The sequence below is a fragment of the Coregonus lavaretus genome (genome assembly GCF_964263955.1).
Source record: "Coregonus lavaretus genome assembly, chromosome: 1".
NCBI classification, from domain to species: domain Eukaryota; kingdom Metazoa; phylum Chordata; class Actinopteri; order Salmoniformes; family Salmonidae; genus Coregonus; species Coregonus lavaretus.
The window spans coordinates 82,449,436-82,564,142 of record NC_139988.1 but is presented as its reverse complement, the minus strand read 5'-3'; the positions used below and the strand labels follow the sequence as shown (position 1 = coordinate 82,564,142).

The 114,707-nt window shown below is 44.1% G+C and overlaps 6 protein-coding genes across 15 annotated transcripts; 3 read left to right on the top strand and 3 right to left on the bottom strand.

Moving 5' to 3' along the window:
* Positions 1-6,659: 6,659 nt before the first annotated feature.
* Positions 6,660-49,875, top strand: htra1b (HtrA serine peptidase 1b). 4 transcript variants are annotated; one of them, XM_084162467.1, is made up of 9 exons: positions 6,660-7,377; positions 20,364-20,463; positions 25,891-26,095; positions 46,858-47,052; positions 47,210-47,242; positions 47,770-47,884; positions 48,562-48,619; positions 48,722-48,817; positions 49,499-49,875. In XM_084162467.1, the coding sequence occupies exons 1-9, from the start codon at positions 6,921-6,923 to the stop codon at positions 49,665-49,667; spliced, it is 1,428 nt and encodes a 475-aa protein (XP_084018593.1). In that variant the 5' UTR covers positions 6,660-6,920; the 3' UTR covers positions 49,668-49,875. The 4 variants fall into 4 exon arrangements, with proteins under 4 accessions (XP_084018593.1, XP_084018591.1, XP_084018594.1 ...); XM_084162465.1 differs by having other exon boundaries at positions 6,736-7,377; positions 47,770-47,905; XM_084162468.1 differs by lacking the exons at positions 48,562-48,619; positions 48,722-48,817; positions 49,499-49,875 and adding an exon at positions 48,032-48,555 and having other exon boundaries at positions 6,736-7,377; positions 47,770-47,905.
* A 7,071-nt stretch (positions 49,876-56,946) lies between these two features.
* On the bottom strand, positions 56,947-62,177 carry cUnh10orf88 (chromosome Un C10orf88 homolog). Its single transcript, XM_084162554.1, has 6 exons — positions 61,555-62,177; positions 61,083-61,280; positions 59,364-59,433; positions 58,968-59,168; positions 58,359-58,723; positions 56,947-57,950 (listed from the first exon to the last, which is right to left on the bottom strand). Exons 1-6 carry the CDS (start codon positions 61,713-61,715, stop codon positions 57,743-57,745), a joined length of 1,203 nt encoding a protein of 400 aa, XP_084018680.1. The 5' UTR covers positions 61,716-62,177; the 3' UTR covers positions 56,947-57,742.
* Positions 62,178-63,040: 863 nt separating this feature from the next.
* On the top strand, positions 63,041-75,919 carry LOC311129908 (prolyl 4-hydroxylase subunit alpha-1-like). Of its 2 annotated transcripts, XR_014613320.1 has the most exons (16): positions 63,041-63,190; positions 65,204-65,310; positions 65,510-65,606; positions 66,438-66,589; positions 67,112-67,249; positions 67,674-67,922; positions 68,179-68,390; positions 68,964-69,140; positions 69,756-69,826; positions 72,739-72,838; positions 73,125-73,178; positions 73,368-73,433; positions 73,657-73,725; positions 73,849-73,945; positions 74,086-75,634; positions 75,803-75,919. XR_014613320.1 is itself a non-coding variant. In XM_084162450.1 (15 exons), exons 2-15 carry the CDS (start codon positions 65,226-65,228, stop codon positions 74,154-74,156), a joined length of 1,638 nt encoding a protein of 545 aa, XP_084018576.1. In that variant the 5' UTR covers positions 63,041-63,190; positions 65,204-65,225; the 3' UTR covers positions 74,157-75,919. The 2 variants fall into 2 exon arrangements, 1 of the variants encoding a protein (XP_084018576.1); XM_084162450.1 differs by having other exon boundaries at positions 74,086-75,919.
* Positions 75,920-76,052: 133 nt separating this feature from the next.
* On the bottom strand, positions 76,053-80,931 carry LOC311129997 (arginase-1-like). Of its 2 annotated transcripts, XM_084162581.1 has the most exons (9): positions 80,917-80,931; positions 80,193-80,319; positions 79,936-80,008; positions 78,023-78,197; positions 77,724-77,883; positions 77,093-77,187; positions 76,883-76,987; positions 76,448-76,584; positions 76,053-76,374 (listed from the first exon to the last, which is right to left on the bottom strand). In XM_084162581.1, exons 2-9 carry the CDS (start codon positions 80,298-80,300, stop codon positions 76,211-76,213), a joined length of 1,017 nt encoding a protein of 338 aa, XP_084018707.1. In that variant the 5' UTR covers positions 80,301-80,319; positions 80,917-80,931; the 3' UTR covers positions 76,053-76,210. The 2 variants fall into 2 exon arrangements, with proteins under 2 accessions (XP_084018707.1, XP_084018706.1); XM_084162580.1 differs by lacking the exon at positions 80,917-80,931 and having other exon boundaries at positions 80,193-80,845.
* Positions 80,932-81,678: 747 nt separating this feature from the next.
* LOC311130029 (HEAT repeat-containing protein 1-like) lies at positions 81,679-92,332 on the bottom strand. Of its 4 annotated transcripts, none has more exons than XM_084162640.1 (12): positions 92,276-92,322; positions 88,840-89,056; positions 86,519-86,636; positions 86,321-86,423; positions 85,898-86,024; positions 85,252-85,455; positions 84,938-85,062; positions 84,478-84,530; positions 84,211-84,333; positions 83,693-83,987; positions 83,214-83,410; positions 81,679-82,490 (listed from the first exon to the last, which is right to left on the bottom strand). In XM_084162640.1, exons 4-7 carry the CDS (start codon positions 86,365-86,367, stop codon positions 85,024-85,026), a joined length of 417 nt encoding a protein of 138 aa, XP_084018766.1. In that variant the 5' UTR covers positions 86,368-86,423; positions 86,519-86,636; positions 88,840-89,056; positions 92,276-92,322; the 3' UTR covers positions 81,679-82,490; positions 83,214-83,410; positions 83,693-83,987; positions 84,211-84,333; positions 84,478-84,530; positions 84,938-85,023. The 4 variants fall into 4 exon arrangements, with proteins under 4 accessions (XP_084018766.1, XP_084018767.1, XP_084018765.1 ...); XM_084162641.1 differs by lacking the exon at positions 92,276-92,322 and adding an exon at positions 91,916-92,083; XM_084162639.1 differs by having other exon boundaries at positions 81,683-83,410; positions 92,276-92,332.
* A 323-nt stretch (positions 92,333-92,655) lies between these two features.
* On the top strand, positions 92,656-114,222 carry LOC311129880 (SUN domain-containing protein 1-like). 2 transcript variants are annotated; one of them, XM_084162401.1, is made up of 19 exons: positions 92,656-92,927; positions 104,803-105,011; positions 105,125-105,345; positions 105,478-105,735; positions 105,890-106,012; positions 107,310-107,390; positions 108,906-108,999; positions 109,174-109,232; positions 109,375-109,532; positions 109,669-109,932; positions 110,076-110,168; positions 110,386-110,456; positions 110,565-110,694; positions 110,938-111,237; positions 111,460-111,544; positions 112,029-112,144; positions 112,297-112,464; positions 112,668-112,760; positions 113,449-114,222. In XM_084162401.1, exons 2-19 carry the CDS (start codon positions 104,878-104,880, stop codon positions 113,563-113,565), a joined length of 2,565 nt encoding a protein of 854 aa, XP_084018527.1. In that variant the 5' UTR covers positions 92,656-92,927; positions 104,803-104,877; the 3' UTR covers positions 113,566-114,222. The 2 variants fall into 2 exon arrangements, with proteins under 2 accessions (XP_084018527.1, XP_084018526.1); XM_084162400.1 differs by having other exon boundaries at positions 109,669-109,944.
* Positions 114,223-114,707: the final 485 nt, after the last annotated feature.

The following is a 114,707-nucleotide window of genomic DNA, read 5'->3' as shown; positions in this document are numbered from 1 at the left end:
TGCAAATCAATCCCAGAACAACAGCAAAGGACCTTGTGAAGATGCTGGAGGAAACAGGTACAAAATAATCTATATCCACAGTAAAACGAGTCCTATATCGACATAACCTGAAAGGCCGCTCAGCAAGGAAGAAGCCACTGCTCCAAAACCGCCATAAAAAAGCCAGACTACGGTTTGCAACTGCACATGGGGACAAAGATCGTACTTTTTGGAGAAATGTCCTCTGGTCTGATGAAACAAAAATAGAACCGTTTGGCCATAATGACCATCGTTATGTTTGGAGGAAAAAGGGGACGGCTTGCAAGCCGAAGAACACCATCCCAACCGTGAAGCACGGGGGTGGCAGCATCATGCTGTGGGGGTGCTTTGCTGCAGGAGGGACTGGTGCACTTCACAAAATAGATGGCATCATGAGGAAGGAAAATTATGTGGATATATTGAAGCAACATCTCAAGACATCAGTCAGGAAGTTAAAGCTTGGTCGCAAATGGTCTTCCAAATGGACAATGACCCCAAGCATACTTCCAAAGTTGTGCCAAAATGGCTTAAGGACAACAAAGTCAAGGTATTGGAGTGGCCATCACAAAGCCCCAACATCAATCCTATAGAAAATATGTGGGCAGAACTGAAAAAGTGTGTGCGAGCAAGGAGGCCTACAAACCTGACTCAGTTATACCAGCTCTGTCAGGAGGAATGAGCCAAAATTCACCCAACTTATTGTGGGAAGCTTGTGGAAGGCTACCCGAAACGTTTGACACAATTTAAAGGCAATGCTACCAAATGCTAATTGAGTGTATGTAAACGTCTGACCCACTGGGAATGTGATGAAAGAAATAAAAGCTGAAAGAAATCATTCTCTCTACTATTATTCTGACATTTCACATACTTAAAATAAAGTGGTGATCCTAACTGACCTAAAACAGGGAATTTTTACTGGGATTAAATGTCAGGAATTGTGAAAAACTGAGTTTAAATGTATTTGGCTGAGGTGTATGTAAACTTCCGACTTCAACTGTAGATTGACACCATGTAGTGCTGAAGGAAAGAACTACAAGTCCTTATTTGCTCAAATATTTTGATTCCATTCAATACAATGTCTGCTATGTTCTTTTGTAACCCCACCTTTTCCAGCATGTTATTGTAGATTGCATTTAGAGGTGTCACCAATTTTACAGTGTTAACAGTTGCCACTTCAAGGCCTGTTAAGATCAGAGGAAAGAACCCAGCAAAGCAGGGTTCTAGCACCATCTATTGGCATTGTTTATTTGCATCTATGGTCAACTGAGATGGTTGATAGAGGTTTACTGTCAATTGGAAATATTTGTATTATTAATACATCTTAACCTAACGTTGCAGGCGTAAAAAAAAATAAAAAAACGATGTAAGGGGAAACGGAAGTTAGGTTGAAAATACTGTATCCCTGAAAACCGGAAACATCTGCTTTCTACCGTCCCCATGGAGAGTGAATACATCTAAATATTTAGTAAATATCTATCTCATTCACCTCTATTTGGTCTTCTGAACCACTCACTGTGATCTCAATGTGAATCCCATCAGTCTGAATGATCAAGGTGACATCATACCCCTAAGGATGCATCCAAAATGGCATCTTATTCCCTATATAGTGCACTATGTTTGACCAGGGCCCATAGGGATCTGATGGAAAGTAGTCCACAAAACTCTGCCTAAACCTGGAGATGGCCTGTCCCTCACACTGAGCAGTTGGCGGGAGCTGTCCGTTGTGACGAGAGGCCCCTGCTATCTCGTAGAGAAACCAGCTGGAATACATCGTGCCCTCGGAGAAGGCCAGGCCTGACTCATGGTCACAATGTTATGATGCATAGAGCCAGGTATAAGGAGAGAAATCCTGCTCTAAAGCTCTTGTTTGGATTGGGAACAAAATGGCGCTAGGCCCTCTTCTGCTCCCATTCGAGTCTCATTAAACGAACATACCTCCAATAAAAACACAGAAATAACAAACTGCTTAAACATATTGGATCGGGTCTCAGAGAGTTTGGACGTTACTGGGAGGGATTGAGTGCAGCCAATGCTTGTTGTTGCAGCAAATTCAGGACCCAACAATTGGAATCCCTCACCATTCTTGAGTTCAAGTTTGAGTAACTCTGACTTTGATTCAAAGGGACATTCGTAGTGCTTCATTAGAACTATAAGTTCACACTTAATGGGCTTGTATTGAAAAGGATGTGCTTGCCAGATAGTGTCACTCTAAAGAACACAAATAGGAAAGAAACCTCTGAGAAATCTATATTGATGACTGCAGTGAGTACAGCTGACCTTGGTCAGGACATGTGGAACTAGGGACCTAGACATGCAGGCTGGACACCACAGTGTAATGATGCTGTGAAGACCGCAGGTCTCTGACCACTGATCCCAGGCCTGTCCTCCTGGCCCTTGGCTGTCAGGGTCCATTCTGATCCCAGGGCCTGTGGTGGGGAGTTATGATGTCAGCAATGATGACATGGCCCCTAACGGAGGCCTCTAAGTGAGTCGAGGATAACATAAACAGCTGGAAGAACTCTGTAACTACAACAGAGTCTCCAGGGTCCGCCCCAGTGCCAATAAATGGCAGTGTCCATCTCGAGACCATCATTATTTTTCTGGGGTGCTGAGGTTTTCTCCACATTGGTTCTGGGTGCCTAATGGAGATCTCACTGAGGGAGTGGTTGGAGCCTAACGTCTGCACAGCCAGAGAACACAGCAAGCTTCCCTCCTTCCTTCCTTCCCTCCCTCCCTCCTCGATTTATTGCGGTGCCAGAATATGTTAAGTAACCACTTAGTTATTTATTTGTGTGTGTGTGTGTGTGTGTGTTATGTAAGAGGTGCTCGAGTCCAGCTGTTACAATGTAATGGCGCATAAGTGCATCTGATTATTATAGATATACTTCTACATCTTTTGCAGAAATATATGCATTTGACTGGTTCTGAGAAACTCCAAGCATTACAGTACATGTGACATAAGCAACTGTGGGTCCTTGATAAGCATTATTATTATTATTATTATTATTATTATTATTATACGTTTCCTGCTCAACCAATCACTACTTTACATGCCTGGTTTCCAGTTTCTTTTTTCATATCTCCCATGATTCAAATTAGGATTGTCACGTCTCCTCCCGTTGCTCCCCTCCGGCGCTCTGATTCGCCGGTCTACTGAGCCACCGTTCTGAGCGCACCACCTCGGCAACACCGGAATGGAAACCCAACGCACCCTAATCACCTCCAGCGCACCTGCACCTCATCATTTCTTCACCACCCCTGTTTAGCCCTGGACTGTTCAGTATTGTGTTGTGTGTAATTGTTAAGTGTCGTTTACTCTCTCTTTGTTATTCTCTTTCTCATTATTAAGTAAACCTTGACCTTGTTAATTCCTGCGTCTGCGTCCTGCTTCTTCGTATATCAGTACTCGTCACAAGGATAAAGACACAAACAACCCAAGACCCACCAAAACAATGTAAAAAAACTAAACAGAGTAGTTCAATTATCCTGGAATGGTAAGTTCTCCACTCTGTCATTGCATTGCTGCAATAAAATTAATTCCCCCCATGTGTATTATTTATTTCCCGTTGTAAAAAAGAATAAGCACTCCCAGATTAAATTGAAAGTGAACAATAAATGTTACAAGAGATTATGTAACTTTGGCAACATTGGCAGGTAGCCTAGCGGGTGGCAGGTAGCCTAGCGGTTAAGAGCTTTGGGCCAGTAACCGAAAGGTCACTGGTTCGAATTCCAGAGCCAACTAAGTGAAAAATCTGTTTGTGCCCTTGCTCAAGGCACTTAACCCTATTCGCTCTGGATAAGAGTGTCTGCTAAATGACAAAAAAAAGCTCTGGCTCACACTTTTGAACCAACCGTCTACTCTACGCACCAACACAGACCTATAAACTTCCAACTGCACTGCTGAAGCACCACTGCTGTCTCCCCGTGCAACTTTAGACTCCCTTCCATAAGAAATAACTACACTTGCTTCGTCAGCACTTGGTAGAAGCTTCTTAATCAATTTAATGGACCAGCAACACTTCAGCACCTAATAAGATAAATGGTAGAGCAGAGCTTAGCTGAATCAGTTCAGGATAAATGACAATGTGTACCCACAGAAAGATGTCTCTCTACAGCCAGCTGTGGTTAACCAACACCCCCAAGCAATGCCAATATATTTTGGGGACAGGACAATGAGTATTAGGTATTGTGTTCTGATTTTTACCAAGTAAAGAACATTGTCTCTTGTGAATAATGTGGCTTTCTTTGACAACCAGCCCCTATGTGCTGCAGTCCACTGTTACTGTACTGTAGATCTTTCTCCCTCAAACTGCTGGTCTTGTTTCTCTGCTGTAATGGGGATGTACTGTAGCACCCGCAGCAGTATGATATGCACCAGGAACATGGAGGGTAAACAGGATATGTCCTGGACAAGGGTAGGGAACGAGATGACTTCAAGTTAAAACCCTGTTTGTTCTGCTTGTGGTGTCTTGGCTGGCAGAAATATCATTATAGAGCATTGCAATTTAACCATCCTGAAATGACCCTGGCTGACCCTGGCTGATAAAAAACATTCATAGTGTCCTGTCAACCCAATGAGTGCGAACATTCTTACTTGTCAACATCCACAGTATTACATATGCTACAGTAAAGTACTGTTTCTGGTGGTGGCAGTCAAAGCCACGAATGGAGCAGAGCTGTGCTGATGGGAATGGGTTGAGACTCATTTGTTTTGTGGGCCATTTGGAGTGTGTCTATGTGTTGATGAGGGGGCTGTGAAAGGCAAGCGGGTGTGACTCATATGTGCTGGAACAGCCAGGTTCAGAAGACGTGGAGGAGGGGATGGAGAGGAGTGGAGGGGAGGATGTTTCCCGGAGCTCTGTTTGACTCCCCTCCAGCATCACTCACATCATAAACTGTGATGAGATGTTGAGGGTCCCATAAACGATCCCTGAACATGCCAGAGGGTCAGAATCACTGTTCTCAGACCAGCAGCACTGTGTGATTTCTCTAAAGCTAGGCCCTATAGGACGCACCGATTCAGTCAACTCTGACAGGCGTTGATGTTAGTAGTTTTCTGTAGTGGCATCCTCGAGAAACTAATTGTGACCATACTTAACAATTTTCTGTCACAATCTGTCAGATTAGATTTATAACAATATTATAATTAATATTTTCAGATCCTACAAGTGATCAACACAACTCCCAAACACTCCCAATGCTCTCACTCCCAGTGGCTATGAGAAAAGTAGAGAGTGGACGGTTTCTCCAGCATTACCGCCTGTGAGTTAGTGTTACATTCACTGTAGCTGTCGACACTTAGACAAACATAGAGAGCTCTTGGTATTCCTGTTGCCTTGTAGTCAATCATACTGATTCTACCTGGATTTTGTTGGAGAGGCTTCCATTAAAGAACAACCTCTCCAGCAACAGACTATGATCGATAATGTCAAAAGCCGCACTGAACTCTAGCAAAACAGCCCCCACAATATTTTTATCATCAATTTCTCTCAGCCAAACATCAGTAATTTGTGTAAGTGCTGTGCTTGTTGAATGTTTATCTGCCTTGGCAGCAGCTAATGGGGATCCATAATAAATACAAATACTAAAGGCCTTCCTCAGGTCTACTCGGTCATGGCTAGAAGGGATACAGCTTTTGTCAAATTAACATAAAAAGTTTCAACATTTTAGCTAACCCTAACCCTTTTCCTAACCTTAACCCAATTCTCCTGACCTGCTACGATAATTATCCTAACCTGCTGCTCAAGTTCTTCTAACCTGCTACGATCATTTTAATCTGACAAAAGTTGTGTGGTTCTATGTGTTTCTATGGCAATGAAACCAGAGTTAGTCTCACAGCACCCTTGGAAATGATGCATTGTGGGAGAGAAACTCTTCAAAGACCATTGCAAGCATCTGTCGTTTAAAGTGCAATAAGATTTTAGGGTATTTGATCAATCCATTCCAAACAGCACAAGGAAGTGATTATATTTGCTTTTGGGTTCCAGTAGGATGCCATGGAATGGATGAGCATTCCAGAATACTGACATAGACATTAGGGTTCTCAGAATCATGCAATAACATGGACGGACATAACATGGGCGGATTCCTGGCCCTTACCCAGACCCAGACCATCAACAAATCATGGGCTGCAACCCCGAACCTTTAAACTGAACTATGATAACCTTTGCTTTCACTTCATCACTTTTCAGCTGTAAATTCAACTTCTGAGGATTCTATCAATTTTGTTTACACTGCACCAAGTATCTATAGTGGCTTTTGTTTTACGTAAACAGTTTGTTGAACATTGAAAGTCTGGCAAAGGAAAAATCTATGATCAAACAGCATGCAATTGCTTTGGGCATCTTTGAATTGCCACAACAATAATTTGGCCTACTCCAGTGCAGTAATTGAATCTATACAACTCAGTTATATGCAGTGGAAATTAAAGGTTAGACCTATGCTACTATAAGAGCAAAAGTGTACTTAATTGTTTTCTTTGCTCAACTGAATGAAGCAATGTATCCTATATGAACATAGAACATTATGATCAGTTTGAAATGAACTCAGGGTACATTCTGATGCTCTGACATAGCCTCAGTAAGGGGGTGGGTGGAGGAGGCATATGTATGTACTGAACCCTCTGCACGTCAGAAGAGCCCACCAATCGCCTGTCTTGTTTATATTGCTACAGCGTGTCGTTGCCTTTATAAACTCTGGAACATCACAGAGGGAGTTACAGCATATTTGTTGTCTGACAGCAGTACACCAACGAAGCTCACTTTAGTGAAAAGCGGCTGACATTTATTTTCACATTTATGTAACGTTTATTATTTATGCAGATAAAACATATTTTGGTAGAAACTTTTGAAAATACGTTTTTTGACAACTTTGTTAATTTTTTGATAATTTAATTTTTAACAATGTTTTGGTCCGTCATCTGCGCAACTTTTCTCCTTTCTCCTTTAGTTTGCGAGGCAAGAACCAAGCGATATGTCATCGGCTGTCCAGATAAATGTGACAAATCTCTATGTCCCCCGATCCCTGCGGACTGCCTGGCCGGCGACATACTTGACCAATGCGACTGTTGTCCGGTCTGTGCGTCCGAAGAGGGTGAGGCATGCGGCGGCACGGGGAGATTAGGGGACCCGGAGTGCGGAGAGGGCATGGAATGCTCGATCACGGACGGAATTGGGGTGTCCGCCACAGTGAGGCGTCGGGGCAAAAGCGGTGTGTGCGTCTGTAAAGGTTCGGACCCGGTGTGCGGCAGTGACGGGGTGTCCTACCAAAACATCTGCGAACTGAAGAGAGTGAGTAATCGGGCTCTGAAGCTGCAGCAGCCACCGGTCATCTTCATACAGAGAGGAACCTGTGGCAAAGGTAGGCCCTATGTGGCAATATTGGAATTCAACATAATGTATCAAAAACACTGTTTGTCTAGTTAAAAGCCTCAGGAAGTGCAATATTGGGCGTAAAACCATAATGCATAAAAGGTGTATTTCCAAATGGAAATAATATTATCTATTGAATTGGTCTGCGGTGAATTGTCATATTTTTTTGCTCATTAAAACTTCCCATTCTTATGCTCCCGAAATAACATGTTGCCGAGTTGAAAGGGATCTGTTTTTCTGTAGCCTAGCGCTGTGTTAGAAAAGGATCCCTTCAATTTCAAGTGACCCTCGGTGAACCCATTGGTAGAGCCAGTTTGTGTCAAAATGTATCACAATCACACCCAAGACATTTACCAGTAGCCTACCAGTTAAACCAGACAGAGCTTTTGTGACTTTACATGTTTTTCACAAGGAGATGTGTGTTGTTAATGATACCATATCTAAAAAAAAACGTAATTTGTTGGTTAATAACACATTTTACATTTTACATTTACATTATAGTCATTTAGCAGAAGCTCTTATCCAGAGCGACTTACAGTTAGTGAGTGCATACAGTTTGATTGACATTTTAATGGTGTGCCTTCATGGCGGTTTAGGTTTCCTTCCCTTTCCCTCAGTTGAGGCTCCTCAGATGATGAGGAGATGCTCCCACCTATGATGTCATAGCATCTGGACCTCATGAAGTCAGTCGGTTGTATAACTTCTAAACGGATCAAGATCTAGGTCAAATTCTACAGTCATTGAGCCATGTTTTGTAGTCCCGTTTTGTCATGAGGTGACTTGTTCCGTATATATTGTATATGTGTGATTGACAGGCATGCATATAAGATCAAAACACTGTCAGTATAAAGTGAATGGAATGGTGACTTAATACCTTTTGAATGGAAAGAAGTGTGAATGAAATCTCTTACAATAAGATGTTTTGTACACAACAGATTGAGTTGCTGGAGAGGTTGAAATCTAATTTGAGACATGTTTAGTTAATTGGTAGCTCAGCACTCTGTATTAGTGACATGATGGAGAGTGTAACAGACTGCTCCACAGCGATCAGTGACAGACAGTGACAGAGCACCAGCTGTTCCGGACAACTGTGTGATCTCGCTCTCCGTAGCCGATGTGAGTAAGACCTTTAAACAGGTTAACATAAGACCATTTAAACAGGTTAACATTCACAAGGCCGCAGGGCCAGACGGATTACCAGGACGCGTACTCAGAGCATGCGTTGACCAGCTGGCAAGTGTCTTCAGTGACATTTTCAACCGCTCCCTGACCCAGTCTGTAATACCTACATGTTTCAAGCAGACCACCATAGTCCCTGTGCCCAAGAACGTAACCTGTCTAAATCACTATCGCCCCGTAGCACTCACATCTGTAGCCATGAAATGCTTTGAAAGCCTGGTCATGGCTCATGTCAACACCATCATCCCAGACAACCTGGACCCACTCAAATTCTCATACCGCCCCAACAGATCCACAGATGATGCAATCTCTATTACACTACACACTGCCTTCTCCCACCTGGATAAGAGGAACACTTATGTGAGAATGCTGTTCATTGACTACAGCTCAGAGTTCAACACCATAGTGCCCTGCAAGCTCATCACTAAGCTCAGGACCCTGGGACTGAACACCTCCCTCTGCAACTGGATCCTGGACCTCCTGACAGGCCGCCCAGGTGGTAAGGGTAGGCAACAAAACATCCGCCACACTGACCCTCAACACAGGGGCCCCTCCGGGGTGCGTGCTTAGTCCCCTCCTGTACTCCCTGTTCACCCACATCTACATGGCCGCGCACGACTCCAACATCATTTGTTGACGACACGACGGTGGTAGGCCTGATCACCGACTACAATGAGACAGCGTACAGGGAGAAGGCCAGAGACCGGGCAGTGTGGTGTCGGGACAACAACCGCTCCCACAACATCAGCAAGACAAAGCAATTGATCGTGGACTACAGGAAATGGAGGGCCGAGCACGCCCCCATCCACATCAACGGGGCTGTAGTGGAGCGGGTTGAGAGCTTCAAGTTCCTCGGTGTCCACATCGCTAAGGAATTAACATGGTCCACACACACCAAAGCCTCTTTCCCCTAAGGAGGCTGAAAAGATTTGGCATGGGCCCTCAGAACCTCAAAAAGTTATACTGCTGCACAATTGACTGGCTGCATCACCCCCTGGTATGGCAACTGCTTGGCATCCGACCGCGAGGCGCTACAGCAGCTAGTGCGTACGGCCCAGTACATCACTGGGGCCGAGCTCCCTGCCATCCAGGACTTCTATACCAGGCGGTGTCAGAGGATGGCCCTAAAAATGGTCAAAGACTCCAGTCACCCAAGTCATAGACTGTTCTCTCTGCTACCGCTCGGCAAGTGGTACAAAGCGCCAAGTCTAAGACCAAAAGGCTCCTTAACAGCTTCTACCCCCAAGCCATAAGACTGCTGAACAATTAATCAAATGGCTGCCCGGACTATCTGCATTGACCCCCCCTTTGCACTAACTATCCTGACTCATCACATACGCTGCTGCTACTGCTTATTATCTATCTTGTTGCCTAGTCACTTTATTCGTATATATATGTAGATATCTACCTCAATTACCTCGTGACCCTGCACATCGACTCGGTACTGGTACCCCCGTGTATATAGCCAAGTTATCGTTACTTATTATCTTTCTATTATTTTAAAGATTTTCTCTCTGTATTGTTGAAATGTCTGTAAGTAAACATTTCACTGTTAGTCTACACCTGTTGTTTATTTGATGTGACAAATCCAATTAGATTGGATTTGACCATCGTTCAGACGTGCAAACATTGCTTCGAAGCTTGTTTTTCCACACCCTTTCAAATTGAAGGAGTTGGCATCTCTAATCCAGGTTGAAGGAGCTCACAGCAGGGTAAACATTAGTTTAGTGGTGAGCACGGCAACCAAGGTGCATAAACACACGCATCCCTCACTTGAAGTCTGGGGTTGAGCCTTGGCAACGTTGGGAGGTCCAACATAATATTGGACGAGACAGATCAATGCGTGTATAGACCAGGGCACTAGCCCACCAGAGGTTTTGATCTATTCTGAAACGTGGTAGCCTTGTCTATTTCCTCAAGTATTTAATTAGACTCGCATATTCTGCAAGAAACCCCTCAATCAAAACTGTTGCTGTAGTCAAATGGAAAATAACTTGTCCAGGAAGATCTAGTCCACACAGTTGTCTTTGACCATATTACAGTATTAGGACACAACACTTCCTGCCAGCTTCTGTGTCTCTCTCTATGTACTCACTTCAGATTGTGAGTGGGGCCCAAGTATCCTCACAGCCAGCCAAGCCAAGTGCCCGTGTCATATAACTGATGGACACATCAGGAAACCATCAGTGGGTAAGAATAGACAGGCCATGGCATGCTCCATAATCAGGAGTTCCACTTGGCAGAGAAACCAACATCTGTAAGGGTAGAGGGCTATTATTTTATTGCTCCACGTGATACAATTTCAATTGGGGTGTGTGTGTGTGTGTGGGGGGGGGGGGGGGGGGGGGGGGTGCGTGAGTGCCTGTGTGTCTCTGTTCAGTCATGCTGTAGGCTTTCGGTGCACAAAAGAGATGGTGTGACTAATAGTGATTAAGAAAGAGAGAGAGTCCTCAATTTACAACAGATCTTTTGACCTTTTATCAAAGCTGAAGTATTTTTATGTGATTTGATTGAAGGCCATTTTACATGGCGTGCCTGAGTCCATGTCTCTGTCTGCAGGTCAGGTCGAGTGAACTCTCTCCTCTCTCTTACTCTTTTCAGCGACACATTGGAAGAATTACTACATAGAAGTTGATGGTGGAGGCTGGATCTGGAGATATTTCTAGATATGCTGTGCTCAAGCACATTCCACAATCCACTGCTCTGGGTGGTTTGAGGTCTGTGAAACTCCTTATAGCCTTAGATAATATTAATGAAACAAACACAGATGAAGCTGTCATAACCTGTTGGATGGATATTTCCAGTCTAATACGCCAATTTATACTGATTTAAAAAAAATATTTGTTACATGTAAAGTGTTGGTCCCATGTTTCATGAGCTGAAATAAAGGATCCCAGACATTTTCAATACTCACAAAAAGCTTATGTTGCTAAAATTATTTACACAAATTTGTTTACATCCCTGTTAGTGAGCATTTCTCCTTCGCAAAGACAATCCATCTACCTGACAGGTGTGGCATATCAAGAAGCTGATTAAACAGCATGATCATTACACAGGTGCACCTTGTGCTGGGGACAATAAAAGGCCACTCTAAAATGTGCAGTTTTGTCACACAACACAAAGCCACAGATGTCTCAAGTTTTGAGGGAGCGCTCAATTGGCATGCTGACTGCAGGAATGTCCACCAGATCTGTTGCCAGATAATTGAATGTTAATTTCTCTACCACAAGCCGCCTTCAACGTTGTTTTAGAGAACTTGGCAGTAGGTCCAACCGGCCTCACAACCGCAGACCACGTGTAACCACACCATCCCAGGACCTCCACATCTGGCTTCTTCACCTGCAGGATCGTCTGAGACCAGCCACCCGGACAGCTGATGACACTGTGGGTCTGCACAACGGAAGAATTTCTGCACAAACTGTCAGAAACCGTCTCAGGGAAGCTCATCTGCGTGCTTGTCGTCCTCACCAGGGTCTTGACCTGACTACAGTTTGACATCGTAAACAACTTCAGTCGGCAAATGCTCACCTTCGCCACTGGCAATCTGGAGAAGTGTGCTCTTCACGGATGTATCCCGGTTTCAACTGTACCGGGCAGATGGCAGACAGCGTGTATGGTGTCGTGTGGGTGAGCGGTTTGCTGATGTCAACGTTGTGAACATGGTGGCGGTTGGGTTATGGTATGGGCAGACAACGAACACAATTGCATTTTAGCGATGGCAATTTGAATGCGCAGAGATACTGTGACGAGACCCTGAGGCCAATGTCATGCCATTCATCCGCCGCCATCACCTCATGTTCCAGCATGATAATGCACGGCCCATGTCACAAGGATCTGTACACAATTTCTGGAAGCTCAAAATGTCCCAGTTAAGCATGTTTGGGATACTCTGGATCGACGTGTACGACAGCGTGTTCCATTTCCCACCATTATCCAGCAACTTCGCACAGCCATTGAAGAGAATGGGACAATATTCCAAAGGCCACAATCAACAGCCTGAACAACTCTATGCGAAGGAGATGTGTCGCACTGCATGAGGCAAATGGTGGTCACACCAGATACTGACTAGTTTTCTGATCCACGCCCATACTTTTTTTTAAAGGCATCTGTGACCAACAGATGCATATCTGTATTCCCAGTCATGTGAAATCCATAGATTAGGGCTTAATGGTTTTATTTCATTATATATTCATTATATGAACTGTAAAATATTGCATGTTGCGTTTATAGTTTTGTTCAGTGTATGATGCAGAGCAAGAGGAATGCCTTGGCATCCTTCAGCACTGTGACTGGCACTTTTAGTATAGGAACTGAAGACCTTATCAGAACGTAATGTGTCTCTGTAAGACGAGCTGTTAGCGGCTTAGCGCCTTGATAGTATAACATGATTCTCTTGCCGTGAATGTTTCCATTTCTCTTTGCGTTCTCCTTGAGGCTTTTATCCTTTGAAGATACAGTAGATCATAGACTGTGATAGTTTTTCATCAAACCAAGCAGAGCTTTTAGTTAAAATAGAGAAGAGCTCAATGGAATCGTATAACTAGATGTTTATAGGTCTCATTCAGTGGCGGTCAGTGCCGTTTAAGATGAGGGAGGACAATTTGTTTTTCATGAGCATGGCCTTATTTCTATTGCAGCATATTGGATATCCATTCACCCAGTTCAATGTAACAGCGATAGGTTTAGGATACTACATGATACTTGAATTTTCCCTATACCCATCATGAGGTTGCTACAACCTAGCCTATGAATTAAAGTTTGCAACGTAGGTGCACACAGGTCAAGAGACAAATTTGTGTCACGACTTTCACCGAGGCTGCCTACCCTCCTTGTTCGGGCAGGTTTCGGTGTTCGTCGTCACCGGCTTACTAGCTACTGCCGATCCCATTCTCATCACTCCACTTGTCATGTCTTGTCTTGTCAATCACACACACCTGGTGCTCATTCCCCTAATGAGTATGTGTATAAGTGTTCCCTCTGTTCCCCTTGTCTTTGTGAGTGATTGTTTAGTGTGAGAGCGAGTAGCTCGGTTGTATTTGCAAAGGTGGAATATTTTCCCTTGTTATAGTTTCGTTTTCACGCTAGATGCGTTTTATATATGTAAACGGAATAAACTCTGGACTTCGGTGTTTTACCTCCTGCGCCTGACTCCTTCATTCACACCTCGTCACAGAATCACTCACCCGCTGAATGGAGTCAGCAGGAGAAGACCGCATGCCTGGAGTTGTGGCAAGGGTCCAGGAGTATTCCTCGATGCTGGCCAGCTTGGGGGAAGCGATGGATCGGGTTCTTCAGGTAGTAGAACGCCTGGAGAGGAGAAGACCCGATCTATCGAGACCAGCTGGTCAACCGGATCCAGCCACCTACACCCCAGCCCCTGGAGGGATCCAGATATCCCGGCCACCAGCGTTTGATGGGACGGCAGCGCGATGTAAGGGATTTCGGCTCCAACTCGAGCTGTATTTCTCCAGCATCAGGACGGCGCCACTGGAGCGGGAGAAGGTATCCGTCCTTGTTTCCTGCCTTTGTGGGAGATCCCTGGAGTGGGCCAACGCGGTGTGGAACGAGGGAGGTGCCGCGTTGGAGGACTACGGGGAGTTTGCTCGCCTCTTTCTGTCCGTTTTCGATCAGGCGGGCGAACGACTGGTCCATCTGAGGCAGGGGACGAGGACCGCACAGGACTACGCGCTGGAGTTCCAGACGCTGGCAGCGGGGTCTGGGTGGAACGAGCGGGCCCTGATCAGCCATTTCCGGTGCCACCTAAGGGAGGACGTCCGACGGGAGCTAGCTTGCCGTGATGCCATGCTATTGTTCTCCCAACTGGTGGACATGGCCATCCGGCTGGACAATCTGCTAGCAGCCAGAGGACGTCCTTGTAGGGGTCTGCCCATTCCCACTCCGGATGACTCTGACCCCGAGCAGATGGAGCTGGGGGGAGCCGCCAGTCGAGAGAGTGCAGGAGGACAGCGACAGTGGTGGCACGAAGGGACAATCCACCTCACTTTGCAGTCAACGTTCCTTTCGGTAGGCAGGGTACTCACGCATCACCCCAGGTAACGAACAGCCAAACTTGTTCAGAGCCCTTTGCGGCACACTGTACCTTATCTATCTCCTTTCCCGATCACCTGGTAGTTTCCCAGTGTAAGGCGCTAGTCGATTCAGGCGCAGCTGGGAACTTTATGGACAGGGCATTTGCACGCCGTCAAGGCATTTCATTGGTTCCCCTATCCATTTCACTCCCCATCAGAGCACTTGATAGTCGACCATTAGGGTCCGGGTTGGTTAAGGAGTTTACTGTACCAGTCACCATGATTACACAGGAGACGCATGTTGAGCAGATCACTTTTTTGATTATTGAGTCTCCTGCTTACCCTGTAGTCTTAGGTATTCCGTGGTTAGCCCTTCACAACCCCCATTTTTCATGGCCGCAGAGGGTTCTTACGAGGTGGTCGCGTGTGTGTCCGGGTAGGTGTCTAGGTGTTTCCGTTGGTGCAACCACGGTGGAAAGTCCAGACGGTAACCCCACCTTGCGCATTCCCCCCGAATACCATGATCTGGCGCTCGCGTTTTCCAAGACGCAAGCGACTAAATTACCACCTCATCGGGAGAGGGATTGCGCGATAAACCTTCGGGTAGACGCTGTACCTCCCAGGAGTCATTTGTATCTTCTGTCGCAGGCTGAGACAGAGGCTATGGAAACATATGTCACCGAGTCCCTGTGCCAGGGATATATACGTCCCTCCACTTCACCTGCTTCCTCAAGTTTTTCCTTTGTGAAGAAGAAAGATGCCGGTTTACGCCCGTGCATTGATTATCGACCACTGAATAAGGTGACGGTACGATTTAGTTATTCTCTTCCCCTCATTCCTTCAGTGATTGAGTCAATGCATGGGGCCCGTTTTTTTTCACCAAATTAGACCTCAGGAGTGCCTACAACCTGGTGCGTATTTGGGAAGGGGATGAGTGGAAAACAGCATTCAGCACAACATCGGGGAATTATGAATACCTGGTGATGCCCTACGGTTTGATGAATGCTCCATCCGTTTTCCAGTCCTTCGTGAACAAGGCGTTTTGGGACATGCTTGGTCGCGGTGTGGTGGTCTACATCGATGACATCCTGGTGTATTCCTCTACACGCGCCGAGCATGTGTCCCTGGTTCACAAGGTACTGGTCAATCTCCTTCCTCGGATACCGCATTACTACCACAGGTGTGGAGATGGAGGGAGATCGCATTTCAGCCGTGCGTAATTGGCCGACTCCAACCATGGTGAAGGAGGTGCAGCGCTTCCTTGGCTTTGCCAACTACTATCGGAGGTTTATTCTGGGCTTTGGCAAGGTCGCAGCTCCCATTACCTCCTTGTTGAAGGGTGGACCGTCCCGGCTCCGCTGGTCTGCTGAGGCTGATTTGGCCTTCAGTAGATTGCGGGGTCTGTTCACCTCCGCCCCAGTACTGGCTCACCCCGATCCATCACTACCGTTCGTAGTGGAGGTGGATGCGTCCGAGGTAGGGATAGGCGCTGTCTTATCCCAACGCTCGGGCACGCCACCCAAGCTCCGCCCCTGCGCCTTCTTTTCGAAAAAGCTCACCTCGGCGGAGCAGAACTACGGCATTGGTGATTGGGAGCTGCTGGCTGTTGTCCGAGCTTTGACGGTGTGGAGGCATTGGCACGAAGGGGCGAAACACCCTTTCCTCGTCTGGACAGACCACCGTAACCTGGAGTACATTCGGGCAGCGAGGAGGCTGAATCCTCGCCAGGCCAGGTGGGCCCTCTTCTTCACCCAGTTTGATTTCACACTCTCATACATTCAGGGTACAAAGAACGTGAAGGCAGATGCACTGTCTCGGCTGTATGACACAGAGGAGAGGCCCAGAGACAACACCCCCATACTCCCGGCCTCATGCATTGTGGCGTCGGTAGTATGGGTGATGGACGAGGATATAGCGCAGGCATTACGCACAGATCCATCTCCACCGCAGTGTCCAGCTGGGCTGCAGTACGTGCCTGCGCTTATCCGTGATCGTCTGATCTACTGGGAACACACGTCACCCTCCTCTGGTCATCCAGGAATCGGTCGTACAATGCACTGCCTGACTGAGAAGTACTGGTGGCCTACCTTGGCTAAGGATGTGAGGGTGTATGTTTCCTCCTGCTCAGTGTGCGCCCAGAGTAAGGCACCTAGGCACCTCCCAGCGGGTAAGCTACAACCTTTACCAGTTCCACAACGACCATGGTCTCACCTTAGTATTGATTTTCTTACTGATCTTCCCCTCTCCCAAGGTAACACCACTATCCTAGTCGTTGTGGATCGCTTTTCGAAGTCCTGCCGCCTCCTTCCTCTGCCCGGTCTCCCCACGGCCCTACAAACTGCGGAGGCTCTGTTTACTCACGTCTTCCGGCACTACGGGGTACCAGAGGATATAGTGTCCGACCGAGGTCCCCAGTTCACGTCTAGAGTCTGGAAGGCGTTCATGGAACGTCTGGGGGTCTCGGTCAACCTGACCTCTGTATTTCACCCCGAGAGTAATGGGCAGGTGGAAAGGGTGAATCAAGATGTGGGTAGGTTCCTGCGGACCTACTGTCAGGACCGGTCGGGGGAGTGGTCGGTGTTCCTGCCATGGACAGAATATGCTCAGAACTCTCTCCACCACTCCTCCACTAACCTAACACCCTTTCCAATGTGTTTTGGGTTACCAACCGGTCCTGGCACCGTGGCACCAGAGCCAGACCGAGGCTCCTGTGGTGGAGGATTGGTTTCGGCGCGCGGAGGAGACTTGGGACGCTGCCCACATTCGCCTCCAGTGCGCCGTGCGTCGTCAGAAGGCGAAAGCTGACCGCCACCACAGGGAGGCCCCGGTTTTCGTACCGGGGGATCGGGTCTGGCTCTCGACCCGGAATCTACCCCTCCGCCTGCCCTGCCGGAAGCTGAGCCCGCGGTTTGTGGGGCCGTTTAAAGTCCTGAGGAGGATAAACGAGGTTACATACAGGTTGTTACTCCCCCCGATTACCGTATTAACCCCTCATTTCATGTGTCTCTCCTCAGGCCGGTGGTAGCTGGTCCGCACCTGGTTCCTCCACCTCCTCTGGACATCAAGGGGGCCCCGGCGTACTCGGTCCGTTCCATACTGGATTCGAGGGGTCGGGTGGGGGGCCTTCAGTATCTCGTGGAGTGGGAGGGGTACGGAACGGTGCTGGGTCCCAAGGAGGGACATCCTCGATCCCTCCCTGTTGAGGGATTTCCACCGTCGTCATCCGACTCACCCTGCTCTGCGTCCTCCTGGCCATCCCCGATTCCGGGGTCGGTGCACTGCTGGAGCCGCGCGTCAAGAGGGGGGGGGGGGGGGTGGTACTGACTTCCGCCGAGGCTGCCTCCCCTCCTTGTTCAGGCAGGTTTCGGCATTCGTCGTCACCTGCTTACTAGCTACTGCCGATCCCATTATCATCACTCCACTTGTCATGTCTTGTCTTGTCAATCACACACACCTGGTGCTCATTCCCCTAATTAGTATGTGTATAAGTGTTCCCCGTGTCTTTGTGAGTGATTGTTTAGTGTGAGAGCGAGTAGCTCGGTTGAGCTACTCTTCCATTTGTATTTGCCAAGGTGGAATATTTTCCCTTGTTATAGTTTCGTTTTCACGCTGGGTGCGTTTTATATATGTAAACGGAAATAGCTCTGGAAAAGTGTTTTCCCTCCTGCGCCTGACTCCTTCATTCACACCTCGTCACAATTTGAGGTGACAGACAATGACACATGGACAGACAGTGACATTCAATACAGCCTTGCACACTCTTGCCTGCATCTAGCTGATATAGGGTGTAATCATTAGTGCAACAGTTGCAAACGAGAGTTTCTATTGGACAAATTCAGGCATGTTTATCCCCGTTTTGTTCCGTTTGCTTCCGTTTTAAGAAACGTTTTTCAAAAGAATCGGCGGAATGAATACACCCCTGATCACGCGTAAACACAGTTCACTTTCATAGCAGCCACGTTGTATTCCTTCTCGCATCTATGCGCTCTCCTCTTCTCACCTCTTCCCTTCGCTTGTGGACTTCAATGCACAACACATCAGCTGTATGTGACCAGGCTAAAAAAATTCCAAGCCAAACCACTACACACAGCCTACATCGTTGTCACCATAATAGCTAAAGTAACGTCATAAGTCAGCATAGCTAATAGAACTAACACGTTAGTAAAACCGCTACAATCATGCAGTAACGTTAGTGTACAGTCAGTAAGCAGTTACACCGGCAGGCCCCGGTGGCAATAAATTAGTCAAACCAAAAGCTTAGCTTGACTTGGAAGAGTTCCAGTGTTGTGTTGGAAAGTCATAGCCAGCTAACATAACATCCCTCTGTTTGAGCAGGGTGTTTCAGTAGGCTAAACTAGCTAGCTGCATTTGCTAGCTAAGTGAAACTGAAAGTGAAAAGAAATGACAATCTCTCTCTCTATTTCTCTCTTGCTTCTCTTTCATTTTGGAAGAAATTTAATTTCTTAACTGTTCAACTTCTGTCTTTCTCTCTCTTTGAATCAACTACTCACCACATTTTATGCACTGCTAGCTAGCTGTAGCTTATGCTTTCAGTACTAGATTAATTCTCTGATCCTTTGTTTGGATAGACAACATGTCAGTTCATGCTGCAAGAGCTCTGATAGGTTGGAGGACGTCCTCCGGAAGTTGTCATAATTACTGTGTAAGTCTATGGAAGGGGTTGAGAACCATAAGCCTCCTAGGTTTTGTATTGAAGTCAATGTACCCAGAGGAGGACAGAAGCTAACTGTCCTCTGGCCACACCATGGTGCTACCCTACAGAGTGCTGTTGAGGCTACTGTAGACATTCTTTGCAAAATAGTGTGTTTTAATCAATTATTTGGTGACATGTGAATATATTTAGTATAGTTTTATCTAAAAAGTATAGCTTTTGTAATGTTTAAAAAATATATATTTTGATAATTCACTGAGGAGGATGGTCCTCCCCTTCCTCCTCTGAGGAGCCTCCACTGGTCTCATTGTGAATGTCCCTGTTGTTGTGGTTGGGGTGATTGGGAGGGCTCAACCCAGCCCAGTTCAGCAGCCCATCTGCAGTGCATTATTGTTGGAATGTAAGATAAAAGGGGGAAACACCAGTGATTTTTTTTGTTGCCTATCATAGGTTGTGTGAGACCAAACCACACCAAATAGGGGTTTTATAAGAACTATTTTTTCAGGAGATGGAGGATAGGCCTAGGGATATTCTTTGATTGGACCGACACAGACCCAAAGGGAGGAGGTGAAGGCGTAATTGCACATGTTTTGCACGCACTGCAGCTGTTCCGGAACCAAAGGTTGCGCAAGGTAAAATAAAGTGTTATAAAACTTCAGATTTGAGTCACTTCCTGAGTTTTATAAGCTCAGTGAGGAGATCAGAAGATCTTCAGCTGGACTGACCATGCAGTGCAATACGGAGTCTCAAAGCAGATGTTTCAATTTCCCTTTTTTAGATTCAGCTGAATTCTGTCCCTCGCACTACCCATGTGGATGTTATCAATAGAGAATATTTTGATGTTTATACAGTATAGTGATGATAGGAGGCCCTATGCGCTCTTTAACGGTTATTTATAAGAGTATATATATATATGCACAGCATAGTGCTCAGACTTTGAGCAAACATTTTATACAGATAGATATGCCTACTGGTCCAGTCCAAGCCAAAATAATAATCTCCCCCCCCCCAGAAATATTTGGAAGTATGAGCTATGCTCTCATTTCGCGGCTTGTGGCAAAATATATAACCCTGTATGTGTTTGATGTTTTCCAGGCCAGGAGAATCCAGACAGTCTGCGCCACAGATACAACTTTATCGCTGATGTGGTTGAGAAGATTGCTCCTGCTGTGGTTCATATTGAACTGTACCGAAAGTAAGAACCTCTCTTCTCTGCATCACATTCACACGCACGCACGCACGCACGCACGCACGCACGCACGCACGCACGCACGCACGCACGCACGCACGCACGCACGCACGCACGCACGCACGCACGCACACACACACACACACACACACACACACACACACACACACACACACACACACACACACACACACACACACACACACACACACACACACACACACACACACACACACACACACACACACACACACAGATGCCATGAGAATGGTGCCAGGAAAATAACCTCTCACTCAATGTCAACAAAACAAAGGATGGAAAGCTTCAAGTTCGTCGGCGTACACATCACTGATGATCTGAAATGGTCCACCCACACAGGAGGCTGAAGAAATTTGGCTTGGCCCCTAAAACCCTCACAGACTTTTACAGATGCACAATTGAGAACATCCTGTCGGGCTGTATCACCGCCTGGTATGGCAACTGCACCACCCGCAACCTTAGGGCTCTCCAGAGGGTGATGCAGTCTGCCCAATGCATCACTGGGGGCAAACTACCTGCCCTCCAGGGCACCTATAGCACCCGATGTCACAGGAAGGCCAAAAAGATAATCAAGGACATCAACCACCCGAGCCACGGCCTGTTCACTCCGCTATCATCCAGAAGGCGAGGTCAGTACAGGTGCATCAAAGCTGGGACCGAGAGACTAAAAAACAGCTTCTATCTCAAGGCCATCAGACTGTTAAACAGCCATCACTAGCCGGCTTCCACCCGGTTACGCAACCCTGCACCTTAGAGGCTGCTGCCCTATATACATAGACTTGGAATCACTAGTCACTTTAATAATGTTTACATACTGCTTTACTCATTTCATATGTATATACGGTATTCTATTCTACTTTATTTTAATCTATGCCACTCCGACATTGCTTGTCCTAATATTTATATATTTCTTAATTCCATTTTTTTACTTTTAGATTTGTGTGTATTGTTGTGAATTGTTAGATACTACTGCACTGTTGGAGCTAGAAACACAAGCATTTCGCTACACCCACGTTAACATCTGCTAAATATGTGTATGTGACTAATAAAATGTGATTTGATTTGAGAAACATCCCACATGAAAATATACTATAGTGTATACTGTAATATTTACTGTAGTATACTGTAGTATTTACAGTTTACTATAGTATACATACTGTAGTAAAAAAAAAGAGCAGTATATGCTGTATTATAAAGTGCTCTGAAAAAGTATTTGCCCCCTTTCTAATTTTCTCTACTTTTGCATATTTGTGATACTGAATGTTATCAGATCTTCAACCAAAACCTAATATTAGATAAAGGGAACATAAGTGAACAAATAACACAACAATTACATATTTATTTCATTTATTTCATAAACAAAGTTACGCAACACCCAATTCCCCTGTGTGAAAAAGTAATTGCCCCCTTACACACAATAACTGGTTGTGCCACCTTTAGCTGCAATGACTCCAACCAAATGCTTCCTGTAGTTGTTGATCAGTCTCTCACGTCGCTGTGGAGGAATTTTGGCCCACTCTTCCATTCTTTCAACATCTCAATTTGGATTTTCATGTAGACTTGATTGTGTGTTTTGGATCATTGTCTTGCTGCATGTAGAATTCTCTGATACAGAGCAGAATTCATGGTTCCTTCTATTAAGGCAAGTCATCCAGGTCCTGAGGCAGCAAAGCATCCCCAAACCATCACACCACCACCACCATGCTTGACCTTTGGTATGATGTTCTTACTGTGGAATGCAGTGTTTGGTTTTCGCCAGGCATTACTGGAACCATGTCATCCAAAAAGTTATACTTTTGAATCATCTGTCCATAGAATGTTCTTCCAAGAGTCTTGATGATCATCCAGGTGCTTTTTGGCAAACTTGAGTCAACATTTTGGACGAGATGGGTTCCAGTAATGCCTGGCGAAAACCAAACACTGCATTCCACAGTAAGAACATCATACCAAAGGTCAAGCATGGTGGTGGTGGTGTGATGGTTTGGGGATGCTTTGCTGCCTCAGGACCTGGATGACTTGCCTTAATAGAAGGAACCATGAATTCTGCTCTGTATCAGAGAATTCTACAGGAGAATGTCAGACCATCCGTCTGTGAGCTGAAGCTGAAGCGCAGGTGGGTCATGCAGCAAGACAATGATCCAAAACACACAATCAAGTCTACATGAAAATAGCTAAAAAGCAACAAAAAGTCCAGACCTAATCCCAATTGAGATGTTGTGGCAGGACTTGAAATGAGCAGTTCATGCTTGAAAACCCACACGTCACTGAGTTAAAGCAGTTCTGCATGGAAGAGTGGGCCAAAATTCCTCCACAGCGACGTGAGAGACTGATCAACAACTACAGGAAGCATTTGGTTGGAGTCATTGCAGCTAAAAGTGGCACAACCAGTTATTGAGTTTAAGGGGGCAATTACTTTTTCACACAGGGGAATTGGGTGTTGCATAACTTTGTTTATGAAATAAATATGTAATTGTTGTGTTATTTGCCCACTTATGTTCCCTTTTATCTAATATTAGGTTTTGGTTGAAGATCTGATAACATCCAGGATCACAAATATGCAAAAGTAGAGAAAATTAGAAAGGGGGCAAATACTTTTTTATAGCACTGTATACTGTAGTGTTTTTGCGGACAGTAGTATACTGTAGTATTTACTGTAGTATTTTTGGGGACATTACTGTAGTATTTACTCAAGTGTTTTTGTTTTATTATCTTTGACATAGAAGTGTGACCTTTCTCCTACTGGAGAAATACTAAAAGAGCTAATGTTCCATAACCTGTAGGTAGGTAGGACTGGGTTCTGAATGGAGAGTTCAGAGCTTCTGCACTTTTTCTAGAACCTGTAGGGAACACAAAATATGGTCTATACTTGGTGTGTAGGTTTCTCACTTATCCCACAAATTAGGGTTGTGTTTTTGCGGACTGAAGTGTTTTTGCTGACATTTCTGTGGTATTTACTACAGTGATTTTTTTGTGGATAATACTGTAGTATTTACTATAGTATTCTACAGAATACTACAAAATGCTATATTACGTACTACACATGATCGAGGGATACTACAGTGTGTAGCATATTATTCTACAGTATACTACAGTTTACTACAGAATTCTATAGTAAGTACTGTAGTATTCTAAAGTAAACTGTATCTTTGTACAGTTGAAGTCGGAAGTTTACATACACCTTAGCCAAATACATTTAAACTCAGTTTTTCACAATTCCTGACATTTAATCCTAGTAAAGATTCCCTGTTTTAAGTCAGTTAGGATCACCACTTTATTTTAAGAATGTGAAATTTCAGAATAATAGTAGAGAGAATGATTTATTTCAGCTTTTATTTCTTTCATCACATTCCCAGTGGGTCAGAAGTTTACATACACTCAATTAGCATTTGGTAGCATTGCCTTTAAATTGTGTCAAACGTTTCGGGTAGCCTTCCACAAGCTTCCCACAATAAGTTGGGTGAATTTTGGCTCATTCCTCCTGACAGAGCTGGTATAACTGAGTCAGGTTTGTAGGCCTCCTTGCTCGCACACACTTTTTCAGTTCTGCCCACATATTTTCTATAGGATGGATGTTGGGGCTTTGTGATGGCCACTCCAATACCTTGACTTTGTTGTCCTTAAGCCATTTTGGCACAACTTTGGAAGTATGCTTGGGGTCATTGTCCATTTGGAAGACCCATTTGCGACCAAGCTTTAACTTCCTGACTGATGTCTTGAGATGTTGCTTCAATATATCCACATAATTTTCCTTCCTCGTGATGCCATCTATTTTGTGAAGTGCACCGGTCCTTCCTGCAGCAAAGCACCCCCACAGCATGATGCTGCCACCCCCGTGCTTCACGGTTGGGATGGTGTTCTTTGGCTTGCAAGCCGTCCCCTTTTTCCTCCAAACATAACGATGGTCATTATGGCCAAACAGTTCTATTTTTGTTTCATCAAACCAGAGGACCAAAAAGTACGATCTTTGTCCCCATGTGCAGTTGCAAACCGTAGTCTGGCTTTTTTATGGCGGTTTTGGAGCAGTGGCTTCTTCCTTGCTGAGTGGCCTTTCAGGTTATGTCGATATAGGACTCGTTTTACTGTGGATATAGATACTTTTGTACCTGTTTCCTCCAGCATCTTCACAAGGTCCTTTGCTGTTGTTCTGGGATTTATTTGCACTTTTCGCACCAGAGTACAATAGTACTCTAAGAGACAGAACGCGTCTCCTTCCTGAGCGGTATGACGGCTGTGTGGTCCCATGGTGTTTATTCTTGGGTACTATTGTTTGTACAGATGAACGTGGTACCTTCAGGCGTTTGGAAATTGCTCCCAAGGATGAACCAGACCTGTGGAGGTCTACAGTATTTTTTCTGAGGTCTTGGCTGATTTCTTTTGATTTTCCCATGATGTCAAGCAAAGAGGCACTGAGTTTGAAGGTAGGCCTTGAAATACATCCACAGGTACACCTCCAATTGACACAAATGATGTCAATTAGCCTATCAGAAGCTTCTAAAGCCATGACATCATTTTCTGGAATTTTCCAAGCTGTTTAAAGGCACAGTCAACTTAGTGTATGTAAACTTCTGACCCACTGGAATTTTGATACACTGAATTATAAGTGAAATAATCTGTCTGTAAACAATTGCTGGAAAAATTACTTGTGTCATGCACAAAGTAGATGTCCTAACAGACTTGCCAAAACTATAGTTTGTTAACAAGAAATTTGTGGAGTGGTTGAAAAATTAGTTTTAATGACTCCAACCTAAGTGTATGTAAACTTCCGACTTCAACTGTATGTGGGATGGCCAGGTCTGACAGACCAAGCACACACACACAGGCACACGCACAAACACACACACACTGACCACTGTTGAACAGGTACTGTATCTCATGCTGTTTTTCCCAGTAAAAGTTATGATAAGAAAGTTACCCATTTTTATATAGCGGTTGAGGGAGTGTTAGACAAGTATAGACCTATATTAAACACTGTAGATCTCCCACCAGATCTCCTTTCTTTCACAGCTGTACATAGTTTTCTGCCTGACTCAGGACCTTGTATAAATTGTTTACAAAGTGGATCTTGCTGTTGCTATAAGGACACAAACTCCTCCCCGCCCTCCTGTTGATAAACACATCATCAGGTTATTCGTTCAAGTGATCTTTAAGAGGGGCTTTGGGCTAGATGGTATACAGTATGTAGTCTTCTGCTCATGGACATGTGGATTTACAGATATTGCAGAACATGTACTTTGACAGATTTTCTGAAATTCTTCTAGTACTACGGAACATCACAGAGCTTGGTTGCAGGCACTTCAAACAGTCTTACGTGGAACAGTTTTAGGTGAAAACCAATGAAGGATATTTCCCTGTTTCCGTCTCACCCTCTGTTTCCTGTCTCTGTGCTCTTCCCAGGATGGTGTTCTCTAAGCGGGAGGTGGCAGTGGCCAGCGGCTCTGGCTTCGTGGTGTCGGAGGACGGCCTGATCGTGACCAATGCCCACGTGGTGGCCAATAAGCACCGGGTGAAGGTGGAGCTGAAGAGTGGCGCCACCTTCGACGCCAAGATTAAAGATGTGGACGAGAAGGCCGACATCGCCCTCATCAAGATCGACGTCCCGGTAAGGCCAGTTACCTCTCTCCAAGCCTCTCTTCTTCAGCAATCTCTGAATGCACCGGTGCTTCTGTTTACCTCAACCTCCCTTTTCTCTCTCTCTCTCTCTCTCTCTCTCTCTCTCTCTCTCTCTCTCTCTCTCTCTCTCTGTCTCTCTCTCTCTCTCTCTCTCTCTCTCTCTCTCTCTCTCTCTCTCTCTCTCTCTCTCTCTCTCTCTCTCTCTCTCGCTTACTCTCTGAGATGGTGCCAGAGAACAGGAATGCGATGGAGAGATTTTAACAGTGGCTCTGAATGGTCAAGACAAATAACATCAGTCTTTCACAGATTCTTTCATCTGCCGACACAGACTGGATTCATTTATGGCCGACAAATCCCTGCATGAAAATAGTTTTTCATAACATTCTTGGAGCAGGCTAGGTTTAATTTTAGCACGGTGGGATTGTTGAAATAGGGCGCCTCAGCAACAAACATGATGAATTGTGAAAATGTATATCTGTGAAAATAGTTCAAGAGCAGGAGGCTCTTTTTTTCGGTATGATTTAGATTGAATTTTTAAAAAATCATCTTTGGTTTGTTTTGTTATAATAACTAGGGGTCAAAAATATGTTTTATGTGGCTGCTTCTCCCTGCTATTACCAGAAGAGTAATCACCCTGTTGAGGGTTAGAGCTGTTTGGGTCAAAGAGGAAAATGTTCCTCTTCCAATGAACTAGTCCCAGAAGACTGAAGACTGGAGGAAGTGTGTGTGTGTGTGTGTGTGTGTGTGTGTGTGTGTGTTTGAATGGGTGTATCTGGAGCATAGGGTGTCTAACTCCCCTACACTGGCAGGCTCCTGTGCCACGTTACTGTGTCCTCCCAGACAAGTCTCAGGCTGACTCCTGGATGCTGCTCAATAGCTTGTCACTTTTTATGTGATTTGAAGCTGAAAGTGTCAACATTATAAATCCACTTCTGAAAGGTTTTATTGTTTGTCTCAGAGCATAGACAGTGTACTTTTCTTCCATAATGACTTCAAGTCTATTAAATAGCTTTGAAATGTTCCACTGTTCTCAGTAAACAACAACGTATCTTATTTCTGGATGCCTGTGAGTTCCAGATATCGTCTGACCCTTATAAACTTAAATTGTCGAAAGTCATTAGATCGACAATTACACTGTAATAACCTCACCAAAAACACAAAGAGAACCCTTAGGAGGGAACCCAAGGACTGCCTGACCCCTTCCAGACAGAGTGGCCAAACTCCCTGACCCTGTCCTGGTGTGCGAGGTGGAAAGATTACATTGCTTGGTGTAATGGCGGTTGCAGGTCTGTGCCCACTTGGCCACAGTGGCAGCTAGCGGAGGACCGTCCTCAAAGCCGAGTGGGAGCAACACAGACGTACTCCTGCGAGGCATGTATCTGCGTGTGCCGTGGCTCGCTCGCTGCTCCTGTTTCCATCGCGTCAAAGGACGAGTCTGTGCAGGCTTTGACAGACAGTGAAGAGAAATGGTCTCCTGTTGGCAACAAGGACAGGATTCTGTTTCTTTGTTTCTCTCCCCTGCTCAGTGACTGACTGACTAAATGGATCTGCGTCGTCGTGGTGTTCATCTCCTTTCTTCTCTTTAGTCACACGGCTGCTGAGGCCCACTCCTTCTGAGCATGTGCAAACACAGAGCTGGACCTCTCTCTTGTATAGACTATAATAACAACTAGATGGTTGATGATACAGTAAATAGTAGATGTTGCCATGACTGTATTATAATTATATGGATTGCTTAGGCTATATCCCGTACATGTCTAGGTCTCCATGAACTTTAGAGGAAGCCTGGAAATCCGTGTGAACTAACTGATCCTCTGCGACACAAAGGACAGTCTTCCATTGCATAACTTATTGACAATGATCAAACATGTTTTCTGGAGTGCATTAATATTTCCACTGATGCTATCTGTACACTGTATAATTATGGCCCTTGGGACTTGGCTGAGGAAGTTCACTAATCGTAATGCATGACCACAGTGGGACTGAGGTTGGATAGGCAGGGGCTAAAGCTGATATCAGAGGGGGAAATGTTATAGGCTTATTAGGCTTGTAGAGTACATAGGGCTCTATTTAAACAAACCTAACGCAATGGTAAATCTAAGCGCAGGCTGTAGTGTTATAGGTTCAGAGGTGTGTCAGAAATATTTGTGCTATTTTCACTATCACAATTATCGGCGCACTTGCTGGCGTTGGTGGCGAAAGGGCTGGGTTTGATGTATTAACAAGTTGTGGGTGTGTCAAGGCTTGGCCCCTCACTGGCCAATCAGAACGTGCTCCATGGCGAAAGATGTGGTTGCTTCAGGTTGTGTATTTACGGTATTTTATGTATTGCCTTGGAATCAATTCCTATGTTAGTCCGTTATAGTTTGTTAAATGGTTTACAGAAATGAAATAACAAAATGTAGACCTATCCCATCTTTGCTAAATAAATTAACTTGAACCCATTTGCAGTCCACATTGTTCTAAGTAATTGCATGGCTTCAATAGAATTCACACTGATATAGGGGCTAGGCCTACTGTAAATTGCATTATAGCTGAGCAGGGACATGCCAAACGTTGTCAAAAAGCAAGATTAAATTCATTATTGATGAGGCCTAAAAAGAGAACAAATAATTCTAATCAAATTCTAAACAAAACGAAACAACAACTTGTTTTAAATAGGCTATGTCAAACTTACAGGCACCATAATTTCTGCCCGTGGGCATATAATACACTGCTCAAAAAAATAAAGGGAACACTTAAACAACACATCCTAGATCTGAATGAATTAAATCATATTATTAAATACTTTTTTCTTTACATAGTTGAATGTGCTGACAACAAAATCACACAAAAATTATCAATGAAAATCAAATGTATCAACCCATGGAGGTCTGGATTTGGAGTCACCCTCAAAATTAAAGTGGAAAACCACACTACAGGCTGATCCAACTTTGATGTAATGTCCTTAAAACAAGTCAAAATGAGGCTCAGTAGTGTGTGTGGCCTCCACGTGCCTGTATGACCTCCCTACAACGCCTGGGCATGCTCCTGATGAGGTGGCGGATGGTCTCCTGAGGGATCTCCTCCCAGACCTGGACTAAAGCATCCGCCAACTCCTGGACGGTCTGTGGTGCAACGTGGCGTTAGTGGATGGAGCGAGACATGATGTCACAGATGTGCTCAATTGGATTCAGGTCTGGGGAACGGGCGGGCCAGTCCATAGCATCAATGCCTTCCTCTTGCAGGAACTGCTGACACACTCCAGCCACATGAGGTCTAGCATTGTCTTGCATTAGGAGGAACCCAGGGCCAACCGCACCAGCATATGGTCTCACAAGGGGTCTGAGGAGCTCATCTCGGTACCTAATGGCAGTCAGGCTACCTCTGGCGAGCACATGGAGGGCTGTGCGGCCCCCCAAAGAAATGCCACCCCACACCATGACTGACCCACCGCCAAACCGGTCATGCTGGAGGATGTTGCAGGCAGCAGAACGTTCTCCACGGCGTCTCCAGACTCTGTCACGTCTGTCACATGTGCTCAGTGTGAACCTGCTTTCATCTGTGAAGAGCACAGGGCGCCAGTGGCGAATTTGCCAATCTTGGTGTTCTCTGGCAAATGCCAAACGTCCTGCACGGTGTTGGGCTGTAAGCACAACCCCCACCTGTGGACGTCGGGCCATCATACCACCCTCATGGAGTCTGTTTCTGACCGTTTGAGCAGACACATGCACATTTGTGGCCTGCTGGAGGTCATTTTGCAGGGCTCTGGCAGTGCTCCTCCTGCTCCTCCTTGCACAAAGGCGGAGGTAGCGGTCCTGCTGCTGGGTTGTTGCCCTCCTACGGCCTCCTCCACGTCTCCTGATGTACTGGCCTGTCTCCTGGTAGCGCCTCCATGCTCTGGACACTACGCTGACAGACACAGCAAACCTTCTTGCCACAGCTCGCATTGATGTGCCATCTTGGATGAGCTGCACTACCTGAGCCACTTGTGTGGGTTGTAGACTCCATCTCATGCTACCACTAGAGTGAAAGCACCGCCAGCATTCAAAAGTGACCAAAACATCAGCCAGGAAGCATAGGAACTGAGAAGTGGTCTGTGGTCACCACCTGCGAAACCAGTCCTTTATTGGGGGGTGTCTTGCTAATTGCCTATCATTTCCACCTGTTGTCTATTCCATTTGCACAACAGCATGTGAAATGTATTGTCAATCAGTGTTGCTTCCTAAGTGGACAGTTTGATTTCACAGAAGTGTGATTGACTTGGAGTTACATTGTGTTGTTTAAGTGTTCCCTTTATTTTTTTGAGCAGTGTATTAAAACAACGCAGACTATGGAGGGTTTTACGCACACCAAAACAGGACCTGCATGGGTAAAATAATGTGTGCCTGCCTACAATGCATAGATAAAAAGGGAATGTCAGCTCACTGTTTTACTCTACGGTGATGTAAGATGTATTTCCAAGCGGTCTCAGGAGCCAAACACTTTATCGACAGTCTTAACTAATTTGTGATTGTTATTGGGCAGACAAAAAAAAAAGCCTTCATTGAGAGGAGGCTATGCTTGGTTTTTAATCAAATAAAACGGGGGAAAAAACATTTATTTTTTATGTTTTTAAATACAAAGTATACAGGCACCAAATGCACATTAGGCTACTCTTGTTCAATGTGTATATGGGCAGTGTGTGTCACGGCTGGATAGGCTGCGTTTCCGCTGTCAAAATCCATGCCGTAACCAACTGCGTTACCGCTAAAACCAGCTTTTGGTTGGTCTTAAATATCCCAGCGTTGCCTGAAATTAGCACTTTGGATCATGTTTTTAAGGACACATCACACATATTTTCACCCCGCCCATCTGAGCGCAAGTGAGCTGATATAAGACAGGTAAATTGCCGAATCTGGCGTTAGGGCTGGAAAATGCCAGTGCTCCAGTTTTTACATTACGAAATTGCAAACTAACGTGCGTTTCACTAGAGGCGCCTTAACACCAGCCGAAAATAGATTACATAGACTGTTAAGTGATATATTTGATAGCTGTTGTACTGTTGAAGTTCTTATCGAGGACAAATGCAGTGCATTCGGAAAGAATTCAGACCCCTTGACCTTCTCCACATTTTGTTAGGTTACAGCCTTATTCTAAAATGGACTAAAGAAAAACAATTCCTCATCAATCTGGACACAATACCCCATAATGACAAAGAAAAAACAGGTTTGTAATTTTTTTTGCACATTTATTAAATATAAAAAACACACCATATTTGACCCTTTACTATGAGACTCGAAATTGAGCTCAGGTGCATCCTGTTTCCATTGATCATCCTTGAAATGTTTCTACAACTTGATTGGAGTCCACCTGTGGTACATTCTATTGATTGGACATGATTTGGAAAGGCACACACCTGTCTATATAACGTCCCACAGTTGACAGTGCATGTCAGAGCAAAAACAAATCCATGAGGTTGAAGGAATTGTCCGTAGAGCTCCTAGACAGGATTGTGTCGAGGCACAGATCTGGGGAAGGGTACCAAAACATTTCTGCAGCTTTGATGGTCCCCAAGAACACAGTGGCCTTCATCATTCTTAAATGGAACAAGTTTGGAACCACCAAGACTCTTCCTAGAGCTGGCCGCCCAGCTAAACTGAGCAATCGAGGGAGAAGGGCCTTGGTTAGGGAGGTGACCAAGAACCCGATGGTCACTCTGACAGAGCTCCAGAGTTCCTCTGTGGAGATAGGAGAACCTTCCAGAAGGACAACCATCTCTGCAGCACTCCACCAATCAGGCCTTTATGGTACAGTGGCCAGACGGAAGCCACTCCTCAGTAAAAGGCTCATTGACAGCCCGCTTGGAGTTTGCCAAAAGGCATCTAGATGACTCTCAGACCATGAGAAAAAAGATTATCTGGTCTGATGAAACCAAGATTGAACTCTTTGGCCTGAATGCCAAGCTTCACGTCTGGAGGAAACCTGGCACCGTCCCTACGGTGAAACATGGTGGTGGCCGCATCATGCTGTGGGGATGTTTTTCAGAAGCAGGGACTGGGAGACAAGTCAGGATTGAGGGAAAGATGAACAGAGCAAAGTACAGAGAGATCCTTGATGAAAACCTGCTCCACAGCGCTCAGAATCTCAGACTGGGGCAAAGGTTCACCTTCCAACAGGACAACGACCCTAAGAACACAGCCAAGACAATGCAGGAGTGGCTTCGGGATGAGTCTCTGAATGTCCTTGAGTGGCCCAGCCAGAGCCTGGACTTGAACCCAATCGAACATCTCTGGAGAGACCTGAAAATAGCTGTGCAGCGACACTCCACATCCAACCTGACAGAGCTTGAGAGGATCTGCAGATAAGAATGGGAGAAACTCCCCAAATAATAATAATATGCCATTTAGCAGACGCTTTTATCCAAAGCGACTTACAGTCATGTGTGCATACATTTTTACGTATGGGTGGTCCGGGGATCGAACCCACTACCCTGGCGTTACAAGCGCCATGCTATACCAATTGAGCTACAGAGGACCACCAATACAGGTGTGCCAAGCTTGTAACATCATACCCAAGAAGACTTGAGGCTGTAATCTCTGCCAAAGGTGCTTCAACAAAGTACTGAGTAAAGGGTATATAGAAAACAGTTTTTGCTTTGTCATTATGGGGTATTGTGTGTAGAAAATAAACAGTTTAATCAAATTTAGAATAAGGCTGTAACATAACAAAATGTGGAAAAAGTCAAGGGGTCTGAATACTTTCCGATGCACTGTAGATACTGGTTGGGGAAATGTGTCTATCTTGAAATGTCACTATATGAATACCTATGGATGAGTCACTTCCCAATGCTGTGTACAGTTCTGTCAAACCACAGGAGCGCCATAGTTAATCACAGTCCACACAACAAGAGGAGCCTTTGTTTTTCTGGCTGGGACTCTGTGTTGTTGTGGTGGCTGGGTTTTTATGTGTTTCGTGTTGTGATCTGATGTGCTGTGCCATTGGAAGACAGTTTACACAAACACAGACCTGTCATGTAATATCTCAGTCTTATGCAAGACACCTAAACCAATATTATGCTGTCTTGCTATTATAAAAGATTCCAGTCTTCATGTCTGTGCGGTGTGTTTGTTCAGCAGAAGCTCAGTGGATTCTAGATTTGGTTGCCGTCCAACATGGATTCTATGGGCACAAAGGACCATTGATTCTATTGCCTCAATGCCGTCAAAGCTTGGATGATGGCAAATAACTGTTATTGCATCCATAAGAGTCCATTGTTTACATGCTCATTAATAAAGCATCTACATTGAAAAGTCATTGAATGGGACCTCAGCTGACCTTTTCATTCTCCTGGATCTGTATAGCACAGAACATTTTTCTGGAGCCATGCTTCCTGTATCCAGGAGGATAAGGTCCCCAACTGTGCTATAACCACAATCTGGAAGGCATTACCCCTCATACTGAATTAACTGCCTTGAGATATATTTTACAGTAGTAGTACTGTGATGAGTGTGATTAGAAAGAGTCAGGCGCAGGAGGGTAAATCACCGAATACAGAGTTTATTCCGTCGTACACAGTTGAGCTGGATAGCGACAACAAAATACAGGCATAGGGGAACAATCTACCCCGGCAATACAAGGTATGGGTAGCTCCAACAAAATACAGGCACAGGGGAACAATCTACCCCGGCAATACAAGGTACGAGTAGCTCCACCAAGCTACACTCAACTCACATAAAACAATCACCCACAAGGACAAGGGGGCAGAGGGAACACTTATACACAGACTAATGAGGGGATATGAACCAGGTGTGTGTAATTGACAAGACAAGACAAATGGAATGATGAGATATGGAGCGGCTGTGGTTAGTAAGCCGGTGACGACGAACGCGGAAGCCTGCCCAAACAAGGAGGGGAGGCAGCCTCGGCAGAAGTTGTGACAAGTACATGGTATAAAACTTCTTCAAATCTATCAAAGTACCGCTCTCCAATTCCCCAATTAAGACCTTCACCTGAAACAGCCTGAAATAAACCAGACCTGTTTTTATGAAGGTTGTTGGAGTAGTCAGATGTACTGGAAAGAGGAAGGTCCTGGAGCCATTTGGTTCACAGGTGGAGGCTTGATACTGTATGGATTAATGTTAGATAAGGTCATGAAGAGCTTTTTTCCACTGATCAGTAAAGAGATGCTGTCCAACTCTGTGGTCAGAGTTAACCATCTGTTACACTGCTAGCCGGAATTATAACTTGAGGTTTGCGTGCATTACGCAACCAGGTTTTCACATCAATCATTCATTGATGCCAATGAGAGATTTTACAGACATCAAGATAAGATTCGGTCTGAAGACCCTATTGAGAAACGTTGTTGAATCTTCTTGATGGAGACAGAGTCGTCTCAACACCCCCACACAGATGGAGGAGTATGGTGAATCAATCCCAACTTTTGGATAAAGTAAACAAGCGTTAGGTAAACTTAACAGATGTTAAAGCTCTACCATTCAGCTCTCTCTCCATCCAGCAGATGTATTTTTCTATGTCCCATGACTAATCCAAACCACAGAGCAGAGAAGGAGCCGGCCCATCCCAGCCCGTAGGTAGACTTTTCATACCTGTGGTTTGATCGACCTAGTCGATTTGTGCCAATCAAACAAGAGTACAAAGAGAGAGATGGAATTTTCTGAGTGGAGACACTACCTGGCATCAACAAAGTCATCACTCATTCTTGCATTCTTTCAGGGGTTCGGTCTTGTCCATCTCTCTCCATGACGTACTGTAAGACATATCCAAACTAGGTCAAAGCCCGCACTCTGTTACTTAAGAGTACATTTGTAACGTATGTGTTATTCAATTGGAGAAAAGTAAACTGGACTGGAGAAAAAAAGAGAGTCACACTCTAGTGGAGTAGAACAGAGATGAAAGACATCCCAGTATACGTCTCAGTCGGCATTCCCAGGCTTGTGTTTCTTTCTTGGCTCTGAATTAGGTTATTGGAGCTGTGTTGCTCCCTCAGGGACATTCCCCGATTATAAATCTCTGGGATACGATGTATTTCCAATTCCTAATGGTTGGAAAGAAAGAGGCAATTTGTGTAGTTCTCAGTAACAAACAGTACTTCTGTCTGCAGGGATTTGCTATATCTCTTAATAACCGGAAAGAAAGTGACATGGTATGTGTGTCTCTACTGTAGCCCATTTCTCTACTGTAGCCCATTTGCCCATTTGCCTTTATTATTTTTATTTTATTTTTTCTTCTATTTTTTATTTTTATTTTTATTTTTAGGGGGTAGATCAGCTTTAATATTGCAGATAGATTGTAACTTCCATCAATGTAATTGTCTGCATCACTTCCAATCCCCCATATGTTTTTTCTTTTTTTCTTGCATATATATATATATATATATATATATATATATATATATACAGTGGGGAAAAAAAGTATTTAGTCAGCCACCAATTGTGCAAGTTCTCCCACTTAAAAAGATGAGAGAGGCCTGTAATTTTCATCATAGGTACACGTCAACTATGACAGACAAAATGAGAAAAAAAATCCAGAAAAATCACAATGTAGGATTTTTAATGAATTTATTTGCAAATTATGGTGGAAAATAAGTATTTGGTCAATAACAAAAGTTTCTCAATACTTTGTTATATACCCTTTGTTGGCAATGACACAGGTCAAACGTTTTCTGTAAGTCTTCACAAGGTTTTCACACACTGTTGCTGGTATTTTGGCCCATTCCTCCATGCAGATCTCCTCTAGAGCAGTGATGTTTTGGGGCTGTCGCTGGGCAACACAGACTTTCAACTCCCTCCAAAGATTTTCTATGGGGTTGAGATCTGGAGACTGGCTAGGCCACTCCAGGACCTTGAAATGCTTCTTACGAAGCCACTCCTTCGTTGCCCGGGCGGTGTGTTTGGGATCATTGTCATGCTGAAAGACCCAGCCACGTTTCATCTTCAATGCCCTTGCTGATGGAAGGAGGTTTTCACTCAAAATCTCACGATACATGGCCCCATTCATTCTTTCCTTTACACGGATCAGTCATCCTGGTCCCTTTGCAGAAAAACAGCTCCAAAGCATGATGTTTCCACCCCCATGCTTCACAGTAGGTATGGTGTTCTTTGGATGCAACTCAGCATTCTTTGTCCTCCAAACACGACGAGTTGAATTTTTACCAAAAAGTTCTATTTTGGTTTCATCTGACATTCTCCCAATCCTCTTCTGGATCATCCAAATGCATTTTAGCAAACTTCAGATGGGCCTGGACATGTACTGGCTTAAGCAAGTGGACACGTCTGACACTGCAGGATTTGAGTCCCTGGCGGCGTAGTGTGTTACTGATGGTAGGCTTTGTTACTTTGGTCCCAGCTCTCTGCAGGTCATTCACTAGGTCCCCCCGTGTGGTTCTGGGATTTTTGCTCACCATTCTTGTGATCATTTTGACCCCACGGGGTGAGATCTTGCGTGGAGCCCCAGATCGAGGGAGATTATCAGTGGTCTTGTATGTCTTCCATTTCCTAATAATTGCTCCCACAGTTGATTTCTTCAAACCAAGCTGCTTACCTATTGCAGATTCAGTCTTCCCAGCCTGGTGCAGGTCTACAATTTTGTTTCTGGTGTCCTTTGACAGCTCTTTGGTCTTGGCCATAGTGGAGTTTGGAGTGTGACTGTTTGAGGTTGTGGACAGGTGTCTTTTATACTGATAACAAGTTCAAACAGGTGCCATTAATACAGGTAACGAGTGGAGGACAGAGGAGCCTCTTAAAGAAAAAGTTACAGGTCTGTGAGAGCCAGAAATCTTGCTTGTTTGTAGGTGACCAAATACTTATTTTCCACCATAATTTGCAAATAAATTTAAAAAAAATCCTACAATGTGATTTTCTGGAATTTTTTTTCTCAATTTGTCTGTCATAGTTGACGTGTACCTATGATGAAAATTACAGGCCTCTCTCATCTTTTTAAGTGGGAGAACTTGCACAATTGGTGGCTGACTAAATACTTTTTTTCCCCACTGTATATATATATATATATATATATATATATATATATATATATATATATATATATACACATACATATATATATATATACACATACATATATATATATATATACATATATATATATATACACATACATACATACATATACGCATATACATACATATCCTTTAAAAATATATATATTTCCCTTTATTACTTTCCAACCCCACCATCCCTTCCCTAATTGGAGTAAACTAGTGAACAACAATGCTTAGGCCTCTACTTCATGCTTATACATACTACAGTATATACATTTTATGGACACAGTCAATAATTATATTTTGTTTGTTTTTACTCCTGAACTTCCTCCGATCATTTTCATGATGTCCATCTGGTATGCTTCTATATGCCATATCTTTCTAACTGTGCTCTTTCACAAAAGCTCACAATATATAACCTATATACTTATTATGGACACAGCATGTCTTACACTAGTTATCTTGTTGTTATTAGTTGTTGTTATTAATCCCATCTTTCAGCTCCATTCAACACCTCCCATCTATCTCTTAACACCATCCATATTGGATTTCTATTTGCCATATATTTTTCAACTGTACTGTCATGTTTTACAAAAGTTCTGAACCTTTCTATTCTCATTGTTTCTACAGTTTGTGAATTGAAAATAAACATTTTTGCTAAAAGTATTATTATATTATTGATCGATTGACTATGACTTTTCAGATCACCCAGTAGTGCTATCTGCAGGGTCAGCTCCAGGTAAATATTGCAATCCTTCAGCCATTCCTGGACCTGTGTCCAGAAACAAGCTACAAATGGACAGTACCAAAACAAATGACGTAATGATTCTGTCTCTTCACAGCCAAATCTGCAGAGCTGGGAAGATTGTATCCCCCATACAAATAACATTCTATTGGTAGCAAGAATTTTATATAATAATTTAAATTGAAAAATTCAAATTTTTGAATCCGGCGTCGTTTTGCGTATCAGTTCATAAACACTATGCCATGGAATCGGTACGTCAAAAATCTCTTCCCAACTATTTTGCAATCTACAGTGGGGAGAACAAGTATTTGATACACTGCCGATTTTGCAGGTTTTCCTACTTACAAAGCATGTAGAGGTCTGTAATTTTTATCATAGGTACACTTCAACTGTGAGAGACGGAATCTAAAACAAAAATCCAGAAAATCACATTGTATGATTTTTAAGTAATGAATTTGCATTTTATTGCATGACATACAGTGGGGAGAACAAGTATTTGATACACTGCCGATTTTGCAGGTTTTCCTACTTACAAAGCATGTAGAGGTCTGTAATTTTTATCATAGGTACACTTCAACTGTGAGAGACGGTATCTAAAACAAATATCCAGAAAATCACATTGAATGATTTTTAAGTAATTCATTTGCATTTTATTGCATGACATAAGTATTTGATCACCTACCAACCAGTAAGAATTCCGGCTCTCGCAGACCTGTTAGTTTTTCTTTAAGAAGCCCTCCTGTTCTCCACTCATTACCTGAATTAATTGCACCTGTTTGAACTCGTTACCTGTATAAAAGACACCTGTCCACACACTCAATCAAACAGACTCCAACCTCTCCACAATGGCCAATACCAGAGAGCTGTGTACGGACATCAGGGATAAAATTGTAGACCTGCACAAGGCTGGGATGGGCTACAGGACAATAGGCAAGTAGCTTGGTGAGAAGGCAACAACTGTTGGCGCAATTATTAGAAAATGGAAGAAGTTCAAGATGACGGTCTGGGGCTCCATGCAAGATCTCACCTCGTGGGGCATCAATGATCATGAGGAAGGTGAGGGAACAGCCCAGAACTACACGGCAGGACCTGGTCAATGACCTGAAGAGAGCTGGGACCACAGTCTCAAAGAAAACCATTAGTAACACACTACGCCGTCATGGATTAAAATCCTGCAGCGCACGCAAGGTCCCCCTGCTCAAGCCAGCGCATGTCCAGGCCCGTCTGAAGTTTGCCAATGACCATCTGGATGATCCAGAGGAGGAATGGGAGAAGGTAATGTGGTCTGATGAGACAAAAATATAGCTTTTTGGTCTAAACTCCACCCGCCGTGTTTGGAGGAAGAAGAAGGATGAGTACAACCCCAAGAACACCATCCCAACCGTGAAGCATGGAGGTGGAAACATCATTCTTTGGGGATGCTTTTCTGCAAAGGGGACAGGACGACTGCACCATATTGAGGGGAGGATGGATGGGGCCATGTATCGCGAGATCTTGGCCAACAACCTCCTTCCCTCAGTAAGAGCATTGAAGATGGGTCGTGGCTGGGTCTTCCAGCAATTTCAAACAAAGGTTTCTGTACCAAATATTAAGTTCTGCTTTTCTGATGTATCAAATACTTATGTCATGCAATAAAATGCAAATTAATTACTTAAAAATCATACAATGTGATTTTCTGTATTTTTGTTTTAGATTCCGTCTCTCACAGTTGAAGTGTACCTATGATAAAAATTACAGACCTCTACATGCTTTGTAAGTAGGAAAACCTGCAAAATCAGCAGTTTATCAAATACTTGTTCTCCCCACTGTATATGGGACGGCTGTCAATCTTTTGGTCCTTAAATGAAACTGGTAAACTTTTTTATTTATCACAATTTTCTTTATCCAATTATGTTCTTTAATGCAAGGCCAGTGACAGACAAGTTACTTACTTTTGCCTCCTTCCACTTTCCTCTTCCATTTTTGCGGTAATGCTGCAATTATTTGGTTGTAATTTTGGGTAGAGCAGACATTTCCATATGTTTTTGTTAGCTGCATGTGCGACATAACTCCACCATTCCTACCGATAATATCATTTACGAAGATTATACCTTTTTTAAACATTTTTTCAAAAAATAACGTTTTTTTATCAATTAGTATATTTGAGTTTAACCACAATATTTGTTGCAATATTTGTTCTGTCATTTCTGGAGGATTAAATTGAAATTGCAACCAACTTTCTATGGCTTGTTTTAGAAATAGTGATATTTGGGAGATGATTTCCTTTTCAAATACCTGAAAGTGAGGGGTTGTAATCTGAATAAAGGGAAAAAGTCCCTTCTTGAACATTGGGTGAGACAATCTTACTAGTTTACTAGAGAACCAGTTCGGATTTAAGTATAATTTTTGTATGACTGAAGCTTTCAGTGATAGGTCTAATGCTTTAATATTTAATCATTTCTGTCCTCCTAATTCATATTCATTATATAAATAGGCCCGTTTAATTTTGTCTTGCTTGCCGTTCCAAATAAAATGGAATATATTTTTCTCATATAATTTTAAAAAACTGTTTGCTAGGCGTAGGCAAGACCATAAGCAAATAGGTAAACTGGGATAATACTAAAGAGTTAATCAGGGTGATTTTTCCACAAATTGACAGGTATTTACCTTTCCATGGTAGCAAGATCTTATCTATTTTTGCTAACTTTCTATAAAAAAAATTTGGAATGAGATCATTTATTTGATTTGGGATATGTATTCCGAGTATATCCACATCACCATCAGACCATTATATTGGTAAACTACATGGTAATGTACATTTTTTATTTTTTAGTGATCCAATACGTAATATAGTACATTTATCATAATTTGGTTCTAATCCAGAGAGGTTAGAAAATGTATCTTCGTACAGTTATATGTTTAGAGAGAGACTTCAATCTTATTTTCTCACCATGTTTGAACGCTGTAGTGTCTCAATGTGAAGAGCAGCTCTGGCCTGGGGACAGGAAGGGTTGTTACACTACAGGAAGTGGAATAGGTATTTGTGGGCCTGAAGAACCAATCACAGAGCGATAGAGGGGGTGGCGGGACACTGTACACTCAGCTGTGGCCTGAACAGATAAAAGAGATGGTCTTTGCCGGTCCATATGGAAGCAGAGACAGAATATTGTGTGTGTATGTACGTGTGTACATGTGTATGTGAGTGTGCACAGCTGCAGGTAATTAATGAGAAGTGAGGGAGAAAAGGTAAGGTAACAGTATCTGAAAGGGTTTTCCATAAGCATGTGTGATTGGCCTTGAATACAGACTTTTAAATCTGTTGATACCTTTACAGTGTTGTTCATCCCAAATGGAAACACAAGCTGCTACTCAAATGGACTCATTTGGATGTTTGTATGTGTATAACACACTTTGCTTTTATTGGCAGTCACAGTCCTCTTGTGTATGATATACAGTATATTGTATCTTTGAAATTATATTTCAGCATTTATCAGGTGCCTCGTCAATCACTCTAGCAGCAACAGACAGCAGCTTTGACTAGTGGCTCCCTTCCTGCAGACGGCTCCCATGTCTGACACTCCCCCCGCAGAGTGCACTCTGCAGTCTGCAGCCATTGTCCCCCCGACTCCCCTGACGTTTACCTCTCTGACAGCCTGGTCATTTCCACTGGCACACACAGACCTGACTCTCACCGTTCCACACTGGCACTGTATCAGAGGGCTCAGCAGCAAATGTCATCCCTGTCACTGAGAACTGACAAGGTCTCCTATTAGCTTAGGAGCACAATGGAAACTGGACAGTCAAGGAAACATTAGGGAAAAATGCTAAAATGCATCAGTGCTAAGTCTAGGGTCCTGTTACATCGAGTCACACTTAAGGACAGACAAAGCAAGTCTATAGTTTCACTGCCCTGCATCCCTGCAGAAACCGAACACCGATGTAGCTTCTGTTTCCTCCTGAAATACACGCTGAGCTGCATTTGCACACTGCACTACTTTTGATCAGAGCCCTATGGGCACGATATAGGGAATAGGGTGTAATTTTAGACGCAACCAAAGACAGACCATGTCAGACCTCTGAACTCTGTGTAGCCTCCCCTTCACCTTGCTAGCAAATGGTTCATAATTGCATCTCACCACCGCAGCAATTACGTTTTCCAAGCTAATTACTTACAGTACAGAGAGAGGGTGGTAGAGGGTGGTGGAGGGGGTAGAGGGGGGTGGAAGAGGGTGGTAGAGATGGGTAGAGGGGTGTAGAAGAGGGTGGTAGAGATGGGTGGATGGGGTAGAGGGGGATGGAAGAGGGTGGTAGAGATAGGTAGAGGGGGATGGAAGAGGGTGGTAGAAGAGGGTAGAGGGGGCAGAGTTGTTACTGGGAGACAGGTGATCTGATAATGCATCTGTTAGTACAACACGATGGAATGCAAAAAACTGCCTGTCTGTCTTTCACTGCCCAGAGACAACTGAGTCACTCAAGCCCACGTCCTTATCTCACTAGACTAGAGGGATATGCACCAAGTACTGGAAGTAGTAAACAGAGTACTGTACTGTGCAGGAGTTGTTTTCCTTCAGAGGTACAGTAGATATAATCCTGACTTGAGAAATCTTTTCAAACTTGCATTTAGGTGCCAGTAGCTTGGGCAGTTCTATTGTGCTGATCTATACCCAACGAGCTCCCACAGTCTCACTGTAGAATCAGACCTTTCAAGGTTTTAAGCATTAATTCCGAATGGTTAAGTTCCACAACGCCCTAGCAAAACCCAAGCCTACTTAAAAATATGTAATGTATTTATTTCACCTTTATTTAACCAGGTAAGCCAGTTGAGAACAAGTTCTCATTTACAACTGCGACCTGGCCAAGATAAAGCAAAGCAGTGCGATAAAAACAACAACAACACAGAGTTACAAATGGGATAAACAAAACGTACAGTCAATAACACAATAGAAAATCTATATACAGTGTGTGCAAATGTAGTAAGTTATGAAGGTAAGGCAATAAATAGGCCATAGTGCAAAATAATTACAATGTAGTATTAACACTGGAGTGATAGATGTGCAGAAGATGATGTGCAAATAGAGATACTGGGGTGCAAATTAGCAAAATAAATAACAATATGGGGATGAGGTAATTGGGTGGGCTAATTACAGATGGGCTGTGTACAGGTGCAGTGATCGGTAAGATGCTCTGACAACTGATGCTTAAAGTTAGTGAGGGAGATGAGTCTCCAGCTTCAGAGATTTTTGCAGTTCGTTCCAGTCACAACTGGAAGGAATAGCTGCCAAAGGAGGTGTTGGCTTTGGGGATGACCAGTGAGATATACCTGCTGGAGCGCATACTACGGGTGGGTGTTGCTATGGTGACCAGTGAGCTAAGGTAAGACGGGGATTTGCCTAGCAGTGATTTATAGATGACCTGGAGCCAGTGGGTTTGGCGACGAATATGTAGTGAGGGCCAGCCAACGAGAGCGTACAGGTCACAATGGTGGGTAGTATATGGGGCTTTGGTGACAAAACGGATGGCACTGTGATAGACTACATCCAATTTGCTGAGTAGAGTGTTGGAGGCTATTTTGTAAATGACATCGCCGAAGTCAAGGATCGGTAGGATAGTCTGTTTTACGAGGGCATGTTTGGCAGCATGAGTGAAGGAGGCTTTGTTGCGAAATAGGAAGCCGATTCTAGATTTAACTTTGGATTGGAGATGCTTAATGTGAGTCTGGAAGGAGAGATTACGGTCTAACCAGACACCTAGGTATTTGTAGTTGTCCACATATTCTAAGTCAGACCCGCCGAGAGTAGTGATTCTAGTCGGCAGGCGGGTGCAAGCAGCGTTTGATTGAAGAGCATGCATTTAGTTTTACTAGCGTTTAAGAGCAGTTGGAGGCTACGGAAGGAGTATTGTACGGCATTGAAGCTCGTTTGGAGGTTTGTTAACACAGTGTCCAATGAAGGGCCAGATGTATACAAAATGGTGTCGTCTGCGTAGAGGTGGATCTGAGAGTCACCAGCAGCAAGAGCGACATCATTGATATACACAGAGAATAGAGTCGGCCCGAGAATTGAACCCTGTGGCACCCCCATAGAGACTGCCAGAGATCCAGACAACAGGCCCTCCGATTTGACACATTGAACTCTATCTGAGAAGTAGTTGGTGAACCAGGCGAGGCAGTCTTTTGAGAAACCAAGGCTATTTAGTCTGCCAATAAGAATGCGGTGATTGACAGAGTCAAAAGCCTTGGCCAGGTCGATGAAGACGGCTGCACAGTACTGTCTTTTATCGATTGCGGTTATAATATCGTTTAGGACCTTGAGCGTGGCTGAGGTGCACCCATGACCAGTTCGGAAACCAGATTGCATAGCGAAGAAGGTACGGTGGGATTCGAAATGGTCGGTGATCTGTTTGTTAACTTGGCTTTCAAATACTTTCGAAAGGCAGGGTAGGATGGATATTGGTCTGTAACAGTTTGAATCTAGAGTGTCACCCCCTTTGAAGAGGGGGATGACCGCGGCAGCTTTCCAATCTCTGGGGATCTCAGACGATACGAAAGAGAGGTTGAACAGGCTAGTAATAGGGGTTCCGACAATTTCGGCGGCTAATTTTTGAAAGAAAGGGTCCAGATTGTCCAGCCCAGCTGATTTGTAGGGGTCCAAATTTTGCAACTCTTTCAGAACATGATTTCTGGAAAGGTGGATTTTTAGAAGTAGAAGCTCAAACTGTTTGGGCACAGACCTGGATAGTATGATAGAGTTCTGCAGGCTATCTCTACAGTAGATTGCAACTCCGCCCCCTTTGGGAGTTCTAACTAGACGGAAAATGTTGTAGTTGGGGATGGACATTTCAGAATCTTCGGTGGCCTTTCTAAGCCAGGATTCAGACACTGCTAGAACATCAGGGTTGGCGGAGTGTGCTAACGCAGTGAATAACTCAAACTTAGGGAGGAGGCTTCTGATGTTAACATGGAAGAAACCAAGGCTTTTACGGTTACAGAAGTCAACAAATGATAGCGCCTTGGGAGTAGGAGTGATACTGGGGGCTACAGGGCCTGGGTTAACCTCTACATCACCAGAGGAACAGAGGAGGAATAGAATAAGGATACGGCTAAAGGCTTTAAGAACTGGTCTTCTAGTGCGTTGGGTACAGAGAATAAAAGGGGCAGATTTCCAGGCGTTGTAGAATAGATTCAGGGCATTATGTACAGACAAGGATATGGAAGGATATGAGTACAGTGGAGGTAAACCTAAGCGTTGGGGAACAATGAAAGAGATAGCATCACTGGAGGCACCGATTGAGCCGGTCTCCGCGTGTATGGGGGTTGGGACAAAGGAACTAACTGAGGCAGGTTGACTGGGACTGGGGGCACTACAGTGAAATAGTACAATAAGAACTAACCGAAACAGCAATAGGCAAGGCATATTGACATGGGAGAGAGGCATAATATATTCGAGAGAGCTAAGACAACAGCTGGTAATGGCGACAAAAGTTTGGGCTGAGGCTAAACAGATCAACAGGATGGGGTACCGTATAAAGGAGCAGTCCAGCAGGCATCAGCTGTGTAGCTGAGTGATCATAAGGTCCAGTGAACAGCAATAGGTGAGTCCGGGAGCAGTTCGGTGGCTGCTACGGCACAGGCGAGCAGGAGGCACGGCTGTTGATTGCGTGTGATAGCGGGCCAGGGCTAGCAGATGGATCTTCGTGGTCGTCGCAACGGGAAGCCTGTTGAAACCACATCAGAAGATTACGTCGGCAGACCAGTCGTGATGGATCGGCGGGGCTCCGTGTCAACACTAGGAGGTCCCGTCCGGTTGACAGAGAGGTAGATAGCCGGGAGATGGGCCTGGCTCGAGGCTAGCTCAAGGCTAACTGGTGCTTGCTTCGGGACAGTGGTGATTAGCCAACAACAACAACAGCAGCCATTCGGTTGCAGCTAGCTAGTTGCGATGATCCGGTAATAGCGCTCACCATTGCCTCTAGTGGCCGGTTTTGAAGGAATCTCCTGACGCCCTGCTTACCTGGACGGACGTCTAATTTCGCAGTGGCTCTTGAGCGACCAGTGTGACAAATAACCTGCTGACTGCTGGGTGGCAGGTGACACACTGACACTGTGTGCCAAAAGCCCTTCTTCCCAGTCTGTCCCGTTCCATCCACCTGACTGCCTTCCTGGACTGTGTCAGTTTATCCCATTTCCAGCCCATCTGGTAGAGTGCTTAGGGCTGTCAGCAAGGGAGCGGCCTGCTATTCCTGTGTCAGGTCTGGATGTCAGGTCTGGATTCCTGGAGCACTGAGCCCAGGGTGGGGGGCCAATGATTCCTCTCCCCATTTACCTATGACTGTATCCCCATGACCCATCGCCACATCTTCACCCCCCTGCCCTGTCCTGTCCTATTAATATCTAGGTCTGGTGTAACCCAGCCATAGAGCCAACTGTATAAGTCTTATCCATTCTCCTGTCATTGTTGATGGATTTTGTCTATTGTGGATTGTGTCATTGAGATGGATAATAATAATAATATGCCATTTAGCAGACGCTTTTATCCAAAGCGACTTACAGTCATGCGTGCATACATTTTTGTGTATGGGTGGTCCCGGGGATCGAACCCACTACCTTGGCGTTACAAGCGCCGTGCTCTACCAGCTGAGCTACAGAGGACAATTCATTGCCCTGATATATTTTCATAAAGCATGCAGAGTATGCAGACGTCAAGGAACATCATCACTTCAGGCATGATAACTTCCTCTCAGTAGATTTACAAAACGCTATGTTGACCCCCATATGTTTGGCGCTTTTCAACTGTCGCCTGTCGTGCATAAACAAACAGGATGTAACAAAGGTACTTCAGACATGTCTCAAAAGAGGGGTGGTCTTGTTACCGTAGATACTTAATGTACTGTAGCTACAGCTAGTACTGTACCTGCATGCCAACTGTTTCCGTTCAGAATACACTCTATAGTTCTACCGGCAAAATGTTTATTTGTCCCCTTTTTGTGATGATCCCAGAATAAATCTATGTGAACATCTTGACTGATCTGAGTCCTGTGTCTCTGTGTTTAGATGAAGCTGCCGGTGCTGCTGCTGGGTCGTTCAGCTGACCTGAGGCCTGGTGAGTTTGTGGTGGCCATCGGCAGCCCCTTCTCCCTGCAGAACACGGTCACCACAGGTGTCGTCAGCACCACCCAGAGAGGAGGCAAGGAGCTGGGCCTGAGGAACTCTGATATGGACTACATCCAGACGGACGCTATCATCAACGTGAGTGATACATCATCAGACCCACACACAAGCAGCTGTCAGCATTTAGTTGTGGAAAACACAACAGTAGCTCCCCCATATTTGCCCCCTTACACAGATAGGAGCTGTAGATCTACCATCTGATCATCCCTTTAACCTGAATGCTGTTCCTTTTCAGTATGGGAACTCTGGCGGACCACTGGTCAATCTGGTAAGATATCCTTTCTTATTGATAAGAATTACATCTCTCAGAATGGTCTTAAAGGTCCAATTCAGATGTTTTTATCTCAGTATCAAATCATTTCTTGGTAACAAGTACCTTACTGTGATTGTTTTCAATTAAAATGGTCAAAAAAATACAAAAATAACTTCTTAGCAAAGAGCATTCTCAAGCAAGAATTTAGCTAGGACTGTCTGGGAGTGGTCTGAGTGGGGAGGGGAAAGCTGAAAATGTGCTGTTATTGGCAGAGAGGTTTGGAACTGTCTTTCTTATTGTCACCAGGCAGGCCAAAACTCCATCCCACCAAAACAGGCTGTAATTTCAGGCGGTCTTTTCAAACAACTCTTACACTAAAAGGGCATTATCATCATTTTCACCATTTCACAGTATTATTCTAACCTCATAGTGTGGAAATATATATATAAAACACAGGAAAATCACGTTTTTAACTGCACTGGGCCTTTAATCTATGACAAATCTGGAGAATGTATTTTAATAATGTGTGTTTCTGTCTTCAGGACGGAGAGGTGATTGGGATCAACACACTGAAGGTGACAGCAGGAATCTCCTTCGCCATCCCCTCAGACAAGATCCGTCAGTTCCTGGCAGAGTCCCATGACAGGCAATCTAAAGGTACAGATTACCAATCTAAAGGTACAGATTACCAATCTAAAGGTACAGATTACCAATCTAAAGGTACAGATTACCAATCTAAAGGTACAGATTACCAATCTAAAGGTACAGATTACCAATCTAAAGGTACAGATTACCAATCTAAAGGTAGGGCTGTGACGATTATGGGATTTTGGGGTAACGATAAATTGTCATGCAAATGACCACGGTTATTGTCATAATTGTCATTTTTGTAAACAATTATTTTGAGCTTGTAATGCATCATGAATTAATGCATCTTTGAAAATTACCATTGACATATCTAATGAATATAACTCAGATTTGGTGAAACCCCCGTTTTAAAAAACAAATGGTTCTGCTCGTAAAATGATAACGACATTTACCCTCTTCATGTATAAAATAAATAAATAAGTATAAATAAAATAAACAAAACTGCTATTGGGTTAATATTATCTACTTGAAAATAAAGTTGAAACTCCCCCTCTTAAAATGTATGAATTAAGACGATTATGGTGATTTATTTTTAAGTTTACGGTTATTGTCGGTTAGAGACAACTGTACGATTATTGTGCCAGACCTATCTAAAGGTCCATGGCTTTGACCAGGTACTGCATATTGAATTTTCAATGTTTATCACCATGTGCAAACTAATGCAGCATTTATCCTATTTTCTTTAGGTAAATTATCATCAAGTAAGAAATATATTGGTGTGAGGATGATGACTCTCACTCCAATGTAAGTTTCAGCTAGCCAGGTTCATCTTGTGAATGAAATTCTTCCAAATACCTGCAGCTCATTAAACACTTATCTCTGTTTTCATTGGTTCCTTTCCCATAGGCTTGCAAAGGAGCTGAAGGAGAAACAATCAGACTTCCCCGATGTTACCTCAGGGGCATACGTCATCGAGGTCATCCCAAAAACACCAGCTGAGACGTAAGTAGTAGTTTACACTCTTAGAAAAAAAGGTGCTATCTAGAACCTAAAAGAGTTATTTGGCTGTCCCAACAGGAGAACCCTTTGAAGAACGGGTTCTACATGTAACACAAAAGGGTTCTCCTATTGGGACAGCTGAAGAACCCTTTTGGAACCCTTTTTTCTAAGAGTGTACTGAAAACAGAACCTCTCAGTGTATACTGACTCAAAACAGTGCAAACATGAGGCAACAGCTAAAGTCCTTGACCTTGGATTAGGAGGAGAGCATTTAAGGACTAATTTGGTAGTTGGTAGTTATCTCCATTCCTCTCATAAAGATTGCTAGGAGTTTGTGGCCACATAAAATCATTTGTGCTGAGGCGGCAGTCTCCCGCTCAAGTTAATGAATAGCTTTCTTTTTGTCTGGTGTGGTTTGTGGTACCAATGTCAGCATAATGCCATGGTCAGATTTAGTTTCTCACAGTGTCTAAAAAGAATGTTACTGCCTCTGTAAGTTCATTTGGCTTTTTTTGGAATGGGGAAAACTCCCTCTCAAACTTAAGAGGCTCTATTTATATTCTGGGGATTGAGAGATCTAATGGTACACACTGCTTATAGAGCCTAACGTACTGTGCTTTATCAGTAAAGCGCATGTATTTTTGCTACATTCCCCTAACATACACTCCTCTCTCCTCTCCACAGAGGTGGCCTGCAGGAGAGTGATGTCATAATCACCATCAACAGCCAGCGAATCACCTCGGCCAGTGATGTCAGCAGCTCCATCAAGAGGGAAGACACGCTGCGGATGGTAGTCCGGCGGGGAAACGAGGACATCATGCTCACCGTCGTCCCAGAGGAGATTGACCCTTGACCTCTCAGCAACCACGAGCTGGTTCTCAGTGTTGAAAACCACGGACCTTAAACCAGGTGTGTCTGGAGCCACACCCTACCTTAGAACCTGTAACTACTAGTGTGTGTGTCTCCCCCAACCACCTCAAACTACCGAGGCCTGAGAGGCCCACACCTAACCCACTGGGAGCTCAAACGCGTCCAGGGCAATAAAGACATATTTTAACATCCCTGCTAGTTTTTTAGTGTTATTTGTCCTCATGTATGAGTCAAAAAGACACTTCTGCTCTCATTGAAACTGATTATTACCATCACATTTTTATACTCTACTAACGTCCATGCACAGAGAACCCACCTCAGTCAGAGAGAAGAATGGGTGTCCGTATTCTGATTTGTTGTTGTTTTTGTTGCTGTTGATATTGTTGATTTGTTTTTTAATTGTATTGTCATTGTATTTCTCTTGATATGTTTTGACGACAATTTCACAGAGGGAATAAAATGGTTAAAAAAACGCGGTGTTCCTTACTGATGTTCCTCCTAACTCTGACAACATGAATGTTGACAGTTGAACTATTCACATCTGGTAAAGTCATGCAGTTACCCAGTGTACACATCCAGCTTGGCTGCTCTACACACAGACTGGGACTATGACCTGGTTTTGGTTTGGATCATATATCCAGTGTGCGTTTAATGAGAGTTGTAATTAGTCCCTCTGCATGGCCTGGGAGCTGGACCGCCTGTCTGCCACGGCTCAGCCAATAGGACTGCCTGTCTGCCAAGGCTCAGCCAATAGGGGAGGAGAATACTGCTAGGGGCCAACCCTAGGGGATTGGATTTCCTCTGCCCAAGCGTTGCTGACCCCTGCCAGATCTTACATTGTCTGGATAGATACATTACATGACCAAAAGTATGTGGTCACCTGCTTGTCGAACATCTCATTCCAAGATCATGGCCATTAATATAGAGTTGGTCCCCCCATTGCTGCTATAACAGCCTCCACTCTTCTGAACTCCAGAGAACGCGTTTCCACTGCTCCAGAGTCCAATGGCGGAGAGCTTTACACCACTCTAGCCGACGCTTGGCATTGCGCATGGTGATCTTAGGCTTGTGTGCGGCTGCTCGACCATGGAAACCCATTTCATGAAGCTCCTGACAAACAGTTGTTGTACTGATGTTGCTTCCAGAGGCAGTTTGTAACTCGGTAGTGAGTGTTGCAACCGAGGACAGACGATTTTTATGCGCTATGCGCTTCCGCACTCGACAGTCTCGTTCTGTGAGCTTCTGTGGCCTACTACTTCGCAGCTGAGCCGTTGTTGCTCCTAGACGTTTCCACTTCACAATAACAGCACTTACAGTTGACCGGGGCAGCTCTAACAGGGCAGAAATTTGACGAACTGACTTGTTGGAAAGGAGGCACCATATGACGGTGCCACGTTGAAAGTCACTGAGCTCTTCAGTAAGGCCAGTCTTTTTGTATTTGTATTTTTTTTAAATTATTTGGCATTTTTTATGATTATACAGATAACAGAAGGAATAGGTAGAGGGCAGAACACACACGGATCCCCTACCAAACCAAATCAAACCACCCCAACCCCCCATGCTCCAATAGAGCCCCAAAACCAGACTTAAAGCAGGCTTGATATACAATGAGTAATATAATCAAATAGCAAAAAAATAATACAAAGATATTATAAAACAAAAAGTTTTAAAAAAGAGTAAAAATAATCATACAAATTCTAATTTGGGTTGGTTTATGGAGTTGTGAAATGAGCTGGGTCCATGTCTTCTACAAAGGATAGGAAAGGTTGCCAGATATTATAAAATGTAATTGCAGATCCCCTAACGGAGTAGCAGATTTTCTCTAGCTTGAGATGTTGCATAACTTCCTTTATCCAATGGTTAAAAGTAGGAGGAAACTGATCCTTCCACTTAAATAGTATAAGACGTCTAGCTAGAAGAGTAGTAAATGCCAGCATGTTGCCCATAGAGCTGTTTAGAGGGGCCTCCTGTGGTGCCACTCCCAATAATGAAATAAAGGCAGAAGGTTCTATAGGTCTCTCCAGTATCTTAGAAAACGTCTCAGAAATCTGTTAATTTCGGGCATGTCCAAAACATGTGTAATAAAATAGCAGGAGCCTGAACTTTGGTTCATAAGAGAGTTCAGGGAATCCAGATTGTGTGAGTTTAATAACATATAGATCAAGCTTATGCCCCCTTTGATATAAGGATTCACTTTAAAAATAGAATCTAGAAGGGAGGTAGGTGGGCGTGATGGGAAGTGACTAGAGTATGAACATACAAAACTACGCAATTGCAGGTATCTAAAGAAATGGGATCTAGGAATATTGAACTTTTGTACTAACTGTTCAAAAGATGCAAAATCCATATCAATGTACAAGTCGTTCAGGGAGGAGATCCCTTTTCCAGACCAGATATGAAACGCCCGGTCTAATAATGATGGACAGAATGTATGGTTATTTAATAATGGGGCAGAAGTGAAAATTCACTGAGACCAAATGATCGCCTGAACGGTTTCCAGATATTTAGAGAATGTTTCACAATAGGGTTTTTAGTGTATTTGGAAACAGGCTCAGCTAATGCACGTTTTGAGCAGAGTAAGGCAGCTAAGGAGGTGAGGCCACAGGATGAAATCTCCAAGGTCAACCATTTCGGGCAGTAAGGCCATTCATGTTTGTCTATGGAGATTGCATGGCGGTGTGCTCGATTTTATACAACTGTCAGCAACGGGTGTGGCTGAAATAGCCGAATCCACTAATTTGAACTTATATACTTTTGTATATATAGTGTATTTTAAGTATGAGCTAAGCACATCATATGTTATAGCAATCTGTCAGTCGATGACACAGTCGATGACGTAACACGCAACCATTGGTTGATGCATGCAACGTCTGAGCAGGGGAACGCGACCAGGAATTTCTAGACAATGGTCAGACATTACAAATCAATGATAATCAACTCCAATTGACACTCTTCCAGTACCATGAGTCTTGCCTTGCCAGTCTTGCCTGAATGACAACTATAATGGTAATACATGTTTTGTGTCGTCCTCGATGTTTGTAACTGCCATTTGCATTTTTTTTTGTGGCTGTATGTGTTGTGTAATAATTTCAATCAATGAATCCAATAACCAATCAATCAGGGACACTGGTTACATTGGCTTTCATAACCAAACAAGTCACATTAAGATCATTATTGGCATGTGTACATGATATGGGAAAAGAGAGCCTTATGAATCTGAAAGTTCATAAACCTAACTCATAAATGGCTTTAGATATTGAACACCTACTCACTGCCAATGCCCAAGATCCTATAAGATGATTCTGTAAAGGCCAGATTTACCTCAGAAATGTCTCTGCCAGAAATGTACACTCAGTGTATGTATATACTGTTTTGTAGTCATTGAACACTGGTCACTTTAATAATGTTTACATACAAAACACATCTTTATATATATATATATATATATATATATATATATATATACACAGTGGGGGGGGAAAAGTATTTAGTCAGCCACCAATTGTGCAAGTTCTCCCACTTAAAAAGATGAGAGAGGCCTGTAATTTTCATCATAGGTACACGTCAACTATGACAAACAAATTGAGAAAAAAAAATCCAGAAAATCACATATTTAATGAATTTATTTGCAAATTATGGTGGAAAATAAGTATTTGGTCACCTACAAACAAGCAAGATTTCTGGCTCTCACAGACCTGTAACTTCTTCTTTAAGAGGCGCCTCTGTCCTCCACTCGTTACCTGTATTAATGGCACCTGTTTGAACTTGTTATCAGTATAAAATACACCTGTCCACAACCTCAAACAGTCACACTCCAAACTCCACTATGGCCAAGACCAAAGAGCTGTCAAAGGACACCAGAAACAAAATTGTAGACCTGCACCAGGCTGGGAAGACTGAATCTGCAATAGATAAGCAGCTTGGTTTGAAGAAATCAACTGTGGGAGCAATTATTAGGAAATGGAAGACATACAAGACCACTGATAATCTCCCTCCATCTGGGGCTCCACACAAGATCTCACCCCGTGGGGTCAAAATGATCACAAGAATGGTGAGCAAAAATCCCAGAACCACACGGGGGGACCTAGTGAATGACCTGCAGAGAGCTGGGACCAAAGTAACAAAGCCTACCATCAGTAACACACTACGCCGCCAGGGACTCAAATCCTGCAGTGCCAGACGTGTCCCCCTGCTTAAGCCAGTACATGTCCAGGCCCGTCTGAAGTTTGCTAGAGTGCATTTGGATGATCCAGAAGAGGATTGGGAGAATGTCATATGGTCAGATGAAACCAAAATATAACTTTTTGGTAAAAACTCAACTCGTCGTGTTTGGAGGACAAAGAATGCTGAGTTGCATCCAAAGAACACCATACCTACTGTGAAGCATGGGGGTGGAAACATCATGCTTTGGGGCTGTTTTTCTGCAAAGGGACCAGGACGACTGATCCGTGTAAAGGAAAGAATGAATGGGGCCATGTATCGTGAGATTTTGAGTGAAAACCTCCTTCCATCAGCAAGGGCATTGAAGATGAAACGTGGCTGGGTCTTTCAGCATGACAATGATCCCAAACACACCGCCCGGGCAACGAAGGAGTGGCTTCGTAAGAAGCATTTCAAGGTCCTGGAGTGGCCTAGCCAGTCTCCAGATCTCAACCCCATAGAAAATCTTTGGAGAGAGTTGAAAGTCCGTGTTGCCCAGCGACAGCCCCAAAACATCACTGCTCTAGAGGAGATCTGCATGGAGGAATTGGCCAAAATACCAGCAACAGTGTGTGAAAACCTTGTGAAGACTTACAGAAAACGTTTGACCTGTGTCATTGCCAACAAAGGGTATATAACAAAGTATTGAGAAACTTTTGTTATTGACCAAATACTTATTTTCCACCATAATTTGCAAATAAATTCATTAAAAATCCTACAATGTGATTTTCCGGATTTCTTTTCTCATTTTGTCTGTCATAGTTGACGTGTACCTATGATGAAAATTACAGGCCTCTCTCATCTTTTTAAGTGGGAGAACTTGCACAATTGGTGGCTGACTAAATACTTTTTTCCCCCACTGTATACACTGAGTGATAGACTGACCAGGTGAAAGCTATGATCCCTTATTGATGTCACTTGTTAAATCCACATCAATCAGTGTAGATGAAGGGGAGGAGACAGGTTAAAGAAGGATTTTTAAGCCTTGAGACAATTGAGACATGGATTGTGTGTGTGCCATTCAGAGGGTGAATGGGCAAGACCAGAATATTTAAGTGCCTTTGAACGGGGTATGGTAGTAGTTGCCAGGCGCACTGGTTTGAGTGTGTCAAGAACTGCAACGCTCCTGGGTTTTTCACGCTCAACAGTTTCCCGTGTGTATCAAGAATGGTCCACCACCCAAAGGACATCCAGCCAACTTTACACAACTGTGGGAAGCATTGGAGTCAACACGGGCCAGCATCCCTGTGGAACGCTTTCAAGACCTTGTAGATTCCATTCCCCGACAAATTGAGGCTGTTCTGAGGGCAAAAGGGCGGGTGCAACTCAATATTAGGAAGGTGTTCCTAATGTTTTGTACACTCAGTGTATATACTATATATATATTTCGGTCTCTGACATTGCTCATTCTGATATTTCTTAATTTTTCTGGATTATGTGTGTATTGTATTTTTATTGCTAGGTATTACTGCACTGTTGGAGCTAAAAACACAAGCATTTCACTACACCTGCGATAACATCTGCAAATCTGTGTACGCGACCAATCACATTTGATTTGATTTGCAGTAAAGAAAAGACTAAAATAATTAGGTCATCTCTCAAGCCATGATCATCTCTTACATTTTCTTATGGTCACCTCCTCCCATATATCCTCAGTGAACTGCTAGGGTGCGACATTAAATATTATATGAATTACCCACAGTATGAGGTGATTTATATACAGGGAAGGATCCATTACATAATAATCTACAGTATCCGTTCCGTTGCATGTTCTTTGGGCTCGGCTGAAGCATGGAACCTAGATGGAAAACATGACCTCACTCTTACCTTTCACACATCCCAAATGGCACCTCATTCCCTATGTAGTGTGCAGTGCTTTTGACCAGGGCCCATAGGGATATGGTCAAAAGTAGTGCACGATATATAGGGGAAAGGGTGCCATTTGGGATGCAACCACAGTGTGACATCAGTTTCAGAGGCCTCACCGATTAAATGTTTGGTTAATGTACTGTAAAGGATAGCTCAAGGCTTCTAGAAATACTGTAAATGCCCCATCAGTCAAACTAAGTGATCTGCTGTTAATGTAGTTCCCATGTGTTAGTAGGGAAGTAGACTACCCCCTGAAAGGCTACAGTTACAGTGTAGATGAATGCTAAGGATATGATGAATGTGTATTAATAAAAGTGTACCATTTATTGGATGACTCATCCATCTAGGTTAATATCAGTGTTGGACTGGGGCCAAATGAGAATACCGTTGTGCTAACTAACAATACAACTATCTGCAAACTAACAATACAATCTATCTGCAATATTAAAGCTAACCCCCCCCCCAAAAATAAATAAATATGAACAGTACAATATATCAGAATGATGTCGATCTGAGAGGGGTTTCTTACCAACAGGCCCCGAGGCAGATCTTTCACTGTTGCCTTCAAATCATTAACACATTTATTGCTCTGGGCCTGTATAAAACTGCTCCTAGATCAGCACTCCTACTCTGTGACATACAGGCCCTAATCAGTATGTTACAAATAGAGCATTCATTTCTAAGAGCAGACAGACATAGTAGGCTACAGTAGTGAAACGCTGTGGAGTGTTCTTCACTACTTTACACTTCAGAAATCCAACAGGTTTTGATTTGTTCCCTCCATAGCCATGCAGAGTTGGAGCACCAGCAGTCGGATATTGTTGATACAGTTGGTATCGCTCTACATGCCTTTTTTTCCCCAGGACCTGCTGTTTGCTCACAGGAAGCTGTTCTGCCTGGCTGGGTCCAGTCAACCAGCACTGACCTATGGCTCTGTAGTTTGAAGCTGTCTGAAGTATGTATGTCTAGTCTACAGGTCCTGGAGGGAAACGTTGGCCCACTCTTGTGACCTGGCTCACTGGGTGAGTGTAGAATGATCAGGAGTGTGGACAACACACAGACATCCACATCATCCAGGTTTGAAAAAGCAGTCAGTGGTAGACACCACATTGGACTGACTGTCTGCCCAGTGGGATTCCAGTCTTTCCATCCAGTTTGATGCATGACCATGATTTATACAAAGGAGTATTCTTCTCGATAATTCTTTATTGATTTAGCTGGTACTGTAATCCACGGCAAACATCCAGCACATCATGCTGGTAAATTCATGTTTTACATAATCCTTAAACTATTTAGTCAGCTGAGCTTTTCCCGGAAAGATCGGCCCGGGGTGTGGTGACCTTTTCAAGGATGCAGCAATGGAGCCCTCTGTAATGCTGTAATGGAGTCCTACCAAAGACATCAAACCAACGGCTCCACCTAGTGCTTCACCTTTACCAACATAAACATTACTTTTTTACATTACAGAGGAATGAATATGTTTAGCAGGTGTGGACTGGAGAGCATGTTTTGTTAGATCATTTTTTATATTTACCCTTGCTCAAAGAATAATACAAAAATGTTCTGTAGTTGTTACAGTATAAATACATTTATTTTCACTCTTTGATCACACAGTGCAGTTATTTAAACCGTCTGTTAATATACAGAATATGAAAGGGAGTCAAATTTACAACACACACAGACAGACATTATTTTACAAACATGCGCAAGTGGTAAAACTACAGTCAAATAAGCAGCTTGTCTCTGGAGAGTTGGGTTATTGGGTTCAGTTTATTGAGTGCTGGTTATTGGGTGCAGGTTATTGGTCGCAGTCAGTGCACAGTCAGTGCAGGGGCTGTGACTGGTGCATGGGGCTGGGGATAGGGTTGGGGCTGGAGTCAATGCAAGGGGCTGGAGTCAGTGGGGCCTGGGGTAGGGGATGAGGCAGGGGCTGTGGTTTGGATAGAGGCCGGAGTTGGGATTGAGTTAGTGCAGGAACTAGGTCTGAAGTTAGTGCAGGGCCTGAGGCTGGTCAAGCATGGGTGCTGTGGTCTTGAGGTGGCTAAGGGGAAGGTCCAGGGTCTGCAGTAAGGCCGTTTCCAGGCGCAGTTGCAGGGCGTCCAGCCGCTGGTCCATGTGTTCCATCAGCCTCCTCTCCATCTGGCCCAGACGTCTCTCCATAACCTGCTCCAGCTCTCTGCAGCAGACATGCTCCTGCCTGCAAGACAGACGATCCATCAAAGAATAGGTTTTCATAGGAATTAAAGGATCTCCCTTTAGTGCTGTCACCCTCCCATGTTAACATTGCACTCGAACATATCCTCGCTATCCTCACAGGTTTCACTGGACCAGAAGTCTTCCATGACAACAAGACCTGCACAGTCATACAGACACAAACCATACACAGACATTTCCTGGAACATAAACAGAGACACACCACAATGCAGCCAGAACCATTACCAAACCCACAGACAGACATGGTCAGCCCTGACATCCCCCATCCACTTGAGTCCTAACCACAACATCTGGACTCCATTCTACTCCGACCACACCATGTAAATGTTCAGAGGGAGTTTTACATTGTAGTTAGCCCCGCCATAAAGCCACCACCAGTCATCATACTCACCGCGGGCCACTGGATGTCTTTGAGGCGTCCTCGATGCGGAGCTGTGTCACCTGCCCACACACACTCTGTAGCATAGGGAGCATGTCTGGGCCGATGCAGGGCCTCCGTCCTCCTGGCTGGCCATTAAGGAAGGGTGACATCATGTCTGCCAGGCTGGTGTGAGTATTGGAGGCTGCCCGAGACTGGGGACATGGATCTGAGGAGGCAGAGTCAGACATCTTGTCTGGCTGGAAGCTGGTGTTGACTGAAGGCTGTTGGATGTCAGCTGTAGCTTCAGAGGGTCCGTTAGTTCCTTTAGCAAGAGCAGAGAGAGCCCCACTGCCCAAGAGGAAGGGCAGAAACCCACTCAGTGAGTCAGCTTTGTTCTGGAAAAACACCAAAGACCTTGATTACCATACAACACAGCGATTGTCTTCTGTGTTCTCTGTTCACTAGTCTTGAGCTTCTCGCTATCCGACAGCCATCTTAGTGGGTAGAAGAATGAACAATACAATAGAATACAATAGAGACAGTGTCTTCTGTGTAATTCCAGCCTGCGTACTTTTCCACTGAGGCTTCTTTTGACTGGTATTGGTGACTGTGATGCTTTGACGTCAGCGGAGAACCCACCTTCTGCTGAAACTGGACCATGTTCATTAGGCTCTGGGCCCCCGGTGAGAGGCTGGTGCCCATTTCCTCCATCATGGACTGCACACGGAGCATGTCGATGCTGGGCCCCAGGCTCAGAGAGCAGTCTGCAGATGTCATTGTCTGCAGGCCCATCACGACCCGAGCCACAGCCACACTCCCTCGCCCACCAAGAGACAGCAGCTGAGGAAACAGAGGTTATAGCCCAGGAGAGGGCATCACCCATACCATTCCACCCACACTATGATAACTAGACAGGTAAAGGGGATGGGTCAATGGATTTCATGTTCACAGAGACATGGCTATGTGCTAGTAGGGAATAAACAGGAATGGGACAGAAACTACTGTTCATTTGAAAGCTGTGGTTGACATACATACCTTCACCTCACATGATGTGGTAGGGGACTCCAATATTAAGTGATTCCTGTAGAAGGGTCCTCTCTCTGCACTGGCAAGCAATAAAAAAAGGACGGATCATACTACACTCAATTATCATACTGTACCCATTTAGAAGAGGGCAACAGAATTGCATTGAGACAGATTTTTCTCTTTGAAATGTATGCCAAACAAAAACCATGAATTTCTAAGTTTAACAAACCATACAACTCTATGCATAAGGATTGCTTTTAGCAATTCACACAGACATTTTTACAAAAAAACAGTTACTGGTAGAACTGTGCAGATGCAAAGTTTGGTAACAGAATTTCGGTAAAATCTGTCCATTTTTTATGTGACCACACTTTCCAAAAAGATAAATATCTGCTCCGAATTAAGTTTTTAAAATGTCTGCAGAAAGAATGGGGTGTCAGCTATGACATGACACCTTGACTTTAAAAAAAAAAAAAATATTTGGGTTAATGAACTACAGTAAGTGAAGTGGATTTACACCCGGTAACAGAATTGCAGTAACAGAATTTCATCATGGGGTCCCTGATCTGTACTACACAGAAATACATAATTATGGATATGAAAGTAATTCTCTTCATGGTGATGTATCCTAAATAGGTACACAAAGGTAGAAATATGCAATATCCTCCTTTGCATATTTGGGTGTTATTCTACACACAGGCTATTATTTTAATGAGCTCCGCCCCCAAACAAGACCAAATTTGTTTGGTCCAGAACTGACTAAATATGAACCAATTATAGACATCTATGTTCCACAAGTTTGGACATTAAAGTACAGCACAGTATAGTATAGTTTAGTACAGTACAGCTCAGTACAGTACAATACATTATAGTGTACTCAACTCTAGTGTACTGTACTGAATATAACGCTTCTACTATACTCAACTTTTTTTTTACTTTACTGTACTCTCCAAACTTGTGAAACATAGATGTCTATGATTGGTTCAGATTTGGTCCGGTCCAGACCGGATGTTTGGGCCAAATCAAGGCCGGTCCGGACCAAAAATCAACATCTGTGGACGTTGAAATTTTAGCCGGTCCGAAGCGGTACCAAAAAAAACAAAACCTGTGGACATTCAAATGAAATTTGGTAACAGAATGTTTTGTTTTAATCACTTAATAATCCATAAACCAAACAGATATAAACCAAAGACTAATTGGTAGGTCTACCTTTACTTGTTACTTTTGTGAACTTTCATTATCCTCCCTCATGTATTTAATTTCTCCATAACTAAATACAGGTGTTGATATTAACTGGCAGGGGTCTTTTCTGGCAGATATTTTCTGAAACCACTTTTCCATCTGTTTGACCAGAAATCAAAGCCTTTGCTTATTCCTAATATTTACGCTAGAAAATGGTTGAAAAAAAAGTATATATGCCTTCATTTAAAAGAAATATAGACTAATGTTGGTGCTTATGGGTCCTTTAGCATGGAAATGCCAAAGCCATACCATAAACCTTTTAGAATAATATTTGTTAATACAAAAAAAGGTGCTACGCTGTCAAACATACAGAGATGTGCAATAGTTATCCACAGCTGTATTGCTTAATCATTCAAACTATTCCAGGGGGTGAGTCCCAAAATGGCACCCTTTTCCCTTTATAGCTAGTCAAAGGTAGTGCACTATATTGGGAATAGTACCAAATGGGGTGCAGATAAAGAGTTCACAGTTGAAGTAGCCATCTACCTGTCAGGCTGTGCGTTGGGGTCTCTCTCCCCGCGGCAGGTGCCACAGTAGTCCCCAGCCTGGGAGTAGACCTCAATTGTGCGGGCCTCGCTGGTCACCAGCAGGCTGGTGATGAGGGCAGGGCAGTGGGGTGCACAGCACAGGGTGATGACACACGGAGACCCCTCCTCTACCTGCTCCAGGAGCACTGGAACACACCTGAGGAGGACAAACACAAGTGTGAGATCAAATGTCAGAGGGTAACAGTATTTTGATTAAGAAAATCAAGGATTTGAATATTGGTGCTTTAACTATTCTAGAGAGTGGAAGTTAGTCTAGATAGCTAGCTATGACAGTCTGGGGTTTCCTGTAACGTTTCAATTTGAGTTAAGGCATGCATAAACAGTTTCTGTGTGATCCTTTAAAGGTTGACGAGGTCACTGTGGTATGGGAATGTTTGTCAGTGGAGAAGATGATAAACAAGGTGTCTTACCCGTTTGGTGTGTCTCTGTCGATCTGACTGATGTCAGTGTTGTCACTTGATTGTACTGGGAGAAGGATGTCAGAGAGTTGGCGCTCCTGTGATTTGCAAGCCCATGACGTGTGCCCGTTGACAGGTCCATCTTCGCTTGTGCTCACATCAATACTGGCCATGATGATAATTATGATGATAACCGCTTTCCCTAAACGTAATGCCTATCTGGCCTTGGGTAGCTAACTAGCTAGCCGAATGGACTAGTTGCATACAAAACAGATTCCTCTTCTATAGCACAGTAACGTTATGAACAAATGTTGGGGTAGAAACAGTCATTTCAGTCACACTGTTGGCTTGTCTATGCCAGCCGGTAACCGTGCAGAAATACATTAAGCAATCCAATCGACTCTCACGGAAATGTTAGCTAACGCCCCGTCCATTCTTTGGTCAAATGGATGGAAACGAATTTATAAAATGATGTAGTAATCATTGATATATTAAAACCGTCAGTTAAAACGCTACAATTCATACCTTACATCTACTAATCGTTTAAGAAAGCATATCTGGCAACCAGACGACTAGCTGGCTAGCAACTTCGACGAAAGCACGGCTTGTTTATGATGTTGCGCCATCAATGAAGCACTTCCGGGTCACGCTTTTTTCCCCTCTGTGGATCGGTTTCTACTAAATAGCACAGCCACAAACTAAAAATTGGCTATAGGCCGATCGTTCAAAAAATCATCAAAACAGAAAAAAATTGCTTTTTGGTCTTAGACATAAGGTTAGCCATGTGGTTAGGTTTAGGGTTAAGGTTAGATTTAAAATCAGATTTTAAGAAGATAAATTGTAGAAATAGGCGGGATTTATGACTTTGTGGCTGTGTTGACTAGTGACGTCCCTGTGGATCTTCTACTTTTGTGGAACGCTTTTTTTAATCCTTCAAAATAAGAGTCCTGACTAGTAAACTGTGTAAATGAATAATGATAGTAGTAACCATAAAATTACATATATTATCATGCAATTATTAGCTAACTATTAACTAATGGTGACATTTCATGGATGAAAAACAACAATATTTTCCATCATTTTTAAATGTTGTTTTTAATAGAAAACAACTAGCCTTAAAAATAGTCCCGTGTAGCTCAGTTGGTAGAGCACGGCGTTTGCAACGCCAGGGTTGTGGGTTCGTTTCCCACGGGGGACCAGTATGAAAAAAAATGTATGCACTCACTAACTGTAAATCGCTCTGGATAAGAGCGTCTGCTAAATGACAAAAACAAAAAAATATATATATATATATATATATATGTTATTTATTTTTCTGAGTTGACATACAGTCCCTCTCTTTTTTTTAAACATGCTGTTTTATTGAAAGATTGACTGGCATAGTTTTGAGTGAATATACCATAGACATTAAAACCAGGGCACAGGTTTACACAGCACTACTGCATTTCACTCACTGTTTAAATTGAACCGCCAGGTGGCGACATTCACCATTCTGTATAATGGCAATGAAGAGAAAACGGAAACTGGCACGTAAACCTACCAGCTAACCGCAGCCCAGTTCAAAATACCGAGAATTTTGAGAAAACAGCGGTGGCAAACGACGTGGGGATTTTAACCCTCTTCCGAACGCAGTGCTGAGCCGAATAAGGTACCAAAATATGTAATTGATGTTCTAAATTACTGCATGATGTATGCTTTGTATGATATTGCTCACTGAACTATTAGAGGAAATGTCGACACATTTCCTCAGTCATTACAGTCATAATGACCGTTCGTTTTGGTCTGCTGCATCCCTCTCTGAAATAACACCTTGATGTTACCGCTACATTGTAAAATTGTGTTTCAGTCACATCGTTGTTGCAAATGAAACAATACATTTGAGTTATTTTCATTTTATTGCTGCTGATATTTGGCATAGCTTTGATTTGGCCTGCTGTACAGTAGGAACAACATGTGTGAAGGTATTAAAAAGTTTTGTGTCGCAGCTGCAGTAAAACTTAGCTATGCGCGGAGTTTATCTCCGATGTATTTATTTCCTTGCTACATGTGACAGTAACATGTTGCTGGAAACAATTGGTTGATACATTGTTGCACACATGTTGGCATTTCAAGAGTAGATAATAGCCTAATTAGAACGTTCTGTAGACCCATAATACATAGCTGTAGACCCATAATACATGTGGAAAATGAAACTAGGTGTGGAAAACTTTAATTTACTAGTTATTGGCGGTAGGGTTTACTTCTAGGCTAGGCAATCTATTTTGATGGTGCTCCCAAAAATCCCTGCGATGGGGGAGGGGCATGGACGTGGCAGTCTTGTCTCCCTGAATTACACTCCCTGGTTTGAACCTCTCCAAAAGTGTAGGGTCCTTGCTATCCGGGAGCCTTGGGACGTCCATACTCCCCGTTGAAGTTAAATTGTCAAATGGTTACGTTAAGGGTTATGGGTAAAGAGGTTCCAAGGATCCCTGATGGCACTAACCAAAAGTGTAGGACTCAAACATTCTCAGTCAACTACTGGAATATGTCAGGACTAGTTTTCTTCAAACAATTAGACAGCTTGTATACAATATGGCTGTGGGCTTGTATTATAGAACAATTATACTTTATTTTAGTGAACAGTAATAGCAGACAGACGCATGACCTCTGCGTGTCCTCACTAGTTTTCTTAACCTAATAGCTCTTTGTAGTCTTGTTGGGTCACATCTCGCACATTTCTGACCTTTTGGTGAAATACCTACTTTCCATTTCCCTAGATAGGGTTGAGGGATAGGTCATCTGCCATGGGCCTCTGTTCACCTGTTGCACATCTGTTTCAAGGGTACCTACCTATCTGAAATCAAATCCAGACCATCATGAAAGGAAATTAAGCTAATTGGCCTATTTATTTACAGCACCTACTGCCAGGCTCCAGCAGTTTGTGTGAACTTGTGTACTCTCCCGGGTATTTGATTACCGATCATAAATACTTGTGCAGCCCAAAAGGGAAATCAAGCCTTTCCCCCCCACATCAACCCGCCCCCTCTGCTCCTTGCTCTCCTTGGGATGCAGCAGCTGCTTTCACTGTCCAGCTTGTACTCTGTCGTCCTAAAGCCTCAAATGCCCTCTGGTCAAACAGAGTACTGACCTCTTTGTCTCAAGCAGCCACTGTCTGAATCAAGAACTGAGTATCAAGTCTGTTGTTGTTTTTTTATAGCTAGACATATAGTTAAAACACATTTTTTTTTAAAGACTGAAAGTAATTGAAAATCCCAGCTTTGAGTCTATGAAGTTTTTTTTTTTTTGGAGTAGCATGACACAGTAGTAATTGTGTAAAGAACGAAGGACTTGTGAAAAGAGTCAGGCAGGGGGCATGAGCTGGCAGTGGCTGTATATTCACTTGGTGCGTGCAGACTCAGTGGGTCCTGAAGGCAAGTCTGGCAAGCCGTCTCCCCAGTGTGGCCAACACCATTTTTACAAGCTTCTGCTCAGCCAGTTAGCATGCTGAGACTCGCAAAAGTATTTCGATTGGTGCTGTTAACTTCTCCGAAATACAAATCTTTTTATGAAACTATCTGTCACGAGATCATCATCAGTGGATAGTGTGTCCATGTGCCCTTACATCTCACAGGTATTAATATGATATGTAACGCACTAACAACTTGTCTACCTCTTTTTACAGACCCCTGTGCGGCAGTGCAAAGATGGAGCTGAGGGGATTCTGGTGTGTGTTGTTGACCTGTCTATTTTACACATCCTCCGCTGACAAAGATTTCTTCACTTCCATCGGTAGGTTAAATGTCCTCTCTTTTCATGAATATCTCTCTATTGACCCCTTTATTCAGTATGTTCATCACTTCCAGCCTGTCTTGGTCACAAACCTTGACTTGAACTACATTGTTCCGTATGAAAAACAGGTTTATCACAGACATGAACATTACAAACATTTAGACAACCTTTGACCCCTGTGTTTCGCTGTGTTCCCCAGGTCAGATGACAGATCTGCTGTACACAGAGAAGGACCTGGTCACCTCTCTGAAGGATTACATCAGAGCTGAGGAGAGCAAACTAGAGCAGGTCAAAAAGTGAGCGGAGAGCCCCTATGCACAGGCAGACAGTCTCTATATATCTTTCTCTTTCTCCCACATTCATAGGCTGAGACGGGTTATAAAGTGAGAACCCCAATGCCCAGATAGCTTCTCTCTCGCTATTGGTCACTTTACTCTCTCCCACAAGGCACCATGGTATAAAGACTATCAAAGAGAAGAATGTACATCACAGGAGGTTGGTTGGCGCCTTAATTGAGGAAAACGGGAGTGTGGTAATGACTGGCGCGGAATCAGTGAAATGTTATCAAATGCATCAAACACATGGTTTCCAGGTGTTTGATGCCATTCAATTTGCTCCGTTCCGGCCATTATTATGGGCCGTTCTCCCCTCCGCAGACTCCTGTGGTGTACATATCCTGCTTCACAATACTATCTGTAACATGTCTTTAGAGGGTGTCATATTGCCATGTCCCTAGCTTACAATGGGCCTGGCTAACCAGAGACCTAGTTTTCCTCTTGTCTATAAAGAGACACAGTCAATAAACCAACAGGGTGTGTCAAGTGCAGGACATGATGTAACTGTTCTCGTCTCTATTGCCTTTCAATGCTGCAGATGGACAGGTGCGTGTGTAGGGGGAGTTTATACATGAGTTCATATATGAAGTTGATGAATGTCATATGTAGAAATGCATATGAAAATTATTCACTGTTTGCTTATGAGTCACTCTTATTTTTTTAAGTTTAGAGTCTGTCACATGCACAGGGTCACATGTAATTTCAGGATACAGTCAAATTCATAAGTTCCAACAGTGCAGGTCAAGAGGAGTAGCCTATACTGAATGCATTTTCCCTCCATGGTGTGTCCAGGTGGTCTGAGAAGCTGGATGTGTTGTCGGCCACGGCCACTCAGGACCCAGAGGGCTTCCTGGGCCACCCGGTCAACGCCTTCAAGCTGATGAAGAGGCTCAACACCGAGTGGGGAGAGCTGGAGAGCCTGGTCCTCAAGGACATGTCTGATGGTCAGGATTACCCATAGGCCTCTATTATAATGACTGCTCTGTTACCACATAAAGATGAAATCTTCCCAATTATTGCTAATTAACAACTTGATGAAAAACCACAATATAATCAGTCATGTTGCATTTTTAGGAACAGGATCTGTTTCTACTCAGAGATTAATGAAATAGCAGAGGTGCATATAGATGGTGGCCTCCATGCACTCACCACATTCTGCGTTTTGCTAAGTTCGCCGTATTTTACATTGCTCTCCGATACCTTTAATAATGTAAATGTATATTTTTGTATGGTCATTAGCAGAGTATACATGATCCCAATTTTAGCTTCAGAGTAGATTGTGCTGATTTATTGGCAAATTGAACCATGTAGTGCGCCGTAGTTTAAAAACTCAGTGGATAGTGCTAAAACAATGACGTCATACCATTGTTCTCCAAGCATCTTTTAGCATCTATACCAGCCAGTGTGAAGATCTCCTCATATAATAGAATTGAGGTTCCTAACCATCTTTCCTTCCCATACTCCAGGGTTCATCTCTAACCTGACCATCCAGAGACAGCACTTCCCCAATGATGACGATCAGACTGGGGCAGCCAAGGCCCTGATGAGACTCCAGGACACCTACCGGCTGGACACACACACCATCTCCTCAGGAGAGCTGCCTGGTGAGGGGCGTTGGGACAGGGAGGTAGAGGCTAGGGGTTTAGGGCATCTACCGGCTGGACACACACACACCATCTCCACGGGGGGCGGAACTGCCTAGTGAAGTGTGTTGGGACAGGGAGGTAGAGGCTAGGGGTTTAGGGCATGTGGTGGGAGCTGCATACCAGGAGTGGATTAGCATCGGACGTGTTGCCGGCAGAGGTTCTATTATAGTTTCAGTGATGGCTGTTCCTACTGGTGCAGAGGGAAATCCTGCACAGTGCTCACCACGTGCAGGGGAAAGCCCCATTTAGTCCACATGAATGCTTTTAAATGTACTGTAAATGCCATGTAAGTGAACTGCATGTAAACGCTGCTGAGATGGAATGTGTCCATTTGTGTGTCTGCGGCGTGTGTCACTCCGCACATGTTAACATCTACACACAGGAACCAATAAGGATGTCACTGTGAGCCCCATGACGGTGGAGGACTGCTTTGAGCTGGGGAAGATAGCCTACTCTGATGCCGACTACTACCACACGGAGCTGTGGATGGAGCAGGCTCTGAAACAGCTGGACGGGGGAGAGGAGTCCAACGTGGACATGGTCACCATCCTAGACTACCTCAGCTACTCCATCTACCAGCAGGGGGAGCTAGAGAGAGCCTTGGACTACACCAAGAGACTACTCAAATTAGGTGAGTGGAGGCTTCTGTAGTACTTAGACATTATGTGAGGCCAATTGATACTTTGTGTATGATTCTATAACTGAAAGCCAGGTTACCTCCCTTTGGCTTTCACCAATCCAACCTAGTCAGATTACTGAAATACATTTTAAAGTGCTGTCACCCAAGTATGTGTGTGATATTTGTTTTTCATGTCTTGATTGTAATACGCAGTACAATACTGAGAAGACTCATCTTCTGTCCTAACTGAGTCTACTGTGTTTCTCAGACTCTGCCCACCAGCGAGCCAACGGCAACCTGAAGTACTTTGAGTACCAGCTGGCCAAGCAGAACAAGGTGGAGGCGGAGGAGGGTCAGAAGGAGAAGGAGAAGAGAGAGCGGGAGAAGAGAGAGGCGTCTGACAAGAAGGGCAGACCTGCAGACTACCTGCCTGAGAGGAGGAAATATGAACAGCTTTGTCGTGGAGAGGGCATCAAGATGGTGAGAGGCACTAACTGTACCACAGGTGGCTGGTGGTACCTTAATTGGGGAGGACGGGCTCATGGTAATGGCTGGAGCGGAATTAGTGGAATGGTATCAAATACATCAAACACATGGTTTCCATGGTGTTTGATGCCATTCCATTTGCTTTGTTCCAGCCATTATGAGCCGTTCTCCACTCAGCAGCCTCCACTGAGCTGTACTAACCAGTGGTGGCTGGTGGCACTTTAAATCGGAGGACAGACTCATAGTAATGGCTGGAATGGAAATACATCAAACACATGGGTTCCATTTGTTTGATTCCATTCAAGCCTTTCCATCCATTACTGTGAACCATCCACCCCTCACCAGCCTCCACTGGCTAACACACACACTCTGCATGCACAGCTTCTAATGGCTATGTATTTTGCCTTAAGTCCTAGTCCTATTGAAAGGCTTTATTTCAATACATTTGTACACTGCAAATTGACCCCAACTAAGCCCAAAAATAGATTGTATTTTAGAGTGGGGGTTTTGGGGGTGGGGGGTGAGGCTCTGATCATGTATGATCTTTCTCTCTCTTCCATCTTTCAGACCCCGCGGCGTCAGAGTCGTATGTTCTGTCGTTACTCTGACAACAACCGCCACCCCCTGTACGTGCTGGGTCCCGTCAAGCAGGAGGACGAGTGGGACCGCCCACGCATCATCCGTTACCATGACATCCTCTCCAACAGCGAGATCGAGAAGGTCAAAGAGCTGGCCAAACCCAGGGTGAGTTCAAAGTTCAACCTCTGGGGAAGACTGGGTCTGGGATGTGGTTTTCTAGAATTCCTGTTGGATGATAATGTTGGGAATATTTTTGCAACCTTAGGTGTGGTAGATGTTAGAATGTGTCTAAGATGCATGTTTCATTGCTGCCATAAGAACACTGGGGATGCCCACCCTGCATGAGGACCTGACTGTGTACCATGTGTTTGTTTATTTGTTACACACTGGCTGGATAAGAGCAACATCCCACTTTTTTGGCTCATACAGTAGTATTTGATAGCTCCGTTAGAACTTGAAGTGAGTTTTGACTCGACAATGAACATCACCTCAAATTATCACAACTGAATCAAATGGTCATAACTTAATTAAATTATCATAACTGAATGAAATGATCATAACTGAGTCATAGCTTCATATCAACAAATAGCTCAGACTTTCGCATGAATCGTGTATTAATGTCAATGATAGAAATCCATAACTCAAGCTATGGTTCAGCTCTTGGAGAGGGGCCCAGCAGGGACACACAGCACAGACTTAATGTAGCCTAGTAGTGTATGTGGGTCCAACAGCCAGTCAGTGTGTAACAGGGAATGTGTTCCCCGTAACCCGTGTCCACAGCTGCGCCGGGCCACCATCTCCAACCCCATTACTGGTGTACTGGAGACCGCCCACTATCGCATCAGCAAGAGGTAAGACCAGCAGGCAGGGATGGGTACAGCGCTGTACCCCAAACCCTGCAACCTTGCCCCTGTCTGTACCCCATACCCCTCCGCATCCTCTCCCTCTGCATGGGCAGGAACCTTGGCATGAGCACAACTGCTAATCGTGAACTCTGCAACTTTAAGTGTAGAATGATTATAACGGATTGTAAATTGTCAGTTTGTATGTTTGGGGAATTATTGCCTGAACAAGTAAGGTTCTTGTGAGGTGGTAGACATTTTGGGTATATTGGAAGGTAGGTTGATTTTGAAGAAGGTATAATTCCGCCGCTCTGGGCCCGTGCTCTTGCCAAGACGTCCTGCCACTGCTTTGATCATAACAAGAGGGAGGAACAAGAGTCCAGTACCTGCTTGTTATGTCTCCATTAACAGTAGTCGGGGTGCAACCAGGCCAGGCTAATATCTCATCCTCCTTTGGTAGCGTCTCAGTTAAGTTTGGCTGTGGCCATTACCTGAGTGTGCAAGTTCAGCAAGTCGTGTGCTGCAATGGTTTTAGACATCATGGTTGGCATGCCCTGGCCTAGCATCAGTCTGTCTCTCATTACAGTTGCTTGATCATTCAGTGACGTCTCTCTCGATCTCTCTCTTTCTATTTCTCCGTCTCTCCTCTTCCTCTGTGCCTCTGTCCTCCTCTCTGTGATCTGTGACTGTAATGTGAACCGTCCGGGATACTAGCTAAGGCGTGCCACCGTGCATGACCCCCAAACTGGGAAACTCACCACAGCCCATTACAGAGTCTCCAAGAGGTAAGGGGTCAAAGGTGAAGGAGAGGGGCTTGCATGAGGCCCTGTCTGCCCTGTCACGCTGCTCATCCCTACCCCTCACCCCTTTTGTGGAACTTTGCTTACGGATACACTTACCTCTCCACCTCTCTCCTCCTCCTGACCTATGCAATCCGATCCCTCTCCAACCCATCAGATGATTGACATTATCGGCATGACAACCCACTCCATGCAGTGGCAAACACAAAGTCATTTTTTCCTGCTCTTTTTCTTTGAAAAAGATTCTGTCATCTTGGTTCTGGCTTATCTTACAGAATGTTGTTTCAGTGTGTGGGTGGAAGCTCAAAAGTAGAATTCCTCCTGTAGAAAGGGGGCTTCTTTGCTCCCTTCAAGCCTGTTTAATGTGGTGTGGCTATAGAGCGCCCCCTTGTGGAGAGATATTAACTGTAGTTGATGAGCAAATGGAAACATGGTGACCTTCCTCTGTTCCTCAACTCTGACCCCAGATTACAGTTTTATTATGTCCATTAACCTAAATTAACCAAATTCATTCAGCATTTTGCTCATGAAACATGCTCAATGTGTTCATGAATTAATTATCCTAGGGCCATTTAGTTATCAGGGTTCTCAGTTAGGCTGTAGATTTTTCTTGATAGATAAATGGTTTAATGAAGCACTCTGATACAGCAAATGTTTTTGTAACCATACAGCTGATATAGTAGCTGATGCAGTATTTATATCTGAGGATGTGAGCCAGCATTCTGTCCAGACTCTCCTAATGACACAACTTCAAAAATAACCCTGTCATCCAGGGCACACACACGTATATTTCAGAATATAGGTTGAGCCAATTTGAAAGCATGTCCTATTCGTCTTTATAACACGCACATGCAAAGGACACACACACACATTCATGTTAAATTAGGGTGTGTAAACAGGGCCTGAGATGTGGCCTGTCTGACTTCGAAGTGAGGCCTGGCTCCTATCCAATGGAAGGGTGCGATCTTGGTCTGCCCAGTCAACTCTGCTTCTTGCTGGACACTTAACAGCATCTTCTGTTACTTCCATACCTTTCCAATCTATATTTATAAATGTACATTTAAAACTCCACGGTCTGTAACATAAAGGTACTGGGTTCTGTTGTTAAATGAATAACCCCAACATGTAAATGGTCACTCTGCCCCAACTTCCTTGGTGAGAAACGGTTAGTTTAGGTTTTTCATTAACTAGGGCGATTCTGGGCCTCCCGAGTGGCGCAGCGGTCTAAGGCACTGCATCGCAGTGCTAGAGGCGTCACTACAGACCCGGGTTCGATCCCGGGGTGTATCAGAACCGGCCATGATCGGGAGTCCCGTAGGGCGGCGCACAATTGGCCCAGCCTTGTCCGGGTTAGGGGAGTTTGGCCGGGGTAGCTTTACTTGGCTCATCGCGCTCTAGTGACTCCTTGTGGCGGGCCAGGCGCCTGCAGGCTGAACGGTGTTTCCTCTGACACATTGTTGCGGCTGGCTTCCGGGTTAAGCGGGCGGGTGTTAAGCGCAGTTTGGCAGGTCATGTTTCGGAGGACGCGTGACTCGACCTTTGCCTCCTGAGCATGTTGGGGAGTTGCAGCGATGAGACAATCGAAAAAGGGGATAAAATACAAAAAAATATTTAAAAAAATAGATTCTTCAACAAATCAAAAGGAGAGATAAAAATGTTTTGCTCTGAGACTTGTGGATAAATATGGAGTTCCCTCTGACCTGTTTCAACCAGCCTGTTTCCTTCACCTACAGATGTCGGATCTTAATTTGAGCCAGTTTGCTACAGCAGGAAAATCATCCTGCAGCAACAGGAAATGTGAATTATTATGTGGACCATAATTGTAGGGGTTCGTAAGGGAAAATCAAAAGTCTTCAAAAGCATTTCTAAACCTAAAATGCACTTCAAATGTTATATTTCCTGCATTGCAGGAAGATTCTCTTGTAACAGGGTGATCAAATTAAGATCCTACATTTGTACACCCCTTCTAACGTACAGTACTAACACATGCTGTCCATGCTGCACTCTTCACTGTTAATTGTGGACACACTAATCTAGAATAACATTATTCAGCTGCCTGGCTGCAATTTACGCTAAATAAAGATGTATCTTACGACTCAAACTCTCCATCTCTCATCACAGTGCGTGGCTAACCGCCTACGAAGATCCAGTAGTGGACAAGATAAACCAGCGCATTGAGGATATCACCGGCCTGAACGTCCAGACTGCAGAGGAGCTACAGGTAACACAACCGAACATCAGGGTTTCCGGGGGAGTTTAGTAGGACTAGAGCACTGGCAGGAGGGGATACCCTCGCAGTACATCTGTGGGGTTTAGCAACCAATGATGTGAATATATATACATACAGTATGCCTATTATAGCAACCATATGAAAAAATGCAAGCAATGAATGCAAAAGGAATCAACTTTACTGCTGTTTGCTACTTTGGAAGAACCTATCAAAAGTGTGTCTAATGACAACACAGCATCTGTCACTGAGCTGATGTCCTCTGTTCATCTCTCCTCAGGTGGCAAATTACGGCGTGGGCGGGCAATACGAGCCTCACTTTGACTTTGGACGGGTAAACAAGGCTTCTCTTTCTATTCTGGTCTGGGAAATATGACCTGTATGACGGAGCCAGTGGGTGGCTGTTGATGGCTGGCACACGTGCAATAACTGTTGCTAGTGGGTTCATATCTGGATGGGGTTTTGCCCTGAGTTCACTGTTAGTGTTATTGAACCTTTGTGGATGTTCCATGTCTTTTTGTAGAAAGATGAACCGGATGCATTTAAGGAGCTGGGCACCGGGAACCGCATCGCCACCTGGCTCATTTACGTTAGTATCTATTGCTTTATCATCTCATTAAGCAATTCACTATTTCAGCTCTAGTTCATAGATTTGGATACAATGGATACAATTTGGGTCTTACATTTACCCATGTGTAAATCTAATTTCAAAGAATCCATTAAAAAGCTATGGGTTTCAATTATGTTGAAAAAGCTCTCCTATTAAAGTGGTATGACGTGATGGCTTGACGAGGCTCTCTTCTCTGTTGCAGATGAGTGACGTGCCTTCAGGAGGAGCCACTGTCTTTACTGATGTGGGAGCTGCAGTGTGGCCCAAAAAGGTGAAACACACAACTGTGGTATTCACTTTGCATTCTTTGTGTGACAGATGTATTGATTTGATATGTTGATGCTAAATCAAGAACTGGGTCTTAACGTGTGTATGTGTAAACGGTTCTTTTCAGGGTAGTGCAGTGTTCTGGTATAACCTGTTTCCCAGTGGGGAGGGTGACTACAGTACGCGGCACGCAGCCTGCCCTGTCCTAGTGGGCAACAAGTGGGGTGAGCCAACCTGTCTCTCATTACATCCTTTACTCCTGTCCTATTTCCTACACCCTGAGACCCAGTGGGTCTTTTTTGGTCATGTTTTGATGTGTGTAAATGTCCTCCTGACTTAGTTTTTTTTCATCTTCCCTCTCCAGTGTCTAACAAGTGGATTCACGAGCGAGGCCAGGAGTTCAGAAGACGTTGCACTCTGAACGAGTCGGAATGATCAAACTGAATGATACTGTCCTCCTCCTGACTCTCGGCTCTGTGGACACTGGGCTGTGAAGTGCCCGCTGACCTCTCCACGCCCTTCCTCTCCTCAAAACTCAGTGTTCACTGAGGCTCTGGCTGCTCATGTGATGTCACATTTTATTTATACCTGAGGTGTGTGGTTCACCAGTGGGTCCGAAGCGCTTCGGTCCCAGTCTGTGCCTTCCATCATGGGTTTTGCACACTCCGACTGCACAGCTGTCTTTAAATACTGAGGAACTTTTATTTCACTCTCACCCTTAACAGGGACTTTTATGTTGATACTAAGTTAACTAGAGCAAGCAACAAGGCTGCTTCTCCCTGTCAACTTCCTACACATTACATCCTTTGGTGTGCACTACTCTTTTCCTTTACCTGAAACACTCCTTCATTCTAACCATCACTCCAATCCCCTCCTCCCCCACTGCTTCCCAGCACACAGAGGACCGAGACCAGTTATAAATGCACTGTCACTGTCCGTTTCTCCCACAATGTCCCCCCATTCCCTCCCCCTCCTCATCAACAGGTCAGAATCAGATGAACCCACGTCATATCAGGGGGGGGGTCAATGTAAATAGTCTGGGTGGCCATCAGCAGTCTTATGGCTTGGGGGTAGAAGCTGTTAAGGAGCCTTTTGGTCCTAGACTTGGCACTCCGGTACCGCTTGCCGTGCGGTAGCAGAGAGAACAGTCTATGACTTGGGTGACTGGAGTCTTTGACAATTTTTTGCGCCTTAACATTTGGTGGTCCGACCTGAGGTATTAGATAGGAAAGCACCAATGTGACCATCAAAACATTTGACATGCTTGGAGTTCTTCATATCCCAGACCCTGTGCATACTGTACTATTATCAGACTTGGGGCAGGTCTCAGAACAGTGCTTATGAGAAGTGAATATCACTGATTCACTGTAATACAGTGTTTGACCAGGTTTTGATCCCTATTGCGGAAGGCAATGTTACTGCTTTAGTGGAGACTGCATTCACGGTAAACGCTGCATATGTCGGCTCAATCGGAAATTACCTTTACATTTCAATCGCGCTCCCCCACACGCTCTCTCTCCCTTCCACCCCTCTCTACCAATGCCATGTCTGCCACGGGGCTATTTCAGCCCTGAGGTCATTCACTCCAGGGTAAACGTTACTGCATCTGCCGCACAGATAAACACTGACATTCAAAGCCAATGGTACACTATGTCTCCTGGTTTTTCTTCCTCTGTCGGTCGCTCTCGATGCTCTCTGTTCCTCCCGTCTCTCCAACTCCTCTTTCTGCCTCGGTGAAATACAACAGCCTATAAGTACTGACTGATCCGTTTTGTGACTGACGCAAAGCTCGTACCTGATCAATTGTTGATTAATTGGTCTGATAATCAAAGGATTTCATCTCTAAATGACAGAATGAAAGCTGATGCTAAGAATCAATAGGAATATTTATTCCATGTATCACTCCATACCTGGCTCCTCCACTCCACAGTTTAAGCCTATGCTGATCCAGGGAAATCTGTGTATATACTCCAAAGCAGAGGAGGCTGGTGGGAGGAGAAAGGACGGGCTCATTGCAGTGTCTGGAATGGAAACAATGTGCGACTCCAGCCATTACAATGAGCCCATCCTCCTATCACCAGCCTCCTCTGCTCCAAGATGCAGTCCTTTTGTTTTACATGTAATAATGGGATGTGTGGCCAGATGTGTTGTACGTGTGAGATTTAATATTTTCTAAATAAAGTGTTCACTAAAGACTACAGTGTGAGCAAGTCAGTGTTTTACATTATTTGTCCAGACCAGACTCATAATTGACTGGAACAACTGCAGAACTATTCCTGTATTACTGCAGTTACTGTATTAATACCAACCAAACACTGAAGCAGTTCTGAAAAAAATACACAGTATCTATTTTAAATCGCTCTCCATGATTTGATACAAAAGGCAATTAGTTCAAACTGGATTACAGAAAGAGTCAAAACGATATTGAAGTGCAGAAAGCTGGCCACACTTCTTTACTGTTATAGAAGGCTCTGGTGGTGGTTGGCAGCTCAAGGCAGGGGCATCTTGTAGTCCGCAGGGTGGTTTCCCCCCCGGAGCTTTCCGAAGCAACCACGTATCAGATCTACTGCCGCGTTGACAGTGGATCTGATCTCACCGTCTGTCCTGCCCCTCTTAGGGTTCACCTCCACCATGTCCACCGCAGATAGCAGCCCTGCGAGAACAAAATACAGCTCAGACAGACACACTACATTGGAGCAGCCTCTATTGTGTGTGAGATCGCTCACCTGTCTGACAGATGTGCTCTGTGATGTAGACTCCCTCTCTGTAGGTCAGCCCTCCCACTACTGGTGTTCCTGTGGCCGGGGAGATCGATGGGTCCAGGGCATCGATGTCATAGCTCAGGTGGATGGGCTTCTTCACCCTGTTAAATTTACATTTTAGTCATTTAGCAGACGCCCTTATCCAGAGCGACTTACAGTTAGTGAGTGCATACATTTTTCATACTGGCCCCCCCGTGGGAATCGAACCCACAACCCTGGCGTTGCAAGCGCCATGCTCTACCAACTGATCTACAGGAGGCCAGATAAATCAATTAAATCACTGTTTTGCTCTCACAACACATCAATGCCCAATATTTACATTGATTTATCAAAGTCGGATGTAGACTACCATGAATAGCAAGAAATTAAAATAACAATGAAATTGTTGAGGCTACATACTTTGAGAAGATGTAGTCACATGTCTCCTCCATCACTTTGGCTATTCCAAGACGATCCACCTCTGTCATGGAGTAACCTTTGATACCCAGTAACTTCAGGATATGGCTATAAATAGAACGTTTTGTTTTAATTCTTCAGAAAACAATTATGTAGTGCAAGGTTATATAATATGATGATGTATGATTCAGAATGACAGGCAAAAACACGTACTGCTCCTCTGGATCCACATCTCTCAAGCCAATGTAGACTATGTCTTTGGCTGATACGCATGGCTTTATCCAGGAGAAATTGGGCAGAACTGGAATCTAATCAAAGAAAAGGAGATGGGTCTGCATCTAGAACTGTAGCTCACACTCATGTATAACATTGTCACCACCTAAAACATCATTGATATGACTATTCTCTATCAAAAAGTTTCATTTTATAATCAATTCCTTAAAAAATGTATGATGACCAAGGATGTGTCCCGTGTAGCTCAGTTGGTAGAGCATGGCGCTTGCAACGCCAGGGTTGTGTTCATTTCCCACAGGGGGCCAGTATGAAAATGTATGCACTCACTAACTGTAAGTCGCTCTGGATAAGAGCGTCTGCTAAATGACTAAAACATTTTACAAAAAAAAAAAACAAGTGTACGGGAAGAGGAAGAGTCTTACGTTAAATCCTCAAAACAAACCGACATTGCACAACTAAAATATTGGTATTGCGAAACCAAGGTGTGGCTGATCTAACATTATCAACTCTGTTGCAAGGCAAACAACCAAATGTTTTATGATACACTATTTGAAATATTAAAACTTAGGGATGTCTTTGGGGGGGGGGGAAAGGAGGAGAGAGAGATCACCTTGGAGTGCAGCTCACGGATGAGGTAGGACATGGGCTGTCCGTGGATATTGCCTGTAGGGGAGGTCAGTGGTGTGTTGATGTCTGCATGGGCGTCCACCCATACCACACTGAGGTCCTCCTTAGCTGCCGCATGCCCCTGGATTGAGCCTATCGCCAAACTGGACACAAACCAAACATGAGTGAATTCCATATCATATAGTCAGGAAAAACTCTGCCCTCAATCCTTTTGTGTGAATTTTGGCTGGTTGTTGACACTGGGCTCTTGCTCTAATATGGTTGGTTATGACACACACACACCTGTGGTCTCCTCCCAGCATCACACAGGTGTATCCGTCATTCTTCACGGCGTGGACGGCAGCAGACAGGCGTTGGTTGGCGCTGCCCACAGCTCTGGGTCTCTTCACATTGCCTATGGGCTCATCGTTGGCCACATCCACAAATGTCAGGTTGCCATAGTCTTTGACCGCACAGCCTGCGGAGGATGAGATTGGGCAACGCAACAGTCACAGAAGGAAATGTATTAGTCAATGCGCTTACAGTAATCTGGTGTCAAAATGAATCAAGGAAGATGCTCTCAATGCATCACATTGAAAAGAAAAGCCGCACACTCTCATTGCGCCGATGTAATAAGGTATCGATGGATCCATGTACAACAGGGGTGTCAAACCATTCCACGGAGGGCCTAGTGTCTGCTGGTTTTTGTTTTTTCAGTTCAATTAAGATCTAGACAACCAGGTGAGGGGAGTTCCTTACTAATTACCTTAATTAATCAATCAAGTACAAGGGAGGAGCGAAAACCCGCAGCCACTCGGCCCGCTGTGGAATGAGTTTGACACGTGATGTACATGTTATAACCTAGTCCCCTCAAATTTAACTCTGGACCTCGAAGCTAGTTCCACTACATTTTTTCATGGTTCCCCTCTAATCAGGGACTGATTTAGACCTGGGACACCAGGTGTGTGCAATTAATTATCAGGTAGAATAGAAAACCAGCAGGCTCCAGACCTCGTAGGGTAAGAGTTGAATACCCCTGACCTTGCCTCTAAGCTTATTTGCAATGTAAACGCTCCTCCATTTTGCCAAGATGCAAAATGTTGAATCCTCTCCATTTTGCCAATGCAAATGAGCTCTCTCCAAAATCAAATTACTTATGAATGACTTCTTTTACTGTGTCTGTTACTATGTTAGTGATTGAGATGTATGTCTGCTATTCTCTCTGTAGAGCATTCAGGCAGGCTAAGAATTGACAGAGCACTTGTCCACCCCAAAGTGTCCCCAACTGTTGCTGGTGGTTGAGTGAGTGAGCACGCCTGTGTGCAAGAGGCTACCATTGTCATAACCCAAACACACACACACACACACGGAAGTGGGAGTGGTTGTGCAAGGTCAGAAGAAATAGGCCTATCAGATCCCCTGTCTTGTGTTCCATTAATAAAACAGAGAGGGTGCTTAGGATGTCTAGAGGATGCTGGTGGGAGGAGCTATAGGAGGATGATCTAATTGTAATGGCTGGATTGGAATTTATGGAACGGTATCAAACACATCAAACATATTGGAAACCAGCACATTGACTTGGTACCAGTACCCCCTGTATATAGCCTCGTTATTGTTATTTTATTGTGTTATATATATTTTTTACTTTATAGTTTATTTTGTAAATATATTCTTAAAACTGCATTGTTGGTTAAGGGCTTGTAAGCATTTCACGGTAAGGTCTACACCTGTTGTATTCGGCGCATGTGACAAATACAATTTGATTTGACACCTTTGCATTTGTTCCATTCCAGCCATTACAATGAGCCCATCCTCCTATAGTTCCTCCCACCAGCCTCCTCTGTTCGCTTGTGTAAACGCTATTGTCATTTGACACCAGGTTTCAAACTGATCCCCAATATGTTAAATTATTTATCTCAACACCTCTGCCAAGCCAAGTAAAAAGAAACGTTTGGAAGTCTGGAGACTGATCTTGGAGAGATCACTTACTAATTTGATCAAATCAATAGCTTACTGATGCAACTATTGCAATTTGGGGATTTACAGGATAATTTCATCATCCCTCTCAGAAAACAAACATATTTTAAACAGATTCCCTTCACTGTACATTCTCAATTTTCACAAGTTTATTCACCGCAGGTGTCTTAATGTATGCACTGTCGTTCCCTATAGCCTACATTACAGAATGAGTGTAAAATGCAATATCTGTGTTTCACCTTGCGCTCTGAGCTTTTCCACCAATCCTGCGGCGCGAATGAGGTCTGGTCCTTTCTCCACACCATCCCTCGGCTGCAGTATAGATAGATTAATAGGACTGTGTATTATAGCAACACATAACAATACATCACAAATGTATAGTTTATTGTATCTAACTATAGTATATTAAGTCTATTCGATAACGTATCGATTGGTATACCTATCAATAGCCTACAATAAATAGGGTAGCCTATAATAAATTGCCTACAGTACTCACCTGTCCTTTTGAAAAAGGCGCTCCAATAATTCCAACTGAGTGATGATGACTTCGCTTATAAATTCCGAAGGCGAGTTGTAATCCTCTCGAGCTCTTTATAAGGACCATTATCCTGTGTCGGGACACACTGTACAGGAACACAGAGGAGCCGCGCAGGAGTTGCATGCACTATCAAATTGTTCACTGAAATCAGAGGAACAGCACCAGTGTGACGACACACCGGCGTGAGCGTGGTACAGCCTAAACCCAATAGGGAGCCTATGGCCGCTCTAACCGTCCGGTCTAAAGAGGTAAACGTTTCGGCACCGCCCCAGCATCATCTAGGATAAGCGGCTTTGTTTCACTCCGAATTAAAATGGCATAACCTAATCTTCCGCCTTTTATTTAGCGTTTGATGTTGGTGTTATGACATCAGCCTTAAAGTAATATCCATAAAAATAATAGTTCATCAATAATCTTATGTCACGAGCAGCAGTTGAATAAATACTCATTTTGAGTCATGTCTATTGCGGTGTTTTCAATAGGGCTGACAAGGTGCTGTACCTATTAATGTGAAATTATTCTGAATGAATCAAACTGACAGATTCAAGTTCCTCCATATTCGGCAGCAAGTGGTACTTCCAAACGCCTTTATTCACATGTATTATAATGAAGAGTTAGTTTACAAATTACAAATGTATTATTTCACATGTAAACAAGGGTGAAAGTAGATGTAATTTCTTACCGGTACGGGACACCCAAGTGCGCGCACGCCCTTTTTTAAATACTACAATTACATGGTAGCATACTCTGCTGACGCTGACAAACAGATCAATAAAAACGATGTCGTCTGATCCATATAATTGGCCTACAAAAGGGGAGACAAATACAATATGACGTCCATCGAACCTGGAGGTGGAAAATATTGTCCAAAAAACAAACAAAAGTGGCACTGACCCAATAGCAAAGCACCAGGGATATGGCCGATGTTCGTCCGCTTGTCAATAAGATAGGCTACTGTTCGCTCAATTAAGTTAAGAATTTTGATAACTAAAAGACAGATTGGAGTCTTTTCATTGTCATCTTTTTACAGCAATAGCCATTTGCTTTCCAAACAGTTTTTCCGCGATTGTATTTTTAAATATTGCGATATGCCTGGATGGGTCTCTGCTTTTCACTGACATTCGCAACTCAACAATCCACTATTTTGGTATTTGCAGCGCGCGTTGCCCAAATTGCTGGCTGCACACACAAAATGCCTCACATCTCCTTCAAAATGTAAAACTGCATTCAAAATTCCCTAAACACATGTCAGAATGAAGCATTTGCATCAAATGGCAAACACTTCTTTCATAATAGTACATTTTTGGATATACCTTGTAAACACTGTTGTTCTAAATCTAAAGCTCTTTGGTCTTTCATAGGCTTATATCTACATTTCAATAAAATGTTCTACAGTGAAAGTAATCTGCTGAGAGGGGTAACAAGTACACTGTAAACACCAATGCAATGTAGAATCAGAAAATATTTATTAGGCCAAACATTACTGTTGTATACAGTAGCATACAACAAAACCATAAACATATGTAAACCAAAAGTATATTCTTTAGAATTCGTCCACATCACAAGATAAGTTCTCTCTTGCCAAACATCGAGGGAAGTATCTCCTAGCATGGCGTATCCAACCTTGGACAGAGGCAACCTCTATGTCCCCACATGCGTCCTCCATTGCCTGGAGAAGCGGCATGCGGGCATAGGGTTGGCGATCATACACTTTCCAGCACCAGGTTGAGAAGAATTCCTTTATGGGATTTAGAAAAGGTGAATATGGGGGTAGGTACAAAACTACAAATTGTGGATGGGTGGCAAACCAGTTTTGGACCAGAACAGCCCGGTTAAAACTAACATCGTCCCATATCACCACAAATCTAGCAGGCTCCTGATCTGGATCAGGGACAAGCATTGTGTAAATTGCATCCAGAAAAGTGAGCATATGGCCGGTGTTGTACGGACCCAGTGTGGCATTGTGATGGAGGACCCCGTTTTGAGTGATGGCAGCACACATAGTTATATTACCCCCACGCTGTCCAGGGACATTGGTAATTGCCCTCTGTCCTATTACATTTCTTCCGCGGCGCCTGGTTTTGGTGAGGTTGAAGCCAACCTCATCCACATAAATAAATTCATGGCGAATTACATGGGCATCCATCTCCAATACTCTCTGTAACAGACAAAATGCGATGCGATGCTGTCCGACAGGCAGTAGAAGGTCAGCAGGCGGTCCTTGGGTGCGCTCTCCGTCTTGCCCCAATCAAAGATCTGCATCGGAAACAAACAGAGTTTATAATCATGGCTCTAGGAAATAAAAGTAGCAGTTACACTGTGAGCTATGGCTGTTGGGAATCAGCTTACTGTGAAAGAAAAAACATGGAGCATACATAACAACTAAGGTAGTTGGGATCATAAGGCCTCTAATTTTGAAGAACAGCGGCCTGAAGGTGACTTAATAGAATTATAATAATATGCCATTTAGCAGACGCTTTTATCCAAAGCGACTTACAGTCATTTGTGCATACATTTTTACGTATGGGTGGTCCCGGGGATCGAACCCACTACCCTTGCTCTACCAATTGAGCTACAGAGGACCAATGCCAGGAGACAGACAGCTTCATGACCAAGGCCAAGAGACAGTCAATCACATAGCCCTCAATCTCCTTAGTCTTCTACCCTACAAAACAAACACAGCAGTCAAAAACAAAGCGAGTGTCTTTCGGACAAACGGTCATCAATTCATGGGACAATTCATGGGACAGAGAGACAGACCTAGCAGTGTTGGGCCCGGAAGTGCAAATAAATCAGGAAGAAGGAGGTGAGCTCTGATTGGTGGGAGGTCGGCTGATCCTTCTCCATGTGACCAATGTTCTCTTTCAAGATGCCCATCAGGGGACCAAGCTGGAGGAGGCACACTCATAATTGCACCAATTCAATACATGACCACACAGTGTGAACATGTTAGCCATTATTTATTTACTCCATTCTTACATATCACACAGGCTACTGCAAGTTAGGCACCACATGCCTGTTTGGAGTCCACCATCTTGCTGTAGCACTTGGTGAGGTTCGGCAGCAGGACCCTGGGGGGGAACCTTGGTGGCCACGGTGGTCCTGAGGGAGGCCAGTCACACGGCCAGCTGTGGGGTGGTGGTGGCCTTCTCTGCCACCCGCGTCAGTCGAGCCACCTGGGGGACACATTACACTGTTACACCGGCATATCATTTCAGTATAACATGTTCCCTTAGACGCATGTTAAAAAACAGATTATGTTTGTGTATGGGAGAGTAGACACCAACAGTAACTAGTATACCTAGGGTGTATTATGTGTCAATATTTTGGGGTCAAAACCTGACAAAGTTCTATCCAAGTGTTTGTAGAAAAATATGAGTAATTGAGCTACCAAATGCATTGGTCTGTGAACTATGCTGCCTGTATCTACTGTAAACACAGAAATGTAGTCTGTGTACCTGGGTAGTTGTGGGATGGCGAGGGCCTTCAGAGTGCTGGCCACCTCAGCCATACACAGCAGGCCACTGCCAATCACGTTCTTCTCCTCCTCCGGTGACACCATTATCTCCACGGCCCGGTTCAGCACCGGTACAAGACTCCTGATGGTCCGAGCCAAAACTGCGGCACAGCAGCTTGAGGCTGTAGAGGGCCGTCTGCCTGTTGATGGCCTTCTCCTCCTCTTCCATGACCTTGCCGTGATCCCTGGCCAACGATGGCCAGCAGGTCACCGGTCAGGTCCAGAAGCACTGTCACCTGGGGTGAGAGGTCAAAGTTCAGGACTACCCCCAACTATGCAAAACCCACCCACACAGAATTTCTTCCTCCTGCCACTGGGTGCTCTGCTGCAGCTTGCTGTTGAGCAGCCCCATGGTCCTCCGCTTCACAGGTTTTTCTTAAATATTGTCACAACCTTGGTTAGCTTTATTTTCTATGACTGAGTAGAGAACAAGTCTCTCCATTTCTGAGGCAGACTTACTTTGTCCAGGACATTGTAAGCCTTATTGAGCAGGGCTCTACAGAACTTGGCAGTTGGTTTGTCAGTGTTCTCCTCCACACAGGGAGCCACAGTGTGGATGTAGCATGGATCTCCTCCAGAAGACTAGACATCAGAACAAAAATGTGTTATAGGGATCTCTTATAAGATGTGTTTTTTTATTGTACCATCAAACAAATTGAAAACACCATTTCAAATCACCAATTCCTTGCACGACACATACGTTTTGTTAGTCTAAATGAGCCTCACCTTTGCTGTAGTTTCTGCAGAGAATCCTCCACGATGTCGCCGCACTCAGCCACCTGGAACACACACACACACACACACACGACATTAAACATTCAACTTGAGTTAGCCCCAGATCATACAGTTACATAGCCTTTTAACAGATCTGTTTATGCCGTCTTGTCAATAGTTGACAAGGTGTTTACCAGATCTGTTTATGCCGTCTTGCCAATAGTTGACAAGGTGTTTACCAGATCTGTTTATGCCGTCTTGCCAATAGTTGACAAGGTGTTTACCAGATCTGTTTATGCCTCTTCACAGGTCCTGTATAAAACATCAATGGAGTATGGTGTAAAAAACCTGGTTCCCAAAGAGCACCTGTCTTGATGTCAGCGTTATTCAGATCCACACAGCACTCCTATCCTTTTTGGAATGGCCTTCACAACGGAGACAAAATGCATCGCAGGTTTGTTGAGTTTCTCACCGTCCTCTTTGTTGCGGGGCAGCTCCATACTTCAGGATCTTGATGAGAGAGGTGAACTGATCCTCCACCTCAAACTCACAGCACACTTAGATCCAGAACTCCACATCCCTCGCCAACCTAGCATCCTGAGAAGAGACAGACAAACAATGGCAGCTTAAAGCATTTCCTTAAGATTGAGTAAAAAATGATTGCAAACTCCAAAGACACTTGTCAATAGAGGTCATAGACCTACCTATGAACACTTTAGAAGTGGTATATTCCATTGTGTTGATATTTCAGTCAGTTATTTCAGTCAGGCTTTTCTCATGGCCTACCTCGTCTGTGGAGTGCTGCTTGAACGGGAGCAGCAGTAGGACCCAGAGGAAGCAGGCGGGCCCCACGGTGGTCACCAGCTGGGACAGGATGGGCAGGCGGCGGTGCTCGGGCACATGGGGCAGTGCGTCGGCGAACACGTGCACGAGGCGCGTCACCACTGCCACCATGTGAGTGGTTGACTCGCCGTCGCCACTCTCATTGGCCTAGAGACAAGCATAACAGTACAGACATTTTAATGGAAAGTAAAGAGAAACTCAGCAACCACGCCAAACCAGTGTGCAGGTTGCACACAAAACACACAAAAAAACATCCTTCAAGAAACTGACAACATTTGATGTCATATCACCTGTGATGAATGTCCTAGAGCTGAAATAACCAAGAGCCACTGAACGCGACCCTCAGCTTTGGATCTCTAGTTTGATCTAGCATCCTTCCTTGTCCCAGAAGCTAACATTATCAACTGGGGGGGTTTACGAGAATGCAGAAGACATTTGTTTTTGATTGGCATTTACCACACACATATCATGCCAACCAAAACTCCACATGACATATTATTAATATTCATAGTTTATTAGATGAGTGGAAGTGAGACAATGGACAGGTCGTAGCTATTCTCCATCACTGACCGCTAGTTGGTTGACTCACCTTGATGAGGGCAGGGATGACCGTCAGGACTCTTGTTGATGACCTGAAAGCTGTAGGTGTCGTCCAGACGCATGATGTTGGCACCCATGAACGTGTAGATGGGCTTAATGTTGTGCAGGACTTTCTCCTGGAAAAGGATTGGGGGGGGGGGGGGTCAAAAGTAATTGGGAGCACACTTTAGACTGGAAAAAGGTTTCTAATGGCTGAGAAATGGTTCTGTTATGGTTGAGAGACTGGTTCTGTGATGGCTGAGAGATGGTTGCGGGTTCGATTCCCACGGGGACAAGTATGAAAAATGTATGCACTCACTACTGTAAGTCGCTCTGGATAAGAGCGTCTGCTAAATGACTAAAATGTAATGGTTCTGTGATTTCTGAGAGATGGTTCTGTGAAGGTTGTGTGATGACTGTGTACAGTACTCACAGGGAAGATGCCAGAAGGAGCAGGGCATGATGGTGGGTCTGGGGCATGTCGGACACCCTCACACACTGCACCACAAGCTCCACGTTGAACTCATCCAGAACATCTGTGTGTGGAGGACAAACATAGTCAGTCACAGACACACACACCCTAAAAGCCTGGGGGGGTGCTCCTGGGCTAAAACAGGGTCTGTCTCCTCACCTTTGCTGACGGGTCTCTGTCGGGGGAGAGCTTCTGGCAGACGTTGAGAAGACCGCTGAGGATGAGCTGCTTGGTGTACTCTAGGTCGCCTTGCTCCACGGTGGACGTCTCCAGACACCTGAGCGGCCAGACAGGAACATCACTTGGTCTACGTCCCAACATCCATCGTAGTATTCTAAATGGTATGCTAGTGTAGGTAATTGGACACATGGTTGGCCTAGCTCAGGCCAAGGCACTGAGAGACAGTGTTGCTGTTTGAACCTAAGAGAGGAGGCTGAAGAGAGCAGGAAACAGCATCTGAAGACTCTGCAACTACTTATGCTGCAGCAGCTCCAGGATTTGGGCTCCCGAGTGGCGCAGCGGTCTAAGGCACTGCATCTCAGTGCTTGAGGCGTCACTACAGACCCCCTGGTTCGATTCCAGGCTGTATCACAACCGGCCGTGACTGGGAGTCCCATAGGGCGACGCACAATTGGCCCAGCGACGTCCGTGTTTGGCCGGTGTAGGCTGTCATTGTAAATAAGAATTTGTTCTTAACTGACTTGCCTCGTTAAATAAAGGTTAAATAAATAAAGGATGAGAGTCACCCTCTGTTAGGACACAGCGCCCTCTTCCAGAACAAAAGCAAAGGACCTTGTGAAGATGCTGAAGGAAACAGGTACAAAAGTATCTATATCCACAGTAAAACGAGTCCTATATCGACGTAACCTGAAAGGCCGCTCAACAAGGAAGAAGCCACTGCTCCAAAACCGCCATAAAAAAGCCAGACTACGGTTTGCAACTGCACATGGGGACAAAGATCGTACTTTTTGGAGAAATGTCCTCTGGTCTGATGAAACAAAAATAGAACTGTTTGGCTATAATGACCATCGTTATGTTTGGAGGAAAAAGGGGGTAGCTTGCAAGCCGAAGAACAGATTTTTACATTTACATTTTTAGTGATTTAGCAGACGCTCTCATCCAGAGCGACTTACAGGAGCAATTAGGGTTAAGTTCCTTGCTCAAGGGCACAGACAGATTTTTCACCTAGTCGGCTCGGGGATTAGAACCAGCGACCTTTCGGTTACTGGCACAACGCTCTTAACCACTAAGCTACCTGCCGCCCCACCATCCCAACCGTGAAGCACGGGGGTAGCAGCATCATGCTGTGGGGGTGCTTTGCTGCAGGAGGGACTGGTGCACTTCACAAAATAGATGGCATCATGAGGAAGGAAGATTTGGTGGATATATTGAAGCAACATCTCAAGACATCAGTCAGGAAGTTAAAGCTTGGTCGCAAATGGGTCTTCCAAATGGACAATGACCCCAAGCATACTTCCAAAGTTGTGGCAAAATGGCTTAAGGACAACAAAGTCAAGGTATTGGAGTGGCCATCACAAAGCCATGACCTCAATCCTATAGAAAATGTGTGGGCAGAACTGAAAAAGCGTGTGCTAGCAAGGAGGCCTACAAACCTGACTCAGTTACACCAGCTCTGTCAGGAGGAATGGGCCAAAATTCACCCAACTTATTGTGGGAAGCTAGTGGAAGGCTACCCGAAATTGTTTGACCCAAGTTAAGCAATTTAAAGACAATGCTACCAAATACTAATTGAGTGTATATAAACTTCTGACCCACTGGGAATGTGATGAAATAAATCAAAGCTGAAATAAATCACTCTCTACTATTATTCTGACAATTCACATTCTTAAAATAAAGTGGTGATCCTAACTGACGTAAGACAGGGAAATTTTACTAGGATTAAATGTCAGGAATTGTTGAAAAACATAGTTTAAATGTATTTGGCTAAGGTGTATGTAAACTTCCGACTTCAACTGTAAATTTTACGCAAGGGTGGTCCCGGGAATCGAGCCCACAATCCTGACGTTGCAAGCACCATGCTCTATCAACTGAGCCATACAGGACCATTGATGACATGCTGATTATGTAATCAAAAATAACAACAAATCTGTCAACTTCCAATAGTTGTTATGTTCATAAATCATAGCTTCTATAACAATTACCTGAAGCCCCTGCAGCCAATTCCATCAGTTAGTGGGGCCCTTTACTTGATGAGCTGAATGACTCTGACAAACACTAGTCTCGTAATAGGGCACGGCACAGGCAAGTTTATCAGTGGATGTGAGGATTACAGGAAAGAAATACCAATAGACAAAATATCAAGCTATTTTCAGTTTTTACGTTAAGCATGCATAGCAGTGAGACAACTTCAGTTCTCAGAAGTACTAAATACAACACCTCCGACAAGTTATCCATCAAATGTAAACATATCAATAATGGATAGGGGGACAGTGTAGGTAGACTATGAGGGGGTGGGGTACCTGTGTACAAGCCACTCTCTGCACTTCTGGGCAGGCTTGAGCAGGAAGTATGGGGACAGCCGTGTGAGAAACAGTGAGATGCCTGCATCCAGTTTCTCGTTGACCTCCTTGGACTGGACACCATGCTCCAGGCCCGCTGAGGCTTGGCTGAAGAGGGTCTCCTGGAACTCACTGAATGCAGGCTCGATGCCCAGGAGTTCCTCCAGCCCTGTGCACCCTGGGAACATGCAGGAGAAAAGACAGTGGTAAGGAAGACCAAGACATTAACAGTAAACATCAAGTTACAACATTCTTCTTCTGTGAATTTTATGGCAGACTACAACCCAAAAAGGTGTATTGCTGCCACCAACTGGACAGGATAGGTAAAAAAAAACAAGGTAAAATAAAACCCATACGTGATAGGGAAAACTAACTTAATCCAGCCAAAATAAAACAGTAAAAAAACATTGACAAAACCAAAAAAAACACTGTCGTTCCTTCAAATCTCCCTATCTCCCATCTCAGGCTCTATGACCTGAGAGGGTGATACAGCTTGTGACAATACTCTATGCAACTCCTCCGCCAAGAAGTCTTTCAGTTCCAGGAACCGTTCCGCCGCATCCACAACGATATATACACTACCGGTCAAAAGTTTTAGAACACCTACTCATTCAAGGGTTTTTCTTTATTTTACTGTTTTCTACATTGTAGAATAATAGTGAAGACATCAAAACTATTAAATAACACATTTGGAATCATGTAGTAACCAAAAAAGTGCTATTCTTCAAATAGCCACCCTTTGCCTTGATGACAGCTTTTCACACTCTTGGCATTCTCTCAACCAGCTTCACCTGAAATGCTTTTCCAATAGTCTTGAAGGAGTTCCCACATATGCTGAGCACTTGTTGGCTGCTTTTCCTTTACTCTGCAGTCCGACTCATCCCAAACCATCTCAATTGGGTTGAGGTCGGGGGATGTGGAGGCCAGGACTCATGGGCGGCGCACAATTGGCCCAGCGTCGTCCAGGGTAGGGGAGGGAATGGCCGGCAGGGATGTAGGGATGTAGCTCAGTTGATAGAGCATGGCGTTTGCAACGCCAGGGTTGTGGGTTCGATTCCCACGGGGGGCCAGTATAAAAAAAAAAATGTATTCACTAACTGTAAGTCGCTCTGGATAAGAGCGTCTGCTAAATGACAAAAATGTAAATGTAAAATGTAGGTCATCTGATGCAGCACTCCATCAATCTCCTTCTTGGTAAAATAGCCCTTACACAGCCTGGAGGTGTGTTGGGTCATTGTCCTGTTGAAAAACAAATGATAGTCCCACTAAGCCCAAACCAGATGGGACGGCGTATCGCTGCAGAATGCTGTGGTAGCCATGCTGGTTAAGTGTGCCTTGAATTCTAAATAAATCACTGACAGTGTCACCAGCAAAGCACCCCCACACCATAACACCTCCTCCATGCTTTACGGTGGGAAATACACATGCAGAGATCATCCGTTTACCCACACCGCGTCTCACAATGACACGGCGGTTGGAACTAAAAATCTCAAATTTGGACTCCAGACCAAAGGACAAATTTCCACCGGTCTAATGTCCATTGCTCGTGTTTCTTGGCCCAAGCAAGTCTCTTCTTTGCAGTGGTTTCTTTGCAGTAATTCGATCATGAAGGCCTGATTCACAGTCTCCTCTGAACAGTTGATGTTGAGATGTGTCTGTTACTTAAACGCTGTGAAGCATTTATTTGGGCTACAATTTCTGAGGCTGGTACCTCTAATGAACTGATCCTCTGCAGCAGAGGTAACTCTGGGTCTTCCATTCCTGTGGTGGTCCTCATGAGAGCCAGTTTCATCATAGCGCTTCATGGTTTTAGCGACTGCACTTGAAGAAACTTTCAAAGTCCTTGAAATGTTCCGGATTGACTGACCTTCATGTCTTAAAGTAATGATGGACTGTCGTTTCTCTTTGCTTATTGGAGCTGTTCTTGCCATAATATGGACTTGGCCTTTTACCAAATAGAGCTATCTTCTGTATACCTTGTCACAACACAACTGATTGTCTCAAACACACTAAGAAGGAAAGAAGTTCCACAAATTAACTTTTAAGGCACAGCTGTTAATTGAAATGCATTCCAGGTGACTACCTCATGAAGCTGGTTGAGAGAATGCCAAGAGTGTGCAAAGCTGTCATCAAGGCAAAGGAATCTCAAATATAAAATATATTTTGATTTGTTTAACACTTTTTTGGTTACTACATGATTCCATATGTGTTATTTCATAGTTTTGATGTCTTCACTATTATTCTACAATGTAGAAAATAGTAAAAAGTAAGAAAAACCCTTGAATGAGTAGGTGTTCTAAAACGTTTGGCCGGTAGTGTATTTTCCTGGACTTCCTCTCCACCTTGGCAGTGCCATTAATCACCATAGCTATAAAGGCCTCCTTCTTAAGCTTTAACATTTCTTAGTCCTGCTGTTGAACGGCAACCCCTGCAGCCTTCAGTGAAGGCCTATCCACCACCATGGACTAAGGAGCACCACTCAAACAACCCTTTTAACAGCCGCTGCATTTGAAATGCTCTGGACAGCCCTGACTTAGGCCACCTCATTCTCTTTCACCCACATTGGGCATTTCAAAGACGTGGCTTCATTTTTCCCACCACAATTCCAACATGTCACATTTTCATCACTTTTAAAACCACATATGTTCTTTTCCACAACTTGGACATCTCGGCTTCTCCTTTCTGCAAACACTTGAAACATGTCCAAAAGCTTTACAGTGGTCACACAGCATTGGTCTAGGAACAAATGCTCTGACTTTGTAGTTTATATATCCCAACTGCACTTGAGTAGGGAGAGACGCCATATCAAAAAAAAAAAACAGACTTCACTTTTTCTTCATTCACCACACGATTCATCCGACGATCATCAACCACTCTGCAACAACGCCAGATATTACTCCCTTGAGGGGTGCCCTGTTCCGAAGAGACACATCAAACTTCTCAAATCGGGTTTGACGCAAAACACGTTCCTTCTGAGCCTCAAAATAACAAAAAATCAAATGCCTCTCGTAAAGCTCACAGCATTCACTTTACACACCACTTTGGATATCTCAAATGGTTTCTTCAAAATTGGTATTCCAGTCAGCTGCTCCTCATTAATAAAACGTACTCCTACAAGATAATTAGTGGCATTCTCATCACTGTATGCTCCGTTTTCTATTGTTTTGGACAATATTCCTATTCTCCTTGATTCCCCCTGATTATATTCACGCTCCACATCAGCGTCCACTTCCGCCATCTTTCTAGCCAGCTGCTAGCTTATAAACGTCCAGCTTTGACAACAGTAGTTATTCGCTACTACATTACTCGGGCCATTCTTCTGTAGATTTAAAAACACAACATAGGAGCGATATAGCTAAAACATTATTATTGTAAAGTTAGTTGTTATTGTAGCTACCTCGTTTCTGCACTCCTATTTACCACGTGCGATTTCTTTCGAATTCTAAATAAAAATACTTTCAAATTCTGATGGTATTTTATTTCCGGTTCACGAAATGTACTTCAAAATAAAAGTGGCCAAACCACAACCCTTCTCTATTTCTTAAGTTAAAAAAGTATATATATATATACTGTATTCAATGTAGTGAAAATACACAGCAGTCATTTTAGATTCTTCAAATAACATAAAAAGCTGTTGTCCGTGTAGATAAGAAAACAAAAGTACCCTATGTTTTACCCCAGTCCAGGGTGGCGGTAATGCACCAGTGAAGTTTGTTTACCGCCGCCATAAAACATCAGAAGAATATATGTGGTTTCATCACCGTGGGCCAGGAAGTAGTAGAGATTAGAGGACTGTCGATAACGTTACTCGTGTGAGATTTTTTAAATACTTTTTTTCAGTTGTGTTTTATCATGGTTATGTTGAGAGTCATGTGTAAATGAAACGTTACTTGTGTTTGTATTTGGAGAGCTTGCCAAGAAACGTTGTCAAACTAACGTTAGCTAGCTAATGGTGTCCTCCACGCTACTTAGTTTAGCTAGTTATATGACGGCGAAATGCTAATGTCCTGAGAAATCACTGCGCATCACCTTCCCATCAGCACAGCCAGGTAAGTGGACACATCCACACAGTATAATATTACTTTATGACAGTGTTGTTTACGGTCATTGGTTGTTTGACAGTTCATTTTTCGCGGGATTCCGCCCACTTCAAATAACCATTGGGCGTGAGGCTCCCTGCCTACCTTGAACCCTGCACTGATTGAGGGGATTCGATTATCTGTCCCGGGGTGCCCCGGTGTAGGAGTTTGTATAGGGTGAAAAGTGATGGCATTCGTTTTGGAACCGAGGCTGCGTTCAGTACGTTTTTACGTTCTGGAACGTTCAATTGAACGGAAACGGCGCTGTGCTAAACGACCAGTTGAAACATGGGAGGGGTTGGGTTGGGGAACCCAGGCAGGAAAGCCACACCCCACCAAACAGGAGCAAACTTAAGTCAGTTCAAGAACGTGTCGTTTAGTACTAACCATTCTGCAACATAGCAAACGTTCACGCGAACTTAACGCACCTCTGGTGCCCTTCTCTGGCCGACGCTGAAGTCGGCTCAAAACAGAAGTGATGTAGGTTTAGCACGTGGAGTAATTAGTTGCTTTTGATATAAACGCTTTATCTGCCTCCCCAATGAAAACTAGTTAGAAATTCTAAAATATGTTTTATGGAAAATAGGTGTATGTTTCTGAATGATGCAGCATTCAGCCTTGACAACATGGCCGAGCGCGCAGATGACTGTTCAGTATTCACTGTTCATCAGTCACTGTTATACGTTATTCACTGTGTATTTATCCTTGTCACTATTTAAATATTTTCTTTAACTCTACATTGTTGGAAAATAACCGGTTAGTAAGCATTTCACTGTTAGTCTACACCTGTTGTTTACGAAGCATGTGACAAGTCAAATTTGATTTCGATTTGAGAGGGGAGATCCTCCTGCTCCGCTTTTGCCCATAGACTGGTGCACCGCGGTTCAGCTTAATCAAACTCCATCAATGATTCGTTCAAGTTTGAAAAGGCTACTGGAGTGACATTTACCAAAGATGAGTGTGTGTAGCTACATGAGTTGCAAATTCTGGACGAAAGATCAATAAACACTAGTAGCTATTTCTCCAACTTTGTTGGAGGAAGACATTTTGGAATTACACTTTTTAATGACTGGGGAATTTTTACAGTTCATAGCTTCCAGCTCTTGTGGCCACTTCCAACCTTGAGGGATAGATGCTATTTAGATTGGGTAGTTTTAGGCCAGTGGTCTCCAACCTTTTCTAGCATGAGAGCTACTTTTAAAAAATGAAATGTGTGGAGCTATTAATTTTTTTCCTAGCTTTCAAATAGGCACATTCTTCTCTTTTCTCCCCTGCAACAAGTGAAAGTAGTGCTCTGTTTTCTGTAATACATCTGGTAAAATAATGCTTAGTAAATAAACTCTAAGGGGGGCCCTATAAAATCAGATTTTTACCCCAAATTGTTTTCTCAGTTTTATTTTAACTGGTTTTAGATTATTGTTTTTTCACTCTGAAATTTATAATTGTTCATAGAGAAACAATGACGTTTGATGTTAAGTACATGTCAATGGTGAAATCCAATTCTTTTTTTTTAGGTCTGGAACAAAAGTTAAAACTTTTAGTATAATTCCCCTTTAATTGACCGTCTGGCCCTTTTAATTGCGAATCAAGCAAGTGCAGAATGTGCTGTCTTTGCTGGTCAAGCAATGGTTATTTCTGTACAGCTGATGCTCATTTCATGGCAAAGTTAGCAAATTACAAGTAATAGATCCTCATGATCTACTTCTGCCAGGTAAGCCTACTTTGCAGCAGTGGTGTAATTTTTACTTAAGTACTTTATTTTAAAGTACTACTTAAGTATTTTTTTGGGGTATCTGTACTTTACATAACTATTTATATTTTGGACTACTTTTACTTCACTACATTCGTAAAGAAAAGAACGTAATTTTTTATACATTTTCCCTGACCCAAAAGTACTCGTTACATTTTTTTTATGCTTAGAAGGACATGAAAATGGTCCAATTCAGGCACTTATCAAGAGAAAATCCCTACCTCCTCTGATCTGGCAGAGTCCCTAAACACACATGCTTCATTTGTAAATGATGCTGGAGTGTGTCCGTGGCAATCGTAAATAAAACAAGAAAATTGTGAATATTTGCTTAATATAAGGAATTTGAAATGATTTACAGTGCATTCGGAAAGTATTCAGACCCCTTCCCTTTTTGCACATTTTGTTACGTTACAGCCTTATTCTAAAATGTATTAAAACATTTTGTTTGCTTATCAATCTACACACAATACCCCATAATAACAAAGCGAAAACAGTAAAAAAAAACAAAACAGATACCTTATTTGCATAAGTATTCACACCCTTTGCAATGAGACTCGAAATTGAGCTCAGGTGCATCCTGTTTCCATTGATCATCCTTGAGATCTTTCTACAACTTGATTGGAGTCCACCTGTGTTAAATTCAATTGATTGGACATGATTTGGAAAGGCACACACCTGTCTATATAAGGTCCCACAATTGACAGTGCATGTCAGAGCAAAAACCAGGCCATGAGGTCGTAGGAATTGTCCGTAGAGCTCCGAGACAGGATTGTGTCGAGGCACAGGCTTGGGGAAGGGTACCAAAACATTTCTGCAGCATTGAAGGTCCCCAAGAACACAGTGGCCTCCATCATTCTTAAATGGAAGAAATTTGGAACCACCAAGACTCTTCCTGGAGCTGGCTGTCCGGCCAAACTGAGCAATCGGGGGAGAAGGGCCTTGGTCAGGGAGGTGACCAAGAACCCGATGGTCACTCTGACAGAGTTCCTCTGTGGAGATGGGAGAACCTTCCAGAAGGACAACCATCTCTGCAGCACTCCACCAATCAGGCCTTTTTGGTAAAGTGGCCAGACGGAAGCCACTGCTCAGTAAAAGGCACATGACAGCCCGCTTGGAGTTTGCCAAAAGGCACTTAAAGGACTCTCAGACCATGAGAAACAAGATTCTCTGATCTGATGAAACCAAAATTGAGCTCTTTGGCCTGAATGCCAAGTGTCACGTCTGGAGGAAACCTGGCACCACCCTTACGGTGAAGCATGGTGGTGGCAGTATCATGCTGTGGGGATGTTTTTTAGCGGCAGGGACTGGGAGACTAGTCAGGATTGAGGGAAAGATGAATGGAGCAAAGTACAGAGAGATCCTTGATGAAACCCTGCTCCAGAGCACTCAGGACCTCAGACTGGGGCAAAGGTTCACCTTCCAACAGGACAACGACCCTAAGCACACAGCCAAGACAACACAGGAGTGTCTTCGGGACACGTCTCTGAATGTCCTTGAGTGGCCCAGCCAGAGCCCGGACTTGAACCCGATCGAACATCTCTGAAGAGACCTGAAAATAGCTGTGCAGCGACGCTCCCCATCCAACCTGCCAGAGCTTGAGAGGATCTGCAGAGAAAATTGGAGAAACTCCCCAAATACAGGTGTGCCGAGCTTGTAGCATCATACCAAAGAAGACTTGAGGCTGTAATCGCTGCCAAAGGTGCTTCAACAAATTACTGAGTAAAGGGTCTGAATACTTATGTAAATGTGATATTTCAGTTTATTTATATTTTGCTTTGTCTTTATGGGGTATTGTATGTAGATTGATTAGGGTATTTAATATTTTTAAAAAAAATCAATTTTCGAATAAGGCTGTAATGTAACAATGTGGAAAAAGCCAAGGGGTCTAAATAGTTTCCGAATGCACTATAACTTGGCAGTCAACTTTGGCGTTGCAGCTTCTTTTAGTATTTTTTTCAATGCTAGATTCTTTAGGTTCATCCAGATTCTAATAAAGCAATTGACTAAGATTTCTTAGTTGTAAGAATTTAAAGAAATTGCTCTTGGATAACCCACATTTTTCTTGTAATTTATTTAATGACAGAAGAGAGCTGTTATAATATATATGCTCAAAATTCATGATGCCATTTTGGAAAGAGGACTTAAAGGTATTTATTGTCTTTAAATGCTGGAGATAATGTTGGGTTGTTCCAAATAGGTGTGCCTGACGCTATGGGTTTCTTCCATTTCATGAATAGGCGATATGCACAGGCGAGCATGACCAATTTCCGGTTAAATCTCAGGATGGATGTAAACTTCCAGTTATCGTAGAATGCTGTGCTACCGTATGCTAGCATTGAATGCTTGTCGTCAAAAACATCCGAAACGGTTAATTTTCGTCGTTGTTGTTTATCTTAATGTTAATGTTTTTACATGTAATACTTCGTCTTGACTTATAACACGATGACGTGTAAACGTACGAAAGTGTCCTTTCAAAAACGGGATGACAGCTCTTCCAGCCATCACTGCTGTGTGCCACAATGTACAGTGTCTGCCAGATGCAATTCTTCTGTTAGTTTTTTTTTTACTTTTCCCAAAGACGGTGAATTACATAAACGGTGGGTGATTAACATTCGACGAGTCAACTTTCTTACAACAAACACACAAGTCTGCAGCCGACACTTTCAAAGTGAAGATGTGCTAGAGCCTCCGACTCCAGCTGGGCGCAGACGTCTGAAGAAGGGAGCTGTTTCATGCCTGTGATGAGTAACTGTCCCTGGACTTGACAACAATAACAATGGCTTTCCTTCAATTTGTGTAGGCCATGGTCAAATCTCAGGAACTTGCAGTCTATGTAGCTGGCTACATTTGGGCGTTTCATTTCAACTAGACCAAATGATGGTCGCTCAAGTGCGTCATATACCAGCCCATCAGGCGACGCACCCAGCCAAGGTGCGTCCGGATGCACGACTAGCCCACACTTTGTCAGATTAAGATTTTTTAGAACTGCATAGTCCTTCAATGCACCTGCTTCCATTTCCAGCCCCCTTTTCATTAGTGGTGTTTGTCTTGTCCCTCTGATAATTCTTTCTGCCAGTTTTTCTGCTGTGCTTGTACCTCTAACATGGCTTACCTCCTGGAAATGTGAAGCAGTCACTCTCTCCTTCCTCAGTGAATGCCACTCGGGTGTTTCACTTTGGCATCTGGTTGCTTCCTCAATCAGGTGTGACTGTGACAAAGTCACAGACCGAGAACTGAGGTGAAGCTTTTCTTGATCCGTCATGATCTCGTATGAACAGTCTGTTGGTTGTAAATGGTAACCGTCCAGTGGCACTTTTGGGAACGGTGGTGCATCCTCATGGATGACAACACTGTCAGGTGGAGGTGGTGGGTGTTGATATGACAGGATACTGCCAATTTGTACCTTGCCAAAAATGGAGTCCACGAGTGGTTTGTCAGATGTGATGTTCATTCTGCAGATAAGGGGAAGAGAGTCTGGTTCCATGTCAGCATAGGCAGGTTGAGGGTTGATGGGTCTGGTAGCTCAACGCTGTAGCCCTTGTAAAGTGTAGATCTGGAATAACAATATCAGGAAAAGTAAAGGGTTCACTAGGAAATACACCAGAATCTAACAGCGATTAATAACATTTATTTCGCAACACATTGTAGTCTGCCTATTTAATTGGACTCTGCATACCTAATTCCCCTTGACGGAGTAGCATCTGGTTTGGGCTTCACTACAACCATGGCATCCACAGGTCCTGGCTTCACTCCCTAGTTATTTATGAGATGGTATTAGGAGAGATGCTAGTATGCATGTGACACAACTGTCTGGTATTGAAATGATACAAACCATTGTTCGTGGTTTATGCCATTTCTGCTCTATTTCAGTGCACGAAAGTACAGGAGGGACGACAGACATGCCACATTCAGAGTAATGGGCAGTCTGATATAGTAATGCAACCAGATGATTGCATATCCCACACCCAGCCACACAGGAACAGTAGCTTTTAACAAGCACAACTGGCTGTGAATCACGCAATGTCATCTGAAATACACAGAAGCATAATTTAATGGGTTTTGAAAGACGAGGGTCTACAGCAGCAGGAGTAGGAGCAAAACTTGTTCTTTCTACTTTTTACTGGTGTAAGCAACTTATCTACTGTCTCGTGTGACTTTTGTGCTTTCTGCATCACTTTCCTACTGTCTCCCACCACTTACCTATTGTCTTGTGCCATTTACCTACCTTCAAACAGTATTGGCAGAGCAGTAGGTGAGTGGTGCAACATTGTAGCCTAGTACCAATAACAACAGTAGAGTGAAGGTTTTGCTCCTAATTCCTCTTGAAAAGTAGAAACATCAAGTACAAAAGCAAGGAAGTTGGGCCATATGTTTATAAAGAAAGAAGTAAAGATGACAGGACCGTTTTGAGTAGAACATCAGCAGTTTGAAGAATAGCTGAGTGGAATATGTTACTGTCATTGCAGTCATCAAGTCAGGAAAAAGTAGTAATCTCATTATTGTTTACATTTCAAACCAAACTCCAATTTGTTTACAACAGTCCCAACAACAAAGCATGGCAATTCCCACTCAGCTACCCAGGTCTGTATTAGGCTACCACTGTTCAGCTATCGTGAAAACCACTTAAGTTCTAAAGTGTTCTCTTAGCAATGGCAATCAAAGCTGTGGTAACATTAAACGAGGAAAACATGTGTTGAACGGAACCTTGAACAAGTTCAACAGAACTTTGAACGTGTCACTTAATCTAGTCCTACTCTCAGCTGGTGTGGTGGCTTTAGTTTTTACCTGATACTTTCATAAAAGTACAAACACATGAAGTGAGAGGTATATACACATGATTAAACTTTTATTTAAAGCATGATTAACCTGAAGCAGGACGGAGTCATGACTTAAAACACCAAAGCAAGGCTTCTAGCTCAGGCTAGCTAGCGTTAGCATATTACCTTCAAAGTTGCAAAGAAAAGAAGAAACATAACATTTGAAGCCTTTATCCAGTTTGCTACGTGGTGTCGTACTGGATGTCCGGACGACCCTCCGTATATCATTAACAGATACTTTAGGCAACTCCAGCAAACACCTTGTAAACTTCATCTCTGCCATCATAACGGTCTACTGTCACTGTCTGTTTTTTTTGCGTGCATAGGGCCTATTGATGGACATTTTCCCAAATTTGAATTTAAAATCATTGGGTTGTCTTTTTTTATTTTAAAGCCTTGGACCAACACAAAGTAGTGAAATATGTATTTTTAATTCATAGGCTATTACATTTATGGCTTCAATACTCCTCCAAGCACTAGGATGGTCTGCTGTCCATTGTTTAAGTGAACACGGTTGTGTGGCCCAGTAATACATTTTCATATGAGGTAGTCCAAGACCTCCAGCTTTAAGGTAAGTGTAAAACATTCAATTTAGCTCTTGTTCTTTCCATTCCAAATAAAATCGGAGAGTAGGCCATTTTATTTTCTTAAAGAAGTTGGATGGAATTGAAACTGGTAAGGCTTGGAATAAATACATCAACCTTGGTAATATATTCATTTGGATTATGTTCACCCTACCCAACATAGAAATGTGAAGAGTTCTCCATCTCTGAACAACGGATTTAATCTTATCTTATAAGGCCTCCTCCAAATTGCATGGTATCAATACATCCAAGTATTTCATGTGTCTTTGTCAATTTCCACTGAAATCTACTTTCCAAGTTTGAAAAGTAATAACTGAAATAATGCTAATTTTCTAATTTTCTCCCAAATCACTTTGAATCCTGATACAGCATCATACGTGTCCAACAGTTGCAAAATAAATGACGACGGAGAATGTTCTGGTTCAGATAAATACAGGAAAATGTAATCTGCATACAATGATATCACATGTTCTCCACCGATCTCTATTCCCAGGATTGAGCTATGGGTTCTGATTATTATTGATGCTAGGAGTTCCGTGGCTAAAGCAAATAAATAACTGGACAAAGGGCATCCCTGTCTTGTTCCTCTTGATAACTTATATTGATCTTAGATTTGTCCATTTGTTCTTATAGCTGCTTTGGGGGATTTATACAATAGCTCAATCCAGGAAATAAATACCAGACCAAAACTAAAAGACTGCCACCAAATATGCCCATTCCACTCTATCGAACACTTTTTCAGCATCCAATGATATTGCCACTTTTGGAACGTTCAAGTTCCTGGTATGAAGACATCCTATTCCATATGAACCCTGTTTGATCTAAGTGAATCAACTTTTTTGTTACACTGAACAAAAATAGAAACGCAACATGCTACAATTTCAATGATTTTACTGGGTTAGTTCAAATAAGGAAATCAGTCAATTGAAATAAATTCATTATGCCCTAATCTATGGATTTCATATGCATCTGTTGGTCACAGATACCTTAAAGGTAGTGGCATGGATCAGAAAACCAGTCAGTTTCTGGTGTGACCACCATTTGCCTGTTCACTAACAAGGATGTAAACAAATTTGTGTACAACATTTGAGAGAAATAAGCTTTTTGTGTGTAAACATTTCTGGGGATCTTATTTTAGCTCATGAAACATGGGACCAACACTTTAGATGTTGGGTTTTATATTTTTGTTCAGTGTACTATTTCTATGCGAAAAGCCAATACCTTAGCAATGATTTTATAATCCACATTCAAAAGTGAGACTGGGCGGAAGGATCGGCATGACAATGGATCCTTATCTTTCTTTTTTAAGTAGGGTGATTGTAGCCAAACATAGTGATTGGGTAAGTTAATTTTTCTGTAGAGCTGTATTAGCATAAGTAACACAGGCTTTAGTAATTTGGGACGATAGTGTCTGTAAAAGTCCACTGGGAATCCATCATTACCAGGAGATTTCCCATTTTGTAGACTATGGCCTCCACCAGCTCACTTAGGGAAATGTTTCTATCATACTCATTTTCTCTGGTTCAGTTATAATTGGTAAGTTGGCCTCATTAAGGAATGTGTCTTTCTTTGAACTTTCGGTTTGAAAATGTTTTAAAGACTGAGTGAGTTCATTTCAGAAATCCATTGTTATGCTACCATCTGGGGGTTTTAATGCTGTAGATGGTACGTTCCTCCTCTTTCTTAATTTGCCAAGCAAGCATTTTCCCCACACTTTCACCTTGCTCAACATTTTGTTGTTTGGATTTCAGGGCAGCTATCTCTGTAGAGCAGGTGTTTTTATTATGTTATATTCAAAGTGTTCAACTGTTGAAGGGTGTCAACATTTCTATTTAATCTGTGTTTTCTTTCTAAATCGTGAATTTTCTGTTCTTGTATTTCTAATTATTTATTGGTATTTTTCTTATGTGAAGAGTAAGACATGACACAACCTCTCATGCTTTAACAGCTTCCAAGACAACAGTTGGGCATACTTCATTATAGACATGTTTTTTTATTTTTATAAATGTAGATTTGTGTGTTGAGATATGAGGTAAACTCTTCGGTCCTTTAATAAAAACCTCCTGTATGTAAAATAGTGTGCGCTATAGCTTGGGAAATAAATGTGACTGGATGACATGTTTCTTTCCAACATTAGGGCTGTTTTCCTAAAGAAGTTAAATCCGCTTCGTGTTTTGTTTCCTTGTCACGATACTAACAAGTATCGCGATACTGGTATCGTCCCGCCCCTAAAAAGTACTTTTGCATATTCAGGAGTTGGTCCTAATGGACCATCGATTAACACTGAAAGTTGTGATAGACCATCAAGAATGGTTGCCTGGCTACCCAGACTCATTGCTCCGGCCGAACGCCACACCACGCTCGTTTTTGTTTCTTCTTCGCAATTTGACTCCGCCCCCCTGACCCTTCAAGAACGCAAACCCGTTCGGACCGTCTGATTGGGTCCAGAAACCGGTGGGTTGGGCCAGAACCAGAACACACGTGGGTAAAGCAACGTTTTGAAAATCCGTCATTGCCTTTTGATACTCAGGCTTTTGATTAGAGTACGGATCGGGTCTAGGTCTGGTTTTCGTCGGGTCCATTTGGGTCCGGATTGTCCTGGGGTCTGTCCGGGTCCAACTTTTTGGAGCTGAGAACATCTCTAGTCTGTTGAACTGAAACCAACTTGGTGTGTGTGCAGCAGCAGATCGGTAAGAACCGTGACAGACACCAGTCTTGTACTTTTTTCCCTGTGTACCAGAGGAAGAGCGACTGCTGCACCCGTTGGCCTGGTCTCACTGCAGCTGTCCTGGGCCTGGCTCCCCTGGCCCAGACCCCAGACTGGGGATTTGGGTGGGACTGCCTGGGACTACTGAGGACTCACAGCTGTCCCACGGAGGGGCCTAGAGCGCCCCTGGCAGGGGGCAGGAGGGGAAGCAGGCAGAGCAGGGGAAAGCACATAATTGGCTCTGCCAAGGCCCTCCATAATCCTGGAGAAGCTTAATTTAGGACGTGAATAGAAAGACATGGAGGGAAAGAACCGGAGAGCAGGGTGACATGTTGGATTTTTTACATGGGCAAGGGCCCTGGAGAGAGTTTGCCCTATGTTTATGGAATCATATTAGATAAGTTAAGCAGTTCGGGGACACAGATGTCACTCTTTTGTAGGGCTTGGAATTGCCAGGGACCTCACGATATGATACTTAGGTGCCAATACGATATGTATTGCGATTCGATCATGTTCCAAACATATTGCTCACCATATGTCTGCTGCAGAGCGACGAGAGAGCCATGAGAAAAAGAGTTTTGATCAGTCATGGAAATAAAAGTGCTGAAAACAAATTGGCTCCCTATTTAAAAAGAAGATGGAGAACAAGCTATGGAGGAACAATTATGGAGTTATGGTGCAGGTACAGCCAACTAGTGCAAAAATAATATTGATATATTGTGAAAAAGAACATCCCAATATGTAACTTGATTTTATTTATTTCAGTACTATTTTGTTGCATGTTTCTTATCTCTTCCTTCTTGTTGTACAGTCAGTTGCACCTAAGGAGCGACATCACTCGTCATGTCAAAGTGAATGGATTGGTGTCATTGTTTCATGGAGGGGGGAGGAGAGGGAGGGAGGGAGAGTTGAGTCAGTAAGAGGCTTCTCTGTCGCTAGCAACAGGAAGTGAACACGCAGCATTGGCTACATACAGTATTAAGTAGTGTTAAGTTGCCTGATCTCTCCTAGCTCGCGTGATAGTGTTTGGGTGGGTGAGTGTCTGTGATGTTTGTCCGCTTTTCCCTGGGATGAGCGACGGTGACGAGAGGTGGACTCTGGAGAGCTGGGTGGAGCTGGGTGGGTGGAGCTGGGTGGGGGTGATCTGTGTGTTTCATCTTTCATTATGTTCTTTTGTCTGAGCGCTTGGCTATGTTTAGACAGCAGGCACGGTTACTCCTGTTTGCTCACCGTGTGTTTTAGGGATCAGACTGTAATAGCTTGTTATATGGAAAGTTACCATTACGTTTTGCTAGCTATTCCCTACTGGGACTTCAGTTAGCCTAATGATGATTTCTGGTATCAGTTGCTAGTACAGATTTAGAAACCGTTTCAAAGGTGAACAATGTGAATGCTGGGATTGTTCCTTGAGAGATGGCAGCAACAGTTTGTTTTTCTTTCTTCCTGGCAAGGCTCTGTTGAAATCTGGGCCAACTCTGGGCAAGGAATATGGGAGAAGTGTGTGTGTGTGTGTATAGCAGCTGCCAGTAGATTTATGTCCCCAACCCCTGCTGTAATATCACCATGTTTAGAGAAGGCCCCATCATGTGGCCTCATCTCTCTTCCGGTGTTCTGTACTGTGATGTTACTGTGGTGGGGGGACATCAGTGCTCATTTCCTGCCAAACCGGTCCTGTGTGGTGACAGGAATAGAACAACAGCAGCCTTAAGCATGCACTACTATTAGAGTGTAACAGTGCTGTTACGGTACATGCTTTGTCTGCATGCTAGCTATAGAGGAAGTGAAATACTAGGATCTATTTTGGTATTTTTGCATGATGTATGATTTTATAATTGTAGTGCATAACGTTGGTGCCTTTCAAGACACTAAACATTGATGTTTCCAATCAAATTATTCACTGTTGCTTAGAGAAAATGAAATGTTTCTTTTATTATATGAATTTGAATCTAAACGCATTCCTCCCATCTTCTCTTCTTTGTTTTCCCAGCTCCAGCTTCTTAACAACAGCTGTGGACTTTGAGAAGGAGCACAGGATCACTCCAGTGTCTTCTAGTCTCCCAGGATGTCCCGGCGGAGCCTGCGTCTGCACACTACCACTGGTCTCTATGGCGACGACAGCCTGGACCCTTCTCTCAATCACAACGTGTACCACAGTGCTTCCTTCAGCGCAGGAGGAGCCAGTCGCAGAGAGTCCAAGTAAGTGATGATGTTCCTGCTGCCCCTGGGGTTCCTTCTATGGATTTGGGCCCGAGTGTTACGTCCAGTGGTTTCCCATTGTCTCATCTGACTGTTCTCTTTCTCTCTCCCAGGGGGTTGAAGAGCAGGAGGTCTCAGCAGCAGGAGGTCTCCTGCTCCCAGTCTCTGCTCCTCACCACGCCCCGTAAGCGCCAGCAGGGCTCCCAGCAGCACAACAGCAGCGTGGCCGCCAACGACCCCTCCCTGCTCTCCTCCATGCTGGACGAGTCGTGCATCCAGGAGCGCACGCTGGTCGGCAGCTTCTGGGGTTTGGATGAAGCCGTTGAAGTTAAAGGTCATTTTTTAAAACGACCTTATCGATCGCAATTACTTGTACTGCCTGCGACATCGGTGTCTTGAATGAATTCCTTTAAAAAAGGGTGATTGTGTTTTGTTTTTCATTATCAAATCTGTCTGTATGTTACAGAGCGGACCATGACGGTAGACCACAGTATGTGTGGGACCAACGGAGACGTTAACTCCGCACAGACCCAGACCTCCATGGTGAACGGTAGCTTCTGTAAGGACTTCAATATCCACTCGGACAGACATGAGGCTCTCGGCACCTACTCCTCCTCCTCCACTGGTGCCCGCTCTGCCACCAGCAACCAGGCCCTGACAGCCACCACTACCTCCCCTCCCTCCACGGTCTACGCCAGGGACAAGAGCCGCAAGCACAAAACGGGTGAGAGCCCGTTTCATTTGAAGGCATATCATCCACAGTGTGTTTTGTTGTCATTGCTGATGTATGAGTGTGTCATTTTTCATTTTCTTACATTTGACATGCATTGTGAATTTGTAAAGTGCATTTTCAATAAAGTTGAATTGATTTGATTCAGGTCTGCTGGTGTCCGTCTCAGACACCTGTGTGCGTGTGAGCAGGAGGGCAGCAGGCTCTGTGGCATACTTCTTCTCACTGCTCTTAAAGAGTGTACTGCTGAGGACACTCACGAAGGGCGAAGGTATCAGCCTCTGCGCCGGCTCGGCTTCTCGCCGTCTTTACAGCGCCATCGTTGCCTTTCACTCTGTCTCTCTCATATCTGCCTTGCTGCTTCCCACTTTTCATAGTTTTTAGATGGGTCACAACTTTTTCCTGCACTCGGTGGCGTTGTGCTGAGATAGCATATGCAATTCACGTGGTGGTAGCCTGTCAAGAAATCTGACAATGCTTTGCTAAAGCTCAACATAATCATACAATCTGGATTATTCCCTTTATTTAGTTATGCGTTTTACCCCCTTTTTCGGGATTACGATCTTGTCTCATCGCTGCAACTCCCCAACGGGCTCGGGAGAGGCGAAGGTCGAGTCATGCGTCCTCCGAAACATGACCCACCAAACCGAGCTTCTTAACACCCGACGCTGGGCCAATTGTGCGCCGCCCTACGGGACTCCCAGTCACAGCCGGTAATGAGCTGGGATCGAACCCCAGGCTGTAGTGACGCCGCAACACTGCGATGCAGTGCCTTAGACCGCTGCGCCACTCGGGAGGCCGGATTATTCCCTTTTAATATGCTCTGTCTCTTTCGGTGGGCTGTGGTCAGTATTAGACACCAGTCTGCACCATAGCAGGAGGGCAGCTGCCTCCAGGCTGCTCTGGTGAATATGGGCAGTGGGGGCAGGGAAGTTGGTAATGGAGGTATTCCACTTTGCTTTTTTAGAGGCTGAACGATTATTCATCGGGGTTGGGCATCCACATGTCAGGTGTTGCGTGATCTGTGCCTGATTTGCATGGGTCTGTACTTAGTTGACACAGGTTGAAACTTGATGTTTGGAATCCCCCTGCTTGCAGTGCACCGGTCTCCTGCACTGTACTGAATCTGCCCTGACACTGGAGGTTGCAGTGGCTGTGTGAATGACCATGGTGGCTCTCACTGCTGACTGACTAACCTAAAACTCCTCGTCACCTGCTACTGACTAACCTAAAACTCCTCGTCACCTGCTTCTGACTGTTCTCGCTCTCTCTCTCGACAGAGGCTGACACTACCACAGCTTATTCTGCCTACACCTTTCTCACTCCTCCTTTTAACATCACTCTACCTTCCTATTCTGGTGTTTGAATTTGTTTGTATGGCACTTTTACCTCACAGATTTCACCCTCTGGTTTATCTGTCAAACAAATGGTCTGCCTTCGCTTTGGGTATTGCCCTGGTGACATGCAAATTCTCTCTCGCTCTCTCAGGTGAAGGAATGGAAAGAGGGATGTTTGATCAATATTTAGTTGTGCTAGTTTTTAACAGATTTCTTTCTTATTGGTTGCAGCTCATTCCAGCTACTGTGGAACCTTGCGTGTAAAGGAGTTGGGGACTGACGGGAAGCACATGAATCTGAACGGCTCTCTGTGTAAGTAACAGACTTCCATAGACACACACCGATATTTTTGTTTGTGCATGATCCCTTGACATGTTCGACAAGACAATGTGTTTTATGTGAATAATAGACTAAAATTTGTCATGTGAATTGGTGTGATTTTCATGTAACCCTTCTCATAACCTTTGTGGCTACACACACCTGCGACATACTTTTTGTTAGGGTACTCTTTGTAGAGGAAATGTCAGTCGCACAATGAATGCATTCAATCAGAGAGGTGCTGCCTTAATCGACGTCATCGGCGCCGGGGTAACAGTTGTTGTTGTTGGGGGTTAACTGCCTTGCTCAAGGGAACAACGGCAGATTTTCCCAGCTTGCCGGCTCTGGGATTCGAACCAGCAACCTTTCGGTTACTGGCTCTTAACTGCTAGGCTACCTGCGTTTTTAGCCTCTCTCTCTCTTTTTCATGTTTTATTTGATGCCTTTGCTGCTCACCCACCCTGCTGATGCTAATAGGTGACGACTGCAAAGGAAAGCAGCATGCGGTGACACACGCAACCTACACCTCATCATGGGCCTCCCGGTCACACCATGTGTTGAGAGCACTGTGGCTCGTCACTGCTTACACAGGTCACCTATTAAGCCAACCAACTCTGGCCTATCCTGATATACTTGAAACGATTTAAATCCAGTTCTACTGTTCTATGTAAGTAGATTAAGTTATGTTTTATTCGGTTGGTCCCCAGGCTCCAGTGTGTTATGGGTTGGGCAGGAGGCAGGCTCAGCTGTCTGGGCCGTGACGAGGAGGATGCTGTCTGTTCTCTGGTTGGCAGATAGGTCCCCAGGTCATACTTTTACAGTGTTTTAAATAACCACCCTCTCTTACCGTGTTTAACCAGCCTCTCAACCTCCAGATAAACCCCTGCATGATACCTCCTAGTCTCCCCATGGCTAGCTTGTGTGTCTGCCTACCTAACGTGAAACCCATTAGAATGGTGGCTTGGAGTATATCTAACCTTTTTCCATTTAAGATGACTAACTGCTGTTTAACATTCTTACCCATTTCATTTCCTTTGCGTTTCATCATTCTAATTCACTGCTCTATGCGTTAGCCTCTGCAGTTTCCTAGCCTGTCTGCAGAACTGCTTTCCCCTCCGCTTGCTGCTTCCGTCTCTCTGGGCAGATTAAAGTCGGTGCCAAGGATGGGAGTGAGTTGTCACACTGGACAGGAGTTTGATGGAGTGCTGCGGTTTTGCTAAAGGTGTGCTGTCCTTACAAAAGGATCCCCTCTGCTGTACTGTGCATCTACGCTGACAGAGAACACTTTTGCTCAGCCTGCTCTATCGCCTCTGTCTGTAACTAACTAACCTCATAACCTGTTGCACTGCAATTATCACCTTGCCCTTTTACCACAGCTGGTGAATGTACTTGATTCTCTCATCCTTAGTGCTGTGTGGAAGTGCCTCGTCTACCCCTCCCGCCTCCTGAAGAACGCTCACTAATCTGCTCCCTGTCTGTCTGCCTGTCTGTCTGTCTTTGTGTGTATAGGGAAGGCAGCGACGGGGGTCTTCTGGTGGCTTGGGACTGGATGGTACCATCTGGTTACCCTCCTCTCTCTGCTCAACGTCTTCGTCTTGACACGGTGAGTCTCTTGGGCCTGAGAGTAATACTCAAGGAACAGGTAACTGCCCAAATAAAGGAAACACCAACATAAAATGTACTTGTGTTTCCATTATTTTGGCAGTTACCTGTAGGTGGTAGTGGATGGAGTCCATGATATGTGATCATACTAATATGTTTTTTTCTGTTTTTGTAGGTGCCCTCTCAAGCTCCTCAAACTCCTGCTGATTTTACTCCCATTCCTTATCCTCCTGGGTGAGTAGCACAGCTCTTGGTGTCCACCCCGAAAGCCCTGATACTGCTCATCCATAATACTGAACAATCACCAACTGTGACCCCATTCCACTACAGACATCTCTTCTGTCTCATAAATCCTCCGTTCTCAATGTTCTCCCAGCTCTGTGGCACTGGGGTCCATCCAGCCTGATGTCTGTATTGCCTGTCGTTAACATCACTGAGTGGAGCACCGCCTACCCCCTCAGTTTCACCTCTGCCCAAGCCCAGACCAAAGACAGGCAGTCCACCATGACTCCACTACCACCAGCTGTCTCACAGGTAGGAGGAATGTTGATGTTCATATTCAATCAATTTACGATTGTCAGCTTCCTTAAGACCATCCAATTCTATGGATAAGGCTTGAAACTCCGTATAGCTGACCTGACCTCTATCCCCCCCTCCTGTATGTGAACAGCCGGGCAGTGTGTCTGTGGACTCTGAGCGCCTGGTCCAGTTGGAGCAGAGGCTGGCCCAGCTGTGGGAGAAGGTGGAGGGAGGGGGCCAGAGTCAGGAGCAGCAGCACGGAGAGGTGCTGGGTCTCTACCATTCTCTACGAGAGCAGCTGGACACCCAGACGGACAGGGACGGCATGGGGCTGTGGGTGTCCGGCCTGCTGGAGGAGAGACTCACTCTACTGAAGAGAGATATGGAGACGGATGCAGCGCTGCAGAGGGAACAGGTGATTCTCCAGGTTGGATAGTCAGGGATTCATTTCAGCTAGCATATGGTAATTGTGATTGTAATGAAAAGTAAAGGTCCGCTGACTTTGATTTATTTTTTTACCTCTGTGTGCTCATGAATCACTTCCTACTTCCTGTGCAGAGTCAGGAGCAGGATGTTGTGCAGCAGCAGGGCCAAGAGTCTCGTCTGGCTCAACTAGAGGTTCTACTGCAGACACTGGCTGCCAAGACAGAGGTACACACCTATAGATCCTATACTCATTTCTATGTACAGCCCCTGTCCCCACAGGAGGCCTTTTGCCTCTGCTGTCACTGTAAATTAGAATTTGTTCTTAATCGACTTGCCTGGTTAAATAAAGGTACAATATTTTATATAAATGTACAGACCTTACTGTAGAAGCTCTATAAAATGTAATTGTTATCAACATAACATGGATATATGACGTCTTCAGGAGGTACAGAGAAGGCAGGTTGAGACTGCCAGTGCCCCACCAGTTCCTATACCAATTCCTGTGCCAGTCAGGTGAGTTCAGCACACAACCCTTTGCCTTTGGATTGTATAAATTAAATGAAATCATGAGTGATGTTGAATATTGCCCCCTGTGTGGCCTTCCATTGTGGGTGTGGACAGTGAGTCCCATGATGTCTTGCTGGCAGAGGTGCAACGGCTGGAGGCGGCACTGGGGAGCATTAGGCAGGACCTGCAGGGGGTGATGGGATGCCAGGGCATGTGTGACCGCTTGGACACACTCCATGAAACGGTGAGTTGCTTTCTCTCTGTCTGTCTACTGTCTGTCCTGTCTGTACTATACATGCATTGCTCCAGTATGTACCTTTCCAGATAGCCTCCCATTCCTTTGAATAGCTGGTCCTGTATAGCCACTCAGTATTATTTTATGCTGAGATTCAGTCAGATAGTTTTGCTGGAGTTCTTTGTATAAATCCTCTCTGTTGACCCTTGACCTGTGTCTTATGGGGTCTGTCTCTTTGTGTGGTCGTGGCAGGTGTCTGAGCAGGTGTCTGCCCAGGTGAGGCGGGAACTGCAGGCCCTATTCTACGGCAGTGAGCAGGCAGGTGATTCCGAACCCGGGGAGAAGGAACTCCCTGAGTCGCTGCTGCAGTGGCTCTCTGAGCGTTATGTGAGCGGGGCCGACCTGCAGGCCTCTCTGGCCTCCCTGGAGCTCAGCATCCTGCAGAATGTCAGCCTGCAGCTGGAGGAGAGCAGGGCCAGGCAGGAGACGCTCAGCACTGAGACGGTCTCTCAGACTGTGGTGCACACTGTTGGCGCCGGGATGTCTGAGGAGGTAGGTGCTTTGGTTTTGGGGATTTTGTGTAGAAAAAAACATTTGATGTGTAGTTTTTATTGGTTGAATAATGTTTTATTTAATATCGTTTTAAGTTAGATTCAGTGTTTTGGCGTTCTAAATAATTTATTGAAATGCAATGTGATTAAGTCACCATTTCTTATCTGTCTGCATTATTCCAGTTCCTCACCCAACCACTCTGTTCCCCTCTTCCTCCTCCAGCATGTACAGCTGATGGTGAAGAACGCTCTGAAACTCTACTCCCAGGATCGGACCGGCCTGGTGGACTACGCTCTGGAGTCTGGAGGTGAAGTTTCACAGCTGTTGTGGTGGCGGGGTGTAAAGCTTCACAGCCGAGTGGCGCAGTGGTCTAAGGCACTGCATCGCAGTGCTAGCTGTGCCACTAGAGATCCTGGTTCGAATCCAGGCTCTGCTGTAGCCGGCCGCAACCGGGAGACCAATGGGGCGGCGCACAATTGGCCCAGCGTCATCCAGGGTAGGGGAGGGAATGGCCGGCAGGGAGGTAGCTCAGTTGGTAGAGCATGGTGTTTGCAACGCCAGGGTTGTGGGTTCGTTTCCCACGGGGGGCCAGTATGAAAAAATAAAAAATGTATGCACTAACTGTAAGTCGCTCTGGATAAGAGCGTCTGCTAAATGACGTAAATGTAAATGTTGTGGTGGCGGGGTGTAAAGCTTCACAGCTGTTGTGGTGGCGGGGTGTAAAGCTTCACAGCTGTTGTGGTGGCGGGGTGTACAGTCGTGAAAGCTACATCATGGCTTCGTGTGTGCAGGTGGCAACATCCTGGGCACTCGCTGCTCTGAGACGTATGAGACAAAGACTGCACTGATGAGTCTGTTCGGCCTCCCACTCTGGTACTTCTCCCAATCTCCTCGTGTGGTCATACAGGTACGACTCAAGTCACCACAACACGAGACCAGTCTTTTTTGATCGCTTGGTGATTTCATTACATTAATGGATTATATTGGGAGAGTTTTAGTTGCTGATACTGCCTAGCCAACACATGGAAGACATTTTGCTCTCTCGTTCTTCCACTGCAGCCCGACGTCCATCCAGGGAACTGCTGGGCGTTTCAGGGTTCCTATGGTTACGTGGTGATACGTCTCTCCATGAGGATCGTGCCCTCTGCCTTCTCATTGGAGCACATCCCCAAAGACTTGTCGCCAACAGGCAACATCGACAGCGCCCCGCGCCAGTTTAACGTCTATGTAAGCCATGCAAACTACACTGCTTACCCAATTTAACAGTCACATGTCTGCTATTACTGTCTAAGCAAGCCAATCAGAATCACACTTAGTAGACACTCAAGTCAGCCACATTTACTGTGAATGTGCTCTGGTGAAGCAGTACTGATTTGACACTTATTGCTGTGGGTCTCTGCTGTTTTCTAACTGTGTACTCTTGTTTCCAGGGTCTGGATGATGAGTCCCAGGAGGAAGGTAAACTACTTGGCAGCTATACCTACCAGGAGGATGGGGAGGCGCTACAAACGTATCCCGTCACCGTAAGTACACTTCAACACTGCCTCCAGGGGCTTGATTGGTCAGATGTAGATGTTACGTAAGAAGTCCACATGCAGTGTTGGGGAGTAGTGAACTATGTGTAGTTCAACTAGTAATGTAACTACATTTTGCAGTAGCTTGCTGGTAGTTGAACTTAATTCAAATATTGGTAGTTTTTTCTATAGTTAGCTACACAGCTACATGGCAAAAAAGTAACTAACTACTGGAACTACACACTATTTTTGCTAAAATAAAATATGGGTGAAATATGCAAGAATGTCGTTTTTCGCTGTCAGACCTTCCTAATTCTCACTTCAAAACACATTTTTGTGTTTGATAGGCTAAATTACACATTGTGTTAACATCTGATTCCAGAGTGACCTGTTCTTGCAATTGTTCGTCTATGACATTTCAGATTTAGATATGATAATTTATCACAAAGTAGCTTGGATGTAGTGAACTACTGTTTCAAAGTAGCTTTAGTTAAGTAAACTACAGTATATCTAGCTTAAGGTAGCTTTAGCTTGTGTATCTTAAGTAATTGGTAGTTTGGTGAACTATGATTTCAGAGTAGCTTTCCCAACACTGTCCACATGGCATTTATCTCTAGTATGATTAGAGATGGTGACTTGGCAAGTTATAGGTCTTGCTACTTGAGTGTAAATTCAGTGTCCTTTTATCTATCCACAGGAGGAGAACGATAAAGCCTATCAGATCATTGAGGTTCGGGTGCTGTCCAACTGGGGTCACACGGAGTACACCTGCCTGTACCGCATCAGAGTACACGGTCAGCTCAGTATCAACTAATGGAACAGAGCAGACCACCCGGCCTACATTTGACTGTTCTGTGGATGACTGGAGTCATATAATGCAAAACATAATTGGATGATAATCGGTGCATTACTACTGGTTGAAGAATGTTTCAAGTACATTTTCTCAATCTATTTAGACATGAGCTGCACCTGTTCTGAGACCAAACTGGACTCATGCGTGTTGAGCCCCTTCTCGCTCATGGTTAAACCAGGTTTTACCATGTTCTCTTACGAACAATGGAAGAATGTAAACGTGTACATTTTGTCGATAGTTTGTGTCATTTTAAGTCTACTAATATCAAATGCTTTGAAATATGTATATGCTGCAATTATTAAAATGTAGATTTATTTTATTTTTAAGGGAATTACTGCTCAATTAAGTTAATTATATCTTGCACTGGTCCTTTCAGCCACAGAAGTCAGGCTTTGACCATGAACCTTTTATAGATAATCTACAAGTGCCCAGTTGTAAATCTCATTATTTGTTTGTCCCGATTTACTGATTTAGCAATCTGTGTAATATATTTTTGTAAACTATTTGTAAATTGGCTTGGGACTATACAGGTTATTTTTAATATATACTTTTATTTTTGTATTTTGTAACTTGTAAGACATATTCAAATAAATACCTTCATTTTGAGTTGTAAAGTTACACTCATTGATTTGAGAAAATAATTTTTTTGTTGTTATCATGCCCCACAGCCACCGCTTGGTTGCAGTCTAATTCTCCACCCATCTTCCTGAAGTGTGCACCCATTCACACAGATTCTGACCATAATTTCCAGTCCAGTAAATGGCAATAATGCTCTATGGACAGTGTATATCCTAGACTGAACAGAGACATTTCTTTGAATCCAGGTCCGTGAGCGCTCATTGCAGAATTCTCAAACGCAGCAGTCCCAAGTAGTAGCTAGTCATCTAGGGTGGTAGTATCTCTCGCCCAGTAGGAGTCGCTGTACTCAACAATAAGGGAGGGGCAGCAGTATTAAAGAGTAGCTACTTTCTCTCACAGGAGCTGCTCAGAGAACACGACTCATGCTGCTTTTTGACTAACACCAGTATTACACTAGTGTATACATCCTGATTTTATTCGAGGGAAATTGTTTCCATAGCTAGGGCTGAGAGTGAGGACTTGTG

What these genes read in the sequence shown, in the direction of transcription:
- htra1b (XM_084162465.1), top strand. Translation starts at nt 6,921, where the DNA reads ATGTTTTGGTCCGTCATCTGCGCAACTTTTCTCCTTTCTCCTTTAGTT. An exon ending in AGACGGACGCTATCATCAAC is followed by an intron (nt 47,053 to 47,209) that starts GTGAGTGATACA and finishes GTTCCTTTTCAG; the next exon opens with TATGGGAACTCTGGCGGACC. An exon ending in TACAGATTACCAATCTAAAG is followed by an intron (nt 47,906 to 48,561) that starts GTACAGATTACC and finishes TATTTTCTTTAG; the next exon opens with GTAAATTATCATCAAGTAAG.
- cUnh10orf88 (XM_084162554.1), bottom strand. Translation starts at nt 61,715, where the DNA reads ATGGCCAGTATTGATGTGAGCACAAGCGAAGATGGACCTGTCAACGGG. An exon ending in CCACATCATGTGAGGTGAAG is followed by an intron (nt 59,169 to 59,363) that starts GTATGTATGTCA and finishes CTGTTTCCTCAG; the next exon opens with CTGCTGTCTCTTGGTGGGCG. An exon ending in TGGTCCAGTTTCAGCAGAAG is followed by an intron (nt 58,724 to 58,967) that starts GTGGGTTCTCCG and finishes GTGTTTTTCCAG; the next exon opens with AACAAAGCTGACTCACTGAG.
- LOC311129908 (XM_084162450.1), top strand. Translation starts at nt 65,226, where the DNA reads ATGGAGCTGAGGGGATTCTGGTGTGTGTTGTTGACCTGTCTATTTTAC. An exon ending in CAAGAGACTACTCAAATTAG is followed by an intron (nt 67,923 to 68,178) that starts GTGAGTGGAGGC and finishes TGTGTTTCTCAG; the next exon opens with ACTCTGCCCACCAGCGAGCC. An exon ending in AAGAGCTGGCCAAACCCAGG is followed by an intron (nt 69,141 to 69,755) that starts GTGAGTTCAAAG and finishes CCGTGTCCACAG; the next exon opens with CTGCGCCGGGCCACCATCTC.
- LOC311129997 (XM_084162580.1), bottom strand. Translation starts at nt 80,357, where the DNA reads ATGCAACTCCTGCGCGGCTCCTCTGTGTTCCTGTACAGTGTGTCCCGA. An exon ending in CGCCTTTTTCAAAAGGACAG is followed by an intron (nt 80,009 to 80,192) that starts GTGAGTACTGTA and finishes TCTATACTGCAG; the next exon opens with CCGAGGGATGGTGTGGAGAA. An exon ending in TCCGTGAGCTGCACTCCAAG is followed by an intron (nt 77,188 to 77,723) that starts GTGATCTCTCTC and finishes TTCTTTGATTAG; the next exon opens with ATTCCAGTTCTGCCCAATTT.
- LOC311130029 (XM_084162639.1), bottom strand. Translation starts at nt 86,367, where the DNA reads ATGCCCCAGACCCACCATCATGCCCTGCTCCTTCTGGCATCTTCCCT. An exon ending in TCATCCCTGCCCTCATCAAG is followed by an intron (nt 85,456 to 85,897) that starts GTGAGTCAACCA and finishes GCTTGTCTCTAG; the next exon opens with GCCAATGAGAGTGGCGACGG. An exon ending in AGCAGCACTCCACAGACGAG is followed by an intron (nt 85,063 to 85,251) that starts GTAGGCCATGAG and finishes GTCTCTTCTCAG; the next exon opens with GATGCTAGGTTGGCGAGGGA.
- LOC311129880 (XM_084162400.1), top strand. Translation starts at nt 104,878, where the DNA reads ATGTCCCGGCGGAGCCTGCGTCTGCACACTACCACTGGTCTCTATGGC. An exon ending in GGGAACAGGTGATTCTCCAG is followed by an intron (nt 109,945 to 110,075) that starts GTTGGATAGTCA and finishes CTTCCTGTGCAG; the next exon opens with AGTCAGGAGCAGGATGTTGT. An exon ending in TGGACACACTCCATGAAACG is followed by an intron (nt 110,695 to 110,937) that starts GTGAGTTGCTTT and finishes TGGTCGTGGCAG; the next exon opens with GTGTCTGAGCAGGTGTCTGC.